The sequence below is a fragment of the Ahaetulla prasina genome, chromosome 13, assembly GCF_028640845.1.
Source record: "Ahaetulla prasina isolate Xishuangbanna chromosome 13, ASM2864084v1, whole genome shotgun sequence".
Lineage (NCBI taxonomy): Eukaryota > Metazoa > Chordata > Lepidosauria > Squamata > Colubridae > Ahaetulla > Ahaetulla prasina.
In genome coordinates, this window is record NC_080551.1 from 1,635,459 (window position 1) to 1,757,354 (window position 121,896).

The 121,896-nt window shown below is 46.1% G+C and overlaps 1 protein-coding gene across 12 annotated transcripts; it reads right to left on the reverse strand.

Moving 5' to 3' along the window:
• Positions 1 to 1,110: 1,110 nt before the first annotated feature.
• Positions 1,111 to 118,278, reverse strand: FRMD5 (FERM domain containing 5). 12 transcript variants are annotated; one of them, XM_058155731.1, is made up of 15 exons: positions 117,993 to 118,278; positions 31,749 to 31,853; positions 28,161 to 28,203; positions 26,579 to 26,657; positions 25,588 to 25,685; positions 25,045 to 25,168; positions 23,398 to 23,485; positions 18,456 to 18,544; positions 13,618 to 13,666; positions 12,249 to 12,340; positions 9,501 to 9,575; positions 8,489 to 8,557; positions 8,232 to 8,338; positions 1,862 to 2,196; positions 1,111 to 1,682 (listed from the first exon to the last, which is right to left on the reverse strand). In XM_058155731.1, the coding sequence occupies exons 1-15, from the start codon at positions 118,092 to 118,094 to the stop codon at positions 1,635 to 1,637; spliced, it is 1,503 nt and encodes a 500-aa protein (XP_058011714.1). In that variant the 5' UTR covers positions 118,095 to 118,278; the 3' UTR covers positions 1,111 to 1,634. The 12 variants fall into 12 exon arrangements, with proteins under 12 accessions (XP_058011714.1, XP_058011713.1, XP_058011709.1 ...); XM_058155730.1 differs by having other exon boundaries at positions 13,603 to 13,666; XM_058155726.1 differs by adding an exon at positions 26,159 to 26,211 and having other exon boundaries at positions 1,111 to 2,196; positions 28,161 to 28,234.
• Positions 118,279 to 121,896: the final 3,618 nt, after the last annotated feature.

Consider the following 121,896-nt stretch of genomic DNA (forward strand, 5'->3'; position numbering starts at 1 on the left):
TCTTTGCTAGCCAATGTGCATGCGTCCCGTCTAAGTGCAGCAGAGTCTTGCCCATCCCCACATATTGCTAATGCTGTTAATTGTGCTCTTTTTTGAATGGCGAATGACCAGCTGTGGAGGGAAAGTCATTGCGCAAAGTCCCACCTCCAGAGCCTCCTTCCCATTGGTTCTGGCAGTGTTTCGGTTCTGCTGAATGCAGAGGGCCTGTGCGCATACATATGGCTGCCCAGGCAGAGTCAAGATCATGAAACCAGCCTCTTGAAATATTTCTGATTAGATCCCCGAATGACTTGAAATCTCTCCCTGAGATGAAATAGAACCCTTGCCAGTCAGGTTTCGTGCTCTTACTCTCTTCCCATGTTTTATTGCTCCCTGTACAAATGAGCTGCTGCTTTTAGAGAATGTTCTCTGAATCACAAAACAAAACACAAAGAAGTCTGGATTCCTTTGCTTTGGAGACAATGTTGGTTTGATCGTTACTTGTCATTTCTCCTAATTTTCATTTTAAAATAGCACAAAATAGCCCACTTTTTAGAAATGATGGATAGTTGATGAAGTGTTAACACATTATTCTAAAACATTTGTAACCTTGTGAGTATCTCCGTCACTTGATACACTACATTTATCCAATTTATAAAGTAAAAAAAGATTTGGTTCATTAACAAAATATATATTTTTCTTAAAATATAGGTTGAAATAAGTTCTTTCATAATACAAAAAAATTTACAGTTTACTGTGGCAGAATCTCATTCAAAGAATCCAGACCTGATGATTCCTACTACAGCAAGATTTCAGAAACAACAATCAGGTGCACAGCTTGATTCTTCCCGTCTATACCAACTCCGGCTTCCTTTGGCACCCAACTATTCTAAGAAAAGGTCTCTCTGGGGTTGAAAAGGCCAAGGATTGAAATTCACCAGACAGGTATTTAATGGCCTTTGCACTCCATGCTAAGGGAAGAAATAAATTCATGCCTGCTGACTTCCTCTGGTAACAATCTATTGCTTGAAAAGAATAATGCTGGATGATCTCACAATATTGGCATTGGTCCTATCATTTCCCCCCTCCCCCACATAAAGCCTGGCGATTGGTAAGAAAATAAAACTGCCCTATTTTCAATGTCCATGTCCAAGTTGGTAGTGCTATGCACAGTGACAGTTTTAATAAAATAATACTATATTATTAAACTTACAACTCAGTAGCACCATTACAAAAGCTCCTGCATAAAGTAACAGCTGTCTTCATGAACTGGTGTCCCAGCTGAAGGCTGGCATTTAGTCCAATGCTAGTAATAATAAAAATAAGCTCTTTCTACTTGAAGTTTCTGCAGTTAACACCTCTACGAAAGCAAAACTAAATTTGAAGAGTGCAGAACTTTGAAGGAGCTTCCCCCAAGAGGACCTGCAAAGAAAGTGATTACGTGGTGGGTTTGATCTGGCATGAGTCTGTCCTTATCTTCGGCTGGGAAACCACCCTCCTGGGCTGCAGCGTGCTTTGAGTCATGAGAGGAGGAGGAGGAGGAGGACTTAGTTTATGTGTTGATGGCGCCACGATGAGCCCCGTTTTCTGGGAATGGGCAGCAGGGATCTTCCACAGTCCGCCCGGCTAGTTACTAGGACAACTGCCTTCAGGTATCATTGAGCAGGCTGAGTACGGAGCGGATTTTGCAGGCAAACCATCGCCTGAGGGGACAAAAGTATTGGTAATGGAATTGTTCAAACTCGGGGGTCTGGCGAATATCACGGAAAAAGGCAACGTCAAGGTCAGACTCTGTAAGGATGATCAGGAGAAGGAGCAAAACCAAGAGGAGTCCGACTGTCACAAGGAGCAGACGGAGGACACTTAAAACAAACTTATTCACCTGTTCTGCTTGGGCTCCTCCACTGCTGCACAAGGCCCGGAGGTCCCTTCCCAGCTCCTCTGCCTCCCCCGCTGGAGCGCCGGCTTCCGACTCCTCTTCCTCTATGCTGCAAGGGGTGCCATTAACCGGCCGGGACAGCAGCATCAGTTCCAGGCTCTCTTCAGCCACCGGAGTGGGCAGCACGCTGTCCGATGGACTGTAGACCTCATCTGAGATGATTGCCACACGCTCGTTGCTCTCCGCCCTGCCGCTCCGTGAGTGGAGCAAGAAGGCGTCGCTATGAGATGTCGACCTGACCGGGGTGGAGTGAGCGCTGTCCCGCAAAGACTCGAGGCCTGAAGGAACAGAAAAAGATGGGTTTCACTGCAGAGCCACAAAAACGGTTTCAACCAACTTTTTTTTTTTAACATTGCAACTTTCTGCTTGCAGGAGGTCCTATAGGAAAACATAAGTCCACATCTCCATATGCATAGGCACTGATGATTTGGTTTGGTCAACAGAAGGTACTAGAGATTTTATGGCAAAGCATTGAGCCTGGACAGTATTGGAATTCAAAGGCCAACAGCTAAAGTTTGTAGGGCAGGGCAGTGTTCCCTGCTTTGCTCTCTTTAAATCAGTCAAAGTGCCATTTCCAGCTAGCTTCTTTTGCCACCGAAGGCCAAGTCTAGAACATCGCCCAAGCCCTATCCAACAAAATGCGATTCAGTGGTGAGAAAGGAAGGCCTTGCATTTAGGCAAGAAAAACTAGATGCATACATATAAAATAGGTAGTCCCTGGCTCAACAGCAATACCTTGGGTTCCTAGTGGACCACCACTTAAGTATGAGCCAGCATTGTCCACAGCTGCTGAAAAAGCCAAAGCAAACCTGGGCTGCATCAATAGGGATCGTATCAAGATCACGTGAAATGATAGTATCGCTTTAGACTGCACCCTTGGAATTCCACGTCCTGTTCTGGTTGCCATGATACAAAAAAGATGCTGAGACCTTAGAAAGTACAGAGAAGAGCAACAAAGAAAATGAAGGTGTCAGGCCTGGAAACCATACTAGACTTTAGAGTTCCAGACGCTGCCACATTTTTCCCCTGAGGGGAAGAAGGGGGGTTGAGGGGTATGATAACATTCTTCAAGCGGTCAAGGTCGGATGGTGTTCACATCTGCAGGAGGAGTGGCGAGAAGATATTCGAATGAACTGGGAGAACGTGGGACCATGTGACCATCAAAGGGGTCAGGGGGGTGGGACTCTTGGGGTTTGTATAACTGGGAAAAGAATCCGGAAGTTCAGTTTTGGAATTTCACTCATCGTGTGCCAGTTTCCTCATGCTAGTAAAGAACTCTGAAAGACAATGCCTTCTGAGTTTTTTTTATGCAGAAGAGGATTTTCTGGAACCTTGACAGAAGGATCTGGAGACCAAACTGTACGATGGATGGTTGTGGGAACTTGGCATCTCTAGTCCAACAAAGGGAAGGCTGACAGGTGAGAGGAGAGCAGTTTTCCAGAAATCCTATACCAGGGGTCCCCAACCCATGGGCACGGCCTATTCACAACCGGGCCATGTGAGTGGCCAGCTGGGGCAGACTCAAGCAACGGGAGACACACCTGCCCCTCCCACAAAACAATCCCCTCTGTTCCCCCTCCCTGGGCCACCAACCGAGAAAGGTTGGGGAACTCTGCCCTATACCATTTCAGATAAATAGCTTTCCAATAATCTCTTGAAAACCTCCAGTGTTGCAGCATCCACAACTTCTGGAGGCAAGCCGTTCCATTGATTAATTGTTCTACCAGGAAGTTTCTCCTTAGTCCTAGCTTGCTTCTCTCCTTGATTAGTTTCCATCCATTGCTTGTCCTTCCCCCTCTTGATGCTTTGGAGAATAGCTTGGAACTCCCCCTCCCCTTTGTGGCACCCCCTCAGGTATTGGAATGCTGCTGTCACGTCACCTCTTAGTGCTTTTCTATTCCAACTGATCTTACCAAGGCATTATAAACCAGTATTAAAAGTTCATGTGATCTTGATACTGTCTATTAATGCAGTTTAGACTACATTGGCTTTTTTGGCAGTTGCAGGACACTGCTGGCTCACAGTTAGGTGGTTGTCCACTAGGACTCCAACATCCCTCTCACAGTTACAGGTGTCAAGTGATCTGATTTCAGAAAAGTGCCTAGCTCGACCATCACGGATTTCGATAAAATTTGGTGTGAACATGCACACACGTCCCCAATGAATATTGGTAGTGTTATGTTTGCCGATGTAACACTTGCAGCGATATAGTCATTTGTATGACCCCATACCGCAGCCTTCGACAGTATGACTGAGGTTTCAGCAACTTGAGACATAATATCTCCAGCAATATTTTGTTGAGAGAAACAAAACTTGGCCATCTTGTACAACCTGTTGTGCTCTATTAAACAAAATAATAAAAACATTCTTGTGAGCAATCTCCATCTAGATAATTTGGAGCAATGTTGGCCGAAAATGACTGTGGCACAAAAAAAGGGTAAAGTTTGGTATCTTATATACCTCTGGAACGAAAGGTATGAGAAATGTGAAACTTTGTGTGTAATAACTTAGCAACACAAGGTTCTCAAATACAAAATTTTATTCTACTGCTTTCCAATAGTTCACAAGTTGAGTGTAAAGGCGACGGTTTTTGTAAAAATGCCGAAAATAGGGTATTTTCAGCCCACTTTTACAAAAAGACCTGGAAACTTTGTTAAATCATTCTATTATGCTGCAAGAAGAAAGGTGGAAAGTTAGCAGCACAATAACCAGATAGATACCCAGATAAGGCTTTGGAACCTTGAGGAAGAAACCAAACTGCAGTCTTGGGATCCTGACCCAAGAAACCCACCTGTGGCTGGTATTGCATGGCTATCAGGTGTGCCCCCTATGGAGATGGGGTTGCTGGGTCAAGTGCCTGAACTGGTAGTGACAATGTCACCATGGACCAATGCAATATAATAATAGTAATGATGTCTATATAAAACAAGACAAAATAATAGAAAGCATGTGACGCTGCCAAAGCAACACCAACTTTGCCCCTATTTTTAGGGCTTTATACGTCATCAGTGAAACACCAACCCTACATTTTTAGGGGCGTTGAAACATGCTCTTTCTAATGAGAATGATTTAACAGATCCATTGCTTATCTTTTCCAGGATTTTCCTAGGTATTGATATCAAACTGATGTATCTAGAGTTTCCTGGATCCATTTCCCCCCTCCTTTTGAAGGTGGAAACTGCTTTTCCAGTCCTCTAGTACTTTCCTGATGCTCCAGGATCTTTGAAAGATACGGTTCAGTGCTTCCGAGATCATGTCTGCCAGCTCCTTCAGAATCCTGAGATGTAATCCATCTGGTCTTGGTGATTTGTACTTATTTAGAGTAGATAGGTATTGCTGTCTTATCATTTTCTTGCCTATTTTGACTTGTCTGTCTTTCACGGTACAATTTTGGTTAGGTTGGACTATTTTTTTCCTTTTGTTTAAAGACAGATGCAGAGAATGAATTAAGCAGCTCCACTTTCTCCCTGATGCCTCTCCCATTAGTGGACCAATTGTTTCCTTGACTTTTTTCTTGTTTCCTACATGTTAAAAGAAAATTGTATTATTTTTTACATTTGCTTCAAGTCTTGGTTCATTCTTAGCCTTATCTCTCTTGGCTTCATATTTGAAGATTTGGGCTATATGCAGGCATTCTGCGTTAGTTATGCATCCCTCTTTCCATTTTTCATATTGGTCCTTTTTGTCTTTCAGTTTATCCAGACAGTTCTTTATGTAACCATGATGGTTTCTTCTTGGATCTTTTCTTTTTCTTTTTTAGTGGCATTGTGGGGAACTGTGCTTTTATAATCTCATGTTTCAGAGTTTCCCAAGTTTCTTGAGTGTTTCCCACTTTAAGATTTTTACCCATAGAATCCCTTCCTAAGCTTTCTTTAAGTTTGTTGAAACCAGCTCTCCTACAGTCTAAGATACTCGTTTGATTTCGTTCTATTGCTTGTGCCTGCATTTTATTGAATTCCAATCCAGTCTCCCCCACAACTTCAATCCCCTTTATCTTTTCACCTCTGTTAGTAAGAATTAAGTCCAGTAAAGCTACTTTTTGGATGACAAAGTTGTCAGGCTTGTCAGGTACCTATTTCTTCTCCTATTGAATACAGAATTTCTCTTCCAGTTGATGTCAGGGTGGTTAAAATCCCCTTTACTCTGTTTCCTGCATATATCAATTAACTGATTAGCAAAAAGTTTGCCTGTTCCTTCTGCTTGGGTGGCTTATAGTATATACACTTATGGCAATGTCACTCTTTTTTCCTTTTATATTAACCCATATGCAGTCAAGGAGGCTTTCATCCTTGGTTTTTAATGTATTTCTGCACAGATGTAGTATTTTCTTACTTATAATGCAACTCTACCTCTTTTTTTCTTAGCTCTGTTTCTTTTGAACATTTTATATCCTTCCATCAGTACATTCCAGTCATGAGTTTCATCCCACCAAGTTTTGTAATAGCAACTATACCATACTTGCCCTCGTGTATTAATTCTTCAAGTTTATTCCCCAAACATTGAGCATTAGTGTATAAGCATCTGAGTCCTTTATAGTTGACCTGGGTTTGTTTCCTACATCTTCTGTTTTATATCTGAGTTTTCCTTCCTTCCCATCACTCCCTACTTCCTTGTGTGATTGATGGTCTTCTGGTTGGTGCTTGGAATCAGGTCCTAAAGATTGGTCACACACATACACACACCAGTTTTAGTTTAAAGCCTTTTGGATAAGCTGAGCCAGAGTTTTCCAAATACATTCTTTTCAGTTCTTGTGCAGCCCATCCCCTGCCAGACCATTTGTCTCCATATGGAAGAGAAGAAAGGGATAACAGACTGTGAGCTTGATTATTTTTAAGGCTCTCGGTCACATCTTTGATTTCTCTCCTGAGAGACAAGATACCTTCCTAGATTTATTGTCGGTCTACAAATAGCTGATTCCATTCCTCTGAGAAGTGAATCTCCAGGATCTCCCCATACGCTTGGAGGGAGCGGGGGGGCATGAAGTCTGAGCTACTTTTCTTGCTATTACTGGAAAACATGATGATGTCCCTTCTCCAGCCGTCTGCATGCTTTCTTCCGGGAAAGGATATGAAATCAGTTGCTTATCTCCAGCAAGACTGGACTGGATTGGGCTGTTCCAGGCAGCAGGGACATTGTCCTTGGTTGTTGTTTCCCTTTCTGAATGACTTGTTGCTATCGATCTGTCTCTAAAGGTTTATGAACAGGTTAATTTCTTCTGGTAACTGCCAAAATATTCAGCAAATGCATGAAAAGATACTCAGCTGCCAGAGTTTTGGAAAATGCTGAGCCTTCTTATAAAACTACTTAAACAATAATCCTGTTGTGTCTGCGCCCCCCGAGCCGGCCCCCCTGCCAGAAAGTGACTTGGAAAGTGAGGGGGAAGGGCCATCAGGACTTACCTCGGGAGCACCAGCTTCTTCACTCAGCTCCAGGAGCCAGAGGCAGGCCAGGTGGAGGAGATAACGAGGCCTCCATCCCCTGACTCTTTGCCCTCCAGGCCACGCCTCCAGACCCAGCTGATGGCAATCGGGCCTGGCTGGACCCTAGGTTTTGTAGGCAGGAGAGGCGGGAACAACAGAAGCAGTGGTGGGGCAGGCCTAGGAAGTGCTGAGTCATGGAGCCACACCCCATAGGATATAAAACCAGCGTGGGCTGCTATGCCTCTTCGTAGCAGGCAAATCAACTGCTTAACTAGAGCTGAAGTACTGTTTGTTGACTCATCGGCATCAAGGGAGATAACAGAGACACTTGGCAGACGCTCGCTAGTTTGCTGCCAGAGTTGATAGTGCCGGCTAATTAAGCCATCGCTCGGACTGAGCCGAGGGGGACAGAACAAATCCATGAATTGCTTTGCATGTACTGTCTCTCTTCGGAATACGCTTCCCTCTTCAACTAGCAAATAAGGATGAAGTTCACGCAGAGCCTTTGTTCACTGAAATTTTGTACAGGGAAACTGAAGCCTCAATTCCTGAGTACTTTTTTTCAATACCTAGTTCCAAAACTCATTAAAATCTATAACAAAGATACCTGAGCAATCTAATCCAATGAACCAAATGCAGTGTGATTGCTATTGTTCTGCAGTCCTTGTAACACAAGTGTATGTAACACAAGTGATGGAAAAGTAACTTTATGGCCAATCCTCACATTTTCAACCCTTGCATGTCTGCAAAGCAAAGGAACGCTGAAGAAGGATTATAAATACAGTCATCGTTTCAATGGTTAGCAATTGTCTCTGAAGCGATTTATGACCAGGTTTGTATGGTTAATGACTGAAATGTGGTTGCTAAATGAGGACTACCACCAGCCAACTCACCTTCCATGATGGAGATGTGGACAGCCCTCCTCCTGGTCCTGGGAACGCTGCTGAGCCGGGGTCCGTGGGGGATGGAGGGGCAGCTACGGCTGGGAACCAGTCCAGCCCTGCGAAAGAAAGGAAGTGCAGAGGCAGCATCTCTTCCCATCACAAGGGTGGGCACTGGCAGGAGGTCCAGCTACTCCCACCACTCCCGTCTTCGTCCTTCCTGCTCATGGTGGCCCTTTGACCCTTCCGCTCCTCCATAGCTGTCTTACCTGTGTATTTCTGGAGGCTCCCTCTTAATTTTGGCACTAGACTCCATCACTTCTTTGGCAACTCGGCCACTGAAAGAGATTGGAGAACAGAGCTGGTGACAAGCATGGCAAATGCCAAGCACGAGATTCTGCTGGCAAACTCCCCCCCTCCTCCCCTGAAAGTCGGGAGCATGGCAGTGCTTCTCCATCCGGCAGCATCGCTCAGAGCTATTGCTTAATCCTTGGTAATAAACAGATTGGATACCTGGAAAGGTTTTGAGTGGGTGCCTAGCTTGGCAGGAGTACCTGGGCAGCCTTCCTGCTGTGGAAGAGCCAAGCAGTGGTGGCTGTGTGGCGTTGGGAAGGGGGACCCCAGAAATGCCAGGACTGAACGGGTCAACTTCATAGGAGACTGCTTTTCTACTATCGCCTTCCTTAATTGATTCTCAGGCTTCACGCAACCATGTGTGTGTCAAAACAGGTCCAGCGACAGCCGCTTACTGTTGTGTCTGTGCCCCTGAGCCAGGCCCCCTGCCAGAAAGTGACTTGGAAAGTGAGGGGGAAGGGCCACCAGGACTTACCTTGGGAGCACCAGCTTTCCTGGCTCAGCTCCAGGAGTCAGAGGCAGGCCAGGTGGAGGAGATAACGAGGCCTCCGTCCCCTGACTCTTCCCCCCCCCAGGCCACGCCTCCAGACCCAGCTGATGGGAATCAGGCCTGGCTGGACCCTAGGTTTCGTAGGCAGGAGAGGCAGGAACAGCAGAAGCAGGGGTGGGGCAGGCCTAGGAAGTGCTGAGTCATGGAGCCACACCCCATAGGATATAAAACCAGCGTGGGCTGCTATGCCTCTTCGTAGCAGGCAAATCAACTGCTTAATTAAGAGCTGAAGTACTGTTTGTTCCTGGGTGACTCATCGGCATCAAGGGAGATAACAGAGTCACTTGGCAGACGCTTGCTAGCTTCCTGCCAGAGCTGATAGTGCCGGCTAATTAAGCCATCGCTCAGATGGAGGCGAGAGGGGACAGAACATTTACCTGTATCGGAAGCGGCTCCCTTTGAAAAATAAGTTGCTGCTGGAGACGGTGCGAACTTGACTGGACTTCTCCAACCTGAAGCAAGAAGCAGAGGTGGGAACAGGGATCGAATAACAGCACTCGGTCAACAGTTGCTTGGCTTTGGAAAGGGCTGCGACGGGAGGGGACATTTTGGAAACTTATCATTTCCATGTGCTGAAAACAAAGCAAAGGCACAAAGAAAGACACCCCTGGGGGAGCAACCAGCTTGGGTGCTGCTAATGGCCACCAAGCAGAGAGGACAATGTCTCCTGTTCTGCAGGAACTGGCGCCTGTACATCGGCGCAGCTCAGAAGTGCAAGGGAAAGTGTGGCTGGCCTTGAGGCTTTCCCAGTGCCCGTTACGGACATGTGGCTGCCTTGCCCTGAAAGGGATCGCCTTCTCCTCAGACTTGCCCTGGGGAGCCTTTCCCAGTCACAGGCCAAATGCCATCTGACCTGGCCAGGTTTTCTGGCCCTTCTACATCTTCACTGCTGGTCCAAATTGCTTTATGCAGAGCAACAACCCATCCGGAAGTTGTGGCAGCCAGCCTGACTCCTGCAAGGCCCCCACTCTAAAGTGGAGTGGGGGGTTCACTGCCCTGCGGGGCAGCTGCCTGGCGGGAAGAGCCCAATGGAGGCCTTTCCAAAGAGGTTCCTAGTGCCAGAAGCCTCTTTGCTCGGCATATGGGGAGGGTGTCACCTGCATTGACCTGGCCAAGAAATGCCCTGCTTGGGGTTTGGCACTTTGCTCAGACACGTTTCTCTTACCAGGGTAATCACTGCTAATTTTAGTATTAATCTGTTTTCTGTTAATTTTATGTTAGCCGTTTTTGTCCCTTGCTTGTTTAGAAAGATGGGAAGGGAGGAAAGGTGGGGGGGGGATTGACCTCTTTCCCTTCTGCAAATCTTTCTTGCTTGAGGATTTTGGTTTGACAGGGCAGGGAATGAAGTGACCTTCAGCTGCTAAAGAGAGAAAGACTGAGAGACGGGGAAAGTGAGGTAAATGGAGCAGCTGTTTCTTATGAGGTTTAAAAAGTCAGCTCAAGGCTTTGGGGCCTCTGTTTGAACTTTCATGTGTAGTTTCTGAGAGCTGCTTAACAAGATTGGAAAAGAACTGAGTTTTCTTAATATTAAAATTGAATTTTGGTGAGGAAACACGGAAGTGCAAGTGGCATTCTAAAAAGAGCCCAGGTAGAGAAGCTTTTCTGTCCTTGAGAGTGTGGAACAGCCCTTCGAGGTGGGCCAGGTCGAAACACAGACGCCACACGGGTGCGCCACTATTGAGACAGAATCTCTAAAGCCCAGCTGTGTTTCCCCTTCCTTCCCTTTTACGCCAACAAAAATTAAAGTGGAACCAGACTTTGTTTCTCTTCCCATCGCATTCCTCCTCTGGCCTTCTCTATCCCACTTGGCTGAGTCATCCTTCAAAAGCCATCACTGCCCGCTCTCAGAACTGCCATCTTGAGCTTCAGCCTGGCTTTGCTAGATGCCAGCCTACCATAGATTGGAGGGGGGGGAGCTACTGAAACTACTCCTCGTGCCTTCCCGAGACATCAGCACATCGCCCCAAAGCCAGAGGGGAATGCAACGGCTCACCATCTAGCCCGCCGAGGGAGGGAGCAAAACCAAGACAATTCCTTTGAATGTGACTGGACAATAGGGAGATAATGGGAATGGGAAAGTTAATTGGGGAACCTTTGCATGCAACCCTTTAGCTCTGATTTCCTGCAATTCGCTTGGCTTCTAATACATTTTTTCCTTTTGCAACAAATGGAGCCATTTCTCTGTTTCTACTTGGGGGTCCATCCATTTCCTCACCAGGCAGAGCAGAGACCGCCAAGGGTCAGCACATTTGGTGTGGATCCGTACAAATTGATTTAGAAAAATTAAAAGCTGTACTTTGGTATGTGGCATTGGCTCTTAAAACTAAAGCAGAACTATCTATTAATCCCAAGCAATTATTGTGGCCACTTTTCAGCCGCTCCTTAAAAAGCCTAGAGCAGGGGTGTCCAAACTTGGCCCCTTGAAGAGTGGTGGACTTCAATTCCCAGAATTCCCCAGCCAGCATGAGCTATAAATATGAGCAAGTTGCTGGCTGGGGAATTCTGGGAGTTGAAGTCCACATCTCTTCAAAGGGCCAAGTTTGGACATCCCTGGCCTAGAGGATCTGTCTAAACCAGGGGTCTCCAACCTTGGTCCTTTAAGACTTGTGGACTTCAACTCCCAGAGTGAGGGACTCTGGGAGTTGAAGTCCACAAGTCTTAAAGGGACCAAGGTTGGAGACCCCTGGTCTAAACCATACAGGCCCTGCTGTCCCTCTTAGCATAAGGAAAAGGAGGCTGCCTGAACGTAAGATTTCCAAACAGGTCCAGGCAGCACACAGAGACAAAGGAAATTTGTGTGATACAAAAGACAAGACATGGATTTGGGACATGGACAGCAGATGCTCTTCATGAGAAATTCTTTCTCACAGATGCTTTAATTTCTCAGGCTTCTGAGCTTCGTCTGGGAGATAGGAAGAATTCCCAGGTAGGAGCCAGCGGGATCGCCAACCAGATTAGGTGCCCATTTACAGGGCAAGATGTGGCTGCAGCAGAGAAACCAACCCTGGACCAGGTTTCTGCAGGAAACATCACCACCACTTTGGGCTGAGCGGGCAGGCTCTGCATTGGCAATGGCTGCTTCCCAAGGATAGAAAGCAATCCTGGAAAATACATCTTCTACTCACTTATAAAAGGCTTGATTTTCAATCCCACATTTCCATAGATGCTTGCAGGCTTCAGGAGTCGGAGCAAAATAGGTCAGAACAATTTTCTTTTCCTGTCAAAATCCCAGAAAAACTCTTATGTTTGAAAGAAAATAAAATTAAACTAACAAAAACGTGGATGGTTTAGATCCAGCTCTGCAGTAGGTCAGAACAGGAAACCAAATCTACACTCTCAGTGTAAATTCAACAAAATCAAATCTTTATTGTCAGTGCACAACATATGTGCAATGAAATTGATTGTGCTTTTATTAAAGTGGGCTCTCAGAATTGAATTTTGCCACTCTGGTTGTAAGGTCCCTTCTCCTCGTTGTTATGGTCCAGCGAATTAGGGAGGAGCCTGAGCCATTTCCAAATGTTATCTGGGCCTTCTAGACTTGCTTTAGTCCCATTTGCCTAGGACTCGGGTTAGGGTATCCTGCATAGCATCCTTCATCTTCATCTTCCCTATTCTCTGCCATATGCGTTGCGATGCACATTAAACAGGGCAGGTGGCCACCATCTTGGCTTTTTGACAAAGCAGACACCTTCGCTCTACTGGACACCAAGAGCTTCCAACCAGAGTCTGGAAAAGCAGGCATCATTTGAGTAACTGAACTGGGCAGCCTGTCCTACACCCCAATGTTTGTTTATCTCCCCACCTAGCACTGCCCTGAACTCCATATTCTTCTGCCTACCCCCACCTTTGGGAAAACGAAGTGGGAGGTGCAGAGTGTCTGCAGGGGGGGGCGGGGAGGGTTGATCTTGGAATGTGGTGGAGAAGAGAAGCTATTCCCTCCGCCTGGCAATAAGTGCAGCCCTTCAAATCCCAAAGATTTTCCAGTCCGAATTCAGAGTTAGGGGGACCGAACCCCCTCCACGTACTTCAAGTCCCATGAGCTCTTGTGCCTGGACTGTGACTCTCCTTGTAAGGATGAGAAGGCTGCTCTGAGGGGCCAACAATTGGGAGGGTCGCGGTATTTGTTCAGGGGGTGGTCTGGAAGTCTGAGAGCTTTTTCTCCACCAGAGAGGATGCTCAGCATTCAACAAACCCAAGTGGGTGGATCCATCCACATTGGCTCCATCCCTTTTGACCAGCATTGGTCATTGATCAAGTCTGGGCTGGATTCCTCTGGGGTTCAATGGCGCCTAGAACCAAGGAAGCTCTGCTACTTGGAAACATCCCAGTTTCTCAGCCTGGAGGTTGCTTTAATAAGGTTTAATACAGAGTTTAACCTGGATCCAGACAACTTCTTGAGCTCTCTTGGGTGATCTGCAGGCAGAGAAACCACTGGATTTGTTTGGTCTCATAAAGCAGATCCCTTTGGAAGGCACTCACCTCTTTCTGACTTACGTATAAATAGAACGTCTTGCCTTCAAATTTCATTTTGGCCACTTCGTTCCTGCAAGCGAGAGAGAAGCACTTCCATGAAAGAGGAAACCGTCTCAAACCCTCCTGCATCGCATGACAAGGGCAGGCCCACACGCAGCGTGGAACAGGCTCTGGCAAAATGCAGAGATTTTAAATCAAGCTGCATAAAACAGAAAGTTGAATGAAACTTCTTTTGGAAAAGGAGAGCAGTTGCAGATCTAAACTGAACGTTTATGGCTCGGGGCCTCCGGCTGAAAACAGCGGTGGGGGTGAAAAGTGTCTCAGTCTCAGGAAGGGCAGCAGCACCTGGCAACCTGGCAGTTTTGAAGGAGCCGGTTGAATGGAGAGAGCCACTCTTGGCTGATGTGGGCGGAGGAGGAATTACCTGATGACGAGTCCAGGGGCTTGTTAGGTGGCTGTGCCAAGCACATGGACAATGCAGACAAATGGACAAAAGGGGGCACAAACGGAATATTGAGGGCACAGATTACATGGAACAGTCATGCAGAGTACTGACCAGGAAAGGGGTTTAGGGGATATTGTCGAAAAATCCATGAAGCTCAGGATGGAGCTGCAGTAAAAAGGGCAAACAGGATACTGGGGCATATCAACAACGGGCTACAAGACAAAGCAAGAGAAATGACGCTAACTACGCATCACATGGACCAGTTCACCACTAGATTGTTTTCAGGGGAAGAGGTGGCCCTTAGCCGGGTCCTGCCAAAGGAAGTGCCCCCCCCCACTGCAAGGACCTTTGTCTGTCCTCAGCAGCACAGACCCAGGACAGCCCTTCCCCCAGCGGCTCAGATCCCTTTCCCTCCCTCTGATGGAGGAAGCCTAGTTCAGATTTTGGTTGAAAACTTTTGATTCCTTCTTTCAGAAAGTCAGTTCTTTCAAGGTCTGTGGCCAACCTTGGATCTCTTTTGGTACAGTGATGCCCGCTGGTGGCAAAATGGGCAGCCCAGTGGCCCCTTCTTAGCCTGCCAGCCATGCCAGGTCTTGCCGGCCTTCTGTTCAAGTGCAGAAGTGCCAGCTATTTCCCAGAGCAGACTCTGCACACACTTAAGGGGGCAGCTTTTCCCATCTATTCTTCCTGCACCTGGGAAAATTATGCCTCCTTTTTTGTGGCCGTGGGAATTTTTCTCTGGGTAAAAAGACATTGCAGCACAAGGCCAGAGATTTCGAACTCTTTCCTGCCTGCTAGGCTCCTCCTAGTCAGTTCTGGCTGACTCTTGCCTACACACCCAGGGAGTGACTTAGTTGGGTGTCACAATCTCTCAGTCTGGGTTTGCACCCGCACAAAGAATTCTCCAGAATTTCTCACGTTCCAGAACCGACACGGCCTGGGCTTCCTTCCTTGGCCCAGAGCAAGGCAGAGGCTTGAAGCATCACGTCAGGAGGGAAGACACAAAATCCTTTTGGTATCACAGGGCACTTTTCCCCCTCCAGGCTTTGGGAGGCCTAGCCGGATAGAAATCACAGACTGAAGGATTCCAGGCTGACCTGGGAGACAGAAACGCTGCGGGAGAGCAGCTTTCTGCCCCTTTTATCAATCGAAGGGCCGGGTTTTGATCCCAGAAGCAGAGGCTGCCCTGGAAAAGGCTGGTGCCAGGCTGCCCCTTCTTGTTCTAGGCTGTCTGAGGAGCAGATGAAGGCCAATGGGGATGCATCTTAGTGTGCTCAGTTGCAAAGAAGATCGTCAAAGAAGCCAAGAAAGATAATCACACGTTGCTTTTAAGGAATCAAAAGTAAAAATGCTAACATGATTTGGTGTGCCACTGAGTTGATGGAATTCTGGAAGGAGTATTTTAAGAGATTTGTATGGGGATGTTAGTGACATACAGAACATGTCACTGTAATGTTAATGCTGTAATGCTAATACAGGTAATCCTCGACTTACAACAGTTCGCTTAGTGATGGTTCAAAGTTACAACAGCATGGAAAAAAGTGACTTATTTATGACCGTTGCAGCATCCCCATAGTCACATTACTTACATTTGGATGCTTGATAATTGACTCATATTTATGACGGTTTGCAGTATCCCGGGATCATGTGATCCCCTTTTGATCACCTGACAAGTAAAGTCAATGGGGAAGCCAGATTCAGTTAACAATTGTGTTGCTAATTTAACAACTGCAATGATTACTTAACATACCATACTTTTCGCAGTATAAGACACACTTTTCTTCCCCCTAAAAGAAGCTGAAAATTTGGGTATGTCTTATACTCCGAATGTAGCTTTTTTGAAGCTTTTTTCAGCCCTAATGAGGCGCTAGAGTGTGAAGCATCTTCCCTGCTTGCTTTTCTCATTGCTTCCCTCTCCAAAGATCAGCTGTGCTTTAGAAGTTGGTTTTTTATCCCCAAGTAGGGGATATAAAGCATATACTCAAAACCAGCAAACTAATGTGCTGAAGCTGACCAGACTAAGGACAGATGAATACCTGGTAGGCAGATTCCCCCACCCCCTTATTTTCCTCCCAAAAAACTAAACTGCATCTTATACGCCGAAAAAAATGATATGTGGCAAGAAAAGCCATAAAATGGGGCAAAACTCACTTAACAAATTTCTCACTTAGCAACATAAAGATTGGGCTCAATTGTGGTCATAATTGGGGACTACCTGTACCACTATTCAAGAAACATTATGAACAAGAAGCAAGAGATAGTAGAACCTGGATAAGTGGAAAGGCTACAGGTGCAGATGACATAACTAGAAGAACCTTAAAATGTTGATGTAGTTTACTTATGTGCAACTTGTTTAATGTGTAACACATTTGTGACTGTCCAGTTGTGCCCTTTACAAAAGGAAAGCCAGTAAGAGTGAATCCCTGAGTCCCTTGGGAGATAGGGCGGTATATAAATACAATTAAATAAATAAATAAATAAATAAAATGCAGAAACTACAGGGGGGTTAATTTGTTAAGTGGGAAGGGGCTGACTGAATGCTGAGAAAAAGGCATCAATGAGCAAAACCTATAAAGTGCAGTGTGGATTCGTCACAGCCTATTGGTTGTTGAAAGTATTTATGGATGCATGTATAAGGAATAGTTGGGAGGAGATTACAGGATGTGGGTTGTTCGTGGACTTTTATTTGCAAATGAGGCTCTTTTGCTGGTTGAGAACCTGAATTATTCCCAGCAGACTTTGGGCTGTGTAATGAGATAAGGATTGTGGCTCTGAAAATTAATATATTAAAGTCCAAGGCAGTTTCTGAGTGGAGATTTGGAAAGTTAAATATACATGGCAGAAATGCTTCAGTATATACCGATGATGAGAAAATACAGAAATTGTAAGATATGAAATGCCAATTGCAAAATGGTGGGCAGTGTGTGGTTGCTGCAAGGGAGGGGCATCAAGAAAAGTGGAAATGGCTGTGTTTATAAGTTAGTGTTTCTATGAAAGGGACAGTTGCCTAAATTGAAAGCAGAAAGAACGGAGAGAGCATAGCAAAAACCAGAAGTGTTAAAGGAATACAGAAGTGAATAATTCTTACTAAGGAAGTAAAGGGAGATGGGGAATTGGTGGTACAGCGGTAATGGATGACCGTTTTGCTTCCTTCTTAGCTTTTTTATTGACTCTTTTCAATGGTGCATAAATATGGTTTATATCTCTGGGCCTATTGATAGCTGATTTCTCGGAATGCCAGGTTGCCAGGAACTCCCAACCTTGGATTGAGCTGTGAGCTAGGAATCTAGGACGATTAGTTTCCCAGTTGCAGCTATGGTCGAATCTGTCCCTGTGATGTGACACAAAGGAGTTTTCATCAACACCAACTAGCAGTCTGAAAACTCCTTCATCTCAAACCAGATAGACAGACTCAACCATACTTTCAGACAAATCAGACATCAATAGACATATGTTAACAAAGAGAGATTATCTGTGATGTATAAAGGCATCGCTAACTACTGTTGAAAATGTGAAGAGTATGAAAGGACATGTTTACCATGCAAACTTGTGAAAAAGCAAAAAATACTGATGCAAATACAAAACGCAGACAATTTTAAAAATTAATATTTAATGGAAACCTGAATTTTCCTCATTGGGACTGACTGACAGCCAATTAGAAAAGACTCAGGGAAAATTAACTGCAATAAGGCTATTATGTGCACCAAGAAAAGGGAAAAGGCAGAATAAAAGGAAGAGAAGATCGTAAAGATGGAGATATGCGGAAATAGCTAAATTGACTTCTTTGGTTAGGGAAGGACCAAAGGCTGGAAACCCTTTATAGACTTTTCACTGAAAATGTATGAAAATGAACCGGTGATTAAGACGGACTTTATATGGGAAGAAGGGAACTGGGTCATATAATTTGGGAGAGCATCCAGACAAGACCATCGCTCTCTATAACTGCTGCAAAGACAATCAAAAGTCAATTCTTTAAATCTTTCTTTCTTTCTCTTTCTTTTCCTTCCTTCCTTCCTTCCTTTTAACTATAGTGATTATAGATTAACTATAGTGTTCACTTTTTTCTATTTCTTTCCTATTTTTTTTTATATCTTTTACACACACACACACACATCTTTTCTGTACTGTTTAATTTTGTAAACTACTACTTCAAAAAAGAAAGAAAGAAAGAAAAAGCCAAGGAAGTAACGAAGTCTGCCCCAGAAGGTGAGGCCAAGCCGAGGGGGGAAGGGGGTTCAGGCAAGATCAGGCCCCAAAGCTCCTTGCTTTCCAATACAGGTGTGGTCTTGGGGTGAGGGGAGAGGCTGCCACTGTGGCAGAGGCCACAGACAGACATGGGGAGGGGCTATTTGGGAAGACCTCTGTTCCTCCTGTGTAACTAACTATAGGAACAGGTTTTAGGCGCAGAACTCACCATTTGATGAAGTGAACTCGCTTGTTTCCCTGCAGGACCACAAATCCAAACGGGGTGAAGGCAAGAAAAGCAGCATTTCCGGACACGTCCTGCAACAGACCAGCAGCTGCTCACCGAGCGATGCCATGGTTGAAGGCAAACTCAGCACGTGGTGGAGCTGGCCAGAGTGCAGCCTCTTTGGCCCCCAGGACTCTGAGCTGGATGCCCAGGTTGAACACCGAAGCTCCGCAGCTCTCGAACCCTGGACATCGCTTCCCTCCCACTTGGGGAGGCACCTGCCCAGAGCTTCTGGGAGCCCATCCAGCATTCTGCCGGTTTCCTTGGTCTTGACCCAAGGTCCTTGACCTGGAGGCGTCACAGCCCTCTTCTTCAAGACACCTGGGCTGCCTTATTTATGTAGGGCCAGCATGCGTGGCTGCAGGTATGCAGCCACACGTGGTCCCAGAAAAAGGGACTGTCAGCCCTTCAAGGCAGAACAGACGTGGAGACCAAAGTCACAAATGCAAATGTTACTTTGCTGTAAGGTTACAGTAACAGACTCCTCCAAGCCTGAATATGCCCCCCACCCCCTTATCTTTTGAGATGCTTTCTCAAATTCCCTTTCTGCCTTGGACCCAAATTTCTTTTCTCTGAGCATCACCTTGGCTGCTGCCCTTCCTTCTGTTTCTCAAGGTTGCTGCTACTGCCCAACCCGGGGTCCCTTTTGTGCCCCACTGGGACCTGAGAAAGTGTCTAAAATAACTTCGCACCTTAAAAGTAAATTTCAACTAGAACTGGAAACAATTCTTAGACTAGGATCCAACCGATGGCTTGATACATCTGATGTTTGGGTTCATTTATGCATAGAATCTATGTTTTATAAGATACCCAAATTAAAATAAATTCTAATAATATACTGAGCTATACCCACTCTGCAGGCAGGCTGGGGCCATTTGATTGGCCTCCCCCTCCCCCAGTGACTAATGGACCCAATGGGGTTCCAAAGAGAGCTGGGGGAAATCCTGCCGATCTGCCACTTGGTCCTGCAGAGCCTATGGCAGCTGCCTGGAACAGGGAATCTGCTGGGCCCTTAATAGGATCCCGCTTGTGCAGTCTCTCCTGGCCCATCAGCCTCCTTTCTCCATAGGGTTCATGAAGGAGTTGAAAAGACGCCCAGAGCGTCACTGGAAGAAAATGAAAAATGAGCTTGACTGAACACGAGTTAAAGCCACTACTCATGTTCATCTTGTGGTAGTGGGTGGCAAAGTGCCCCTACATCTCTGTCCTTATGGCATCCACCCAGCAGCCCTGTTTAGGGTCATTCAGACCCTCCTTGGAAAGGCTGGCCCAGAGATCCACCTACAAGGCCATGCAGAGAAATTTTCCAGGCACCTGGAGGATGGAATTGCTCAGATTCATTCCCAGTGTGGTACAAGTCCTGTGTAGATGCCCTGGGAGCAGACTTACCCACTTCTCTGGGAATGGCTTGGTTCTGTTGGAACGGAGGAAGTGGACAGGACCCTGCAGAATTCAAATGCCACCACCTGCAGGTTAGATCTGAGCCCCTCTTGGCTGGTTAAGGCCGCCCAGGAGGCATCGTATGGTTGGGTCCAAGCGGTGGTGAACTCATCCTTGTTGGAGAGGGTGATCACAACTTCTTTCAGAGAGGCACCAGTGTGCCTACCGCTCAAGAAACCATTGCTGGAGCCAACCACTCTGGACAATTTTTGTCCAGTCTCTACCTCCCCTTTTTAAGGAAGGTGGTTGAGAAATTGGTGGCATTGCAACTACAGAAGATCCTGGAGGAAATGGAAGGTCGGGATCCTTTTCCATCAGGTTTCAGGGCCAGATATGGGACCGAAACTGCATTGGTCCACTCATGGACGGTCTCTAGCAGGGGTGGGAAGGAAGTGGTGCGTCCATCCTTGCTCTTCTTGACCACTTGGAAGCTCTCCGTGCTATCAACCATGGTGTCCTTTTGGGTCAACTTAAGGAGTTGGGTGGCCCAGTTTTGTGATGGTTGACCTTCTTCCTTCAAGGCCGGTCCCAATCAGTGGTAATAGGGGGCAAGAGGTCCAGCTCACAGACCCTGCTTTGTGTGGGGAGCCACAGGGCTCAGTGCTTTCTCCGCTCCTTTTGAACATCTACATGAAACCGCTGGGCGAGACCATCCATCGCTACAAAGGGGCAGGCAGTTGTGGGGTTGGCTGGGGCCATGAGAGCCCTTCCTTTACCTTTGCCAACTAATTTTACAGGGTTTTATTATTCTTGCCTCCTTAAACTTCTTTAAACTTTCAAATTTTATAAAATTGCAACTCTAGTATTTTAATTTTTATATACTGTTTTATGTTTTGATGCTTTTCCATATTAAGCAGGACTGGCATAAATAGTTGATTTTAAATTGGGGTTTTAGTAATATTTTAAATTTTTAAATCTTTTAAATTATCGGCCGTTTAGTAATAGTTTATTTTAAATTCTTTTAATTGTATATATTCTGTATTTTATTCTGGCTGTACACTGCCCTGAGTCCTTCGGGAGAAGGGCGGTATAAAAATCTAATAAAATAAAAATAAAATAAATAAATAACCCTCTTTATTCAATATTCAGAAGGAGAAGCTGCTGCCTGAAGTGAGCCCTGACAGCCAAAGAAAGGACTGGGGAAGGTTCATCGGGCACAAAGCCCACCCAGAGGTGACATTCTGGGATGGCACCGCCTTCTGCAGGAACGCCTGGTTTCAACCCAGAGTCTCCACACTGGGATGGGGTGCGGGGCTGAAAACAAAACGGAGGAGAAAACTTTGTTTGACTGGGCTGGGCGGGAGACCACTCAGAGATCCCAGGCAAGAGGTTGAAAAAAGGCAGCAGCAAACTAATTCCCTTCTGCTGCCAAATAAAGGGACAGGAATGTAGCCATGATGGCTCCAGGAGTCCCTCTCATGCTGAACCACATCAACACTTAAAGAGCATTCGGAAGCTACAGCTGGCAGAGGGTGTGGCGGTGTGGGCAGCCTTTGGGGGCCCTAGAAAGGCCCATGTTCCGTGCTGTTCCGTGAGCTGCACTGGCTGCCAGTTTGCTTCTAGGTGCCCTTCAAGGAGTTGGCCATTACCTTTAAAAGCCCTGGAGGGGATGGGCCCAGTTCCCTGAGGAGCCATCTCATCCCAATGGGACAGGCCGGCCCCACCCACATGGGCAGAGGAGGCACCCAAGGGCCCACCAGAGTCTTTCCTGCCATGGCTCCTGCCCTTTGGAGCATTTGCCCCCCCCACACACACACAGACCCCCTTGGGCTCAGATCTGCTCCTACCCTCCTGACCTTCCATAAAGGCTCAACAACCTGGCTCGGCCAGTTGGTTTGGGATCCCCGTGGGGGGTATCATGCTGGAGGTGGTTGGTGGACTAATGGCAGATCCCATCTCCCTCCCTACACACCCCTCCTCCCTCCCCAACTTTTTACCAGAATTTATAATTTTATTGTTACTGGGTGTGTCTGTGTGCAGTGTGCGTGTGTGTGTACATAGTTTTATTGCTTTTGACCTTGTAACCTCACACTGTGGCGAAATGGATGTCAAACAGATTTAATAAATAAGTAAATAAATAAACTTCATTGTTGATTTGGAACACAAACCACAAGGCAGCAGCCTGAGGACTTGTCCTTGGTAATTGCTGAGGTCTCTGCCATAGTTGGGTTGAGTGGTTGTCCCCTGCCAGCTGCTGGATGGAAGGCAAAGTAGAGGGGGAAAGAGAGAGAGAGAAAGAAAAAGAGAGAGAGAGAGAGAAAGGAAGGAAGGAAGGAAGGAAGGAAGGAAGGAAGGAAGGAAGGAAGGAAGAAAGAAAAGAAAGGAAGAGGAAGGAAGGAAGAAAGAAAGAAAGGAAGAAAGGAAGAAAAAGAAAGCGGGGAAGGAAGGAAGAGCTACCCAGCATTTTCACAGCTGGATCCTGCCCAAGTCTGAGTTTCAAGTAATCAGTGCTCACCAGCCTTAAATTATGGTTGTGTTGCATAAATTATATGTTTAAGTAAGTGGTTTGAAAATTGGAACAAATGAAGACAATGCCAAAGACAACAACAATTAAGGCCCAGAATGAGGCCTCACTGTAGTAGAAGTGTCTGCCCCTCATCCCTGCCCTCCATTTTGGGAAGGAAGGATTTTGCCACTGCCGCCCCCCCTCCACATCCCTTTCTCATCACAGAGTTCTTACACTCCTATTTTATTTTATTTCTAAGTGTGGCCTGGTTTATTCCATGGCAAGGGAACTGCCATTTGCCAGGCAAAGCAATGGTCCAGCAGGCAGGAATCCCATTGAGAGAGCTGCAGTCTATGTAGGACACGCTCCGGGCATGCAACATAGGTAGCTCTCTGAGCCGGAAATGCCGTGTGGCACGCAAGGAAGCCTCACATCACCAAGGTGCAGGTTGTCCTTCCTGACATTGACTTAAATATTAAAGACACCGCAAGAGTCAATCCAGCTGATCTGACAAATATCTTTCTGCTGCTGATCCTTCTTAAACTGCTTTTGCTGCAGAATTTCCTTTCAAATGTTTTGATTCGCTGTTAGCATTTAAATGCAGCTGTGTCCATTTCTCTCTACTCATTTCTGGCAGTGTTGCTTCCAGACTCCAGCAGATTCCTGCCAACCAGCAATTTAAATCTAGCTCAACAGAGGAGCCCTGCAAAAGCAGTGGGGCAGCAGGAAAGGGTGAAGTTGTGCTGGGGGGTGGCGGTGTGGAGAGGAGGACTTGGGTGGCGGGTCAGGGGCTGCCTGTCTTCCACGGCTATTTAATAACCCTTTCAGGGGGGATTCGGCCTCTCCCAGGAGGAGGACTTCGTGGCCGATGCCATGACTGGCAAGGGCAGCCACCGCCCCATAAATTGCTGCCTGTGTGGGGTGTGAATGCCCAGGCCCTCGGTGCAGAAGAAGGAAGGTGGCTGCAGTCAGGGAGAGGATGGGGGCCCCACCGTGTACCTTGCAGGGATGTGGGTCCACTCCATACGTCTCCAAGGTCTGCGCTTTCCTGAGAAAGTTCAGCTCTGCCGTCGCAGGGGTCTGCCCACTGGAAGAGAAGATGGGGAAGGGCATCAGAAGCTCTAATCCCTGCCTGAGGAGGGCAGCAGGGCAGCCTGGCTGCAGGCCCCGAGCAGAACCATCACAGCCTGGTTGCCGCAGCTACACAAGGGTGTGCATGGGGCGAGGTACCAGGAGATGGGGGCTCTGCCACCTGGGGCCCAGGGAAGCAGCCCAGTGGCACTTCAGCAGCTCTGTGGGGGCACGACAAGGCAGCTTTTTTTATGCTGGTGCCAACTTTGTGTGCCTAATTTGGTATTATTGATGGTTTTCATTTTACATTATTAATTGGTCCTGCTTTCCTAGCCGAGCCAGAGAGCTGTCAGGGTGAAAGGAGACCTTAAATATTCTGACAAAATGCTAATACAGTAAATAGCTAGAAGTGCTTAAATACGTGGTTTCTTAAGATGCTTCTTGAATCATGTGAAATGCAACCTTCTTGCACAGTAATATAACACAACAGATAACAACGCAGCAGAGAGGAGGAGGAAGAGGAGGAGGAGGAGGAGGAGGAGGAGGAGGAGGAGGAGGAGGAGGAGGAGGAGGTCCCAATCCTCTCGCATTTGCCTAAGCCAACTGGGGGAGCGATTTTCCCCAGCAGGAAGCCTGCTGGAGCAGCCTGCTTGGAAGCCAGAATGTCACCTACCAAAAGGGGTCAAACTTAAGAGATCTTCAGGCCCAGCTTAGCTGAATTGTTGCAAACTATTTTTTTTAAATTTTCAGTCCCAACTGCAATGTAATATTGGAATTATACGGTATTAAATTGCAATCTGGCTGAATTTGCACCTGCTGGACCAGGCCATTAGTATTTCAAAGGGGCCGTTTCACCTGCACAAAAGCCAGGTGTTCTCCTTAGCTGGCTTCTCCCCACCCCACAGATGCTTCCACCCGTTCACCAGCCTGGCCCTGTTCTGTCTTCTCCTTCCCTGGATGAAGCGATGGCCGGAAGTGATTCACAGCGGCCCTGCCTTTTATTAGTTAGACCCTCTTCCGACCTGACCCCAGAAGTGTTACAGAGCTAAAGAAAGCTCCTCGTTCTCGGGATGCCCTAAAGCCAGGAAAAATAGTTGGGGCTACTAAGTCATGTTTTGTTTTGGAAGGCGTCTCCCAGGCTGCCTTCCAGTCCTCTGAGGGGCCAGAAGGAGGCAAGGTGACCACATCTCTTGGGTGCAGCTTTAAAACCAACCATCCCTCTTGTTGGGAAGGCCAGTCCCATTAGCTGATCACAAAGCAGGGCAGCTTCACCCTTGTGGTCAAGTACCAGGCAATCAAGGTCTCACCTCTTCTGCTCTGGCAAGTGAGCAAGGCCAAAAGCCAAGGTCAAAAAATCTCTCCTCAGCAGCTCCAAGCACACATGTCCCTGGCCTTTCATGACGGCTCTTGTTCTAAGGTCATCCAAATCCTCCCCCCACCCCCCCACCCCCCACAGCAGTGCTGAGCTGGATCGTTGCTCCCGACTCAGCCAAGACTGGCTACAGGGGACTTCAGGAAGCGCTTTTGCACAATGTAAGAGACAAATGAAGATGCAGAGCAGCTACCAAGAGTCACCTGAGCTCAATTTTATGGATCTCAGCAATTTTCCTCTCCAATTTCTCAGAGTGTTTGGGGAAAAACTGGAACTTGGAACTGTATCCCTCGGGGTGTTTTCCAGGATCATAGTCACCAATTTCGGCTGAAAGAAAGAACAGAAATCACCAATAATTATTGACTTTGGCAAATGTAAGCAAAGGGGATCCTTGGTGGGTCCTTTTGGGGCTGTTGTTTTAGAAATATCCCCTTAATAATACAGTCACCAGGAAACTGATTGGATGCAATGCCTGTTGTTCATTTGCAGTATCCTTTCAGCCCAAGAGGGATTGTCAGAAAAAAGCAAACATGCACCCTTCTCCTCCTTAAACTATTTTCTCTGGGAAGAAAACGATTGGAGCGATGGAAAAAACTGGGTCGAGGTACAAGTAAAAGTCCACTGAAGAGCTCCCCCACCCAAAACGGCTTAAAGGCAGCCCAGCTTAGCTGTGCTGCTGGGGGGCAACTTGCAAGGAAGCCTTGGTGCTCCCCCTCCCAAAGGTCTCCTTCTGAAGCCCTCCCTACCTTGGAGGATGTAGGCGGCCAGCAGAGCAGCATCCGAGGTCTTGCACAGGAGGCGCCCGTGATACAGATCTCGTTTGATCTGCAAGAAGACGAGATACCTGTCAGGGGAACCAGAGCGAGAGGGATGAGTGCCTTCCTTCCTGCACCTTCTGCAGAACCACTCGGGGCTTTCCTAAATCCTTTCTGGGCCTCTTCCAGTGGCCGGTCCTCACCAGGTTTCTCCCTCCCAGATGGATCCGAAGAGGGCTCTGTTCCAAAATGTCCAGGCAAGGAAGGCCGTTTCTGACACTACCACCACCCCGATCCCTGCCAGGGAGCCAATGCAGAGGAGAGCTTTTCCACGCCTCTGAACCCGATTCCAGCCCTTTCATATGTACAGCTAAACGCTGCTCTTCTTAACACTATTGCAATCACTGGGCTGGGATAGTTGGATTGAAGACAGCAGAAGACCACACGAGGGGAAGATAAGGAGTGGGGGAAAACCTGGAATGGGCACATCATCTAGGGATGCCACTAAGGGATGGGCTAAGTACAGCCCATCTGACAGCTGTAAAAATGGAAGATCCACTACCTCTGCTTCTGACGCCATCTCAGCAGCCCTTGAGAAGACAGCCCAACCAGTATCTAGTAGAAAGGGGAGATTGACCACCTAATCTGTTCCAAAGTTCTAATGGATCTCCTTTTTCCTCTATAAATAAGTCAACCCCCATCGTTTCCAGCAGGAAGCTCAGAAGCAGATCCTGACCCTCCCTGGAATGTGTTGCTGGCAAAGCACATCCCTAAAGGGAGCCCTGCTGGAAAGTAATATCCAGTTTCTTTTCCTTTTAAGTGTCCTTGCTGTCATCTCTTCCTCCTTTCTCTCATGCCCCATTGAGGTATCAGAGCAACAGGCAAAGCCAAGCGCCTCCAGTGCTCTCAGGCTCTCGCCCCCACCCCAAGCAGCTTTTCCTATGGGCAGCCCAAAGTGGGTCAAGGCCCCTCCCTGCCTTACCTGGTGATCTCCTCTTTCAGAGCAGCTGGGTCGGTGGGGTAGAACTTCACTCGGAAGCACAGGGTGAATGGGGGCTGAGCTGCAGAAGAGAAAAAGATCTCAGATGGGCTGGGGAGTCTACAGGAATCTATCAGCCCCAGGGGAACCTTTACCCTCCTGGTGCATCTCCAATCTGGCTTAGCAAAAGTCAACTTCATCCAGAACAAAAAAAAGGATTTGTATCTTGTAAAGGAAAAATTGAAAACTGCTCATCAAAAACTAGAGAATATAATGTGACAAGAGGAAGGAAGTCATGTCTAGGAACAGACACAGGTCTTATTTGTAGCTCAGCTACAAATCCAGCTAGGATCCATTTGGAGAAGTCAGCACTTCTCTCAGCTCAGTGGATCCCATCAAGTCAAGAACAAGGAGAGGAACCAGATTCCTCTAGTTAAGCACAAGACCACTAATGCACCATATTCACAGAGGTTCAGATATGTGAGTGGGAGATCCCCCATAACCAGCATAGTCCCCCACCCCCACCTGCAGAGTAGAAGCAAGAAGGCGTCACATCTCCTGTTGTGTGATGCCCTACAGTGAAGTTTCCAAACCTTGCCACTGGCTGTGACCCTCTGAATGAGATCACCAAAATGGCCTCTAAATCTCCTGAGGAAGTTCTGATACTTGCCGGTATCAGGTCATTGCCTTCCATCAATGGAATGGCCCATTTTGCTGCTAACCTCTTCAACAAGCTTAATAAAAAGCTCACTTTTTTATTAAAGTCAGTTGGCTCTCCTGTCTGTGAGCATCTCGCACTGAGTAAGGAAGGTTAATTGGTCCATGTCCCCTCCGCACTCCTTCATCCAGCTGCCCTGGGAGCGCCCAAGGACGGGCTGTACTGCTGTTGTCAGCGTGGCTACAGCTACTGGACATTTTGCCTGACCTGCTGCAACAACTGCATCGTTGTGGCTTATGAAGTGCTGACCTGTGCGTCCATCTGCTGCTGGCGCTGGAGTAAGACCTTTGCTAACTGCTACAGAGTTATCCGTGTTCCTTGTGGATTGTGGTCATGCTTGAGTTCTCTCGTTTGGAGGGAGGAAGAGTCTGGCAAGATTGATGTCAGGTGTAGCCCAAGAACAACATAACACAATCCAGCCAAAGTTTATTTGCTTGCACTATATAGACAAAATCTTGCCAGACTAAAGCTAGAGTACTCTAACCCTAATGGATAGTCTCTGGGAGATTTTTAGGGAGTGGCTATCTTAATTATCTTCCTCTGACTCCTAACCAACTCTGGACTGCCTCGTCTCCTCCCCACCTGCTCAGCATGTACTTCCTCCCTCTTTGGAAACTGCTGCTTCACTGTAGTCCAGGGGTCTGCAAACTTGGCTCTTTTAAGACTTGTGGACTTCAACTCCCAGAGTTCCTCAGCCAGCAAAGCTGGCTCTGGGAGTTGAAGTCCAGAAGTCTTAAAAGAGCCAAGTTTGCAGACCCCTGCTGTAGCCCATCCCACCACCTCCCCCTTCAGAGATCCAGACCCTCACACATTGCCAAGGTAGAGGCATGCCAGCCCACTGAAGAGATCATGAAGATAAATACTTACATCGCATTTGCTTCACAATAGACTTTGTGAATTCCAGCCAGTGCTGAAGCGAAGAAAAGAGAGAGATTCAAAAGCTGGCAAAGAGAGGGTGGCTGCATTGTCTTTCTGCTCCCCCCTCCCGGGGTGAAATCTAAAATTTTTCCCTACCCGTTCTGTGGGCATGGCTTAATTGGTGGTCAGATGACTGGGTGGGCGTGGCCAATAACAATAAATAATATAAATAATTAACAAAGTATAAAAAACAATAAGAGGTACCAAAAACCAACTTTCACACTTTACACACACACAACACAACTCACACACACACACAAAATGCCACATACAACTTTCTGAGATTTTGTGTGTTTGTGTAGTTAGAGTGAAACACTACAGAAACACACCAAATCTCAGAAAGCTGCACAAATATTTTATTTTATTATTTTATTTTATTTTATTTTATTTTATTGTGGACTTCAATTCCCAGAGTTCCTCAACCAACAAAGCCAGCCAGCATTAGTTGATCACTGAGGAAATAGATTAGCTAAGCAATTGATTCTGTCTGGCTGAAAGTGAAACTGGGGCTTTCGGGCTGGAAAAAAAGCCATGTGTTCATCAGTAATCATGTAAGTGCCTTAGAATCTCTACTCTTACTTGTAGAAAACATGCGAGATCCTCAAAGGTTTTTTTTTACTTTTAAAGGCATGTTTCGGCTGAAGAAAAGCCGGCTTTTAAAAGTAAAAAAAACCCTCTGCTGATGGTGCGGCTCAGCAGAGGCAGGGGGGCGGGGCCAGGAATTTTTGCTACCAGTCCTCCAAACCAGCCGCCGCCATCGCTACTGGATCGCACGAGCCGGTCCGAACTGTGAGCATTTCACCCCTGCCCCCTTCCCCCAAAACCTGACTTCAGTTATAAAATTGTGCTAGGTACAAAGTGGTTGTGGCTGAGCAGGAGCTGTATAGAGAACTTGCAGAGATATTTGGGGTAACTTGTTTTCAAAAGACTAGAATCCTGATCTTCGCAATGCAAGCAAGATTTGTGGCTGTAAATCACTGGGCACCCAATCAAGCAAGTGACGAGTTTCAACATTTGGGATGGTTTTTTTCACATCTGCCTATTTTGCCCCAGAAGCTCAGAAGCTCAGCATAGGACAGTCCCTTTCTTAGATCCTTGGGATCCCAAGGGGGTGTTTTTTTCTGGCCAGCCTGCAGCATCCCAAGGCTGGGCCCTTTTGTTGATAATGCAGCTCCAGGGTGTCCAACTTCCTAACAACTGCACTCTGGGTCCCCTTGGAGCAGGTGCTGTGCCCGAGGAGGGCAAGGCTGCCTCTGGGCTCGCAGCCTCTGGGTGAAATTCCCCGCTCAGGAATCTCTCAGCAGTCTGGGTGGTGCAATTGGCATCCTTGGGGATTTCTCCCCCCCCCTCGTCTCGTCAGGCAGGCAATTCTACGCCAGCAGCAAATGCTGATGCTGGGCCCAAAGTGGCTGGAGGGCACCACAGCTTCCTTTGGTTGACTTTTTTTGGCCTTTCATAAACTTTTAAAATGGGGATTCGTTGAAGAGAGTTTTGGAGGACGAAGCAGTGCCATGAGTTTTTCTTGTGGGTTGTGTGTGTGTGCTGTTCTTTGATTTTGACAGCTTGACCATGCCGATTCTTCTCTACGGAGGCTACCTGGCACTGTTTCCTATCACGATATTGTGGGCCACCAAGAGCCTTGAATCGCACTGCTATAAATCCCATCTACACTGAAAGTGCTGTATAGTGGAGGGTCTTCATGGGCAGCAGAGCTTCTATCCCGAGCAGTTTCAGAGAGCGAGAAAGGCTGCTCTTTGTTCCAGGTTAAGCGCACACACACACACAGCCCCTTCTCTGCCCTTGGACATTGCTTAGCAGGCCACTTCTACTGATCGTCTGCATTGGACAGAGATGTTGCAAAGCCTTTTATTTCCCCATTAGTCCCAAACTGGCCCTCTGCTCCTTACTCTAAGATTATACACTCTTCTTAATTTAGGAAGGTGCAGAATATCATAAGCCCATGGATCAGGTAAGGACCATTCCTGTTGACTGATTACCTGTCATCTTGTGAAGGTAACCCTAAGCTGGTCCTTCAGGTCTTCCCACAATGCACCCACAGCTGCTGTAACTGAGCCAGCCCCCCACCCAGCTGCTGGGCCCCCCTTCTCTTTTCTTCTTTTTTCCCAGCATTAGAGACTTCCCCAGAGAACTAGATCTTTGCATAATGCATCCAAAGTAGAATTTATAAACTATCATTATTTTGTTATATGATTTTATCTATATCCTACACTATATTTACCTAATCATTTTTATAATTTTACTATTAATAGTCACCAGAATTTCTATATATATATATGTATATGCCTCTTAGGGTAATCATGGTATATAGCTTTGGGGCAATTATGATAGCTCTCAGATGTCTGTTCCATCTTCACTCTTCTTACAGGTTTGACTGCTGTTATTGGAGGAGCTGTGACTGTCCGCTTAGGCAGCACAATCTCTTCGCATCCACCCCCCAGGATGAAGGCAGGACCCCTGGCCTTGTGGAAACCAAAGGAGGGATGGACTGGGCAGGGCAGGAGTTTGCTTTTGGCCACCTGCTCTCCGGGGCACCCAGGGGCAGCTTCCCAAGGTCTTTGCTTACTCCGATCCAGGAGCTGAGAGACAAATCCAGGAAGGGGCAATGAGAGATCCCCAGGGGCACCTGATCAAAGCAGCTCCTGCCAGGACAAGGCAGGCTCAGGCTCTGCCTGGCTCCCTTCTTTTGACTCCCAGCACTTTAGCAGAGAGCAAGGAAAAAGGGGGGGGGGCATGCCCTAAGTCTATTGCTCCGCTTCCCAGAACAATGGGAGTGGGAGATTCAATTTTTCCAGTCTGAACAGTGCTCCAGAAAGCACTGAGAAGAGATAGAATGTCATTTAATTTGCAATTAAATCAGATTAATTTAAAATATACTCTATGCACGCATAACCATACAATAACTACTAACTTGGGCCTCGGTGGCACAGTGGTTAGAGTGCAGTACTGCAGGCTATTTCTGCTGCCTGCCAGCTGCCTGCAATTTCGCAGTTCGAATCTCACCAGGCTCAAGGTTGACTCGGCCTTCCAATCTTCCGAGGTGGGTAAAATGAGGGTCCAGATGGTTGGGGGTAATAGACTGATTCAGTAAACCGCTTAGAGAGGGCTGTAAAAGCATTATGAAGCGGTATATAAGTCTAAGTGCTCTTGCTATTGGAGTCTCTGGGTATCTCATTCAAGGCATACAGGGCCAATGGGGGCCTCTCTGACCTCAAAGAGTGGTCAGGTATAAACCCAAGATGGGAGATAACAAGCAAGCAAAGATGCTGCAAACAAATTTGCTGTGTAGTGAAATCAATGGGAGGCTTTTTGACCATCGGGGTTGGGGGGGGAGTAATGCCAGTATTTTAAGTGGGTGGGACAACTCTTCTTCTGTCTTCTCCCCCTCTGGAAGAATGCAGGAACCGCAGCTGAAGCCCCACCAAGCAGGAGACCCTCCATCTGCAACATCTTTGCTGGCTTGGAGGCCGGGCACAGGGAAGGGGCTCACCTGACCAAAAGCATCAAGCCGGGACTCACCCTCTGCTTGTCGGGGTCAACAAAGCGGATCCCAAAGTAATCCTTCTCCAGGAGGTTTAAGTGATGGCACAGCAGGTCAAAGAGGAACTGGCCTTTGGCATCTCTCTGCAAAACAAGGGCTGGAGTCAGTAAGGGCAGCAGTCAGAAGCAGGCAGGCTGGCTGGGAGCCTGGAGCAGGAGGGATGTCTGAAGGAAGGAGCTCCTTCTAGGGATGGACCCAGACAACGCAGCAGCTGCAGCAGCAGACACAACTTTCCCAAAGGTAACACACGTCCCCCCCACCCAACATAGCAAGGCATCAGAAAAAGGGACTGACTCTATCTTTAGTCTGTTTAATTTATTTAGAGTTCTATTTCTTTTGGTCACGGAATTTAGTCCATTTACATTTATTGATATTGCTTTTATTTCTTCTTCCATGTTTACTTGTTGGTAGTCTTTGTCAATCTTGTCTCTCTGTGTTCTTTTACCTCCTTTGCCCTCACTCCTTCTCTTATTGCTCTCTCTTCCTGCTCTTGTGTTCTTCCTTTTGTTATGTCTTCTTTCTCCTTTACAGTTTCTTATTGGTCTTTAGTCTCTCTTGCTTTTTCCAGTTTTCCACCTTATATTATTATATGATATGATATGCTTGCAAGAAGTTCACACCAGGAAACAACATAAAAAACTACTAGAACACTCAAAATTGGGAATACTATTTACTTCGTTGATAGACCAAAGTAAGAGAGGTGTAGTGTTATATATAAGGAAAAAACTAGAACCTAAGCAAATTTTTGCGGATGAAGAAGGGAGGATAACTTATGGGTGAGGTAACAATGAACAATAAACAAATGCTGTTTATAGTGATATATGCACCAAATGAGAACCAAGAAGAATTTTATGGAAGACTACACAGAAAAATATTAGAATTAGAGTATGAAAATATTTGCATAATGAAGAATAAAATAGAATAGAATTTTTTATTGGCCAGTATGATTGGAAACACAAGGAATTTGTCTTGGTGCATATGCTCTGAGTGTACATAAAAGAAAAGATACTTTCATCAAGAATCATAAGGTACAACACTTAATGATAGTCATAGGGATCTTTGCATTTAAGCAATAGGAATCAGGAAACAATTAATATCAATATAAATTGTAAGGATACAAGCAACAAAGTTACAATCATAAAGTCATAAGTGTAAGGAGATGGGTGATGGGAACGATGAGAAGATTAATAGTAGTGCAGATTTAGTAAATAGTTTGACAGTGTTGAGAGAATTAGTTGTTTAGCAGGGCGTTCGGGAAAAAACTGTTCTTGTGTCTAGTTGTTCTAATGGATGATTTTAATGCGGTGGTAGACACAGTTTTGGACTATAAAACAACAAATATATATAAGAAACCTAGGAAAATACTTCCAAAGACTTTTTTTACAATGGTTGAGGAATTAGGGATATAAGATGCATGGAGAAAAAAATATTTGAAAGAAAAACATTATACTTTTTATTCAAACAGGCATATGTCATGGTCTAGAATAGACATCAATAGATTTACTAGTTAATATACAAGAAGTGAATATTGAAACAAGTACATGGGCAGATTATAATCTGATTATAATTATATGGAAAGGCCAGAAGAAAAGGCCGAGATGGACTTTGAATTCAATAATTTTACAGGAAAATGAATTTCAACAATTTTCTGGAAAAGGAGTTGGTTTTTTTCTTTAAAATAAACCAAAAAAAGGATACATCACTTCAAAATGTATGGGATACAGTGAAAGCATACATTAGAGAGCTGGCAATGACATATGTGGGGAAAAACAATAAAAAGAAAAGACAAAAACAGAAAAAGTTAGAAGAGGAATATAAAAAGCTGAAGAAGGAATTGCAAAAAGATACACAAAGTAAGAAAATTAAAAACAAATGGATTTGAAAAAACATGAAATGAATTTAGTTGAACAAGAGGGTTTGGCAAATAAATTAAGAGCTTCTACAACAATTTTTTTTTTGAAAATGCAAATTAGCCAGGCAGATGATTGGCATATAAAATGAAAAAAGAGAAGGAGAAAAAACTAACCAACCAATTAACAGATGAAAAAGGAATGGTATGTTATAGAAATGAAGAAAAGAAAAAATAGTTCAAAAGTATTACGAGAGACTAAAAAAAAAAAGAGATAATAGTTGGAGAAAAGATAGAACAATATTTAAGAAAATCCGACATATCTAAAATACCTGAAAATCATAAAAAAGCACTAGAAGAAAGAATAACTATGATGGAATTAACAGAAGAATGGGAAAACCCAGATGGATTACCAGCAGAACTATATAAGATACTGCAAGATGCACTAAGCAATATAATGTTGGAAGTATTTAATGAACTCTTAGTAAATGCGAAGATACCAAACTCACGGATGGAGGCATATATTACTCATATACCTAAAGAAGATACAGATTTACAACAAATTAAAAATTACAGACCAATTTCATTGTTGAACACTGACTATAAAATATTTGCATTAATGGTGAATAGATTTAAAAAGTTGTTAAGTGAATTTATACACATGGATCAAAATGGTTTTTTACCTAATAGACAGATTAGAGATAATATGAGAACAATTTTGAATACTCTGGAATATTACTCAAATAAGCAAATGGTAATGATATTCTTGGATGCGCAAAAAGCGTTTCACAATGTGAATTGGCAATTTATGATAAAACAATTACAAATTATGGACTTTGTGGGGGAGATTTATAAATATGATAAAAACAATTTATAACAAACAGCCAGCAAAGGTAATGATGAATGGAGATACGACAGAAAAGTTTAATATGATGAAAGGAACAAGACAAGGATGCCCTTTATCCCCATTATTATTTGTATTGACATTAGAAGTATTAAACAGAAATGTAAGACAAAATGAAGAAATAAAGGGATTTAAAATCAAAAAAGAAGAATATAAACTACAAGCCTTCGCAGATGACTTAGTATTTATCTTGGAGGAACCTCAAATAACAGGACCCAAATTAACAGATCAAATACAAGAATATGGAGATGTGGCAGGACTCAAAATAAATAAATAAAAGACAAAACTATTGGTGAAAAATATTACAGAAAAACAGAAGAGAGACTTAATGGAGAAACTAGACATTCAAATTGCGAAGAAAGTAAAATATTTAGGAATCCAATTAACTTCAAGATGCGTAATGATTAAAGAGGATAATTATTATAAACTGAAAAATCAAATTGAGAAAGACTTGGAGAAATGGAAAAATCTACAGTTATCACTATTGTGATAATTAAGATGAATATATTACTGAGACTCTTATTTTTATTTCAAACAATACCAATAAAAATGGAAAAGAAATATTTTGAACAATTAAATAAAACAGTAATGAAATTCATACGGCAAGGGAAAAAAGCAAGAATTAACATAAGGATGTTACAAGATGCGAGACTTCGAGAAGGATTTGGACTACCTAATTGGGAACTATACTATCAGGCAATTGATGTGGATGAGAGAATGGATTGAATTAAGAAATACAAGACTTTGGAAGGACAATTGGGATGGCATGCTTTTTTATGGTATGGCAAAAATAAGATGCACATTTATTTTCAAAGACACCATGTGAGAAATGCATTATTATTAGTATGGGAGAATGTTAGAGATAAATATTACTTGAAAATACCAATATGGTTATCTACAATGGAAGCATTAATACATCCAAATATTATTAATATGGGGACTATTCTTAAAGATATACTAACAGAATTGAAAAAGAAACAAGAAATAGAAGAACAAGGGATTGAAATGGATTGGTATACGCAATTACAAATACAAACGTGATATGAAAAAGATGCTAAACTATATGGTTTTTACTTGGAAACGACAGAGCTGGATGAGATACTTACAGGAACAGATGAAAAAATGATTAAAAAACTATACAATTACTTATTGAGTATTAAGCTAGAAGAAGAACAGGTAAAATAAACAATGAATGCATGGGCTAAGAATTTTGGATATACAATTGAGTTAGACAAATGGCAACAAATATGGGAAAGAAATTATAAAATAACCATATCCACAGCCTATAAAGAAAACCAATACAAAATGCTCTATAGATGGCACATGGCACCTGAAAAATTGGCAAAATTTTTTAAAGATAAATCAGCTAAATGCTGGAAACGCTATCAGATACCAGGATCGTATTATCATATGTGGTGGACGTGGAACTACTGGATTAAAATTAGAACATGGCTAGAGGAAATGTTACAACAACATATTGATTTATAACCTGAACTATTCCTATTGGGTATCTTACCAGAGAAATATAGTAAAGAGAATACTTATTTGATTATTCATATTGTAACTACAGCGAGAATTGTATTTGCACAAAATTGGAAAGCAGAGAAAGTATGGGGCAATTATAGCAATGGTTAGAGAAGATATATATATAAAAATTTAGATAATTGATGGATTAATATAAACATAAGAAATTTGGGAAGAATGATGTAACAATCTAAATGAAAATATAAAGGTATGATAGAAATATAATATGAAAGTGATGGAGGAGGGAGTAGAAGACACAAAATATGTACTCAGATAAAACACTGAATGATTTAGGATGTATTGTTTGTATGTTTGTTTTAAAAAAATAAAAAACCCTTAAAAAAAAAAGAGATGGGACTCTCTCCTCCCATTCCGGATGGTTGAGGTTTTCTTCTTTGTAAAGTAGATTTTTCCACCAATCATGGCAGAAAGGACATTGGCCAGAAGCACCTCATGAGAACCTCTGCAGAACATGGCCACCAAAGGCAACCAAAGGCAACCACTGGATAGGACCTAAGGGGGAGATGATGTGGCCTCCCCTATTCCTCCCCCCTCTTGAACCCCTCAAACAACCTTTGGGACAACCATGACCTGGATGACTGAGAATCTCCACAGACAGGTCTGAAGTGAAAATTCCCTAACCAGCCTTGTGGATTCTTACCCACCATTTTCTTTGGGAAGAATCTGAGCTCTCCTGAGAGACTGGATGAGGATCAAAGCTGCCCTACTTTGTCCCCAGGGCAGAGATGTCCCCCAGGGAAGATAGCTGCCCTCCTGCTTCCCCTCCTGGCAAGTAAGCAGCTCGCCCAGCCCAGCTCAGCCCCAGAGCCTCCCTCCTCCACGGTCCTTACCTCCCCAGCAGCAACTCTGAGGAGCTGAGATGGAGGGGCATTTGAGGGCCACTCAAATCACCCAAAACTGCTGCTAGGAGCAGCCAGCAACAACAAGCTTTTCAGTTACATTCACATTCAAGATAATGTTTGCGGCTGAGAATCTGCTAACATCTCCCCACATCGACGAACTGTGATAAAAAGCAACTGAATCCTTCAGACTCTTGCTTAACGACTGCTCTAAAAACAGTTGAAAAATCAGATCTGGTCACATGGGTGCCTCATCTTGTGACTGTCCTGATGTACGACTGAAATTCCAATCCCGTGAGGTCGTACATCCAGGACTACCTGTACCTATTCAGCATTCCTTGAAAGTCCCTGCCAGGCTCCAAAAGCCAAAGATACACTGAGTTCCTTTCATGTTCCTCACCTACAGACAGAAATTTTGCCAAACGGAAGCAGACTCCTTGCCCCATTAAACACTGGGAATTATTAGGGAGGAGCTCTCTTCATCCTTTTTCTCCCAATCTAAGCTGCTCTCCCTCCTGGGAATCCAGACTACTTTCCACCACACACTCTCTTCCTGCCTTGGGACTGAAAGCTCTAAACTTCCTCCCTGGGAATCAGCCCACCCTGATTGTCAGTTGAAGAAAGATTAATGAGCCAACACATGATGCTAGGCCCCCTATGGCACTGAGGCTCTCTTGGCTTGACTGTTGTGAAACAGTAGGGATGGGGTGGGTCCCTCCTGCTTGCATTGGGGCAGTCATGCCATGAACCTTGCTGGGCAGCCAGTCAAGGGCTCTTGGTGAGCCAACAGGAGCTAGAAAAGAAAGGAGGCCCACCTAGGCAGTCCGCAGACAATGGCCCTGCTTTCCACTCTGCAGCTCTGGAGAGTGAGGCCGCCCTCCCTCAAGAGCCCAGCTGCCCTCGCCTCCCCACCGCCCAGAACAGCCTTGTTTGCAAACAGAAGCAGCTTCAATGTTTTGCAAGGACCCCAACAGCCGTGCCAAGAATATGGAGAACATGGCAGTTTCTTCTTTCTGAAATCTTCCAATTGAGAGCAGTTGAGCAGCTCTCAACTGACACCCCAGCTTCAGCTGAGAAGGGCAGCCAGAAGACTCCACACAGTAGGTGCAGCTCAGCCTTTGCAGAGTCCTACCCCACATCAGCCTGATTCTCGCTCACTGGGCCTCATCCTCCCTAAGAGCCTCGCTGCGTCGTCAGCAGAAAATTCAGAGGCAATTCTCAAGGGCAGCAACATTCTTGTTTCCACTTTTCCGGGACTCCTTTGTGAGCAAAAAATCTCTGGACTGCCCAACAGCTTAAACTGCATCCCCTTCCTCCTTGCGGAGCCAGGATCCATGGAAACCCCTGGACTTCAGGCAGCAGAGAAGAAACAGGGGCCCCCAGAGCTTTTCCCTTTGGTTTAAATAAATATTTTGGGTGGGGGGAACCTGAGGATGCCAAACTGCTTCTCAAATCTGACTGGGAAACAACTGGGAAGATCAAAACATTCATGAACTTCAGTGGAGACAAATGCAAATAAAAGTTGCTCTAGGATCGTAATAAAGCTTTGATTTGATTTCATTTGATCTGAAATGCCATGGCTTTGGGGCATCTAGAATTAGAGATTGTCAGTGAAAGATCTGACTCAATACAGGTCCAGAAATCTAGCAGAAGCAACCGAATCTGAAGGCAGCCGCAGCAGAAGGTGAATGCCAAGCAAGTCCCATCATGGCTGCCCCCCTCCCCCCCCCCCCGTTTTCTGATGCTCCAGAAAGATGATTCAAAGGAAAGGATCCAGATTTTAAAATGCAAACTAAAGACTAGGACAGAATTGCTTTGTTTAGTGTTAACTAAAAACCGGGAGACCCCGAGTTCCAGTCCTGCCTCGGCACAAGGTCATCTGGGAGCACCTCAGCTACAGAGGGTCTCCCAGGCCTGGGATGCAGGTAAAACTTGCTAAGAAAACTGCAGGGACCAGGCCAGGCAGTTGCCAAGAGTAGAGACTGACTGGAGGACAAAAAGTAACAACAAAAACAGATCATACTTTCTGAACAAAGGAACAGACTACTTTGAAAAGGGAGAGGTATTTTTAATTTAAATAGCTATTTTAAAGCAAGCCTTATCAAGGACATTACATCAGTAATGTTACTGACTGCCTGGATGACCTTTTCTGCTGGCGTCTTTCTCCCTCCCACCCCCAGCAGAGTCTCTATGCCCTGAGGACCCCGATACTAATAGGCCACCGTGGTTGTCCTAGAGCTGGGTCCCCAGGGTCACCTAGCCTCAAGTTGCCCACAGCGTGACGGGGGGCGGGTGAGTGGACAGATCCTCTTTTACAAGTTGTTGAAAAAAGCCCTTGTATCTGCTGAAGACCTCCATCTTTATGCATGGGGGGGGGGTCGGCTTCTGCTTTCGTTTTCCTTTCATATGCAATTTTGTATTTTATAGTTTCATAATAGTTTTGTGTAGGAAGTCATGTAAAAATATATGAAAGAATCATAAGCTAATTTTTGTACTTTGGTATCTCCCACCGCCCAAACTCCTACCTCAAAACGATGCTACAGAGCACTGCACACCAGAACAATTAGACACAAGGACAGTTTTTTCCCCAAACGCCCTCACTCTGCTAAACAAATAATTCCCTCCACACTGTCAAACTATTTACTAAATCTGCACTACTATTAATCTTCTCATCGTTCCCATCACCCATCTCCTTCCACTTATGACTCTAGTTTTGTTGCTGGTATCCTTATGATTTATATTGATATTGATTGGTTCCTGATTGCTTATTTGTAGCCTATGACTATCATTAAGTTTTGTACCTTATGATTCTTGATGAAGGTATCTTTTCTTTTATGTACACCGAGAGCATATACACCAAGACAAATTCCCTGTGTGTCCAATCACACTTAGCCAATAAAAAATTCTATTCTATTCTATTCAAATCCCAGTTCAAATCCCAGTTCTACAGTGGGGTACCAGTGGCAGAAGCAGCAGCAACAGAAATCAAATACGTATTAGCAAAATTTGATCCAAGGGAAAACACAATGAAAGTGGTTTTGTGCTGCATTTTCTGCTGAGCTCACAGCTGCAGCGTAGAAGATTTTGTTTCTGCATCCAGAGAATCAGAATCACGGGGATAGAAGGAGTCTTGGAGGTCTTCTAGTCCGACTCTGCCAAAGACAAAAGACTACATACTATCTTAGACAAGAGTTTGTTCAATCTTTCTTGAAAATGACTTCAAATGGCATTTCCTATAAAGTGTTAACCATTAGGGGAGTGATCAAACATCCTGGCTAATCCCCTTTAGATCACCAAAATTAGTGCCTTTAACTTGCAGTCACTCCATTCCCCCCACAAAACTTTGGAGGAAACTTACTTACATTGATTGATCATCATCTGCCTAATTTAATAAGAATTCCTTGTTTTTTATTTCTTGTACCTGATTTGCATACTCCCAACTCTAGATAAAGAACCTGTGTGGTCTAGTGATTAAGGCACCAGGCTAGACACAAGGAGACAAGGAGTTCTAGGCATGAAAAATCGGGTGGGTGGCCTGGGGTTAGCCCCCTCCTTGTCAGGGCAAATCCCTTCTGAACGTTTTGCCAAGAAAACTGCAGGGACTTCTCCAGATGGTCAACATTGATTAGAAGGCAGACAAAAGAAAAAAAAACACTGTCAAGATAATTCTGAGTGGTTAACATCCAGAAAAACAAACAAAAAATCCTAAAAAATGATAGCAAATAAACTGATGCTTGTGTGTGAGAGAGCAAACAATTAAACGCAAAGAGGCTTAATGAGGGGTTCCACCAATGGCAGACCTTCTGTAGTTTTTAAAAGGCCAGAGGCAGCTCCCTAGAAGGAAGCCTCACCCCACCCCCCAGGAGAGGGTCCCAAGCACAGGCCAAGCAGAGGCCACTAGGAACCTGAAGGTCCTGGGAGGCCTATAGAAGTTGGAACTGGACTTGGAAACCTTTGGGCGGCCAAAGTCCCCCCCCCCCAGGGAAGCAAAGTCTTATGTGTGCCTAATGGCTCCCACTCACCCCTTGGTGGGCAGCTCCACTTTACACCAGTTCCGGTTTCCAAGTCTGCTACAAATGAAGTTTAATTAAATTTATATGGCTGTCCTTCTCATGAAAAGCGATTCTGGGCAGTGTAGAACAATCCAGTAAAACAATAACAATATAAAACCATCATTATCTAACCCCATGATGTAATAATTATTAAAAAGCATTACAAACTAAAAAGCAAAACTAAAAAAAGAAAATAATAGTTCAGTTCACTAGTTCAGTCCAGAGTCAGAGTGGTGAAGGCCTGAACCAGCCTTGACGCGGCCTCCAGCTGCAAACAGAATCCATATCCTGTCATGTCCTAAATTGGGCAAAGCATCTGCCAGCTTATTTATTTATTTATTTATTTTATTAGATTTTTATACCGCCCTTCTCCCGAAGGACTCAGGGCGGTGTACAGACAGAATAAAATACAGAATATATACAATTAAAAGAATTTAAAATAAACTATTACTAAAGGGCCTTTATCTGCTGACCAAGAAGAAAGCCCCCATCTAGGAGAGAGAGACCCCTCAAGCCATGGACTTGCAATGGGTAAAACCCATTGAAAACTAACATACGAACCAACCAAGCGCCACATATTTGTTATACAAGCATAATTCTGCTTTCCTAGAATATTAGTTGGAAGGGACCTTGGAGTCTTCTATTCCAACCTCCTGCTCAAGCAAGAGACCCTAGTCCATTTTAGACAAATGGCTGTCCAGTTTCTTCTTGAAAACATCCAATGAGGAAGCACCTCCAAATTCTGGAAGCTGTTGCACTGATAAATTGTTTTTACTGTCATACATTTCTCTTTAGTTCTAGGTTGGATCTCACTAGGGTTCAGTTTTAACTCAACTCATTTAGCCCTCCGCAGCCTTCAGATACTTGGTTAGAAGTTTTACTAGATTTCTGCCCAGAGTGCAATACACAATTGGGTACCATCCATGTACTGATGTTGTATCACCCTGAACCTACAAATACTATAATTTCTCTCAATAGAATAGAATAGAATAGAATAGAATAGAATAGAACAGAACAGAACAGAACAGAACAGAACAGAACAGAACAGAACAGAACAGAACAGAACAGAATAGAATAGAATTCTTTATTGGCCAAGCTTTTTGGACACACAGGGAATTTGTCTTTGGTCTTTGCAAGGCTAAAAGACCCTCTGCAGAATTTTCTGCAGACAACAGGCGCTGGTATTGTCTACATTTCCTTTTCCATATAGACTGAATAAAATTTCACTTGATGGCTTTATTGGCAAAGGGAATTGCATTAATATTTTTGAGTACAACTGAACTCTATAAAAATTAAAGCATAAAATAATGAGATGCTGGTTGGTGTCATAACATAACATAACATAACATAACATAACATAACATAACATAACATAACATAACATAACATAACATAACATAACATAACATAACATAACATAACAACAGAGTTGGAAGGGACCTTGGAGGTCTTCTAGTCCAACCCACTGCCGAGGCAGGAAACCCTACACCATTTCAGACAAATGGCTATCCAACATTTTCTTAAAAATTTCCAGTGTTGGTGCATTTACAACTTCTCCAGGCAAGTTGTTCCACTTATTGATTGTTCTGTCAGGAAATTTCTCCTTAGTTCTAAGTTGCTTCTCTCCTTGATTAATTTCCACCCATTGCTTCTTGTTCTACCCTCAGGTGCTTTGGAGAATAGTTTGACTCCCTCTTCTTTGTGGCAGCCCCTCAAATCTTGGAACACTGCTATCATGTCTCCCCTAGTCTTTCTTTTCATTAATCTAGGCATACACAGCGTCACTGTGGTATTTCATAACACTTCTGCCAACCAAGACAGCAGGGGTTGAAATCTCCTTGTGTGGAAGCCGCTCTCCCTGCCTCCCACCCAGGTCTCCTGACCCAACTGCGGCAGGCACTCAGCTCCCCACTGAGCCCCAAAGAGAGCAGGTGGCCCAGAGCAAACCCAGCTTTGCAGAGATTTCAACAGCTGATGGGAGTCATGCCAAATCTAGGCCATGCCTGGCCTCGGCATCCTTAACCTCTGGCTCTTGTCTGCCTTTTAAATACTCTCAGGACATTCCAGGATATCTACAGCTCTGAAGTTAACAAGCCAAGCCAAGCCTCCTTTTGATTTCTATTTAATTCAAACCGAGAATGCTGGTTTCCCCCTTCTGTTGTGTGTATGAGCAACTCCTGCTTAATCCAAGTGAATCTCTAAGAGCAAAGATAGTAACTAAAAAGAAAAAAGGTTATGAGAAAGAAAAACCAATCTGAAAAGCTGAGATTAAAAGTTCTCTGCTGCCTAGGAGAGCTTCTGTCTTGTGCCGTCACTTGTAGGTAATGGCTCCTAAATGGGACACCCACCTTATGAACACATGGATATGAATAAAAAGGGACATTAGGGTTTGTGTGGTTTTTATTTCATTCCACACCCAATCAGAAATTCAAAGGAGAATGGGATGAGGCTGGCTTCTTGACTGTAATCACAGGCTGCAGTCTAACCCGACATCTGCAAGACGGATCTGCTGTACCTTTTGCTGAAAGTGACATTTTAATCTCCTCCATTACGGAATCTTCAGCCTCATATTTATATAATCCTTCTGGAAGAGGATTTATGGAGGAGAAATACTTCTTCCTTAAGTCCTGAGTTAGGCTCTTATCTCTTTAAAACGGTTAGGAGTTGGCTCTGCAACCATTACCTGCAGCTAAACCAGCAGTGCAGAAGCCAAATTTCCTCTTTTCTCCTACACTTTTGGGCAAACCTCAGTTGGGCAAAAACCCAGCCTGTCACTCCCTGCTTGCATCCTCCCTAAAACTGAGCAAGTGAAGCCCAGTGAGGTAGGACTAGTACCAACAGGCAGGACAGGATCTCTTAATAACAAGTGAGTGATGGAAGAATGCAATTTAAGAAGGTTGGGGGGGGGAAGGGAAGGGAAGGGAAGGGAAGAAAAATTTCCAGCCAGATGAAGCAACTCAAGATGATCTGTCTTCTGTGCTTCCACCCAGGCCTCTGCAAGGGGAGCCATCTGTTTTCTCCTCTTCACATCAAAACATTCTTCACATCAAACATGCCTTAATGAGCCACAATTAAGAACAAGTATGAGACATGCTTGTGTCAGAACAAACCACTTAACACCATTCAAATATTCATAATGAACTGAACACAGAGGAATTCTCGACAATGCATTTTTGGAAGAAAAGAGCCCTCAACACACACACCTGCAGCCTCCAGATGGCCTGTGCTGAGGGCCTCCTGGGGACGCAGTGGCACCCATCAAGCTCAGCTCTATGAAAAGTGGGACCGGGAAGCATCCGCCCGGCTCTCCACCTGTGGGCTGAACATCGGGACTAATCCAGGCTGGATGCCTTTCCTCCTCCCAAGGTGCAAAGCTAAGGCAAAGGGAGAACTTCACCTTTGATGCCTCTGGCTCAGTGCCGACTTGGGTTCTTTGGGATCTGGATAAAACTCTTACTGCCTAAAAGAATTAGTTCAATGGTGAAGCCAAGAACCCTCCCCTCACTTATGAAAATGGCTGGGGGAGGGATTCATAACAAATTCTATACACCAGAACTGGAATTACCAGAAGCGGTGAACACTTTGCAAGGACAGACAGGAAACTGGGAACAATGAAGAAAAAAAACAAAACCCAGTCACTATACTGGAGCCTCCCTGCCGGTCCGAATGCCAGACAGGGTCCAAATCAGATACACATCCACCTGGTAAGATCCGCCACTTGACAGGTGGGCACCAAGAGACCCTCCCTGCCCCTCTTCTCTTTCCTGCAGAGGCAAAAAGTTTTGTCCATAATTCCTGTGCCTTCAGGACTGACTGGGGTTTCCGGAGAAAATGGAGATCCAAGCGAAGAAAAACAAGAGGAATGCCTGTTTCAAGAGAAATATTTCTGGGCAAATAAGTCAATGTTTTCACTGGGAGCCCCTTTTCCAGCTAATGAATCTTATTAAATGAGAGGAGCTTTTGTGAGCCCAGAGTGGCTGAGCTGCTGGACAAGGATTTCAATTAGCTTGAGTGGGAGGGGGGAGATGGCGGTTATTCAAATGCAGGTTAGGGTTAGGGTTAGGGTTAGGGTTAGGGTTAGGCTAGGGTTAGCATCTCATCAACCAATTAACCATTGTAATGTGTTAAAATCACTGTGTTTGTTGAGACCTGAGATTGCCTGAGGTCAGCGACTTCTGACTCAGTGATGGAGTTAAAAAGTGGAGACAGAATCCCAGAGGCATGGCATGGCATGGCATATCTTAAGGATACCAGCAACAAGGTCACAGTCACACAGTCATAAGTGGGAGGAGATGGGTGACAGGAACGTTTTTGGTTTTGTTTTAATTTATATCCCGCCCTTCTCCGAAGACTCAGGGTGGCTTACACAGTGTTAAGCAATAGACTTCATCCATTTGTATATTATATACAAAGTCAACTTTTATTGCCCCCAACAATCTGGGTCCTTGAGAAAATTAATCTCATCTCCACCATGTCCTGCTTAAAGAGGCCCAATGCCGCCTTTTGCTCAAAGGACATTGGCCAGGGGGTTCCATGGCAGATCAGCCACTTGACCAGAGGAGGAGGTGATCTTTATTTAGGAAGGGCTAGATGAAATCTCTGGGCTCTGTGGCCTGAGATGTCAGATTTTCAAGGTAAATTAGTAGCATGTTTCAGATTGAAGCCCGTCTCCAAAGAGCTTTTTTTTTCTTTCTTTCTTTTTCTTTTTCTTTTCTTTTATGTACACTGAGAGCATATGCACCAAAACAAATTCCTTGTGTGTCCAATCACACTTGGCCAATAAATTCTATTCTATTCTATTCTATTCTATTCTATTCTATTCTATTCTATTCTATTCTATTCTATTCTTTACTCTTCTCCTTTTGCTGTAGCCCTCATTCTCTCAAGCACAGCCTACTTGTAAGCTGGGCAGGTGAGCAGAGGCCATTCTATCTCCTGTACTTTGGGGGTGGCTGCTCCCTGTCCTCCTTCCTCCAAGCCAGGCAGAACCCGCAGCCTGTTTGAGATCCAGCAGTGCCTCTTTTACTCCACCATGACCCTTCCTGGATGCTGCTACCTCACAGAACCAACCAAGCCCCTGCCGGGGTGACTGGGATGAATCTCCAACTGCCAGTCCCTCCTTTCCCAGAACCCCTCGCCCAGTGCAAGGAACAGCAGGCCAAAAGAGCATCAGGGCCTGGCGGCCTTTTCTTCCCAATCATTGTCATTTGCTTCTCCTTGCCAGGCTTGGTAGCAAACTCTCTAGACAATTTCTTCAATATTAGAAGACATTGGGTATATAAGGGCAACTTAGCCTGCAGACTTGCAATCTCTAGACACACACAATACAAACACACACACCAGCTCTGGCCTCCTGCTGGAGATATTTTCAGTCTGAGCTTCTTACATAAACCCCAAGCGTTGGGAGTTGCTCCTTTTGACAAAGGCAGCTTTCCTTCTGAAGCCTCTTCCCCCAGAGGCCTTTCTAAGGCTTTCTGCCCACAGCTGGAGACCCCCACTCTCCCCCTTCGGCTTATTGAAAGCTCCTTGTCAACCAGCCAACAAGGGGGACTGTTCAGTAGGCTGGTATGGGTGGGGGGTTTGGGTGTCCCACGGCCCAGCTGGCAGGTATAATCAGGTCCTCCCCTCATCCCTCAGCTTCAATTCTCCATCAGGAAAAGACAAGATAATAGCACTAAAGATGAAGTCCCAAGAGAATAAAATGTCCAGCAACAAAGGGAAGCCAAGGGATGCAACAAAGATGCAGCAGTGACACAAACACAAGCTTTGGGGGGAGGGGAGGGGAGCAACACACACACACACACACACAGAGAGAGGACACTGTTGCTGAAACCCCAGAAATGATCTGGATCAGGGGTGGGTTTCAAAACCTATCGCTACCGGTTCGATTGTGGCCACACATATGCTGATGCACACACATGATGCTTCTGCGCATGCACAGAAACATCCGGGCGGGTGGGTGGAGCCTCCTGCTGCTGCCGCCGCCGCTACCAATTCACCCAATCCGAGGTGAACTGGTAGCAATCCACCACTGGTCTGGATGCACCTGGGTGCCTCCCCTGGTGCCCTGGATCCCAATGGGTGAGGACCGAAGCAGTCCGCCCTGCAGCTCCTCTGTCCAGGAGGAACCTTTATATTGATTTGGTTAAACCTAAATGCAATGGTGTAAGCTGCCTACACAAAAACCTTTCTAAGGTTGACTCCATAAAAGACTTGTCGTCGTCCTCCTCCTCCTTGCCAGATCCTTCCCATACCATCTAAAGAAGCCATCATGGCTGGCAGCCTCTGCAACCAAGCAGGCTGATGAGATTGTGAGCTGCAAGGCCTTTTGCGCAGAGTTTTGTGATCTCTTTTTCACACCCTCTCCCGGCCCATCCCAACCAGCAGGGCAGTCTGAAATACCCACCCAGGCGGAGTCCTTCTGAGTCTCTGCACTGATTTAAAACTGTCACTGAAACCATCTTTAAGCTGTCTCGCAAAGGAAAGCATAGACTGTGCTGTTATGGGCACTTTTATGGATGAGTGCCATTTGCACGCACAGGAATTTACCCTCTCAAGCGTGACTCTGAACAGACGTTGCTTTTCCACTCTGATGTCTACTAGGACCAGCCCTCCTCGCTGTTCAGATCCATTGAGGAAAGAGCAGGTTTAATATTTCTTCCTCCCTGAGATGAGCAGTTGAAATACTCATCTATTTTGAATGGTTTTTCCCATGTTGCTCCTCACCCTAATTATGCTGGAGGTTTCACAGTCCAGTGGAGTTAGCACCACTCAGAGTAAATGGTTTCGTTGTCAGATCCTTCACCAGCTCCAGATGATGTACAAAGGAATGAAGGAGCTGCATTCTGTGGTGCTAAACCAATTCTTTAAAAAGAGAGCCCAAACTGTGAAAGGGGGAAGACAATGGGGGGGGGGGGAGTCAACCATCCATGAATCTGTTACACAAGGACACAGGGAAGTCCTCCTCACCTCAAAATCACTTTCTTCAGTCATTTGTGAATGTTTTAGAACGTGCCTTTTTAACAAGAATTCTTAGGATATGATAGACAGGAAAGGACAGTCAAAGTGGTTGTGGGAGAAAGGAATAAATTGATAATGGTGATACTGAGAGGGCAAAACTTCTCAACTCCAATTTTATGACTATCTTGTAGAGGGAAATGGAGCCCCCAAGGCTCTTTACTCTGCCACTGGGGGAAGGAGGGATCTCAACTCAGGACAAATGAGCTAAGGAAAAAAGAACTTAGTTAATTGAAAGCAATTTAAGTCTCCATTGCCAGGTGGAGTCTACCCCAGGGTACTGAAGGAAGGGAGGGAACAAGGAAGTAAGGAAGTAAGGAGAGAAAGGAAAGGAAGGAAGGAATAGAATAGAATAGAATAGAATAGAATAGAATAGAATAGAATAGAATAGAATAGAATAGAATAGAATAGAATAGAATAGAATAGAATAGAATAGAATTCTTTATTGGCCAAGTGTGATTGGGCATACATGGAATTTGTCTTGGTACATATGCTCTCAGAGTACATAAAAGAAAAGATACGTTCGTTAAGAATCACTTAATGATAGTCATAGGGAAATAGTCAATATAAATCTTAACGATACCAGCAACAAGGTTATAGTCATACAGTCAAAAGTGGGAGGAGATGGGTGATGGGAACGATGAGAAGATTAATAGTAATGCAGACTTAGTAACTAGTTTGACAGTGTTGAGGGAATTATTTGTTTAGCAGAGTGATGGCCTTCGGGAAAAAACTGTCCTTGTATCTAGTTGTTCTGGTGTGCAGTGCTCGATAGCGTCGTTTTGAGGGTAGGAGTTGAAACAGTTTATGTCCAGGATAGGAGGGATCTGCAAATATTTTCATGGCCCTCTTCTTGATTCGTGCAGTATACAGGTCCTCAATGGAAGGCAGGTTAGTAGTAACTGTTTTTTCTGCCATTCTAATTATCCTCTGAAGTCTGTGTCTGTCTTGTTGGGTTGCAGAACCAAACCAGACAGTTATAGAGGTGCAGATGACAGACTCAATAATCCCTCTGTAGAACTGGATCAGCAGCTTCTTGGGCAGTTTGAGCTTTCTGAGTTGGCACAGAAAAAACACTCTTTGTTGTGCTTTTTTAATTACGTTTTTGATGTTGGGTGTCTATTTTAGGTCGTGAGAGATGGTAGAACTTAGAAATTTGAAGGTCTCTACTGTTGATACTGTGTTGTCTAGTATTGTAACAGGTGAAAGTATGGAAGGGTTTCTCCTAAAGTCCACCACCATTTCTATGGTTTTGAGTGTGTTCAGTTCCAGATTGTTCTAGTTGCACCACAAGGCTCGTTGTTCAACCTCCCGTCTATATGCGGATTCATCATTGTCTCGAATGAGACCGATCACTGTTGTATCATCTGTGACTTCAGTAGTTTAACAGATGGATCATTTGAGATGCAGTCATTGGTATAGAGAGAGAAGTGGAGAGAGCACACAGCCTTGGGGGGCCCCTGTGCTAATTGTACAGGTATTTGATGTGATCTTGCTTAGCTTCACCTGCTGCTTCCTGTTTGTTAGGAAGCTTGTGATCCACTTACAAGTCTGTTCCGGTACCTGTAGCTGGTTTAGCTTAGTTAGAAGAATGTCTGGAATGATGGTGTTGAATGCTGAACTAAAGTCTACAAAGAGGACCCTTGCATAGGTCTTTGGAGATTCAATATGTTGTAGGATGTAGTGCAGAGCCATATTAACAGCATCATCTGTTGATCTATTTGCCGGGTATGCAAATTGCAGGGGGTCTAACAGCGGATTTGTGATGGTTTTCAAATGGGACAGCACTAGCCTTTCAAAGGTTTTTATAACTACAGATGTTAGAGCAAATGGTCTATAATCATTCAGTTCCTTGATGGTGGGCTTCTTTGGCACTGGAATGATAGTACAGCATTTGAAGCAAGAAGGAACATAGCACATCTTTAGTGATTTATTGAAGATTTGGGTGAAGATGGGGGCACAGACTTTTAAGCAAGAAGGAGTTATCTTGTCTGGGCCTGGCGCTTTTCCTGGCTTTTGTCTGTGAAATAGGTCCTGCACTTCCTTTTCTGTGATCACTAGGGGTTGTGAACCCAATGGGATGGGGTCAGTTGTTGAAGGAGAGAAAATGGAGGGAGGGAGAGAGGAAGGAAGGAAGGAAGGAAGGAAGGAAGGAAGGAAGGAAGGAAGGAAGGAAGGAAGGAAGGAAGGAAGCCCAGGGAGAGTGTCTCATCCAATAATTCAAGTCTTAGCAAACCCTCCAATTGCCTCAACTTTTCTCTTCCTGGAGAAATGCTGCATTGAGCAATTAGAAGAGATTAGAAGTTCTATTTGTGATGGGAGAATTCCATTTTCTTCTTTGCTCCAGAGGCAGGAGTCTGACTCAATTACATCTGCCTAGGATAAAGTGGCATCATTTTCTCTAATAAAGTCAGAAGTGGGAGGCATGTCTTTGCTGTAGGGCAGCGGCTCTGCCATTATTGGTGGCTTTAGCAACTTCCTCTGAGCCCTTGTGCCCCTCTCTCCAAGGCTGGGACTCTGGCTGGGAGGCACCGTCCTCCTTCATGGAAGGCTTGGCACGAGGTCTCAAGCGATTTGATTTCCCAACCAGGAGCCTGTTCTTGGCTGATTCTTTTTCTTGGAAAGAGCAGAGGCAGCAGAGCACCAGCCCAACCCAGCGGGTGAGCCATTGAAGCAGTCTGGCTGAGCTCAAATTGGAAAATGAAAACGGCGCAAGTGGAGAGAAAACCCAGAAAGCCACCAGATCCAGATTTCCCTGTTCAAATCTCCGGAAGGAAAGAAGAAGCAACAAACTCATCTCAACGGTCACTTATAGAAAGAGGGAACTGATAGGTAGGTGCCCTAGAGAAGGGCCCGATTCTGCTCCAGGCTTCATCTGGAGTCAGCCTGGGTGTGTGAAGTGATGTTGGACATAACCGAGATGCCTCTGGTCTTATCTGGCTCCCTTGACGTGGGGGCTTCAGAGGTTGCTAAGGTCACACTGGGACCCAGAGGAGACACACACGGGGGCAATGTTTTTGGTTCCAGGAACCGAACTTTTCTGGGGAAATGCCTGGACACCATGACTCCTTGTAAGCTGGGACAACCACCCCTTCCACCCTAACCCTTTTCTCTTCTTGTAAGTAATGGCTGCCCCTATTCTTCATTGCCTTTGCTCTTCAGACTTGGCTTGAAAGTGTTTAGGACTAAAAACTGCTTAAAAGACAGTTTCCCAACTCAAGCATAATGCAAAAGGGCACCATGCCAGGAAGTACATCACATTCTTAGGGTGGTAGATATCAGCAGTGGCCCAGCAACACGTCGGAGGCCACTCTGTGAAGACCTGTCCTGGCAATGAGACGTCTTTACTTTGCAGCAATCAGGATGAGCCCTTTGCCAGCCTCCTGCCACCTACCTTTCGAAGAAGAGAGAGGACGGTGGGCATCACCTCCACACCCGGCCAGTCCATGAAATTGCACATTGCCATGTTTTGAAGCACACACAGTCACAGGCCTCTGAGAACAAGGAAGCTCAAGAAGGTTGAACTACACTGATAGATGGGATTGGTGGTATGGGATTTATTGTATGCAAGCCATTTGCCAGGGCCAAGCTCGGCTCTGAATTAAGCTTGGTGTGCTGTCCTGCTCACACACACAAATTCCCCTTCACCAAAAACCCAGAACTCTCCTAATGATGTCTGGCCACAAGCAGACCAATGCTAGTCCAGAGAGCACTGGCCAAGGAGTCCACAAGGCACTTGAAAGGTTCCCAAACAATAAATAAGCCCACCAGGCAAAATAAAATCCACAATACAAGAGGGTTCATAAGGCAAGAAAAGAGTTCACAAGGCACAGTCTAAGTCAAGGCACAGTGTCAATCCAAAGCAAGGCAAGAATCATAACAAACAGAAACAAACAATTTGTTCCCAGCATCCCTTCCCTCTTTCTGCTGTGCTAAAAAGCCATTTCTGGTGCAGCCCATCAAGAAGAATGAGGGTTTCTCCTCGCAAGTAATCTGTCTGATCTTCTCTGTGCCTGCCTTTCTCTGCCTCACGTGTTCTTGGATCAGATGGAGGAGGCAGTTCCTCTCCCTCAACACTGACTGGCTCCAGCTGCATGTTTTCACCACCTGGAGCCTCAGGGCTGTCCTGCTGCAGCTGTGTTTGAGCCAAATCCCTCTCAGACACCCGCTTAGCGCCATTGACCATTGACCCCTCCTGACATGTCTGGAACTGGTTCATCTTCCTCTGAGCTGACATCTGGAGAGATAATGTGAAGCATCTGTGGGAGTCACCACACTTGGAAGCAACAGGCTATATCAGAGGGGAGCCTCAGTGATCCAGGGAGAGACTGCGTTGCACCTATTAACGTTCTAGAGAAGATCAGAATGAGATTGACCTGTGAACACCTTGAGGGAGGCACTCATCAGAGAACAGAGGACCAGATCACCAAAGGAGAATTCATGCAAAATGAACACAGCAGGCTAAGAACAACAGCCAAAGAACCTCTTCAGATATGGTTAAAAAGAAGAGGGAAAAAAAGCCAGAAGAACTGGGACACCAGAACATGCAGACCAGGGGCAGGTTCCAAATCCCGTTGCTACTTCTGCACAGAAGCATCTGGGTGGGTGGGCAGAGCCTCCCACCATCGCCGCTACTGGTTTGCCCGATCCGGTGCAAACCAGTAGCAACCCACCACTGATGCAGACTCCTAGAGTAAGTGGCAATCAAGGCAAGGAGGGTCTTTACATAGCTTTGAATGGTGCGTCACTTGCACCCATTCCTGGATCAGGCACACACACCCTGATCAGTCTCACATGCTCTAGTCACACTCCCCCCCCCCCCATGGAATGCTGCAATATGCTCCACATGGGGCTGCCCTTGAAGAGCATTGGAAGCTTCCGTTGGTGCAAACTGCAGCAGCACAGGCAGTGATGTGCATAACTAAACCTGTGCCTATTACACCTCGGCTTCCCAAGCTGTACTGGTTACCAGTTTGCTTTCAGGTTCAATTCATGATGCTGGTGATGTCCTGCGTGGCATGTTGCCACATCATTTGAAGAACCTCTTCTTCCCAGTTAGATCTACGCATCCCATCAGGGCATGTTGTGAGTCCCACCAACCAAGGAATGTCATCCAATGGCACCCACTGCACCTGCCCTTTGGAATATCTGCCCCACCCCCACCCCAGTTAAGACCGGCCCTAACCCAACTTTGCCCTCTGGCCTGGGGATTGGAGAGTGATAGTCCGGAGCCTATAAAACGGTGGAATCATTCCTAAATTGACTGAATTGACCCACTGCTTGTATTGCTTTAAAATATTTTTGTGTCTTAGAGGCCGTAGCCTTGCTTTGCTCTGCTCAGAGCTCTTGTGCAGGTCTTTGGTGAGAGCCCAAAGATTGCTGTTCTTTCTAGGTGCCAATGAAAGATACTTTGTGTGGCTGCCTCCAATTACTTTGATTCCTAATTTAAGAGGCATTTTTCCCACATCAGCCCCACTTACTACTCATCCTAGGATGCTACTTAGTAATTAATAATATTTATTTCTACTGAAGGAGCAGCGTTGCTTTCATAAGAAGGATACAGTAAGGACAGTACACGGGCACGGTGTAGTCAGTGACCAAATAATATCAATTAAGCTTCATGGACAATCCTTTAATAGGATGATTATACAAGCTTACGGTCAAACCACCAATGCAGGAAGAGGAGGCAGAGGATTATTTTTATGATCAAGCTTAATCTGAAGTCAACAGAACATGCAAGCGAAGGGTGCAGTTTCCGGTGGAGAAGCGAGTGCCACAAGAGGAAAAACACCGTGGCACTGCATGACTGGCCGTGGCTCCTGGGCAGGGCTGGGGCTGTTGTCCTTGTGAATCTCTGATGGCCACTAAGGCCCCTGCCCCAGACATCTGAGTGGGCTGAGAGACCTTTTTTGTGAGTTATGGCTGTGGGGTCAGAGGGATGGTTCCTCAGGCTTATGATTCCGGGGGGGGGGGGGCTTCAAACTTGCCCTCACAAGGCCTGGGCTCTGCATGGGGCCACAGGTGACTCAAGAGCTCTCTGGAGAACCCACAACTCGACAGCCTGTTTTAGACGTCAACGTCTAAACATCCAAAACATTTAGACTCCAACAGTTTGGAGTCAAGACATTCTTCCTGATGATTAAGCTATGGCTAAACCTGGGCCTCTCTTCTACGGAATTAAAGGGAAAAAGTCACTCCTTCTTCTGTGTGACCACTTCTTAGTTCAGAGTTCCCCAATCTTTCCAGCTTTGCAGACTGACGGGGAAAAGAGGGGTGGTTCATGCGTGGTGGACAAGCACATGCACTTTTATGCGAGGGGCAGGAGAGCACACCCGCTGCTTGTGCAAAAGGAGCGTGTGCCCACCCACTGTTCATGCAAATGGGGATGTGCATGTGGGCTCGCCCACCACTTCCGCAGCTCAGTTTCAAATGGCTCAAGGCCTGGAGGTGGTGGGACCCCTATCTTATTTGATTTATCTCCCCTTAGTTTTTGAAGGGTAACCTATGCCGATTCTTTCCTTCTTTTCTTTTTTTCAGAGTGCTCGGTTCCATGTCCTTCATTATTTTTATTTTTTTTAAATTTACATTTATATCCCGCCCTTCTCCGAAGACTCAGGGCGGCTTACAGTGTGTAAGGCAATAGTCTCATTCTATTTGTATATTTACAAAGTCAACTTATTGCCCCCCCAACAATCTGGGTCCTCATTTTACCTACCTTATAAAGGATGGAAGGCTGAGTCAACCTTGGACCTGGTGGGACTAGAACCTGCAGTAATTGCAGGCAGCTGTGTTTTAATAACAGGCTTCTTACAGCCTGAGCCACAAATCTCCTTTACATCAACTTACATCTACTTGTCATTGTCCTTCTTGAAAACCGGTGCCTGGAAATGGACACAGGACCCCAAGAGGGGGGTCTAGCCAAGCCAAAGTAAAGAGGAAGAATTTGTTTCCATGATTTGGACCAGCGGTGAAATCCACTTACCTTTGCTACCAGTTCAGGAACGGTAGCACGCACATACCTCTTCTGCACATGCACAGAGGGCCAAAAACGGGATGTAATGACATCCCAGTAGGTGGGCGGAGCCTCCCACTGCCAGTGCTACTGGTTCGCGCAAGCCGACTGGATTTCACTGCTGATTTGGACTCTTATTAATGCATCGCAAGGGTGTGTTTTGCTTTTGAGAGTGGAATCCCAAGACTGACATGAAGCCCTTTGAAGTAGGAAAACTCAGGAAACAAGAACTATTTGGGTTTATGGAAAGTTCTTTATTGGGAGTAAGGTACTGTAGCAGACTCTTGAAAGCTTGTCAAAGTAATTTTCCAGCTCAGTTTATTATACCTAGCATAATTATAGGGGAGTTAGTCTTTTTTTCCCCTTTATTTTTCTCCTCCCCTAAACTCCGGAGTATTTTCCATAATGCTCAGACTCCCTCTATGATGTCTTCAGCATCTGCTGGACACTCCAATATTTTCCAAATAGTTCCAATATTTGAGGGACTGCCACAAAGAAGACCTATTTTCCAGAGCACCTGCAGGCAGGACAAGAAGCAGTGGATGGAAACAAATCAAGGAGAGAAACAACTTTAGAACTAAGTAGAAATTTCCCAACAGTGAGAACAATTAGCTAGTGGAATGGAAGTTGCCTCCAGAGGTCGTGGGTGCTCCAATACCGGAGGTTTTGAAGAAGAGGCTGGACAGCCATTTGCCTGGAATGTTATAGGGTCTCCTGCTTGAGCCTTGAGACCTTCAAGGTTCCTTCCAATTCTGTTATTCTATGTTCCATGTTCCATTACGGTGGCTCATGTTTAAATCGTGGTCAGGAAGGAAGCCCTGGTCCTTTTCATAAGGATCACTGCCAAACGAGTTCGTCTCATACTTTTTTGCCTACCATTTCTCCCACCCAACTTTATATTTCTTTTTATTAGATTCCATTCTATTTGTTTCAGCTCACTGCTCAAGATTGCCTAGCCGTTTTTGAATTCTCTCTCCCCTCTAGTCAGTTGAGTAGGCAGCATATAAATGACAGTCAATAAAATCAATAAATGAAAAGGCATTAAGCAATCTTCCCAGCTTCGTGATTGTAAATTTGAGAAATGTCACTACAATTCCTTGAGTTATTAAAACGTTGAACTGCACAACTCAGGGCGCTACGGTACCCCCTGTGACTTTGCCCTCTAAGGCAGAGCCATGACTGAGCAAGCTTTCAATATGGTCACTCAGCCAATGGTGAGTTCATCTCACAGGAGTATCATCTAGCCCATATCTCACTGTTTTATAAAGAATACCACAAAGCACCCTGTTGAAGTCTTCATTGAGATAGCCCAGCCTTGGTCTGCTACATTAATACTGCTATTACCTAAGAAGATAAGGTTAGTCTAGTAAAAGTGCTTAAGGCCGAAGACAGGCATTCAAAAACTAAAACTATATGAGCAAAATACAATTGAAAGCCAATTTGAAAGCCTGGGAAATAGAAAGTTATGAATTATTTATTAAATATGCATTCAATTTAAATTGAAACTCCACAGCCCTACATGTTAAAGGTGTTGATTGCTGAATTGTTCCTGGCAATCTTTGAGAATTGGCCCCAGCAGGATATATCGCCCCCTCTTCAGAAAAGTGGCCGGTTAATTGTAACTGTCAATCGAAGCACTTCAAAGCCTTCAAAGCACTTCAAAGCTGCTTAATCCTCAGTTAAACAGCCTCCCCGATACAGAGGCCAGGCTCAGTTCCTGGGACCTCTTTTTCTACTTTTCTGAAGATGGGGTGATCCTGCCCTCCCCAATTCTCAAAGATTGCCAGAAACAACTCTGCAATCAACACCTTTAACATGTAGGGCTGTGGAGTTTCAATTCAGATTGAATACGGCATTTAATAATAAATACCTTTCTAGTTCCCAGGCTTTCAAATTGGCTTTCAATTGTGTTGTATTCATATAGTTTTTTGTACATATTTTTGCTCAGTTAATATTTTTTTGCCCAAGAACTTCAGATATTGGATAGTGTAATATTTTAATAAAAAAAATTAAAAAAATGAATTAAATACATTCTCTTATATCCATTCCTTGGTTGTTTATAACTCCTTCCTTCCTTCCTTCCTTCCTTCCTTCCATCCTCCCTCCCTCCCTCCCTCCCTCCCTCCCTCCCTTCCTTTTCCTGCTCTGATGACTGACTATAATACAGTATTCATTCATTCCTGCATACGCACATTCATTTCCTCCTCCTCTGGACATCATGAATTCAGCCATAATTTTCCTACCAAGGGGCCAGCCCCCTTCAGCCTGTGGGTGGGAATTCAGTCCAGGATAGCAACTCCTGGTGCTTTCGTCCAACTGGTCATCAAGAAAGGACAGGCTCTTGTTGGACCCCCGTCTTTGGGCAGAGATGATTCCCAGCTGGCATTGCGTACCTGCAATTCCCCATTACTACCCGCCTGTTTGAAAGCCAGATCTTCGCACCCAAAAAGGCCTCAGGAGGGTCTACAAGAAACTTCCTCAAGGCTTTCACTTTGTTTCTCTCCTGTTCTGTTCCTCCGCAAGCTGTTTCAGCCAGATTTCTATGCTCCAGTTCCTGGATTTCTATTTATGTAAACTGCAGTGCTCCCTCCCTCTCTGTTGCTCCCATTCCTTTTAAATAAATTATAGCCTTCTGGGCTGCGTGTCCATCACGAGTATCTTTCCTCCAAATTTCAGTGATGGCTCTGACATCATACTTGTCTTCCTGAGTTAGGATCTCCAGTTTTCCTGCTTGGTCCTGAAATAGCTGGAATTTGGAGAGCTCTAGTTACTGGCTACTCTGCTGTAGCTCTTTCTAGGAGGAAAGGGTCAGGCCCTTCCAGCTAAAATATTGGCACAAAACCCTACAGGAACATGTCTTTACTAGCCATCAACTGTCTTAATCCACCTGCCCAATGCAGGCGACCTTCTAGCACTGCAACCAATTGTAAGTCAGAGCAATTTTGGGGACACCCAAGTGAGACTTTTGCCTGAGAGAAAGAGTTATTTTCAGAGGTGTGATTCAGCCGGTTCGGACCGGTTCACGTGAACTGGTTGTTAAAATTCTCTGCAGTTCAGCAAACTGACTAATCCCACCACTGGCTGCCCCCACCGCCCCACCTGCCCTGACTCTTTTAGGCACTCCTTTTTTTTTCTTGCCTTGCTTGCTTTGGCTGCTGGTTTGCCTTGCTCATTTTTTGGCCTGTTTTTTTGGCCTGTTTTTTTGGTCTTCCTTCCTTCATTACCTGCCTTCATCCCAGCTGCTCTCTGGCTCCTTCCCCACTTGCCTGGTAAGTTGCTGTCATGTACAGGGACAAAGGGGCCAGGTGGGGGCCTTCCTCCCTTCCTTCTGGGCAGTTTTGCAAAGAAACTGGGAACTTAAAGCCAGGTGTGCCCCACAGGCCCAGCCTTCCCTCGCCCACCCCCACCAGCACCTCTGGGCTGGACTGTGGTTCGGCTTTGCCAGCTGGCCCTGCCCCCCAATTCCGGCCTGCCCTTCCCTTCCTGCCACAGCTGGTGGCAGAGAGGAAGATGAGCCAGGTTGAGCCGCTGCTGCTCAGTCCCCTCCCCCAGCCCGCATCTCACCCCCGCCCAGACCCACCTGCCATGGCTGTCAACAGAGGGGGGTGTCTAGGGGTTGCTTGGTTGCACCGCCCAGATCGCCCCTCTCCTACCCACCCGCCCGCCCAGATTGTGGGAGTGCCTGGCCTCCCAGCCACCCCCTACCCTCTAGAACGGCAGTGGCAGCAGCAGGGAATACAGGATCACCTAGCAGCGGGGAGGGAGAGATAGAAGGGGGCGGCTGCTAGCGGAGAGGGGAAAGTACGGGGTTGATGCTTCTGGGACGAGGGGAGCCGGGAAGCGTCTGGGTCTGGTTCACCCGACCTCTCTTCCTCTCACAGCCTTGTGTCCTCCAACCAGCCTGGACGGCAACTGTGGCCTTAACATGTGTTGCCGATGCTTCTGCTAGTACACCGAGGACATCGGCTTCATTAAGGTGAGGCGGAGGGAGGCTGTGTAGGCTCCAGCCATGCGCTTTTGATTGCCCACTGCTGCCACCAGCTGGCACCCCCTCCGTTTTCCAGAGTTCCCTGGCAATGCCCATGACATCTCCTGGCTCTAATGGTCATCTGCAGGCTAGGGAAGTAAATCTGAAAATGTGTGGAATGTTCTAATGTGTAGAAGTTATGGTTAAATGTATGACAGAAGGTGGGTGGGTGAGGTTGAATGTGTATAGTTTTAGAAGAGCTCTGTGTGTGTATGTGTACATACACATATAGTATATATAGTACCTAATGTATCTTTTTGTGTGCCTGTACACACTCTATACCAGGGGTCTCCAACCTTGGCAACTTTAAGACTTGTGGACTTCAACTCCCAGAATTCCTCAGCCAGCTTTGCTGGCTGAGAACTCTGGGAGTTGAAATCCTAATCTTAAAGTTGTCAAGGTTGGAGACCCCTGCTCTATACTATGTAATGTGTATGTACACTTATGCCATATATACATAGGATTAAATTGTGTATTTTAGATGTTCAGTGGTAGTAAACAAATAGGGAAATTGTATCTTGTTGAGGCCTTTGAGGTGAATGGCCAGGAGGCGGGGCTGGGTGTGATGAGTGACGTCGAGTTGAGCACGCCCACCAAGTCACGTGATCACCCAGCCACGCCCACCCAGCCAGTCATTAGGGCAGAGAACCGGTTGTTAAATTATTTGAATCCCACCACTGGCTATTTTACATTACTCTTTGCGGCAGCAATAAAAGCAACTGGGGTTTTTTTTTTGTACCAAAGAAAAAAAGAAACCCTACCCTCCAATCCCACGGCCACTTTCTCTCCCTTCCCAAGTAAAGTGGCTCCACAAAGTCAAGGTCTGCTTGATAGGCAGAAACTCAACGGCTCAGCATGCCTTAATCGCCTCCTCTCCTGCCCCCTCCCCTCTGGAGTTGCTCTCCTGCCACCCACCCAGTCCAAGCTCTTTTCAGCCTCCGTGCACAGCCCTTTGTCCAGCCCCATTTTGGCAGACTGACTCCTGAGGCCCTTCTGCTGCTCGGCCACTGTACCTGCCCCAGTCCTTTTCGCCGCACTAAAGGGCCACAAGAGCTGGTTGCTTTTGGAAGCTACTGGAGGTCTCAAAAGGAGCACAAAAGGAGGGTCTCAAAACCCAGCCCAGCCTTTGCACCATCCCCAGATTCTGGCATGTTCTTCTCTTCCGCAGCAGAGAAAGCGATTCAATCCATCTTGCTGGTCTGAATCTCCTCCCAAAAAATGCTGATGGTGCCAACAGACTGGCTGGGTGGCTGGTTTATGGTGGGAGCTTTCAGTAATGGCAACTGGTTACCTGGAGCAGCTCAGCTTTGACCTTGTGCTGAGAAATTTCTTTGGGCAGCTGAATAACTCATCTCCCTGAATCAAGAATGATGCTATTTTTTTTCAGGAATGAAGAAACGAGTGGGACTTACTGCTTTTTAACAAACTGCCCACAATTCCCATAGATGATGGTGGTGCTGCTGCTGCCTTTCTCTGCAATGTTCCCAGGCCTCCTTTCCCAAGGTCTCCATGGCACACAGGACAACTCAGGTGTGTTGCCCAGGAAGACATTAGACCAGAAAATTTCTTCCTGAAGGTCAGAAATGGCCAAGAGCTCCAGACCACACCTGCCCCAGTGATGAAACTTCCAATGAGCTAATGTAAAAGGAATAGATGGATTAACTATGGTTTGTTGAATAACTCTCAGATGATGCTATGGCATAAACCACAGTTTACCAATCAACTGTATTCATACAGCACACTAAGCTAAAGCCGCACGAACTATATGACCTTCAAGCGTGAAGGTTAAGGCCCATCATCTGGAGAGGCTGGAGCCCAAATTAAGCCATTAAGCCACCCACCGCTGATCCCACAGCACCTTGCAGCAAAGCCAGAACTAAAGCTTGTTTGGGGGAGGAGATGGGGGACTGCCTACAAAAGAAGTTTCCACCAGCTGCCTCAGAGCCGCATCCTGGCTGTCCTTCATAAGGCTGAGCTGTCACGGGATGACCGTCTGTGGATCCCTTCCGCTGGCTCGCACGGATGCGCAGGCAGCCTCTGGGAGAAGGAGGAAAGGTTCTCGCTAACGCTTCCTGACAGGGTGGAAACTCACTGCCATCAGGGGGAGCCACAGGCCACGCCAGGAGGGCTCTTTGGCGGCGGCTGTGGCACGATGTTCAAACATGTCACTTTGGATCACATCGCGAAGTCCATAAATAAACTCCGGTCTCCACTTAAGGGTACGGAGCCTTCAAAAAACTCTAATCAGAAGATGTTTTCCCCTAAAACCGGAAAACATCAGAGCTCTTAAGGGTAACAGCCAAGACCAGATCTCCAAAAACCAAAATGGGAAAGAGGCATCCTGTCTGCTTCCTGGTTTAATTCGGTCAGGGAGACATTGAATTTAATTACAGCAAAGGAGTTAGAGGCGTTTTGCCTTACTTTCGCCCAGCTTTATGTAACTGAAAAAGGTTCACTAAAAAGGAAATCAATGAAAAGAAGGACAACTATTAGGAGTTAATAAAGACACTGCCTTACACACTGCCTTACACACTGTAAGCCGCCCTGAGTCTTTGGAGAAGGGCGGGATATAAATAATATAAATGTAAATTTAAAAAAAAAACACTTTCTCCAAAAGAAGCAGGAGGCAACTTGAACAGTCAGGTTTTTTGGGAAGGGCTCCTGGGTGCTGTAGCTGAGACCTTTCTAGTTTACACTTTCTTATCTTCTTAAGCTCCAGGGGAGCCGAGAGAAGACACTCAAGCCAGATGTCGCTGTCCTTTGGAAGGCATAAAAAAAGGCTTGAAGCTGATCTAGGAACAGTGATTCCTTGAGGGGTTCCTCAAGTCCGAAGTAACTCCGGCGGGGGGGGGGGGATGAACCAGAACCTAACTCAAAGCCAAGCAGAGGACAAGAGGCTGCAAGCTGCCCTCAGGGAAACCCTCAAGCAGGTCCTCCTGGAGGCACGAAGGAGGCACGAAGGAGGCCTCTCCGGACAGATCAGAGACATTCCCCAAGGGGCAGAAGGCCAAGGAAGGCTCAGGAGCATCAACCTGGCGCTCTTGGCACCTGATGGGCATGCCTGCGGTGGCAGCTGGGCCTTAGGAGCCTGCAAAGACAAGGGCTCACTTTCATGGCCAGGGCTTGTCCAGAGCAGCCAGAACCTGGAGCTGGGGACACACGGGGTGCAATCAACCCCCACTCCAGGAATTGATGCTGCAGACAAACCAAAGGGTTTGGTTTGGGCCTCTGGTGGCTCAACAGACTAATGCAGTCTGTTATTAACAGCAGCTGCTTGCAATTACTGCAGGTTCAAGTCCCACCAGGCCCAAGGTTGACTCAGCCTTCCATCCTTTATAAGGTAGGTAAAATGAGGACCCAGATTGTTGGAGGCAATAAATTAACTTTGTATATAATATACAAATGGATGAAGACTATTGCTTGACATAGTGTAAGCCGCCCTGAGTCTTCGGAGAAGGGCGGGATATAAATGCAAATTAAAAAAAAAAAGAATCTTCCAAGGACTTTCGTCTCACCAGATATCAAGCTACATTTCAAAGCAGCAGCAAGAGGACACAGCTTTTAAAAAATGCTTAAATCACTCAGAAATAAATACAAGATCCTGATAGTCCTGCTGGGAAATAATTAATCAGATTCCCTATTCCCTAAGCAACTGTTACAAAAATCAGAGAAATGAAAAGACTCTGTTCAACTTCCGGCTCAATGCAAAAATTGCAGTGCAAGACAGCAATGAAGCATTTCTGTCAGGTAGACAGGCAGGAATGGAGAGCTCAGCCCTTTTCTAAAGCGCTTACAATTCAGAAATTTCTTGTATTTAGCCCAAAGCTGCTTCCCCGCCCTCAACTTGGGAGTCACAGGGAACAAGTCTCCAGCTTCTGCAAAACAAAGTTTTCGCGTGGCCTTCATGTCACTCCCTACTAGCTCCCCTTCCCAAGTGCCCCTCCATTCTGTTGGGTGCCTGATTTGCAAAGACTGGCCTCACTTCTATCTGCTGGGTCCTTCTCCAGTTGGGCCATTACAACAGGAGTTGGGAGCAGCCCAACCGTAGGCTGCTTGATGCAGAGCTGAGCTGGGATGCCCACAGGATTTGCCCAGGCCCCAGCCAGCAGCTACATGCCTCTGACTCATTCCGGCACATCGCCAGGAGGACCACAAGGCTGGGGGCTGGTCGGGATGGCCACCCAGGGCATGGAAGGTACTAACTGGGGAGAAAGAGCAACACTATTTCTAGGGGAAAAAATTAAATTTCAGAAGCTCCCAAAGGTTGCCTCAGCTGGGCTGCTGCAGGAAGCACACCAACTAGAGCCTCCAGGCAGTGTAAGGGCAACATCCATTTTGTTGTCGCTTTCCAAAGGACCAGGATGGTATGAACAATGACGCTGGGCACAGGAAAGCGCCTTTTGCTTTTGCCTCAGGAGTGCAGCTTGGAAGAGGATGCCAGCTGGGCATATCCTGCTGCCTGGCTCCTTAAACAAACAGCTAGGTGGGGGGAGGGAGGGGGAATGCATTCAGAAAGGGAGCCCCGGGTGCCTCTTGGGCATGGTGCCATTCTTTGGAAGGAGAGGCCAGGCTCCATTGGGCAACCTCTGCTGAACTTACCATCTTCCTTTTCCAGGGAAGGATTTGAAGGTGCTACAACTTCAGTCAAGAAAGATCCCGAATGGGTTGGTTCAAATGAGACCTTCATTCTTTTCCAGAGTTTTCAACTACCTTAAGTATAAAACAGTACCCTCACTTCATGTGATCTTGATATGATCCCTCTGTTGATGCAAGTATACCACGTCCACAGCATTTCACTGGTCCACTAATTTAGTAATTTAATCAAAAAATGCGGTAAGATTTTTTCTCGCACAATCTGTTTTTGCCAAACCCAAGCTGGCTTTGTTGCATCATTTGTCCCCTCATGAATGAGGAGAAAGAGATAATCTATGAATTATTTTAGTAAGCCTCTCAGTCACATCTTTGCTCTTTGCTCTTGGGAGACAGCAAACTCCCTACATTGATTGTTCTGAGTAGTGAGTTTCCTATCACCAATACACACCTTTTTCTTCTTAAAGAAGTCTGCCCTACTTTTTTTCTGCACTTGCAACACTTGCTGACGTCTTTTCTGCAGGTGTCTTCTAAATGGAAGTGATAATATTGATTGTTTAGCTGCTGGATTGGACAGGGCTGGTTTTGTTTTCTTTTTCCTTCTATGAGTGACACATCGCCAGCAGTCTCTCTCTAAAGGTTTGCTTTCCGTATTAGTTAATTGTTCCTTACTGTGTTCAGTTTGGATACAGTCTTTGTTCTTTAATTGGAATTTCTCGTTTCGTTTTCTGAATCTCAGAGAGGCTGGATGGACTTCAGAGAAAAACCCTTTGCTTTTTCCTCTAGGTTGTTATCTTTTTTCTCAAGTGTTTAAATTAGTTTACATTTGGTACAGATATAATTTGGTCTTCTGAGGCTATGAGTACATACAAGGGACATATTTTTGCAAATCAATACATTGTTAATTTCCCCCCCGTTTTTTTCTGTGACTATATTATTCTTGTTGTAACTGCTGTTATAAATGCTCCCAGTAGTTTCAATGCACAATCCCTCTTTAAAAAAAGTTTAATGAAGGTTTTTTTTTTTTTACAATCTTGCAGTTATTATAAAAGGACGAGAATATTTATCTAACAATTTAGGATCAGGGGTGACATGATAACTGTCTTCCAGTCCTTGAGGGGCTGTCACAGAGAAGAGGGGGGTCAACCTATTTTCCAAAGTACCAGAAGGAAGTAACAGCCTGGAAACTCATGAAGGAAAGAACCAACCTAGAACTAAGGAGAAATTTCCTGACATGTGAATGGGTCGCCTTGTGTTTTATTCTCAAGTCCGTGTTCATCATGTGACAATGAGGAAATCTTTCCTCCTTTGTGACAATGCCTGGTTTGCTCCACAACCCACTGCAGCAGCAGCAGTGACCCTCTGCTGGAGCAGCTCAGCAAAAGAAATGCAGCAGAAACCTCAAGTCTTCCAATGGGAAGGAGCCTTGCGAAGTCAGGAGAGGGCTGACAACAACCACGGGTCCGTCCTGAGCACCAGGTGAGGCTGGAGAGGGCTGATATCGAGGGAGTAAGCAGCCAGAGGAAGGTGCCTGACCTGCAGACCCGGAGATCTTTTCATTCTCTTTGCTGACGATGTCAAACTATTTAACACCACTAACAATACTACTACCCTTCAAAAACACTTTGACTTTGTATCCGATTGGTCTAAAACTTGGCAACTCCAAATCTCAACCAGCAAATGCTCAGTCTTACATATTGGAAAAAAGAACCCAAACACTAAGTACAAGCTTGATGGACATTATCTTAGAGATGACCCCCACCCTGTTAAAGACCTTGGAGTTTTTAGGGCTTTTAAGAATCATGTGTTGAGAAGTGCTCTTTTGCGGGTCTGGAAAAAATACTCTTATAAACTAGACTATAAGATTCCTATATGGGCGCCATGAATATCTGCGCCCGCTGGGTCTGGCGCTGATGCGCCATTTCTGGGGCGTCTGGTGCGCATGCGCAGTTGCAGGTTGGATTTCCGGGGGAGCCGCGGGCGAAAAAGATTGGGAACCTCTGAACTAGACTATAAGATTCCTATATGGGCGAGCCCCAGACATGCAATAGAGAATATAAATATAGAACAGAAACAGGAAATGATTACTTATAAAGAACTTTTGTATGCTGAAGGAGGTAGATTGCAATTAAAATCATTACAGGTATTAAATGAAGAAGGGAGGAATTATACTTGGTTTCAATATGGGCAACTAAGTGCTAGATGGAAAGAAGATCAAAAAATTGGTATAATGCAAAGGGAGGAAAATTTAATAAAGCAAATTAGAAATCAGACCCAGGAGCATATAAAGAGATTGTATAATGTGTTGCTTGAAATAGATTCGGAAAAGGATTTGGTAAAGGACTGTATGATAAAATGGGCACAGAATATTCAGGAACCAATAATGTTGGAAACATGGGAGAAAATCTGGGTTAGAAATGTTAAGTTTACACAAGCACAGAATTTAAGGGAAAATTTTTATAAGATGTTTTATAGATGGCACTTAGATCCCAAAAAATTATCATGTATGTATCCTGATATCCAAGCGAAATGTTGGAGGTGTGACTGTGATGACGCTACATATTTTCATATTTGGTGGACTTGCAAGAAAATTAAGGCCTTTTGGATAAGAATTTGGTGGATTATTCAAAATGTCCTGAAGAAGAAGATAAAGTTCCTGCCGCAATTTTTCCTTTTGGGAATTATAACGGATTGTACAGGGATTGAGACTAAATTGATTCTGAATTTAATAACAGCAGCAAGGCTGTTGATTGGACAATATTGGAAGAAAAAAGAGTTACCTACAATAGAAGAATGGATATTGAAAGTTACTAATTTGGCTGAGATGGCTAAAATCTCAGCTTTTTTGAAAGACAATACGCAGGAAAGATATTTAATTGAATGGAAAAAATGGATTGATTATTTACAAAACAGATATCAGATTAAGAAATATCAGATTGCCTTTGAATAATTAGGAAGTATTATTTTATGTAATGGGGGGGTTGGGAAATGAAAAGATTTGGATGAGGTTAATTAGATTAAAAGGGAAAATTTTACTCTATGTTTGGTTTATGTATAACAATACCTTGTGATTGACCCGGGAAGCCGGGGGGGCGGGGAGGGAGGGGGGAAGGGGGTTTTGTTGTTTTTGTTTGTTAAAACTTTTTCAATTAAAAAAAAAAAAGACCTTGGAGTTTTCATATCAAATGATCTAAGTGCCAAAGCCCACTGCAACTACATAGCAAAAAAGGCTCTAAGAGTTGTAAACCTAATTTTGCGTAGCTTCTTTTCCAAAAACTCTACACTACTAACCAGAGCATATAAAACATTTGCTAGACCTATTCTTGAATACAGCTCACTTGTCTGGAACCCATACCACATCTCTGACATGACACAATTGAGTGTGTCCAGAAATAGTTTACAAGAAGAGTTCTCCGCTCCTCTGTAAACAACAAAATACCTTATACCACCAGACTTGAAATCCTGGGCTTAGAAAACATAGAACTCCGCCGACTCCGACAAGACCTGTGTTTAACACATAGAATCATCTATTGCAATGTCCTTCCTGTTGAAGACTACTTCAGCTTCAATCGCAATAATACAAGAGCAAACAATAGATTTAAACTTAATGTTAACCGCTTCAATCTTGATTGCAGAAAATATGACTTCAGTAACAGAGTTGTTAATGCTTGGAATACACTACCTGACTCTGTGGTCTCTTCCCAAAATCCCCAAAGCTTCAACCAAAAACTGTCTACTATTGACCTCACCCCATTCCTAAGAGGTCTGTAAGGGGCGTGCATAAGAGCACAAACGTGCCTACCGTTCCTGTCCTATTGTTTCCTTTCATTATATCAAATTAATATAGTTATTGCATACTTTTGCTCATACGTATGCTTATATGATATGTAGTTATTTTATGTTGATGCTTGTGTATACTGTTGTGACAAAATAAAATAAAATTAAAAAAGATGCTTCCTTACCTCCCTCTGCCTTCCCTGGGCACCAGGCCCCTGGGGAGAGTCAGGCACCCAGCTCCGTTGCTGACTGACCTTTCTGGGGACACAATCAGCTGTTGGGCTGAGAGGACAGCATCTTTCCCTTCCCTCCCCCCCTCCCCCTTTCAAGGCACTTGATTTCTCTGCCTGGCTGGATTAGTGCCGGCAAGTTCAAGATGCAGGTTGAGGAACAAGCTTCTTTTTTTCACCTGCGAAATTAAATTATTTTATTCTAATATCCTTTAAAATGGTTTGTTTGACCGTTACAGAATGATGCCTTTCCCTGTTCCAAAATTCTTTTTAATAATTGTTGTTTATTTAATCCAGTTATTTAAAATATTATTGTTGAAATGCACATACACAAAAAAGGGAGAAACTGCTATGTTTGGTAACTATTATTTATTTTCCAAAGAAAAGGGGAAAAAAACAAAAGACCGAAACAGGTAAGTATCCTATAAGACGGGGGTCTCCAACCTTGGCAACTTTAAGCCTGGTGGACTTTGCTGGCTGGGGGATTCTGGGAGTTGAAATCCACCAGGCTTAAAATTGCCAAGGTTGGAGACCCCTGCTATAAGAGAAATATAACAGTCACTTGGTTCTTACCTTTGCTGGTTCTGATCAAGATCCCCACATCAGCTGCCCTCTGGTTTCCTCTTCCCCCCAAAGGGAGCGAAAGATCCAGAGGGTCTCTGCCCCCCTAATGCTTGCTGAGACATCTGGGCCTACTGGCTGGAATCCTCAGACTATTTCTTTTTCATCTTAACAAATCTGACTAAAGAGAATTCAGTGAATCTGGGGAACGAAAATTACTTTCCATTTAGGTAGCCACCAAAGGCCTGAGCCTTGCACACACAGAGGGCTGTGCTGGTCTTTCCATTACATCTGGAGTATTTCACACCTGGAATACTGCATCCAGTTTTGGTCAGCACATTACAAAAAAGATGTTGAGACTTCGGAAAAAGTGCAGAGAAGAGTAAGAAGGATGATTAGTTATAATGATTTAGCCTGGAGACTAAAACCTATGAGGAACGGTTGCAACAACTGGGCATGGCTAGTCTAGAGAAAAGAAGGACTAGGGGCGACATGTTAGCAGTATCTGAGGAGCAAAGAAAAGGGGGTGAGAACTTATTTTCCAAAATAAGATACTGCTCCTCAGTATCTGAGGAGCAAAGAAAAGGGGGTGAGAACTTATTTTCCAAAGCACCAGAAACCAAGACAGGAAACATCGGAGAGAAGCAACCTGGAATTCAGGAGAAATTTCCTATCACTGAGGATAATTAACCAGTGGAACTGCTTGACTCCAGAAGTTGTGGGTGCTCCATCACTGGAGGCTTTTGAGAAGAGACTGGAAAGAAGAGGAAAGGAGATGGATCATTGTAAAATTGGGTGAAATATGGTGTATAGGAGAAAAGAAAACAGACGAGCAATTTCGTATTTTTTCTACTTGAGGGTTATACTCTTGAAATTATAACGAAAGATAATACGGTGGACATTAAAGCATATCGGTTTAGATGTTATTGCATACTTGTTAATATTTATATGAAAATAAAAACATTGTGTAAAAAATAGAGGTAAATAATATGGAATAAGGAAAATGGAATGTAATGATTGTGAATATGTTTATCTGTATTGAAATGTATGATGCTCAAACACCACACCATCCACATAATGATATGTATAAATTTTTTAAAAAGTAAAAACTTGATGGTGGGGGGAAAGAAGAGACTGGGCAGCCACTTGTCTAAAATGGTATAGGGTCTCCTGCTTGAGCAGGGGGGGGTTGGACTAGAAGACCTCCAAGGTCCCTTCCAGCTCTTTTCTGATTGATGTCCAAATGAGTCTACTCAAAATCTGAGACAGAACATGGATCTTCGAGCCATATCAAAGTGTGGCGTGATCATTAATTTCCATAGTTTTTTCTCTAAGTGAGACCAAAGGTTGTCCTAAATTGATAAACATCAAATTTTATGTACATATTTCCATATCACATTAACATCTCTGCAGCTTATTTCGCTTCCTATAATCCTCTCAGCAATAATGTGAATATTAGACCCAAATCTGAGAACCATGCAAGAAAAAGCCATATATGTCAATGTTCCCTTATATGTGCAACATCTTCAGCATAAAATGTCAATACCAAACCCTCTGGAGCATACATTGAGTTACAATGTACACATCTGAAAAAGAATTTTTTGATGGAGTAGTTTCTAAGAGCATAAAAATGTATTTCTTTAAATCATGATTCAATTGATTTGCTATAATATTTCAATTGTGTACTATTTTGTAGGTTTTTTTCCATAGATTACCACTATTTTAGTAACACTTCTCAGTGTATATAAAAATAGAATAGAATAGAATAGAATAGAATAGAATAGAATAGAATAGAATAGAATAGAATAGAATAGAATAGAACAGAATTCTTTATTAGCCAAGTGTGATTGGACACACAAGGAATTTGTCTTAGTGCATACGCTCTTCGTGTACATAAAAGAAAAAATACGTTCATCAGGAATCATAAGGTACAACTCTTAATGGCAGTCACAAGGAACAAATAAGCAATCAAATCATATTAGGAAACAGTAAATATAAATCTTAAGGATACCAGCAACCAGGTTACAGGTTACAGTCGTAAGTGGGAGGAGTTAGGTGATAGGAACGATGAGAAGATTAATAGTAATGCAGACTTAGTAACTAGTTTGACAGTGATGAGGGAATTATTTTTTTAGCAGAGTGATGGTGTTCGGGTACAATAAATTGTAGGTTAGACTTTCTCTTTCCAGATTCTCTCCAATATCTAAGATGAAGGAGAAAAAAATCTTTGGAAATTTCTTTCTTTGCAATGGTTCAGTTTGCTTAATAGGTTTCAGCCTCCTCAGATGCAGTCTATTATCCAAGAAATGCAGAAACAGAGGATGATGATACCAAGAGATTTGACTGGTTTGAAAATCTTACAGTATGTAACTCAGAACATTTCTTGGGCCATATTTATAAACTGCTGGTGAAGAATGATTCAGAAAATGAAAAGGCCAAAGATTAAATGGATGCAGAACTTGAATACAGTAATTGAGATGCAAAGATGGGCATTTGAGTGGAAGAACATTCAATTTACTCTGAACGTTAGGGAAAAAATGTAATCACTAGTAAATTACCAGTGGTTTTTTTTAAAACAAATCACTTGGATTCCCTAAAAAACAAACAAACCAACATTTGCTATAGTTAAAAATACAAAGCATTAAAAACCATCTAAATACTGAAGTTGAGACAGAGAAAACAGGAAGTGGGGGTTGCCCGTCTCCTCTGGGTGTCTATCCGGCCAGTTAGAGCCAACATGGTGGGCATACTATGGGTCCCCTTTTCTGGCTGTCCTCCCCAGAGTTGGTGGGCAGAGGAGGAAACCCTCGTTAGACGTGCTTGTCATATGTTGCCTGTATTTTGAGGTTCTTCTTTGCATTTGCCATTCTGTTTTATTTATTTATTTATTTGATTTTTATACCGCCCTTCTCCCGAAGGACTCAGGGCGGTGTACAGGCAGAATAAAACCAACAAAGAACAATATACAATATACAAAATTAAAATCAGTTAAAAACTTATTAAATGAGCCTGAAAAATTTAAGAAATTTACCATAAAACCAATAACCCCATTAAAATTGCTAAAAATTTAAGTTTAAAATTTCATTCAAGCCAGCCCCGCGCGAATAAAGAGATATGTTTTCAGTTCGCGACGGAATGTCCGAAGGTCAGATATCTGGCGTAAGCCCGGGGGGAGTTCGTTCCAGAGTGTGGGGGCCCCCACAGAGAAGGCCCGTCCCCTGGGGGCCACCAGCCGACATTGTTTGGCGGATGGCACCCTGAGGAGTCCCTCTCTGTGAGAGCGTACGGGTCGGTGGGAGGCATGTGGTAGCAGTAGGCGGTCCCGTAAGTACCCAGGTCCTAAGCCATGGAGCGCCTTAAAGGTCGTGACTAACACCTTAAAGTGCACCCGAGAGGCCACAGGTAGCCAGTGCAGCCTGCGCAGGAGAGGTGTTACATGGGAGCTGCGTGCAGCTCCCTCTATCACCCGCGCGGCTGCGTTCTGGACTAACTGAAGCCTCCGGACGCACTTCAAGGGGAGCCCCATGTAGAGAGCATTACAATAATCCAAGCGAGAGGTAACGAGCGCATGAGTGACCGTGCATAAGGCATCCCGATCAAGGAAGGGGCGCAACTGCCGAACCAGGCGAACCTGGTGGAAGGCCCTCCTGGAGACGGCCGTCAAATGATCTTCAAACGACAGCCGGTCATCCAGGAGGACACCCAAGTTGCGCACCCTATCCTTTGGGGCCAATAACTCGCCCCCAACAGCCAGCCGCGGTTGCAGCTGGCTGAATCGGGATGCCGGCATCCACAGCCACTCCGTCTTGGAGGGATTAAGCTTGAGCCTGTTTCTCCCCATCCAGACCCGTACGGCCTCCAAACACCGGGACAGCACTTCAACAGCTTCATTGGGGTGGCCCGGGGTGGAAAAGTACAGCTGGGTGTCGTCAGCGTACTGCTGGTATCTCACCCCAAAGCCACTGATGATCTCACCCAGCGGCTTCATATAGATGTTGAACAGCAGGGGCGAGAGGATCGACCCCTGCGGGACCCCACAAGTGAGGCCCTCGCGGTCGACCTCTGCCCCCGTCAACACCGTCTGCGACGGTCGGAGAGATAGGAGGAGAACCACCGATATACGGTGCCTCCCACTCCCAATCCCTCCAACCGGCGCAGCAGGATACCATGGTCGATGGTATCAAAAGCCGCTGAGAGGTCTAACAGGACCAGAGCAGAGGAATAACCCTGTCCCTGGCCCTCCAGAGATCATCCACCAATGCGACCAAAGCCGCTCTGTGCTGTATCCGGTCGGAAACCGGACTGGAACGGGTCCAGATAGACATCTTCATCCAGGTACTGGGGTAGCTGTCGAGCCACAGCACTCTCTACAACCTTCGCAACAAAGCGAAGATTGGAGATCGGACGATAATTACTTAAAATAGCTGGGTCCAGAGAGGCTTCTTGAGGAGGGTCTCACCACCGCCTCTTTCAAGGCGGCGGGAAAACTCCTCCAACAAAGAAGCATTGATAATCCTCTGAGCCAGCCTCGTGTCACCTCCTGAGTAGCCAGTACCAGCCAGGAAGGGCACGGGTCCAGTAAACATGTCGTGGCATGGAGCCTCCCCAATAACCTGTCCACGCCCTCGGAGCCACAGGATCAAACTGATCCCAAACAGACTCAACAAGACGTGCCTCCTCTCCCCGCTTGATCATCCCAAATTCGGTCCAGATCGTCCCGGAGCTGAGCGATTTTATCGTATAGATAACCACTAAACTCCTCGGCACGTCCCTGCAAAGGGTCATCCCGCACCTCCTGATGAAGGAGGGAGCGGGTCACCCGAAACAGGGCGGCCGGGCGGTTATCTGCCGACGCAATGAGGGTGGAGGCGTAGATACGCCTCGCCTCCCCCATTGCCACTAGGTAGGTCCTAGTATAGGACCTAACTAGTGTCCGATCAGCTTCGGAGCGACTGGACCTCCAAGTGCTCTCTAGGCGTCTTCGCCGGCGTTTCATCTCCCTCAGCCCCTCGGAGAACCAAGGGGCCAGACGAGACCTACGCCGGGTTTATTTCCTATATGGTATTTTTTTTATTGAATAGTACTGAAGTTTGTGGATGATACAACAGTGATTGGTCTCATTTGAGACAACGACGAATCTGCATAAAGAGGGGAGGTTGAACAACTAGCCCTGTGAATGTGGCCAGAACAGTCTTGAACTGAACACACTTTAAACTGTAGAGTTGATAGGTACATTTTAGGAGAAGCCCTCCTATTCTACCATCTCTTACAATATTAGACAACATGGTATCAACAGTAGAGTCCTTCAAGTTTTTAGCTTCTACAATATCTCAAGACTTAAAATGGACACCTAACATCAAAAACGTCATCAAAAAAGCACAACAAAGAATGTTCTTCCTGTGCCAACTCAGGAAGCTCAAACTGCCCAAGGAGCTGCTGATATTCTACAGAGGAATGATTGAGCCTGTCATTTGCACCTCTATAACTGTCTGGTTTGGCACAGCAACTGAACAAGGCAGACACTGATTTCAATGGATAGTTAAGACTGCAGAAAAAACAATTGCAACCAGCCTGCCTTCCAATGAGGGCCTGTACACTGCATCAGACAGAAAAAGGGATGTGAAAACATCTACAGACATCCTGGACATAAACTATTTCAACTTCTTCCCTCAAGAAAACGCTCTAGGGCATTGCATGCCAAAACAACCAGACACAAAGGTAGTTTTCCCCCCATGCTATAACTCTATTAAAAAAACGATTTCCCACAACACTGTGTATGCCTTGGGATGTCAAACCACTTAGTAGGGCTGTATTATTTATTATCTTAATCTGTCCAATTACCTATTTCCTTAGAATCTTATGATTATAACTTGTCATGATTTATGTTGATTGCTTTTATTTAGTATCCTATTATGATTTTATGATGATTGCTTTAGTATCCTATGACTATCAGTGAATGTTGTGTCTATGATTTATGATGATTGTATTTTAGGATTTTGATTATCACTTGTTGCTTGTATGTACACTGACAGGTTATGCACCAGAGACAAATTCCTTGTGTATGTTCAATCGCACACAATAAGGAATTGTTTATTGGCCAATAAAGAATTTTATTCTATTCTGTTCTGTTTTGTTCTGTTCTGTTATTTGCATTTTTATTTTATTATTGTGAGCTGCCCAGAGCTGGTCTGAATTTGGGCAGTGATGAGATAGATAGATAGATAGATAGATAGATAGATAGATAGATAGATAGATAGATAGATAGATAGATAGATAGATAGATAGATAGATAGATAGATAGATAGATAGATAATAGCCATATATATTACTAAAATTTCTCGTGACCTTTAATTGGGCGAAATGGTGCATGACCTTAGACTAGTCATTCTCTCAGTCCAACTTCACTCACAGGGTTTTTTGTTGTGGGGAAAATAAGAGGAAGGAGGTATGCTGGATATGTTTGCCATCTTGAGTTATTTGTAAAAGTAATAAAGGTGGAATATAAATAAATGAATAAATCCTAGGGCAACAATTTTTGAACTAGGATACCACAAACAGGCTTACAGATTGTATCCAAAATCCCAATGATATGAAATGTAGGAAAGATGGGCTGCTTCAGTGCTACTGGCTGCTGTGGTCATGTAATCTTCATTTTCATCATTCTCAGTTTCCCAGCCACTCTTGCATTCCTTTGCTTTCTCCCCCACCCAGAGCAGCCACTTACTTGCAGGATAGGAAGGGAAAGGAAGGGAGAAGGGAAAGGGAGGTTTCTGACACCCCCTGCCAGATTCCCACAAGGAAACTCAGTGGGGAAGCTGGCAGGAATTTGCTCCTGCTCTCATTCCTTCTTTGCCCAACCACAGCCACTCTGTTTGTCTGTCTAGGTAAGGAAACACCTCTGAAACTATGACCCAATGGAGCACAGGTTGTCGAACTGCAATTTGGCAATTCGACTCTCACCAGGCTCAAGGTTCACTCAGCCTTCTATCCTTCCGAGGTGGGTAAAATGAGGACCCAGATTGTTGGGGGCCATATGCTGACTCTATAAACTGCTTAGAGAGGGCGGTAAAAGCACTGTAAAGCAATATATGTTTATGTGCTATTGCTATTTGTGAAAAAGATCTTGGAATAGTGGTTGTGTGCAAATTGAAAAGGAGCCAGAAGAGACATGCAGTTTTAGGCTGCATCTATAAAATGCAATTAACAAATTAGTGGAAGTAAGTATTCTATTATACTAAGTTCAGATCCATGAGCCACACTAACAGGAGGATTCAGAGAAATTGGCACAGGTTGAAACAAGGGCAGTGAGGAATTTCAGAGGATTGACACCTTAAGTACTGTGGAGAAAGACTGTTCATGTCAGAAGCATCACAATTACAATAAGGCATACATAACATTCAAAATATAAAATACAAGATTAAAATATGTACAAATTAAACAGACCTTGTCCAGAAACTAGCAATGTCCATTGTGTTCCGTCGTGCGGCCTAAGGGACAGAAGGCAAGCAAGGCAAAGAAACCCAGGTTGGGAGCTGCCTGGGCTTGGCTGCTTCTGCTCTGCCATGAGCAATCACCTTGGCAAGACGGAGACTTCTCTGAAGAAATCAAATATGGCCACAGGGAAACATTCCCATCTGCTGTTGCTACTCAGCAGCTGAGTTTACATAGCTGAAGCATTCAATAAAGACGAGAACGGCAGCCCTTTCTAAGCGGTAGCCTGAAAACGGAGACAGAGCCTGATGGAATAGCTGGCTCGCCTTGAAGGAACACCTGCCCGCATTTGGCCCAGCTGCTCTTGTTCAGAGAAGGAAGGAGCACCGGAAGGTAACCAGCAGCAGATCGATCAAACTCACGGGGCTTCTCTCCTAGGGGGCCTCCTCTCTCTGCCCAGGGTCTTCTCCCTGGAGGAGCCCTCTCACCCTTGCATTCAGCAAAGGCGCTGGGCAGGTGGGCACAAGAACTCTCCCTCGTTCAGCTATGATGAAGCTGAAGAATCTGTTCCCATCTTAGTATTGGAACACACTCTCGGGAAATCAGGAGTTGCTTGGGATCAGCTCAGCTTTGTGGCTTTTGCAACAAAGAATAAAATGGGGGGGGGGGTTAGAAATGAGTAGACTTCCATCGTAGTTGGTTCAGAGTTAATGCTCTGGCAGTGTTGGAAGAAGGCCTCTTCTTGCTGCCATTCAAAAATGACCCCCCTGGGTGGTCTTTGTGAGTTCAGGATCACCCCCTTAGAAGAAATGGAAACAGAGGAAGATGATGGAAAGATGGTCTCTTGTGAGTTCAGGACCACACTTATATAAGAAAGAAATTGTCTGAGTGATCTCTGGGCAGTTTTAAGAAGGAGTTAGAATCTGATTTTTGATCTAGTAATGAAGATATAAAGCCTAAATAGAAGATTTATTAATGATGTTTTAACTGATTAGATAGAAAATTTTCAAATATAAGTTATTGATTAAGAGGCAGAGGGAGATGATAGGGGGAGTGGTCTCTTGTGAGTTCAGGACCACTCCTATAGAAGAAAGAAATTGCCTATGTGATCTCTAGGCAGTTGTAAGAAAGAGATTTTTGAGGGTCTGACCTCTGATTAGTAACGAAGATATAAAGTTCTGATTGGTGGAATTTAAAAATTTAACAGATTTATTAATGATGTTCTAGGGAATTAAATCTGGGGACTGGACTTCCTTTAAATATCTTTCAGAATTGATTTGAATTTGATTGTTTTTTGATATATATTAGATTTGTGCAATAAATAATTAAATTTAAGAAGAAGAAGAAAATACATTGTATTAGATAATAATTTGGGTGAAATTTAATATGTTCAGGATGTACCTGACCAATAATTTGTTCACAATGATTTTTTTTATTATGTTTATAAAAAATAAAAATAAAAAATTTGGGGGAAAAAATGACCCCCCTGGTGAAGATGAGATAACCAGCAGATCTCTTCGACCAGCTGGCCAGGGAAGACTGAGCAGCCCTCCCAAAGGGTCGCAAGGAGGATGCCAAAGGGGCAAAAGTCTCTCCAGCCACCCTGAGACAGCTGCCCGGCCCCCCTTGTCCTCCCAAGGCCTCCCTCATAGCCATGGAAACACACACAATTGGAAGGTCAGCTACAAAGTGGAAAGGTGCAAATTTCATCAGACAGTTCTGGCTTCTATGAATGAACTCTCCAGGGTCCCGGTGTTAATGGCCGAGGCCTTCTATTTATCCAGAGTCTTTATTGTCTTTTTAATGAGTTCTCTAAGTCGGGGATTCCCAACCCCTGGTCCGGGGACTAGGCCACGGCATGCCAAAAACCAGTCTGTGCAAACAAGCCCCATCCATGGGATGCTGGCAGTACATAAAACCACGGCCCCTCCGATCCACGGAGAAATCTCTCTCCACGGAACCGGTCCCTGGTGCCCAGAAGGTTGGGGCCGCTGCTCTAAGCAATCCTCAAGGAGACTCCTGCTGCTTTGCCAGCAATTGATTCCTTCCCAGCCACACACACTCTTGCAGAAACACATTGGCTCGATTAACTATTGATAACCCTGGCTTGTTCAAGCACTCATTTGCGGTCTATTTTTGTGCTGTTTCCTTTTGTTGCAAATGTCCAACGCTTGTATCAATACAAGATCCCTGCCGGGACCAGGGGACTAATGGTGCATTTTAAGACGAGCAAAGCAAACCATCCAGCCCAGGGCGCCTCTCATGCCTTCTCTTATTCCCTGGCCTCGGGCTGCATTAACTTTGAGGGAGGGGGGTCACCCTGCTTTGCACCTCACGAGTTTTGGTGGCTGTACTGCCCTGCGTAAATTGTACACTCAGTTAAACTGCTGAATTTCTCTGCAGTGAATGCTGACTAGCCATTGAAAAACTCTATTAGAATTGACATTTGCCAATTTAATTTTAGATGGCTTGTGCCATTGATGTGGATCATTTTTACCCTGAAATTTACCAAATGGAGTACAAAGTCATGTGGAATGACTCAAACAGGTGTTTTTAGTGCATAGATACAAGGAAGGATTTATTGTGCACTCACTTTCAGCCTCAGATCAAAAAATAATTTCTTGCTCCTCCTAGCATGTATCCTACACAAGTATAGGTTGTGTTAGGTTTTGGGTGGCCCTTGTCTAGTTCGCGCAGCCAAGCCATTTATGAAATGACCTGTTTTTTGGCCACCTGATGCTGATCTGGAGAGGGTGGTCAGAAGCCTGCAGGCAGTTTGGGTGCCTGAGGGGGAATTAGAACCTGGGCCTCCTTGCTCCTACTTTTTCTTCTACGCCAGAGTTCCCCAATCTTTCCGGCTTTGGGGACTGGTGGGAAGGGGAAAAGGGATGGTTCCATACCTGTGGCCAGCAAGCATACACACACACACAGCTCTATTTGCACGAGTGCTATGTACCCAACGCCCGCTGCAAATGGAGTGCTTGTGCCTGCACTCGCCCGATGCTTGTGCAAGTGGGGATGTACACATGTGCACTTGCCTGCCATTTTCATGGCCCAGTTGCAAATAGCTCACAGCCCACTAGTAGGCCGTGGCCCAGAGGTTGGGGGCCCCTGTTCTATAACACTCCAGCTCCAGCTCTCTCAATAGAAAAACAAATCACTGTCTCACATACCTTTAGGAACAAATAATGAACTCTTCCCATCTACCTGTAGGCTCCATATATATATATATATGTGGGGCCATCAGGTCAAGTGCCCTCAGCTGCACCTCTTTGCTTCTAGTCCATCCTCCACCTGAGCCCCATCGCCAGCCTTCCAGGAGCCCATTATCTCCGCTCCGGTCCCAGAGGGGCCCGGAGCCCATTTGCTGCAACCTCTTTCATGCAAACCAACTGACACACCACAGAGAAAAGGCAGGCTATGCAGGCTAGTTTAGCAGAGAAGCAGCAGTGAAAAAGATACGGTTGTGATTTACCACTTGCCTTCTAGATGATCCCAAGGGCAAGGCGAGGCAAGGACAAGACCTCAGAGCTTTGTCAAGGGGGCAGAGAAGTCCTGGCACGGAGGCTTCCTCAGTAGAGCCGCGTCCCTTCCGGATGCCACCCAGAGCCACGGAAGAAAAGTCCTTTGCTTTTGCCATGGCAACAAATGGATTTTCCAAAAGAGGCTGTCAGAAATGCTTGACATTTTGAACAGAAATAATCACCAGTTGCCGAGATCTTACGGGCGCTTAGCAAACCAACCAGCCAGCCAAGCGAGCGAGCGGTATTTGCAAGGGTGTGCTAGGAGGAGGAGAGGAGATAGATATAAGCCCCCTCTCCCGTGGGGATTATCCAAGCCTCTGTTTTAAAAAAAGTTCACTTCAATCCTGCCATTTCTTCCTCCTGGTCACCCAATGTCCCCTTTTTGGACAGCTGACCAGTTGGCCCATATGCACAATTTTTTGGGAGCCAGAATGGCCCAGTGTGGCCACCAAAGCACCAACCTCTGCTGACCATTACATAGCTACTGCTTCCAGGGCAGCAGGCACCTGCCATGGCTGGTCCACTCTCTGCCCCCCCCACCAGAAAATTACCTTGTTCCTCCCCATTTTCCTTCTCTGGGATGAAATCAGTGACCCCATCATTCCCCCACCCCCGAATATAGTAGCACACTCCTGGAGATTTGCTTGATGAAATAGCCCAAATCCAAGAGGTTTCCAGAGGCTATGTCGGTGCTTGCTTATTTAAAAATCCAATATTTAAGCCACAGGCACCTGGGGGATCAGAGTCCCGTTCACCAGGAGGATTTGGCCAGATACATCTCAGCAACTGAGGCAGAGATGCCTCTGGCTCTCAGCTCCCAGTCAGAACAAAATCATCATGTCCCTCTGGAAAACTTGTCCTCCTTTGTTAATTCCTTTTCCCTCCATAGCAGGGGTCTCCAACCTGGGCAACTTTCAGCCTGGCGGACTTCAACTCCCAGAATCCCCCAGCCAGCAAAGCTGAAAGTTGCCCAGGTTGGAGACCTCTCCTCCATAGGGCCGCAATGCCGCTTTTCGGCTGTTGTGCGATGGAGCTATAAAGTGCATTTTTTCCAGTCCCCAGAACCCCACCGGAGACTCTCATCAGGTGGGATCAAGACCCTCCTGTCTGAGACTAGAGGAATTCCAAGGAAAAGCTCCCGCAGCCTCTCCTCCAAGCCTTCTGGTCCCTTCTCAAGCCACCCAAGGCAAGGCAGACAACCTCCTGCAGTGGGAAATCCCATCTCGAACAAGGTCATTTGCTCACCGTCTCTACACTCTTCCCAATGCCAGACGTTTTCTGAAGGGCAGAGACCAAAGCTGCATACAGAAATTCCTGGGGGGGGGATGTAGGGGGAGAGGGGGCTGCATCAGTCTAAAAAACAGCTCCAGATTGGAGAACTGTTTCTGACTTGGTTCTGGCCCGTCTAAGGAAACAGATGCCACCCTGCAAAGCAGGAGCCGTTTGGCTTTGGGTTGTGAAATGTGGGGACTTCCTTTCCATGTTGAGCTTCAGATCCTGCAGGAGAGGACCTCAATGGTCTGATGCTCCCCCTCGGTAGCCCAGGTCAGTGAAGTTCAGTGAGCAGAGCCGTCAGTTCCCGGCTCTTCTGCAAGCAGCCTTTCAACTCAGCAAAGGTGAAGACTTCAAACAGCTTCGGAGGGTTTGGGGAGTGAAAGCTCTGCGAATACGGAAGCTCTCCAAGGACAGGCCCACCGTGTACCTACACTGAAGCATTCAGGTGCTGGCAATTCTACTTGGTAATAATCCTTCCTAAAGGAAGACAAATACACAAGTTTCACACCATTTAATTAACATTTTCCTAAAATGTCAACATCCTATTTTTCCTTGGTTATTTATCAAAGCTCAGAGTGCTCCGAGATTCGCTGGCTCAAAAGATGGGACTCTGCATTTGGATGGGGCCGGCATGATTCCTAGTCCTTTCCTATAAACATTGCCATCTTCTGGGCGTGCCTTTTCCGGAGGGGGGGGGGGAATAGTTCCCTTGTGAGTGTGCTGACATTCAAGTAAGCTAAAATGCAACAATCTCAAAAACATAACACAGGTACTCCTTGACTGCAATCCCGCTTCCCCAGAAGTTCAGCCGGCTTCCCCTCTCCTATCCTGCTGAAGACCTGGCTTTTCCCCCCACTGAGACTGAGATCAGTAAGGGTTTGTGCTTCTGAAAGGTGATTACGCAGTTTCAATGGATGCAGCGAGGTATTAATTCTACAAGGATGCTGTTTGAATTGTTGATTGGGACCCACCCAAAGTTCGGTATACGATGTGTGGCCATATAAATCTAATCAAAAATAGTTCCCTTGTGAGTGTGCTGACATTCAAGTAAGCTAAAATGCAACAATCTCAAAAACATAACACAGGTACTCCTTGACTTACAATCACAATTGAGTCCAAAATTTCCATTGTTAAGTGAGTTTTGCCCCATTTTAGACTTTTCTTGCCACAGTTGTTACGTGGATCTGGCTTCCCCATTGATTTTGCTTAGAAGGTCACAAAAAGTGAAAAACGTGACTCTGGGAGACTGCAGCTGTCATAAATATGAGTCCTTATTTTGATCACATGACCACAGGGAAGCTGCAATGGTCGTGTGAAAAATGGTCAAGTCATTTTTTTCAGTTGTAACTTTCAGTACAGTTGTAACTCTAAATGGTCACTAAACAAATTATTGTCAGTCAAAGAATATTTGTACAAACATTGGCAAACAAAAACCTGATGGAAATGGAATTGCTTCCCTCTGTGCCTGAGTGAATGTGGAGAACCAGCTGCTGGTTGGTGGGTGGTCCACTGTCCGACTATTGTGCAAAGAGAGAGAGAGGGGGGCCTCCCCGTGGCCCCCGTGGCCGTTGTGCCTGTTGCTCCTCCATTCATTCTTTCCGGGCTGCTCAGGATGAAGCCTAGACTTTCCCGCAGAGACTCCTTACAAGACCCGGAGAAATGGACCACATAGATGCCCCCTTTCTGCCTTCTCCAAAGCAGCCAAAGCAGAAAATTGGCCGAAGGTTCCCAGAAACTTGAAACAACACAGCCAGCCAAATCTTGAACACTACAAACCCCCGTCAATCTCTGGCCATGAAGGATCGTTTCTCAACTTAATCTTTCTTGGGCTCAAATCCAAAATCCTGCCACCTCCCCTTTCCCTCTGTGCAAATGGGTTGTTGCTTTGTGTGTCCCAGGCTTGCTGAAGGTGCCTGTGGAATCTCCCCATTGCCCATGTTCCTCCCCTGGGAATCTCTGCTGCTGGCCTTCAGGGCTGAGCAGGCTTTAGATACCAGTTTGGAAGCCCTTCGCTGTGCTGGCTTTCATACCAGCAGCCCCCACCCGCACAGAGAGCTTTCTTCTCCCTGGGTGGGAAAGATTCTGGCCCAGCTCTCTTTTCTTCTCTCTCATCATGGCCACGAAGGTTGCCCTGAGGGAGGTGGCTGCAGCAGGGTCTTTGACTCTCTAGCGTTTCCCAGTCTGACTCTGACTCCCAATGGGCAGGACTAAGCTGCACCTCCTCTCCCACCGGCTCACCGAGCTGCTGAACCCCAGCAGCCCTTGGCTCAGCCAGCAGCTTCTATTCCTCAAGGAAAGGCTGCAGAGAGCAAGAACTACTTGGCCCACAATTTGACATCCGCTTCCAAATAACAGAGGCAAGAATGCTTGGGATTTATGCTGTTCAAACCACATCTGAATGGAGAGCAAGTCATTTGGCAGGCTGTGGAAGGAGTCCTTCCTCGTGTGTCTTCTGGCATTTTGGAAAAGAGCTTCTGCGGCAGGACCGGCCTTCCAGGAGTTCCCCCACTTGAGCCAATCTCCAGTCCCCGAGGCCAAGAGCGACCAGGAGGGCAGGAACCGCTGCTTTATGGCCACTCCTGGCCTGCTGTCCACAGTCAGAGCAGGCCAAGCAGGCTCTTCCTGGGGCCTTACGAGTAAATGGCCCAGGTCTTCTATCCTTGGCAGTGAAGAAGTAAAGAGTTCTGGATCTTGAGGGAGAGGAAAAAGCAAATGAGAAGCTCCTGGGAATCTGTTTAATCTGCTTATTTCTTTAAATAGAAGTGTGTGAATAGATATCAAGAGCGAGAGTAAAAACCATCACATATAAGTGCTTCTGGTGCGGTTTCCTCACAAATCTCTGACTTGAGCTCCTGCAGGCCCAACAGGCTGCTCCCTCAGCAGACACTCCTGCGGTCTCTCTGCATTGCAGCAGGAATACGAACTGACCTACTGGAATCTGGTGGAAGAAACTGAGACTCTGCAGGAGCCCACCTCATTGGCAAACATCTCCCGCAGATTCCTGGCACAGTCCATCCAGAAGATCATCCTGCACAATAGGAAGAAATCCTCCTCTTCAAGGCTACTGCTGGACTCAGGAATCCCACAGAGCCTTCTAAGACCACACCCAGCACGGTTCCTTGCAAATTCTTTCAACTGACAGGCTCAAGAGACCCTCAAGAAAGAACTGCTCCTACAGCCTGTCAGAAGAAGGCAGGGCAACCAGGAACTCTACACGATATAGAAGAGGCTTCTAAGAAAGAGGTGGACCAAGCAGCTCTCCTACTCTGAACACACCTGAATGTTGTCTCGTTTCACTGGCACTGAAATGCGGGATGGGTTGGCAAAGGCTGAGGAAACAGGCCTAAGTCAAGCCATGGAACAGGACCACCAAAAGCCCTACGATCACCTGCAGCCTCGCATTTAGAAGGCAAATGCTGCCTGCATCTGTCTGCCCAGGTAAGATAACTTGCTCTTCTTCACACAGTGTGTGATTCCCCTGTGGGGTTCATTACTAGGAGATGTGGTGGGGCCATTAGATCGGATAACTTTAAAAGGGGCTTGCATAAGTTCAGCGAGAACCATAAGTCTTAAGACTCCTAATGGGAGAGAGGAGAGGCCAAGCCTTCATTTCCTGCTTGAGAGCAATCAGGGGCATCTGGGCCACCTCTGTGAGAAACAGAATCACCAGAGAGAGGAGGCCAAGCCTTCATTTCCTGCTTGAGAGCAATCAGGGGCATCTGGGCCACCTCTGTGAGAAACAGAATCACCAGAGAGAGGGAGGCTGGACTGATGCATTTGGGCTCTCATGCGCATTTTCTAATCTTCTTGCAGTGGTGCGAAAATGGACATGTCCATATTCAGACCCTCCGATTTCTCTTCATAGCACATAGGAAGGCTATACTAGAATTGCCGTGTGGTTGAAGGAAGCCAAGGTGAGGTCCCCTTCTGCTGCTTCTACAGGTGGATTCTGAAACCGGGCCAGGTGGCCAGGGGACGAGGAAGACGAAGGAGACGGGTGTATCAGAAGCAGAAGTGGGCCCCTCGGTTACTCAAGACCAGCCCCCTGCCCAGGCTTCATCACATATGTACCTTTCAAAATGGAGAATGATAATGAAAGTATGCTAGGGTAACAAATTTAGCACTTTGTTGAAAGGGAAAGCAATCGATCTCTAAATCTGGAGAAAGAAGGAACATCCATCTTGAGTTTATGATGTCACGTCAATAAAAAGAACAGGCTGACTTGATAGGATACAATGGAGATGCTTTCAGCAGTTGGAAGGACTAAGAACTATAATGGAAGAAACAGGCCATTTTATCCTCTGTTAATTAAATGAATCCAAAAATGGTCCTTCTTCTTCCTGACCTGATTTTTAATTTCCTTCAGCCCTTACTGACATGTCTGCACCTTGAGGAGCTGAGAGCTCCACTCCTTCTGCTTCAGAACTGTTGGGCCATAAATCATTCTCCAGAAAATGCTGCTGCAGAACAAGCCTAGCCATGATCTGAGCAGGCACCATCATCCAATCCATGTTCTGTCCTCAGGCCCTGCCTCCACCACAAAAGAAGCGTCTTTTTGGTGGGAATGTGTAGAATAAGGACCTGGTCATTTCTATAAGGGAAACTGTGGCCAACTGAGGAAGGACACTGAATAAAACCCTGCATAGTAGGAGCTTGAAGTGAGAGTCCATCCTATGAGAGGTTACAAGACTGTCAGGAAAGAAGAAGCAAACCCAAAACTGAAGCCTTAATGCGGATTGATGTCGCCAGGTCTTCTTGCTCAACCACAGACGTTTCCGAAGGAAAGAAAAGCAGGGTGGCATTTGTGGGGTGAGGAAATAGCTAACAAGTTCAACCACCCACAGAGAGAAGCAGAGAACGGGGCAGGGGAAGGCATCCTGCGCCTTCCCTGTCAGAAAGACTTGTTGCCTAAGGGACAGGTGGGAGCTTGGTCCAGTCTTCCTTGCTGAGGGTTCTGAAAAGTGCCATAGGATGAAGTTGGGCCCAGGAATTTATGGTACCTGTACAGTACCTTGATAGCTTCCTTCAGCCATCAAGGGGGTCCACCCACCCTCACAGCACTTCCCCACTGCTCTGGGGGCCCCAACACAGCACCAGGCCTGAGTTTTGTAACAAACCCAAAGCAAAAGTCTAAGCTACATTTCTTGGCCTGGCTCAAGATCATGTTAGAAGGTTCCTGCCAAACAATTTCCCAGAAGGAAAGCTAGAAAAGCAGAACAGCTACAGTCTTTGAAAACTTGGCTGGTTCTTCAGCCACCTACCACCATGACTCTCCACTGCTGCCCCTGCAAGACCCTCTCAAGTGTTGGCTACCATCCTTGGTTAGGGGGTGGGAGAGAACGGCAGACCTGGAGATGGAGTGAAAAGAGGACTCATCCTAGAAACCCTAAGTAGCCGAAAGCGGACTAAGTCCAACCTTCCTGGAATTCTGTTCTGAATTTAAATTCTGAATTTAACCCTAAGCACAGGCTGACCTTAGTTAAGAAGATTCCTGTACACAGGCTTCTAGCAATAAATCAGTTTAATGGGACCTTCACCTGGGCTTTGGCACCTGACAAGTGCAGGCCTTCCACTTCCCAGAGCATTGCACTCTCTCCAGGAACAGAAGAAACCAACGTGAGCCAACCAGAATGAAAGCCCTACGTGAGCCAATTTATACATCAAAATAACAGACCTGATTTGAACTTTTGCTTCTCAAAATGTCCTGTTGAGAGGACAGCAGAATGGATAATCACAGAATCCTGTTTCTGGGAGGGGCCACGGAGTCGAACCTCTGCTCAGGATAGGCATCCAAATCCAAACCACTGAGCAGACCCACTGAAGAGGGGCTGGAGGTTTTCTTCTAGCATTCAGTCAAGAGGCTGCCACCCTCTAACTTCAGTCTCCTGAACTCCAAGTATCTGCCAACCACTGTCATATTTCCATCTGGTATGGTGTTGTTGTTTTTTTACTCTCCAGGCTAAAACTCCCTTCAAAGACCATAATTCCAACTCCTCAGTAGTCCTCATCATCCTTCTCAGTTTCTCTGAACCCTTCTTAAACTATGGCCACAGGTGGCCGTTTAAACGAGGGGAAACCAACACTGCCTCCCACCCCCCCACCACCCCCGAGCCTTCACAAAGCCTGGAACAGGACGGACAGTTCAAGGTGGAGCCTGACCAGAGCGGAGCAGAGCAGAAAGGGGGCTGCCCACCGGAGAGCAATTCCTTGTTGCACAGATGGATGTGAGGAGCAGTGCAGCTGTTCTGTCCCCCCACCTCACCTAGGAAAACACACAAGCAAATGACGTCTGCCAGTAATTTATTTTTACAAGCCGACCTGATTTCCTTTAGCAGATAAAAGTTCTGGCAGCTACTTTCCAAATGCCTGCCAAGTTTCTTATCACCTCTAGAAACAGGAGTCAGCCTATCTGTAGTCCGTTGCTGGGGCAACCAAGAGTTCAAAGAATAGTCAGAAGTCACTCACAAAGTCCCAGCTTTAAATCCAAAAACTATCTCATCCGAAGCTCACGATATGTAGTTTTTGTCCGTCACAGAGCCTGCAGAGCAACCCCACCCACTTTTATCCCCTGTGAGGCATGACTCAGTGACTCAGCAATCTCTGGCCCTGCCACACCTCTTCCTTTGCTGTGCACGCCTCTCCCTCCGATGCTGCCTGGGATCAATCCAAAATTGATCTTCATCACTCCCTATTAGTAGGTGCTCCAACACCCCTTCCTCCTGGCCTCCAGCTGGAACCTGGGGCACTGCCAGAAAGGAGGGTCCTGGAGAGGGAGACCTTGTCAGCTTCTCCCCATCACTTTCAGAGTCATCTTCCTCCGTGGGGACAGGCTCGGGAGCCGGAGTCACAACAGCAGCACAACATTCTCACCACATGGCACACTCCCTCCAAGGAACAAGAGTTCTTTGCTTGGTTCAGTTATAGTTCCTGGTTCTATTTCGTATCATTCCTGATTTTAAAAGGTGTTTTCAAGGTGCCTTTTCCAAGTGTTAGCAGTTTTCTATTTACTGTAATCAAAGAAATACAGAAAGGGCTGAAAAATGCTTGCAATTGTCACCGTGGACTCCTAGAACAAGTCGTCTTCTCTTGAGCTATGGCTCAAAGCCCCCAGCCAGAGTGAGCAACCAGAAACTCTGGCAACTTGCATCTTTTGAAACAGCCCAGAGCAGCCCATGGCAAAAGTTGCCACCAGACTATCATAGAAACAGGAAGTGAGAGGACACCAAGCACCAATGTTTGCCCCATGTGCATTCCTGGGCCGTGTCTCTGATTCATAACCTGCCTCTATTGGAAGCTCTCCAGTGAGGGAGAACTTCCGCATCATGGAGCAGCCACCTGTTCTATGTCTAGCAGTTTCTATACTCAGGGAGCTTCTCTGGACATTAAGCTCAAACCTACTTACTGATGCTTTAAACCAGGGGACTCAACTTTGCTGGCTGAGGGACTCTGGGAGTTGAAGTCCACAAGTTTTAAAGGGACCAAGGTTGGAGACCCCTTGTTTAAACCCATTGGTTCTGGACCTGCCCTCTGGAAAAACAAAGATTAATTGTCTCAAGTAGCATTCAGACATTTGAACACTGTAGTACACCTCCCCACAGTCCTCTCTTCGGTAAGCTAAACAGGTCCAATTCCTTCGATCACTTCTCATGAGGCTTAGTTTCTATCCTCTTCGTCATCTTGGTAGCCCATCTCTGAATTCCAGCTTGCTATTATCCCTTTTGAACTATGCTACCCCGAACTGCAGACTTTAGCCAAAGTGGGGCCTGACCAGACCAAAGTAGAGGGGAACTATTATTTCCCATGAACTGTTTGTTCTTTTTCTGCATACCAAGACCTTTTTCAGCCATTGCATTATTGTTGGCTATATTTAATTTATGTTTAGGGGGAAAAATGAATCCAGGAGCCTACAGACCAATCATCAATACTTGGGAAAATTCTGGAAAAGATAATCAAGCAATGAATGGCTGGATGGATGGACAGTCATTCTTCCCAGTTCTGTCTCATCTGAAAATTGTTTGATAGAGTTGTTGAACAGCATAGAGCCCAAGACTGAGGCCTGTTGTCCTCCACAGCAGACAGAATTACAGAGTCGGAAGGGACTTTGGAGGTCTTCTGGTCCAAACCCCTGCATAAGTATGAGACCCTGTACCCATGATGGTGAACCTATGGCACGTGTGCCAGAAGTGGCACACAGAACCATTTTGCCTGGCACGCGCGGTAGCAGACATTCCTCTTCCAGGTTTCCAGCACACGCATGTGCATTGGCCAGCTAATCTTCTGGTTACTGCTGCGCATGCATGTGCGACGATCAGCTGATCTTCATGTGTTTGGCAGTGCCAAAAACCGGAAGATCAGCCGACCAGCTGATTGTCACGCACGCATGCGTGCCAGTAAACAGAAGACTAGCTGGCCGGGGTGCATGTATGCCCTGGGACATCCATTCCCTTACCAGCCAGAAGCACTCCCCCAGTCATTCCCTTGCGCCTGCCTGCCTTATCACTGACACTGCCTGCGGGCGTTGGACCGGCAGGGGAGTTGCGACTCCACAGAGATTCGGCCAAGGTTGTCTGGTCTGTGGCCGCTTGGCTCCCTTTATAGTCCACACATGTATTGAAAATGACAGATGAATAAAATTTCCAAAGTGAAACAATCTCAGTGTGAAGTTGTATCTCAGCTGAGAGTAAAAAAAAAAATGCTGCCTCATGTGCCTGAGCTGGCCAGTCGGGTGGGGAGGGAGGGAGGGAGGAAAGGCCCAGCTTGCCTGTCCTTGCCACTGCTGCCCCCTTGCCCCTGGTGGCAGTGGCTGTTGTGCTGCCACTTCTGGGCATGGAGCAGGCCGTTCCCGCCGGCATAGGTTGGTGTAGGAGACTTTCCAGACCCAAGACAGAGTGTGGGAGGGGGAGGGGCTCATGCACAGGAGGCTAGGGGCGCATGCGCCCTTCGGGACACATGCGCAAGGCTCATGGGGTGAGGTCATGCGTGCATGCATAGTGGGGTGCGCATTGTATTCTGGATGCTGGCACGTGTGTGTGTTGTCATGTGTGTGCGCACTTTTGGCACTTAAAGAAAAAAAAGTTCACCATCACTGCCCTATACCATTCCACACAAGTGGCTGTCCAGTTTATTCTTAAAAGCCTCTGATGTTGGAGCACCCACAACTTCTGAAGGCAAGCTTTTCCACTGGTTAAAGGTTCTGCCAGGAAATTTCTCCTTAATTCTAGGTTGGCTTCTCTTTAATGATCTTCCATCCATTACATCTTCTGGTGCTTTGGAAAACAGGTTGACCCCCCCTCTTCTTTGTGGCAGCCCCTCAAATATCAGAACACTGCTATCATGTCTCCCCTAGTCCTTCTTTTCCCTAGACTAGCCAAACCTAATTCCTGCATCTATTCTTCATAGATTTTAGCCTCCAGCTCCCTAATCATCTTTGTTGCTCTTCTCTGTACTCTTTCCAGAGTCTCAACATCCTTCTTATACTATAGTGGCCAAAACTAGATACAGTATTTCAAGTGTGGTCTTACTAAGGCTTTATAAAGCCTTTAGTTCAGTGGTTCTCAACCTGTGGGTTGCGACCCCGTTGGGGGTCGAATGACGATTTGCCAGGGGTCGCCTAAGACCATCAGAAATATGGGAAGTATATTTGTGAGTCGAAGAATCGCGCTCCAATGGTTGACTCCACAAGCCAGCTGCAGGCTCTTCAAATCGCTAGCCGAATTTGGCTTCAGGCGTGATGAATTAAAAAAGAGAGAAATCTTTGCTCTGATGTCTCCCTCTCAAGCCAGCTGCAATCAGTCCCAATCGCTAGCCTAATCTGGCTTCAGGCGCCATAAACTTAATAGGGGAGGAGTCTCCGCTTTAACGCCTCCGTCCTCAAGGCAATCGCAAGCAGTTCAGATCGCTACCAATACGGCTTCAGGCGCAATAAATTCAAAATGAAAATAAATTTACGATTGGGGTCGCCACAACGTGGGGAATTGTATTAAAGGGCTCGCAGCACTATAAAGGTTGAGAACCACTGCTTTAGTTGCTCTCCTCCCGCCTTTTGGGACCCCACCGGTCCTCCAAGGCAGGGGTCTCTATCCTTGGTCCCTTTAAGACTTGTGGACTTCAACTCCCAGAGTTCAACTTCTGGGAATTGAAGTCCACAAGTCTTAAAGGGACCAAGGTTGGAGACCCCTGCTCCAAGGAATGTTGAAAAGTTAAAGACAGAGGTCACCTTTGCTAGTTCCTTCAGGATTCTAGAAGGGGATTCATCTGTCCCCAGAGATCTGGATCTCTTTACATTAATTCATGTCTCTTAACCTTCTCCTTGTCTGTCCTAAGCAACAATCCCCCTACTCACCCCCACAACGACAAAACCATAGTCACGGGAGCTCCATAGCCATTTGAAATAAAATTCAACCAGTCCTAACTGGCTAAATCTGCAGTTTCCTTTCATTTCTGTTTAGAAGAAAATCTTCATGGTGCAGACATCCCTTCCTCTTCTTTCAATACGAATCATAAAAAAAATTTTTTTTACCACACAGTACAAACCTTTGCAGAGGAAACAGCTAAGCCTCTTTCTAAAACCTTTTTCCAGCCGGGCCTTTTGCAAAGATGAAAAAGAGCCCCCGATAAAACCCTAAATGTTCTAAATGTACAAAAGGCTAGGAAGCCACTTTCAGAGCACATGACGCACAATGTACTGATTAGGCACCCTCCATTCCTGACCTTTGTGAAAACCTCAAGGATTTTTTTCTCAGCTGAGTCAAATTCATTTGCCTGATTAGATTATTAAATTCATTTTTCGCTGCATGATTTTCTGCTGGTTTTCGAATGTCTCTATTTTGCTAAAAAGGGATGACAGGTGCTGCGTTCTGGGAAATGCATTATTATCAACGTTAAAGATCTTGACAACAGGCAGCAAGCAGAGAGAGATGGACGTCAGTAGAAACAACTGAAAGAGCAAAATCAAAGGTGCAAAGATGGGATAGAGAATCAACACTGGGCAGCAGCAGCAGATACAAAAAGAACCTGGATATTTTGGTGGCTCACAATCTTGAGCCAAAAGGGCAATTCAAGGGAGTTTAAGATCAAATCGAGAGAGGAACTAATAATAGAGGGACAGAGCTGTCACGGTTTTCCCATTTACAGTTATCAGAAAGATTCAAAATGGATAAAAAGACTTATGGGGATGGGGAGAAGCAAGATAAAATCTGAAGTACAATTGTGCACCAATGATAACATGCAATTGTTAAAAAGTACACTTTTGGTTTTGATGGTTAGATCAGGGGTGTCAAAGTCAAGGCCGGGGGCCGGATCCAGCCCCCGGGGTACTTAAATCTGGCCCGTGATGTCACCCTGGAAAAAGTGAAGGACTGGCCTGCAGTGCTGCTGCCAGTAAAAACGGAGCTCAGGAGGGGCGCGTGTGGCCCACCCGAGCTCCGTTTTCACTGGCAGAGGGTTGCAGAAGGCCTTGGCAGCTGAAAACGGAGCTCAGGAGCCCATTTTCACTAACAGATTGCTCAGGCCACCACAGGCAATCCCGACACGAGTATCGTTGAGCTGACCATGCCCACCCCGGCCCACTGAGGTCAAACACAATCCTGATGCGTCCCTCAATGAAATCAAGTTTGACACCCGAGCTAGATTATTTAAAGTATTATGTTGTAACTTTAGAGAGAGGGGTTAAAATATATTGTTCTTTACTGCTGCAAAGAATATCAGAAGCTTCTGCTTTGTATCTTTTTTCTTCCTTTTCTATTTTTAACTTTTTTTATTCTTGCGCTTTTTGCTTTGCTTTGCTTTTATTTAATATTAGTTTGCATTATTTAATATTAGTTTGCATTAATTTTTATCTTCTTAAAAAATAATTAAAATTATATGTATTTGTGTGTGTGTAAGATTCTGCTCAGGGTAGGCAAGCAGAGACACAGTCCGAAAAAACACAGATCCAAATATTGAATCTTCAGGCATTCCTGCAGGTCGGTACCAAAATTTCTTGATTAACTATCAGCATGGAAATGGAAGAGCTTGAGATGTAATACTGAGGGAGAAAGGTGTAAATAAATGGTTTCCCCATCAGAGGTCTCAAGAGCTCGTTTCCTTGAAACACACACACACACGTTGCAGTTTTTTGTTTCTTGCCAGAGGTGCATTCCCACTGCTACCCGAGCCAAAATATCCCATCTTCCAATGACCAGCAATATTGGCAGTTTCAATCGATAGGAGGTGATGTGCACAACTGGCTGTGAGTCAGTGATGGGATTAAAAATTTTTTACTACTGGTTCTGTGGGCGTGGCTTGGTGGGCGTAATATGGCTTGGTGGACGTGGCAGGGGAAGGATACTGTAAAATACCCATTTCCTCCCTATCAGGGTCGATCCTCTCGCCCCTGCTGTTCAACATCTACATGAAGCCGCTGGGTGAGATCATCAGTGGTTTCGGGGTGAGATACCAGCAGTACGCTGATGACACTCAGCTGTACTTTTCCACCCCGGGCCACCCCAACGAAGCTGTCGAAGTGCTGTCCCGTTGCCTGGAGGCCGTACGGGTCTGGATGGGGAGAAACAGACTCAAGCTTAATCCTCCAAGACGGAGTGGCTGTGGATGCCGGCACCCGATTCAGTCAGCTGCAGCCGCGCTGGCTGTTGGTGGCGAGTTACTGGCCCCAAAGGATAGGGTGCGCAACTTGGGTGTCCTTCTGATGATCGGCTGTCGCTTGACGATCATTTGACGGCCGTCTCCAGGAGGGCCTTCCACCAGGTTCGCCTGGTTCGCAGTTGCGCCTTCCTTGATCGGGATGCCTTATGCACGGTCACTCATCGCTCGTTACCTCGCTTGGATTACTGTAATGCTCTCTACATGGGCTCCCCTGAAGTGCGCCGGAGGCTTCAGTTAGTCCAGAATGCAGCTGCGCTGGTGATAGAGGAGCTACACGTAGCTCCCATGTAACACCGCCTCCTGCGCAGACTGCACTGGCTGCCTGTGGCCTTCCGGGTGCACTTTAAGGTGTTGGTTACGACCTTTAAAGCGCTCCATGGCTTAGGACCTGGGTACTTACGGGACCGCCTGCTGTTACCATACGCCTCCCACCGACCCGTACGCTCCCACAGAGAGGGACTTCTCAGGGTGCCGTCCGCCAAACAATGTCGGCTGGCGGCCCCCAGGGGAAGGGCCTTCTCTGTGGGGGCTCCCACACTCTGGAACGAGCTTCCCCCGGGCTTACGCCAAATTCCTGACCTTCGGACATTTCGTCGCGAACTCAAGACTCACCTTTTTATCCGCGCGGGGCTGGCTTAAATTGGGATTTTAAATTTTAAATTTATTAATTTTAAATGGGGTTTTAGTAGAGTAAATTTTAATTATTGGGCTAATTTAAATAAGTTTTTTAAATTGGATTTTAAATTTGTATATTGTATTGTTGGTTTTTATTATGCCTGTACACCGCCCTGAGTCCTTCGGGAGAAGGGCGGTATAAAAATTAAATAAAATAAATAAAATAATAAAGGTTGAGAACCACTGCTTTAGTTGCTCTCCTCCCGCCTTTTGGGACCCCACCGGTCCTCCAAGGCAGGGGTCTCTATCCTTGGTCCCTTTAAGACTTGTGGACTTCAACTCCCAGAGTTCAACTTCTGGGAATTGAAGCCCACAAGTCTTAAAGGGACCAAGGTTGGAGACCCCTGCTCCAAGGAATGTTGAAAAGTTAAAGACAGAGGTCACCTTTGCTAGTTCCTTCAGGATTCTAGAAGGGGATTCATCTGTCCCCAGAGATCTGGATCTCTTTACATTAATTCATGTCTCTTAACCTTCTCCTTGTCTGTCCTAAGCAACAATCCCCCTATTCACCCCCACAACGACAAAACCATAGTCACGGGAGCTCCATAGCCATTTGAAATAAAATTCAACCAGTCCTAACTGGCTAAATCTGCAGTTTCCTTTCATTTCTGTTTAGAAGAAAATCTTCATGGTGCAGACATCCCTTCCTCTTCTTTCAATACGAATCATAAAAAAATTTTTTTTTACCACACAGTACAAACCTTTGCAGAGGAAACAGCTAAGCCTCTTTCTAAAACCTTTTTCCAGCCGGGCCTTTTGCAAAGATGAAAAAGAGCCCCCGATAAAACCCTAAATGTTCTAAATGTACAAAAGGCTAGGAAGCCACTTTCAGAGCACATGACGCACAATGTACTGATTAGGCACCCTCCATTCCTGACCTTTGTGAAAACCTCAAGGATTTTTTTCTCAGCTGAGTCAAATTCATTTGCCTGATTAGATTATTAAATTCATTTTTCGCTGCATGATTTTCTGCTGGTTTTCGAATGTCTCTATTTTGCTAAAAAGGGATGACAGGTGCTGCATTCTGGGAAATGCATTATTATCAACGTTAAAGATCTTGACAACAGGCAGCAAGCAGAGAGATGGACGTCAGTAGAAACAACTGAAAGAGCAAAATCAAAGGCGCAAAGATGGGATAGAGAATCAACACTGGGCAGCAGCAGCAGCAGCAGATACAAAAAGAACCTGGATATTTTGGTGGCTCACAATCTTGAGCCAAAAGGGCAATTCAAGGGAGTTTAAGATCAAATCGAGAGAGGAACTAATAATAGAGGGACAGAGCTGTCACGGTTTTCCCATTTACAGTTATCAGAAAGATTCAAAATGGATAAAAAGACTTATGGGGATGGGGAGAAGCAAGATAAAATCTGAAGTACAATTGTGCACCAATGATAACATGCAATTGTTAAAAAGTACACTTTTGATTTTGATGGTTAGATCAGGGGTGTCAAAGTCAAGGCCGGGGGCCGGATCCAGCCCCCGGGGTACTTAAATCTGGCCCGTGAGGTCACCCTGGAAAAAGTGAAGGACTGGCCTGCAGTGCTGCTGCCAGTAAAAACGGAGCTCAGGAGGGGCGCGTGTGGCCCACCCGAGCTCCGTTTTCACTGGCAGAGGGTTGCAGGCGGCCTTGGCAGCTGAAAACGGAGCTCAGGAGCCCATTTTCACTAACAGATTGCTCAGGCCACCACAGGCAATCCCGACACGAGTATCGTTGAGCTGGCCATGCCCACCCCGGCCCACTGAGGTCAAACACAATCCTGATGCATCCCTCAATGAAATCAAGTTTGACACCCCTGAGCTAGATTATTTAAAGTATTATGTTGTAACTTTAGAGAGAGGGGTTAAAATATATTGTTCTTTACTGCTGCAAAGAATATCAGAAGCTTCTGCTTTGTATCTTTTTTCTTCCTTTTCTATTTTTAACTTTTTTTATTCTTGCGCTTTTTGCTTTGCTTTGCTTTTATTTAATATTAGTTTGCATTATTTAATATTAGTTTGCATTAATTTTTATCTTCTTTAAAAATAATTAAAATTATATGTATTTGTGTGTGTGTAAGATTCTGCTCAGGGTAGGCAAGCAGAGACACAGTCCGAAAAAACACAGATCCAAATATTGAATCTTCAGGCATTCCTGCAGGTCGGTACCAAAATTTCTTGATTAAGTATCAGCATGGAAATGGAAGAGCTTGAGATGTAATACTGAGGGAGAAAGGTGTAAATAAATGGTTTCCCCATCAGAGGTCTCAAGAGCTCGTTTCCTTGAAACACACACACACACACACGTTGCAGTTTTTTGTTTCTTGCCAGAGGTGCATTCCCACTGCTACCCGAGCCAAAATATCCCATCTTCCAATGACCAGCAATATTGGCAGTTTCAATCGATAGGAGGTGATGTGCACAACTGGCTGTGAGTCAGTGATGGGATTAAAATTTTTTTACTACTGGTTCCGTGGGCATGGCTTGGTGGGCGTAATATGGCTTGGTGGACGTGGCAGGGGAAGGATACTGTAAAATACCCATTTCCTCCCTATCAACTGGAACTCAGGAGGCAGAGAATAGATGGAGCGGGGCCAATCAGAGGTGGTATTTACCGGTTCTCCGAACTACTCAAAATTTCCGCTACCGGTTCTCCAGAATTGGTCAGAACCTGCTGAAACCCACCTCTGCTGTGAATGTTCCTGCCCCTTTCCGCTCTGCTCCTCAGGGCCCGTTTGGGAAGAGTCTTCTGGAGGCAGCTCCTCCTGAAGCAGCCTAGAAGGGGACTGCATCCAGGGCAAGGCTGGCACCTCACAGCTGAGCTCTGGGGTGGCTTCTGCCCTGCCTCCTCCCAAGAGTGTCCTTGCCATGACCCAGAGATGTCTCCAGGCTGAGGGAAGCAACCCAAGGCTCAGAACAGAGCCCCTTCACAAGTGGCTCAGTGCTGCCCCACAACAGCCCCTTGTTCTAGGCAAGCTGCCGGACCCGGCCAAGGGGCAGCCTTGACACCACACAGCTCCCACAGCTTAGGCCACAAAGGAAGCTGCCCTCTCAGCAACTGCCCGACTTCAGCCCCAGGCCGGTCCTCTCCTGCTCTGCCGGTTCCAATTTTTTCCAGGCTTGGATGTCAAGGGGATTGGTGTCAACCATCCCATTTGGTACATCCAAAAAAAAAGAAACTCCTGGCACATAGGAACTACCAAGAGTAAAACTTTATTAAAAGATCCATTTAGGCACAGCAGAATCGAAGTGAGCTCTGAGGTTTTCCCATGAAACCCCACGTAGGTAAAATCCCATTTTCACCCCTAGGTCTCCCACAGTTCATTGCCCACCAATTACACTCAGTACTTTTGTTTTGGGAAAGCGTTCTGTGCCAGCTGGTAGCTCCCAGAATCTGGCCTTGGTGGGTATCTCCTTTCTGGTGGCAGAAGGCTCTCATGCATTCCTTAGCCTCCCCCCCACCCTAGGAATTTAACCAACCAACCAGCCTTTTCTGTTTGGCCAACTGCGAGCTGGAAGTTGATGCAGGCAACAAAGAAAGTGAGTCAGTTTGGACACGCTGACCCTCCGGAGAAATAGTAGCCCTAGAAAATAAACATAAAGGTGCTTACCTCATTAGACATTATTTGCTTCCCTCCTCACTGGGGCCGACCCAGATGTTGAGCATGAAATCTACGCACTAAGCTATCCACCTTCACATCTGTTGCAGCCCTCCCCCCTTCTGCATTGGCTAAAAGATAGCCCCTCCATAACACCAAATATTGCAATTTCTCTCTATGGTACCAGGAGTTGAGAATCTCCTTGATTTCATGGTGCTCCTCTCCTTTGACCATGATGGGAGGAGGAGCGCCTCCGTAGCCGGCCTTAATTCCGAACTACAGAAAGTCTTCAACAGACTGCAGTGAAACACTGGCTGCACTCGTCTGAGGCTTTTTGACAGCTGCAGCTCTACAGTAACCGGATTTATGATCCGGATAAGCTGGACGGGAGGGTCCTATGTACTTTGGGCCCAGCTTCTTACAAGGCTGCCTCAGGTTAAGAAACTTGGTAGACAGGCATATTTTACAGTATCCCACATCTTGGACTCCCTTTGTGGGGCTCTTTTTTGCCTACTTGCCTCTTCTGCAATTCCCTAGCTTTCTGCAATGCCCTGAGCACCACCACCCACATTTCCTTTAATGCTTCCATTCATTCAGCCAAGGATGCTGAGGATTATGGGATTTCCAGCATGGGCGCAAACTCTACTCCACTAACTACCCAGAAAGTGATAAACCCTGCACGGAGTTATTGTATGACACTTCTGCAAAGGGGAGCAGTTCAGTCCAATTGGTCTGTTGGTAGTTGACATAACACTTCAGGTTCTGCTCCAGAACTGAGTTCACTCGTTCACAAGCTCCATTGATACTAGGATGATACGTGGAGCTAAGGCCCTGTGAGGACCCAATCAGGCTGAAGAATTCCTGCCAAAATTTTGATGTGAACTGCATCCCTCGGTCTGAAATGATGCGTTTAGGGACTCCATGCAGCTGATAGATATGCTGCACGAAACATCTTTGCCAAGGACCAGGAGGAGGGAATCTTTGGGCATGCTAAAAAATGTGCCTGCTTGGAAAATAAATCCATGATGGTCCAGATTACAGTATTCCCTGCACTTTCTTGCAACTCCACAATAAAGTCTATAGAGATCTCTTCCCAGGGTTTCATTGGATTGGCTACTGGCTGCAATTGACCGGGGGGACTTCCCAGTAACTGTTTCATTGAAGCACACCCAGGGCAGCTGGCTATGTAAGTCTCTATGTCCTTTTTCATCTTTGGCCACCAGAACTGCCTCTTCATTAAGTGAAGAGTTTTTATGAACCCAAAATGTCCTGCTGCAGTAGTGAAATCTAAATTTTTTTACTACTGGTTCTGTGGGTATGGCATGGTGTGGCTTGGTGGGCATGGTAGGGAAAGGATACTGCAAAATCTCCATTCCCACCCCACTCCAGGGGAAGGATACTGCAAAATCCCCATTCTCACCCCACTCTGGGGCCAGCCAGAGGTGGTATTTGCCTGTTCTCCAAGCTACTCAAAATTTCCACTACCGGTTCTCCAGAACCTGTCAGAACCTGCTGGATTTCACCCCTGTCCTGCTGCCTTTGTGTCATGACTCCTCTGCAAAATCGAGGTCCATTGGTTGGCCAGGACATATAATTTTGTCCCTTTCCATGCCAACATTCCTTCAAGGATAGGTCGTCTTTGTGCTATTGGAAACACTCAACTCTTGCCAGGGTGTCTTTCAGGGGTTGCACTAAGTCCTGGGCTGGCTCCAGCCAGGACACTGCTTGTTTTTGAGTGATGGTTGGTGCTGCACACTGTCTAGATCAGATGATGGAAGTCACTACTGCCTCTTAGATGCTATTGTACTGCAGCATGAGAGAAAGGGCATCTGCGAGGAAGCTCTTCCCTCCAGGCAGATATTGGAAGGTGAAATTGAACTGATTAAAATATTGAGCCCACTTGACTTACTTAGGGGACAGTCTTCAGCACTTCTAGGTTCTTCCATCCAGACCTCGAATGGGATCTTCCTACCCTCCAAGATCTGTCTCCACATCATGAGAGCCCACCTGACGCCTTTCAGTGTCGGACAACTTGCAGGACATGTAGGTGCAAGGTTGCAATTTCCCTTGGGCATTCTTTTGGAGCAGGACTGCCCCTATTGCTACATCACTGTCATCAGCCTATATTACAAACAGCTTCTCCAGGTCAGGGTGCATCAGGACCGGCTCCGCAGTGAATAGGCATTTCAGCTTTTCAAAAGCAGCTTGGCAGTCAAGGGACCAATCTAGGGGTTGGTTGGATTTTGATTTTGCGGCCCCCTCTCCCTGGTTTTCAGCATATTGGTGATCAGCAGGGCTATCTGTGCGAATGCGGTAATGAATTGGCAGTAAAGTTTGCAAAGCCTAGGAAGCTCTGTAACTGCCTCTTGGTTTGCGGGGGCTTCCATCCAGTATGGCTTTCACTTTGCTGGGGTACATTTCCACTCCCTCATATGGTACCCCAGATAGTCCAAAAGACTTTGTGAAACTCACACGTGGACAGCTTCATGTAGAGTTGGACTCTACAGTTTCTTGAATACTCATTCACATGCTCTTCAGGGATTTTGGTGTATATTAATATTTTGTCCAACTACACCAAGTCCCTTTTGTATATCGCTGTCGCTCTCATAAAAGGTTAGACCCACTCAGGTGGCAGTTGGAGTTCTCTCTTCCTCACTGGACTGGGGAGACAACTTGAGGACTTGCTGCCCGACACGTGTCTTCTTCGGCTTTGTGGGGGATCTCTTCCTTTTGGGCTGACTGGCAAGTGAAGGAGAAGGGACCCCAGTTGCTGCCGTGGCCATGGGGGCTACTGGCCACCCCACACCAAGGGAGAGATGGTGGAGCCCACTGCCAGTGCTCCTTGCACCAGGCACCCAATTGTCCTGGCAGGTGCTGGCACCACCAGCTGCAGGATGGGAGGAGATGGGGTGGTTAATGATTTCATTCCCCTGTCCCAGCCACCGCTGCTGTAGCACCCAGTGACGCCACTCCTTTGATCTCTAGCCCGTTTAATTTTTCCCCAGTTGCTCCACTGATCGGCTGCAGGTGCCACTAGAAGTTTCCACTTGATCAGCTCGTACCACTAGACCAGCCACTTCCCTTTCCACTTGTTCCCTAGGATCACGTTGACTTCCAAGGGGGGCCTCAGGTTTTGCTGCCTTTCCTACATTCGCGGCCAAGTAGTCTTCAGTCTCTGGTAGGGGGCAGCTCTCCGCCACTCCTTTAAGCTCATTAGTTGCAGTTGCGCCTTTCGGCTCTCTGTTTGAGCCTGCCGGCTGTGCCCCTCCCCCGGTCAGTAATACAACAGGCTTTTTGAGCCAAGGTTTCTCCCAACTTCTGCTTCTCCTCTGGCTCCCTGTCTATTTCCAACATGTCAGAGATTCTGATCTCCTTGTGGGGTTGAGGTAGACACTATTGTGAAAGCTGACTTAATATCAACCTTCCCATTTGGCACATCCATTTGGCCTTGGTGGGTATCTCCTCTCCAGTGGCATGCATTCCTTAGCCCACCCTAGGAATTTAACAAACCCCTTCCCATTTCTTTCTGGAAAACTGTGAGTTGGAAGTTGATGCAGGCAACAAAAAACGCCAGTCAGCTTTCATAATTAGTCTGTAAGCCCTCCTCCTCCTCTGCTTTCCCCCTTTTGAGCCTTCTGGGTGCCCTCTATCATCAACTGGAGTGCAGGGCATCCACCCTTCCCCAGGCCCTAACTGTGTCCCTGCCCCCACCTCATGGAAACCCTTCTAGCCACCCAATTGCTCAGTTTGAGCAGTTTGGCAGAGTCTGCATTTCCAGCCTCCTCTTTCCAGAAAAGGAAGCCCTTTGAAGACCTCGGCCCCACAAACCGAAGGAGGCAGGCGGAGGTGGGAGACAAGCATCTTGCTTGGGCTGAAAATGGCCATATGCTTCAGCTCATCCATTCATCCAGAGAGCAATGCCTTTGGCGTTGAGAGAGCATTGGAGCATTGTCGAGAAGATGCAGCGGCCATTTATCCCGTGTTTCCATAGTAATGCTCAGCCCTTTGAGCCACACAAAGGCCCCAGAATAAAGACAAAGGAGCAGCCATTCCAGACGGCACACCGAGGGAAGCCAAGCCACCGACAGGCCTCCCAGAGAGGCAGAAGCCCGTGTGACTTCTTCTTCTGGAGATTTACAGCTCACTCTTTACCAAATCCATCAGGGCTCTGCACCTTTTCCCTTGCAATGGGATCCAAGGGCTACCCTGAATCTTTGGCTGATGCCTCCTCAACCCTTTCCAGCTCCCAAGACGGCTGCTGGATCAGCTCAAATCAAACTGGAAAGAATGTAGAGATCTGGAATATTGCATCCAATATAGAAGGGTGCTGAGGAAGTGAAAAGAGTGCAGAAAAGAGCAATATAGCTGGTGATGAAGTTGGAGGCTAAATCCTATTGAAGAGACAGGAGGGGAGGGGCGAGAAGGGGGAAGGGAAGGGGTGTTGAGTATAACCATTTGTCTCAGATGGTCTGAGGATTCCTGCCCTGATGGAGGTTTCTACTAAGGCCCACAAGTCCCACCCATCCCTATTATTTGCTGTTCTCCACACTCAGAACTTCAACTGGTATTACTGGACATGGATTCCAATCCAGTCACAAGGGGGACCTTGATGTCCCTGGGATTAGTCATCATTGTGATTAGATCCTTAACATCTATCAACTAAGATAATTTTGTATAATTTGAGTAGAGAATAAAAATATCTTTGAAAGATCAAATTTCATTCCAATCCCTTTCGAATGTGAGGATGTGGTTGGAATGCTGGCCTAGAAATCAAGAGATTGTGAATTCTAGTCCTGCCATAGGCATGAAAAACCATCTGGGTGCCTTTGGGCCAGTCCCTCTCTCAGTCCAAGCCACCTCACAGGAAAAATAAGAGGAGGAGGAAGGAGTATTAAGTATGTTCATCACCTTATTTACAAAAAATAAGAAAGGTGGGATTTAAAAAATCTAAAATTAAAAACTAATAGTAATAAATAAAATGTCTTCCCTCACCTCGTTAACTGGACAAGCAGCTGTGCTCTTACGATTTTACTGTAGGACAATTTAAGGGCAAAGACTGATGAATTCCTCATTTTCACTTACAGCCAGACTCACCAGCCAGAAGGAACCCCCCCACAACTGTTCCAATTGCTTTCTTGGTTAAGGTGGGAAAGGGTTGGTGGCCTGAGGGACAAAAAGCTTAGCATCTTTTCAACTGGCCAGGTTGCTGGTGATGAGATGCTCCTCCTCACTGCTAGATGGATCATCTGTTGTAATTGGATGGAGATCGGCTGGTCATTCAAAGGAACTTTTTTCATCCTCTGAAAGACCAGCCGATCTCCGTTCCAATCTTGATTGTAGAAAATATGATTTCAGTAACAGAGTTGTTAATGCCTGGAATGCACTACCTGACTCTGTGGTCTCTTCCCAAAATCCCCAAAGCTTTAACCAAAGACTATCTACTATTGACTCACCCCATTCCTAAGAGGTCTGTAAGGGGCGTGCATAAGAGCACCAGCGTGCCTACCGTTCCTGTCCTAATATTCCCTTTGATTGTATCCAGTTCGTATGATTATTTCATGCTTATACGTATATATACTGTTGTGTTTGACAAATAAATAAATAAATAAATAAAATACAACCAAGTTCATCGGTTGGAGGGGGACAGGAGGGATGTGGGGTAAAGCAGGAGCAAGGTCACAAGGCACATTGGGAGAATTTCCTTAACAAGCCCTGAAAGTTTAGAAAACTTAAGAAACAAGAACCTCAGTTTGTGGAAAGATCTAGGCTACTGGTAAAACAATGAAACAGAAACTTGAAGATTTCTCAAATAAATTCTCCAGATCAGTGTTTCTCAACTGTGGCTACTTTAAGATGGGTGGACTTCAAATCCCAGAATCCCCCAGCCAACATGATTCTGGGAGTTGAAGTCCACCCATCTTAAAATGGCCACGGATGAGAAACGGTGCTCCAGATCAGAGGTCTCCAACCTTGGTCCCTTTAAGACTTGTGGACTACAACTCCCAGAGTCCCTCAGCCAGCAAAGCTGGCTGAGGAACTCTGGGAGTTGAAGTCCACAAGTCTTAAAGGGACCAAGGTTGGAGACCCCTGCTCCAGATAATTCATATCTTATGTAATGAAAAGAGGTTACTCTGAGCCTCTGTTTCACATTGCCCCCTTTCCTGACCCAAAGGAAAGCTTTCTGCGATAGCTCATCTAGTAATGGTTTTGCTCTTTGCTCTGTCAGGGCCTGTTAGCCAACCAATCACATCTCACCAGCCTCATTCCAGGCCCATCCTCCATGCCATCAACGTCTTGGCTGGTCTATTTTGGGACACAGATTTACTGCTCTTTCCATCAGTTGGACAGATGCTAACCCAGAGCCTAGAGACTATAAGGAATTAGATGACAGCAATCAGATTTGTATTAAATCCCTGCCAGATAGAGAAGCTGCTCGTCTGGATCCAGTCCAATTCCAGGCCTTAGTGATCCACAGGCCACTTTCCTCTATAAGCATCAACCTAGGAGGATATGTGCTTGTGACCACCTCCCTCGAAGGGATGGAGCACGGAACAGGCTTTTCCACCAGCGGCTCCAACATCTTGGAATGCTCTTCTCTCTGACGGCAGGAGGTCCTGCCCCGCCATCTCCTTGGAAAAAGGAGGAAGCTGTCTCTTCTCCAGGGTCTGGAGCAGGGGTGAAATCTAAACATGCTCCATGGCATAGGGCCGGGTTATCTACGGGACCGCCTACTGCTCCCAAATACCTCTCACCGACCCGTGCGCTCTCATAGAGAGGGACTCCTCAGGGTGCCGTCAGCGAGGCGATGTCGTCTGGCGAAGGGGAAGGGCCTTCTCTGTGGGAGCTCCCACCCTCTGGAACGAACTGCCCCCAGGACTTCGTCAGCTTCCGGACCTTCGGACCTTCCGCCGCGAGCTTAAAACATACTTATTTAATTGCGCAGGACTGAGCTAGATTTTAATTTACGGGTTTTAAATTGGGTTTTATTCTTATATTTTTAATTATTAGGCTTTTAGAATAAGTTTTTTAATTGTTTTTAGATTGTATTTATCTGTTTTTAAATGCCTGTAAACCGCCCTGAGTCCTTTGGGAGATAGGGCGGTATATAAATATGAATAATAAATAAATAAATAAATAAATAAATAAATTTTCCCTACCAGTTCTGTGGGCATGGCTTAATTGGTGGGCGTGGCTTGGTGGTCAGATGACTGGGTGGGCGTGGCCAAGAACAATAAATAATAAAAATAATTAACAAAGTATAAAAAACAATAAGAGGTACCAAAAACCAACTTTCACACTTTACACACACACACAACAAAACACAACACAACTGACTCACACACAATGTAAAAGCAGCTGCACTTCACACTTCACACAGCCGCAAAAAGCTCAAAAACCAACTTTCACACTTTACACACACACACAACAAAACACAACACAACTGACTCACACACAATGTAAAAGCAGCTGCACTTCACACTTCACACAGCCGCAAAAAGCTCAAAAACCAACTTTCACACTTTACACACACACAACTCACACACACACACACACACAAAATGCCATATAGAGCTTTCTGAGATTTTGTGTATTTGTGTAGTTAGAGTGAAACACTACAGAAACACACCAAATCTCAGAAAGCTGCACAAATATTTTATTTTATTTTATTATTTTATTTTATTTTATTATTTTATTTTATTTTATTGTGGACTTCAAATCCCAGAGTTCCTCAGCTAGCAAAGCAGGAAGTCAAAGCAAGCTTTTTTTTTTAATTCAGTAGCTGAAGAAAGCATGCAGTTGCAGCCGGAAAGGAGCAGTATTATAGGTAAGTGAGGAGGGGGAATTGGCTGGGCATGGGTGGGGGCTCTTGTAAGTGGGAGCTGTTAAAAAGTGAGTTTAAAAGCCTGTGAGGATCAGGAAAGTCCTCTGGGATTGCCAGAGGAGGCTTTTAAATCCTGGGGTTCCCCCCCTCCTTCAGCTGAAGAGGGTTTTTTTAAAACAACTTTTAAAGGGTTTTGATCTCTGTTCAGCCCCGCGATCATCAGAGGGGTTTTTTTTTTACTTTTAAAGGCATGTTTCGGCTGAAGAAAAACTTTTAAAAGTAAAAAAAAACAACCCTCTGCTGATGGTGCGGCCCAGCAGAGGCGGGGGGAGGCAGGGATTTTTGCTACCGGTCCTCCGACCCAGCAGCTGCCATCGCTACCTAATCGGGGGAGCCGGTGCGAACCGGGAGCATTTCACCCCTGGTATGGAGGTATGTCAATGCAGAGGAGGTTGCTGTTTTAGGTCTACATAAAACATTTTTATATTGATGTTATGCTTTTTATCTTCGAAGGCATGTTTTATATTGATTATCATTATAAGCTCCATTTTTTGATAGGGGTAGCTTACAAATCACTACAAAACAGAATAACAGTTGTGAGGGATCTTCTAGTCCAACCCCCCGCTCAGGCAGGAAACCTAAACCATTTCAGAAAAATGGTTTTCAAATCTCCTCTTAAAAACCTCCAGTGTTCGACCACCCACAACTTCTGGAGGCAAGTCGTTCCACTGATTAACTGTTCCGCCTGCCAGGAAATTTCTCTTCAGTTCTAGGCTGGTTCTCTCCTTTCCATCCGTTGCTTCTTGTCCTACCCTCAGGTGCTTTGGTAGATAGTGTGACTCCCTCATTTGTGGCAGCCCCTTAGATATTGGAAGACTGCTGTCCTGTCATCCTTAGTCCTTCTTTTCATTGAACTAGATGTACCCAATTCCTGCAACTATCCTTTATATATTTTAGCCATACAGCGGCTGTCAGGGCAGGATGGATGAAGCAGTCTCACAAACAGCTTACCTTCAGAAGTTGTGGGAGCTTCATCCCTGGAAACTTTCAAGAAGAGACTGGACTGCCATCTGTCAGAAATGTAGGGTCTCCTGTTTGGGCGGAGGGTTGGACTAGATGACCTACAAGGTCCCTTCCAACTCTGTTATTCTGTTCTGTTCTGTTCTGTTCTGTTCAGTTCTGTTCTGTTCTGTTCTGTTCTACTATATGGAAACTATGGCCCTTTTACGATCTGTGAACTTTGACTCCAGAATTTCTGAGCCTAAGAAGGGTGGTACAGGCAGCTCCTTTTGCTATAAACCCACGAAAATGAAGGTCCTTGCAGTGGCCACCAAACTCAGAATGAAACGGTTCCAAGTGGGAGATGGTGGAGAGCAGGAGGAGATGAGGAAGGAGGGAATGTGAGCCCAGTCATACCCAATAAAGCTCCTGCAGTGCTTCACTTGGAGCCTGGATCACCACCTCCTTCAAGGTAGCTCTTCTCCTCATTTGAACAAATACCTGTATCAGGAAATGAAATGGATTCATGTCCTGAGGGGGCCTGAGTGAATGAGCTGGATGGACACACAGGTGCCGCTGGCAAAGGAAAGAGCCCAATTCCGCATCTCCTTCGGTTCAGAAAAGAGAAAAGGCAAACTGCCTCTCAGCTGCAGACAACAGGCGAGCTTTCCAAGCACAGTCCAGGAAAAGACAAGTACCCAAGTATATCTCCTTAGCTCAACAGTTCATCTTCTTGCCCCAGCAATTCCTTTGCAAGGATTTTGTCTGGGAGCAGAGGCAGCCATTTCAAGCCCTCCCTGCAATTGTTCAGCTTTTCTAAAATGGATGCTCCATGCCTTCCTGTTATCATTTCATTTCTTATTCTAAGCAGAATTGCTTGTGATGGAAGCAGATGGGACACAGCTGTCTCTTAATTAGGCCAGTTCATGTCGCCACGTGGATCCAGATTTCCTTGGGGATAAGGCCAAAACAGATTTGTGGGTAGTGATGTATCTAATGGCCTCCAGCAGAAACCCCTGGGATTCAAGACACTTCCAATTAAAATACTACAAGAGACATGCTCCACCACCCCCCCCGCCCCATTCTCTCCTGCGGGCTTCTACACAACCCTTCCTTCGGCTTGACATGTTGACACACTCAGAAAGAGTCTGCAAGAGGTTTCAAGTACATCCATGACCTGGTGGGCCATGACCTAGTTTGAGGAGAACCCTTGGGAACTGTCTTGAGAGAACGGACCAAAGAGATTGCTGCCAGCTAGGCTTCCCTCCCATAAACCTTGGTTTGGTATGGAACAGGAGGAAGAAAGGGCACCTCAATGCTTAGGCAAGGTGTGGGTCAGAAAGGTCCCCCAAGTCTTCTTCTGAGAAAAGTGAACTACCCCAATCTGTAGTGGGGAAGCAGTGATTTTTGTCATGGGGATGCCGGACTGGAAAGTGAAAGGCAGGTCAGGAAATCCCAAGAAATGATTGACTCCAAGGGCTCTCCAGCCAAGGGCCTTCTCCTCTCCTGTCCTCCCCTTCCTTTCGGGAAAATATCATTGACCTTCGTTCACTTTAAAGTAGCCCAGATGATCCGGTGCTTCCTTTTTAATACTTCTATGCCGCCTTTGTAAAAAAAAGCACAGAATCGGAGGAGGCATAGCATCCTAATACAGAGCCCTAACTGTAGTAAAAAGCCACATGTAAACACATTTAATTTTGAAATGCCTGCAGAAAAAAAAACACTTTCCTTGTCCTTCAAGAGAGAGGAAGGCTCTTCAAAAGAAACCTCTGCAGGAAGGGCTGTCTTAACAGCATTATGGGCCCCCAGGCAAAGCAGTGTACTGGGGCCGCCACGACAACTACTCACAGGAATAAAAATGTAAATGGTCAATAAAATTAAACATATATTAATTTTATTAGCACTTCCAACAAAGTCGGTGTTGAAACATTAAAAACATGCTGTGCAGCAACAACTAATCATAACGATAAACATTTGAACAATACATGAGGCTTGAAAAACACAATAATACTCAATAAGCCACCCAGTTGCTGTATTTATATGATACAAGGTGCATTGAAGGATTAACGGACACAGATTAGTATGGGGTCCCTATGCTCGTGGGGCCCATGGGCAAGTGCCCATCAGGCCCATGCGTTAAGACAGCCCTTTCTGCAGATACAGGTACACCCTGACATCACCTGTTCCTAAGCAGACTTAAGCTTCTAAAGGGATAGCTGGCAACCAGTGCGGGTCTTTTGATGGGGGGAAATGCCAAGCACAGAACACAAACTGACCTACCACACTTTGGTGGCAATGGAAGCTTCCAAAAGCTCTCCCAAGAATAGCCCTACTCAGAGCAGACCAAGCCCGATGCAACCAGAGCACGGATAACAGGAGCTACATTAGAGAAGGGTCAGAGCTGGCGCACCAGCTGTAATTCTGCCCGTGTCCATCTTGCTTCCTCCCGAGAAGCCCTGAAGCAGCAGAAGACCAAGAGGGCTTCCAGATGCCCAGTGTGATACATCAGAAGCCCTTCTGGAACAGATTCAGTCCCAGCCCTTGGACCCCCACCTTGCTGCTGCCGAAAAGCACCTCTCCTTCTCCGGGTTGAACCAGAGCACCTGACCACCCAAAGGCAGGAGAAGAAAACGGTGGAGAAGTCAAGACCACATGCCACAAAGCCGCGGTTCCAAGGGGGGGACAACCTACTAAAGGAAAGCCAACCGGCCTGGCCAGTAAAAAGACCCTCCCTCACCAGAAGAAGCAAGGCTGCTCCCTACATCCTGACCCTCGCACTCACCCCCAACTCAGACCCCTTCTTTTGGCTGGACAGGGGCACCCCTCTCACAAACAGCCTGGACACTCGTTGCCCCCATTTTCATAGCATGCCCAGGGGGGCAATGGGGGCCCAGAGGGTTTGCTGGAAAAGTGGATCGATTTCAAATTTGAGATTTAGAACCTATTAAATGTAATGGCGAGGGACGGGGCAGGGAGCCAGGAGAGCCTTCCTGCCTGTGTCAGTAGGCGCAGCACAGATATTCCGCTGCTCCTTGGGGGCCGAGGAGAAAGAGTGAGAGGATCACCAGCAGCATAATAATGGCTGCTCCCTTCAAAGCAGGGACGAAGCAGGCAGGCGACTGGCCTCAGCCGCCCCAGCTCAGCCCAGACAAAAGCCCTCTGGGTGGGGGATGGAGCTGGTGTGTCTGGAGGCCCCTCACGCAGCTGGCTGAGATTCAGTCTCATTGCTAGGACGCCTAGACCTAAAGACCTGGTATTTTGTCTGCAAAGAGATTACGCTGTGTGGGAGTTGAATGCGGCCATTTAGACCACAAAGCCCCCTTCTCTTATGCCAGTATCCAAAGTGAAGCATCAACTTAACCAATGGCTGCCCATCCTCCACTTGGACACATCCACTCACTGGAGGATTGCCGGAGATTTTAAAGAAAAGTTTGTCTGGGATAGACTAAGGTCTCCTGCTTTAGGCAGAGAGTTGGACTAGAAGACCTCCAAGGTCCTGTCCTGTCCCGTCCTATCTTATTGTATTCCCATCCACATCCACATCCACATCCCCCCACTCCACTCCTCTATATTCTAATTCTATCTCCTGTCCTGTCCTATTCTTATTCCTGTTCTTCAGTTTCCTTAAAAGGATTTGTCCACTGTGGCTCACAACCCCATTCCTTACTGTGCAGTGACAGACGGGGCAGGACTCCAGTTGTGCCTGCCACCCTGGACCCCTTTGGACCTTTGCAGAAGTTCCTGGATGGTTTTTCTCTGAAGCTGTTTACCATTTAAGTGACATAAAGGGTGTTTCTGGATCCGCTCACCAAGACCAGCTCAAAGCAGCCACTGTCAGGGGCTGCATTCACTCCACATCGAGGCAAAAGGATTGGGTGCAGGGCCTGGAAGGTCAAGAGGCTTCTTCGATCCTGGCCACTCAGGAATGTACAAGGAAGCCCCCACAAAGGGCAAACTCTTCCCATGCATGAAGACTCATCTCTCAGAAAACCAAACCTTTTCCGGACCTTTCCGGACCTCAACGTATGGGACCATAATATCACCCTGAGCATGACAATCATCTGCACAGCTTCCACATGTCTGAGTCCTGATCCAGAACTCTCCCCTCCCACCATGGTATAAAAGGGGGGAGGCTGGCTGATCCTTCCCTGGGGGTGGGGGAGCAACGCAAGGCTGGCCTACTGGCTGAATCAAAGAACCAGACCCAGCGGGAGCCAACCAGATACACACACTGGCAGCTGGGGTGCCTGCAGGGATTTGTTTCAGAGGTCTGCATTCATCCCCCCAATCCATATACGATCCGATCGCACAAGGTACCAGGGCAGCCATATTCGTCTACCAGGGTTCACCGTATCCAATGGGGTATCCTGGCTACTATAGGTGGATCTCTGCACAGGAGAAATGAGAATTTAAACATTAAGATGATTGGAAGAAAATTGCAGACAACGATAATGTACCATAAAAACAGCCACTCCTAGAATAGCTGCTGGATGGAGAGGTAGTACGTTTATTTGCAAGTGTTGTAAAGAAGATCAGAAGGTGCTTCTTAAAGTAGTTTTTTCTTTTCCCATTTTCTATCTATCCTGTTTTTTGCACTACGGGTGACATGACAGCAATATTCCAGGGTATTTGAGGGGCTGCCACAAAGAAGAGGGGGTCAACCTATTTACTAAAGCACCAGAAGGAAAGACAAGAAACAATGGATGGAAACTAATCAAGGAGAGAAGCAACTTGGAATTAAGGAGAAACTTCCTGACAGTGAGAACAAGTATCTAGTGGAACAGAAGTTGCCTCCAGAAGTTGTAGATGCTTCAACATTGGAGGTTTTTAAGAAAAGACTGGACAGCCACCTATCTGAAATGTTATAGAGTCTCCTGCTTAAGCAGGGGGTTGGACTAGAAGACCCCCAAGTCCCTTCCAGCTCTATTTTAATTGATTGATTTTTTATTTTTTATTTGTCATATATTTTTTCATGGCTATCTTTTCTTCTTGTAAAAAACTTTTATAAAAATTAAAATTAAAAGACAGCTTTTGTACACTAACATGGACATCGCTTAATATAATTTTGTCTACTTGTTGATGGACACCCAGAATAATTTGATATAATATGGGTGATCATATAAATCTCTTAAATCAGTAAATAAAATATACTGGTCACCGAACACAGCTGACTTTCAATCCCCTTGAGTTGTGTTCAAAGTCTGAGGACCCCTTGCAGAAAAAAGCTTTGTCTTTTTCATAGGACAGACATTGAGGGGCAGAAAAGAGAAAGGGGGCCTTTGCCCAGCAGCCTCAGAGCTCTGAGAATGAGCGGAGACGGTGGAAAATCAGGGAGGTCGTCACCTTTCAAAGGAAAAATAGAGAAACTTTGGTGAGGAATACTGCATACAATTACTTTTAATTCAGTTGAGGGGGGGAGGGGGAATTAAGTTTACTTTTATTGTCCGTAGTGTTTTAGGTTTTCTGAAACTGTACAGTAAATTGGGTGATTTTGCACAGTTACACCAGAAGCAGGATCTCAGCATAAGTCAGGCTCTGTCAAAGCTTTGTTTTCCTGCATGCTTTTTCTACCAAAGGTTCCCCATTGCTTTTTATATCCATAACTGAATTTATTTATTTATTAAGCTTATATGCTGCCCATCTCTCCAAAGGAGACTCCTTGACTGAATGCTTTGCAGATCACTATTTAAAGTTAAAACCCATCTACATGTGTATCTTTTCCTTTAAATAAAGTCTGACAATATTTATACCTTGGGCTTTTATTATAATTGTCTATATGACTATGAGCTGTTTGGGAAGAATGGTTAAAGGTGGGATCTAAATTACTATAATCAATAAGTTGACCTTAAGTTGTGACCTTTTGCTCAGTTCTCAGTGGCTGAAAATCCACTCCACTTGCCAGCATCAATGAGGCAGGAGCACTACCAGGAGCACTACCACTTGCCCTTATTTACGGGACCGCCTGCTGCTACCGAATACTTTTCACCGACCCGTGCGCTCTCACAGAGAGGGACTCCTCAGGGTACCGTCAGCCAGGCAGTGCCGTCTGGCGACACCCAGGGGAAGGGCCTTCTCTGTGGGGGCTCCCACCCTGTGGAACGAACTCCCCCCAGGACTTCGCCAACTTCCGGATCTCCGAACCTTCCGCCGCGAGCTTAAAACATATTTGTTCATCTGCGCAGGACTGGACTAGATTTTAAATTTATATTGGTTTTAATGGGTTTTATTATTTATATTGCTTTTTTAATTATTTGGCTGTGTAGAATAAGTTTTTTAATTGTTATTTTATTCTGTATTTATTTGTACTTTTTTATCTGCCTGTGAACCGCCCTGAGTCCCTAGGGAGATAGGGCGGTATATAAATACGATAAATAAATAAATAAATAAATAAATAAAATTCTGGAATTTGGCTTTTCCAGATATTGCCTTCATTTTATCTTTCCTGCCTGCGTTTTAAGATATCAAGCAGCCGCCTGGGCTGGTTCACTTGAGGACTCAGAAGGAGGGGTGGGGAGGTTCTGTGCTTGCTACTGCCTGCCTCCCCACTCAGGCAGAGGAAGACGCCAATGAAGCCGGACGATGCTGGTTTTGAATGACTCAAGACTCACAAGACGATTCTGCAGAAGGGGGAATGGAGGGGTCACTGAGCACTGAATGGCCTGCATTGGGAGTGGGGTACTCTGCTTCTGGGCATGCAAATCACTCTCTGGTGCCCCCCTGAAGACTCCCGGAAAAAAGACCCTGAGGAAGGGGGTGGTTGAGGCTCTATGTGGGGGGGTGGAGCAGGTAGCAGCCAGAGGTTGTTCGGGTTGACCTAGGCTGCCAGTGGGCAGCTCCCCCTTCTCTCCCCTCTGCCAGAGCAGCAGTGGGTGACTCCATGGGGCCGGTGGGAGGGTGAGGGGTGGGGGGTGCCAGCTGCTGCCATTGCTCTGCAGTCTCTTGGCTCTCCCCGAGCTGGCAAAGCTACAGCGAAGAAGCTACACCATAAAAGAGAGAGAGAGAGAGAGCAGAAAGTGGCTGAGGTTTCTTTTCTCTTGCAGGAAGAACAGGCAGAACTGGAAAGAAATGCAGAGGAGATGAAAACTGTTCCAGAAAGGAGGTCTGCCTGGAATAAATTGGGGGATTCGTTGATATAGCATTTATTGGCAGAGGTGAAGGAAAGAGTATTTTTGTCAACTTAGTTTTTGGAAGGATATGAAGCTATACGAGCTTCCCCCAAGCTTACGTCAAATACCTGACCTTCGGACTTTCCGCCGCGAACTGAAGACATACCTTTTTATTCGCGCGGGGCTGGCCTAAATTTTAAATTTTATATTTTAAATTTTAAATTACATAAATTTTATCGATTTTAAATTTTCTATTAATTTTAAATGGGGTTTGGTTTTATAAATTTTAAGGTTCTAGGCTAATTATAATAAGTTTTTAATTATTTGGCTGTAGAATAAGTTTTTAATTGTTATTTTATTCTGTATTTATTTGTACTTTTTATCTGCCTGTGAACCGCCCTGAGTCCTTCGGGAGAAGGGCGGTATAAAAATCAAATAAATAAATTAAATAAATAAATACAGAGAGGAATCCTTCATCAATATCTATGGAACGGGGGTGGGGGATTCTCAACTGCTCCGACTGGGACTAGGAGAGGCCAGAAAATCCCAATTCCCCAAAGACCCCGGTGGCTTCTCTCCGCTGAGTTGATCTCCACTGAGTCATTATGGCCACAAGTTACAGACAGGCTCATTCTCCAGAGATCTCTCTGATGACCATCCAGTCTCAGAATCTGAGAATCATAGGGCTGTTAACCATTCGGTTTAGCCTCCAGACACTTCATCATCTTTGTTGCTCTTCTCTGTTCATTATCCAGAGGTCTCAACATCTATTTGGTATCATGGTGAACCGAACACAGTACCGTGCTTCCCCGAAAATAAGACCCTGACTTATATTTTTTTGAACCCTGAAACAAGTGCTTGGCCTTATTGCCATGCGCTCAGAAGCCCGATGGGGCTTATTATCAGGGGATGTCTTATTTTGGGGGAAACAGGATATTCCCAGTCTGGTCTCATCACTGCAGTATGAAGAGGTACTAACACTTCTCGTGATCTTAATGCTATCCCTCTGTTGAGGCAGCCTAGGACTGCATTGGCTTCTTTGGCAGCTGCAACACACCGCTGGCTCATACTTCAATGATTGTCCACTAGGGCTCCTCAAACTCTTTCAGTTATTATTGCTGAACCACAATTGCTGAGCTATTGTAAACTTGTGCTTGTGGTTTTTCCTGCCTATGCATCAGACCTTCCCTTCCTCACCAATGAATTACATTTTGTTGCACGTTCAAGTCTGTAGAGATCCTCCTGGATCTTCAGCCTATCTTCTAAATGTTGGCTATTCCACCCCCCCAGCTCAGTGCCATCTGTAAATTGGATGAATTCCCCTTCTATCCCCTCATCTACATCATGCATGAAGATGTTGGAAGAGTACAGATAGTCCTCAAATTATGACAATTGAGCCCAATATTTCTGTTGTTAAGGGAGACATTTGTTACGCTAGTTTTGCCCGATTTTACAACCTTTATTGCCACAGTTATTAAGTTAGTAGCAACCCCACTTAGACTGCAGTTTACAGAGTCAGCATATTTTGTCCCCAACAAGTTGGGTAACTCGGTTGTTAAAGTGAATCCAGGTTCCCCATTGGCTTTGCTTGTCAGGAGGTCACAAAAGGGGATCACATGACCCCGGGATGCTGTGACCGTCATAAATATGAGTCAATTGCCAAACATCCGAATGTGAATCACATGACCCTGGGGATGCTGCAAGAGTTGTGCGAAAAACAATCATGTCATTTTTTTCAGTGCCATTCGAGCAGTTACTAAATGAACTGTTTTAAGTCAAGGACTACCATACTGGGCCCAAAACAGAACCTTAAGCATGCTTCATACCTCATAGCATGCTTCCCACCATGTAGTAGATGCAATTCCATTGAGGACCCATTGAGTACAGTTGGTCAGCCAATTATGACTCCATCTGGTGGTGAAGCTGCCTGCCTCACTTTGTTCTATCTGCCCCGAAAAAAGTCATGGCAGCCCAGGAGGTCTGCAAACATGAAGAGTCTGGGGAACAGGGCAGGAAGAAGTCCAGGAGCCCTGATGCTGCCTTGCACTTTCCCTCCACCCGCCCACTCATGTTTACCTTCCCTAAAAAGGAAGCTTCTCCCTTGCCCTGGAAATGCTGCACCAGACTCAGAGCAAAGCATCTTGCGCATGGCCACAAAAAAGGAATGGAGCAACCCAGGAAGCCCTTTGTGGTCAATGTCAGGGGCCCAAACTCTTTTTTGGGACTGGGCAAAGGTGAAGGAGGGCAGCAACTGGAGAAGGACCCAGCAGGTTCACGGCTATGTGAAACTCTTAGGCCCCTGCCTTCTGCTGAGCTACACTGACCCTCCCCTGCTCAAGAGACCCCCACTTGGTAACTGTGCTCGTTCAATCATTCTGGCTAGAGATACGTGGCCTCCTGCACAGAGCTGAAGGAAAGGTGCCACTGGAGCCACATCCCTTTCCCCTTGGAGAAGGCTAAGTGGAGCCCTTCCCCACTCGGGACCTTCTCCATGCTCTGCCCACTATGAGGAATGGGGGCTTAACAGAGGAGGCAGCACCATTTAATTGAAATGTCGCCTGGGTCTTCGGAGGTCTCTCTGCTGGAGAGCTGGTCTCTGGCAGCAAAAGAATCAGGAGGCTTTTCCCATCTGGATTAAAAGGCATCAGCTTCGATGGGCTGTCAGTTGGAAAGGGGGCTCCAGAGTCCCCGTGTTTCTTCGGGCTCAGCAGTGCTTCTTTTAGCTATTTTAGAGTTATTTCAGCTAAACGTGGAACAGATGCATGGATTTTATAGTCACATGTTCTGATTAGAATCCAGTTCCTCACATAATGAAAAATACATTCTACAAAATGCACACGTGCAGCTGTTTGTTTTTAAATGGAAATGTGCAGCCTACTTTAAAACCAGCAAAATTGGAGCCTCAAGGCAAGAAAGAGTTGCAAGTTTCGTCTTTTCCCCCAGAATGACTTCCGGAATCCTCTCTCTTTTTTCCTCTCTGCAAACAACGGCTCTGAGGGAAAATTCCCATTTTGTAGATGTCGTTTACTCCCAGGTTTGAAATGTTTGGAAAGGAAGAGTTTGGAAACAAGAGAACTCTCCTCCCACCGCCCACCACCCGCCCTGGAGGAGGGTGAGAGCCCAGAAAAGGCCAGAGCCTTTGCAGAGCCAGCTTCCCAATCTCTTTCCCAGGAGATAATGAAAGCCATCAACCCAAGCCTGGCCAACCTAGCTCTGCTACTTCCAAACTTCTGCGTGCAGTTCCAGCCCCAAGAGAGTCGCACTGTCACCACAGATCAGGTGTCCCTCCAGGCCAGCACAACAGCAGGACCAGGAGCTGAAGAATCCTGCTGCAGCAGAGCCCTCCAGCAGGCACATAGATCTCCCGGTGCAGCTTGCAATCTAACACTAACCCTGCCAAGGGTTACGCTGTGCTGAGTCCGCAGGCCTTTGGCTGAGGGGATCAGGGGCAAACTAAGTGAGGGGCCAAGTCTGCTGTGAAGCCTGACCCTGGTTCAAGAGGGGACAGAGCCAGGGGCCCCTTCTGCTAAACTGGAACCATTATTTCCATGCACCTCACTACCTCCTGTGTCCCCATTAAGTCACAACGGCTGGACCATCCATCACACTATGCAGTAAACCAGACTTTGTGGTGGCAGGAAGCTGAAAGCAGAAAACCAGTTCAATACTGGGACAATCCTCCAACAGCAATGGGAAAGGGGGCAGAGGTCCCCGGGGCTCTTCCGGCAGCACCCCAAGAACCACGAAGGGGAGCCGATTCCTCGTCGGAGCCAATTAAGCAGAGGCCACCACTAGCTCGGACTCAGGAGCCTCCGCACTGGGGCCTCAGGTGACCAGTCTCAGCACAGCAAAGGGCGGCATTTTAGCAGAAGCGCTGCCTTCTTTGGGGGAAACCTACTTAAAAGCACTTCCCCCCCCCTCAGACGTAAAGCCCGCCATTCTCTCCAACGGGACCCCAATCACCCCGCATTGCCCTGCTTGGGCGGGGGCAGGGAGGCGACCAAGCCAAACGCCCCACCGGTCGCCATTCCAAACGCGCACCGGCCGGCCGGACTGCAGCCGAGGACCCGCGGCTAAAAGGCGAAACGACGCCCTGCTCAGGACCCGCCGCTTCTCCGGGCCGGACAGGAGGCCCCGCTCGGGCTCCGGGCACAGCGGGCAGTGGGGCCGGAGAAGCAGAACCCAGGAGGCGCCCGGCCGGCTCCCCAACGCCGCTTCTGCCGCCGCCCCTTAGGAACCGGCCCCGGGAGCCCGCCCGCACCTGCCGGGTCATCTCAGGCCGGGCACAGAAAAGGCGCCTCGGAGCTCCGGAGCCGAGCCGAGCCGAGCCGGCCTCAGCTTTGCCGGCAGCCCCGAACCCAGCCCGGCAGCATCTCTGCGGGGCGCCCGGAGACCTCGGCATCTGCCTTCCGACGTGACCGCTGCTTCGCACCGGGCGGGGCTTGCGGGGAGGGCTCGGCCGGCGGAGATGCCCCGTCCCGCAGAGGCTCCCTTGGCTCGGCCCGCCCCCCGCCGCGCCTCCCCGGACAGAAGTTTCTTCCCCGCCGCCTTTCGGCACGCGACGCCGCCGGGCTCCCCGCCCGCAGCCCCGGACCCCCGCCTGGCCGCAGAAGAGCCGCCGACGGCCCCCGCCCGCCCCCGCCCCCGCCGAGCTCCCTACGTGAGGCCGCCGTTCGCCAGGCCGCCACCGGAGCTACAGGCCCGGAGAGCAGCCCGATCTCCCGGCCGCCGCCGGCTCTCCCTGCAGCCCGGCCACGCCGCAGTCCCCACCTGGATGGTGCACGAGTACTCGTTGTCGTCGAGGAGGCGGACGGTGCAGCTGTAGTCGCGGTCGAGGCTCCTGCTGCTGCCGCTCATCAGCCGGCTGAGCATCTTGGCCGGGGCAGCAGCGGAGGCGGACGGGGGCTCCGCGCCGGCTCCCTTCACATGGCCGGAGCAGGGGGCTCCCTGGCGGGCAAGGACGGGTGCCGCCGCCGCCGCCACCGCTGCTGCCGCTGCCGCCGCCTCGCACAAAGCCCGGCTGGAGGGAGAGCGCCGGCCGAGGGGCGAGCGGCGCGGCTTTCGGGGGCGGGAGGGGCGGGGGCTGCGCCGCGCAGAGCCGGGCTGGCGGGTCCGCGGCCGCCGAGGCCAATCCGGGCCCGGCGCCGCCTCTGACGAGCCCGCGCGCAAACCAATGTGCCGCTCCGCTTGGGGTGGGGGGGTCTCCCCGCCTCTCCGGCGGCGCCTGGGAAGCTGCAGCGGCTGCAACCGCGGTAATTCCCCCCCTTCCCCCGCGACCCCTGCAGGGCCAGAACGCCCCCAGCCTCCCACCCCCCCGAGGAAGTGGCGGACGGGGAGCAGCTGCCTCTCTCGGCCACGGCCGCCGCGACCGTCTCGGAGGCGACGCTCCGCGGAACCGATCCCGGGGAGGCGGGGCTGGGCGCCTCGGGGAGCGGTGCCCGCAGCCGGACCAAGGGTGCGGAGGGGCGCGGAGCCGCCGCCGAGGGGCTCACAGTAAACCCACAGCGCTTACAGGGGCGGGCGGAGGGCCGGGCGGGCGGCGGGGATGCCAGCCCTGCTAGTCGCGTGTTCAGACGTGCAGGTGAAACGCTGCAGGAGCTTCTCAGGAGCTTCTCAGGAGCCTCAGAAACGCCGCCGCTGCCCTCTTAGAAGGGCCGCTGCCCGATGGTCCCCTCCCGGCATGGCATCTTCCGACCCGGCCGTCGCAGGAGCTCAGCCTGGAAATCCGGACCCGTGAATCGTCTTCCCGACCTCAACGGCGGGCAGCGCTTTTACACCTGGCCTTACAACCTGAACCGCTTATGAGCGGGTTCCTCTGTTATGACCCGGTCCGAGTTGATCACCGCCTGGCACTTTCAACAGATCCAGGCAGCTAAACAGGTGGCAGAATTGTCACAGACCCATACAATTGAGGATCCAAGTGATCATCCAGCCCAGCCTCCTGCTTAGTACGGGATGTGATAAAAACATTGGACAAAAGCCTGTCCAGCTTGTGAGGCTGTTCATGGGGCAATTTGGGGGAAGGGGGGACTCGAAGCAGTATGGGTTGCTTTGTGAGAACCTAAATTCCAGACTGCATTCTGGAACTGCACCTGATTGGCAGAGAACTCAAAGGGCTTGAGAAGTTTGGACATTGCAACAGCTTAGGGAAAGTGATGAGATAAAGCTGCTGGCGATGGGGAATAGCAAGGGAGGGTCCAAAGAAAGCCAGTGGGAGCTCAGGACAAACAGAAGGTATAAGATCCTTTAACTAGTTGAAATGAAAGAGCTCCAGCAGAGGTTATTGCAGCACCGTTCTTGCTTAGCTCTGTGAACTCCTGGAAGAGTGGCAAGGTCCAAGATGACTCCAGGACAGCAAATGTCATCCCCAGCTTCAAAAAAAGGGAGGAAGGAGGGAAATTATGGAACTGTGTACCTCAAGCTGATACTGGAAGAGATGGTCAAAATTATGCTTGTGAATCCTTGGATAGGAATGCAATGATTAGCAAACAATGGCCAAAGCTTGTTACAAACAAGTCATAGCCTCTTCCTCTTTTTTTGGGGGGGGGGAGGTAGAATTATTAGCTTAATAGAGAGGGGGAATGCCCTGGATATAATACACCTTGACCTCAGCAAAGCTTTCAAGAGTAATGTTTAATAATAATATTCTCCTTAATACACTGATGCAATATGGGTTGGATGATATGAATGTTACTACCATAGAGAGTACTCACAAATGGCTCAGGGTTCAACTGGAGAGTAGACTTGGAGGATCTGATCATCCTGGAGAAGGTGTAGTCACTAAGAGTTGACACTGACTTGATAATCATCATAAGAGAAGCTAAAAAAAGTATTACTCCAGCTTTAACTACAAATTTTTTTAAAAGTAAACATATGAATTTAATAAGTTTAATTCTTACATTTTTATACAAATTTTAAATTTTTATTTAGAGTTTTATATTTTTATTTTAGACCTTTACATTTTTATATTAGATTAGATTTTATATCATCTTTATATTTTTTTCAATTTAAACAAACAAAAAAAGAAAATCTATTTTAAAATCTTTAATTATATTTTTAAAAATCCCATGGAAAAGCATATTGTCATGAAAAAAATCTAACAAATGTTTTGATTTGCAAAAATATGTCCCATGTATGTACTCATACCCTCAGAAGATCCAAATTAAATGTGTACCAAATATAAATTAATTGAAACACTTGAGAAAAATGTTAAAAACCTAGAGGAAAAAGCAAAGGGTCAAAGGCAGCAAATAGCTTTTCACACGCAACCAAATTCTGTGTATGTGCAAATGAAGCTTTACATACTCACTCATAACTTGCACGGCGTGGTTCCCAACGGTCCGTGTGAGTGTGTGAGTGTGTGTGTGTGTGTGTGTGTATCCACCTCTTTGTTAGGCCTGTTTCCTTTGAACAATTTAAATCCAAATTAATTAAGATCCCATTTGCACCAACCCATTTGGGAACTTCCCTGACTGAAGTTGTAGCACCTTCAAATTCTTCCCTGGAAAATTAAAAACCCAGGACTGGGAATGTACAGTTAAAACTTTTCAGTTGTTCAAACGAAACAGTCTTAATAGAAGCTAAAACTCAGAATGAACTAAACATTGCAACAAATGTCAACAATAATTAATAAAACTTCTTTCAACATATAAAAAACAGAAAAGTGGTCAAGGCAATGATTGGAAGAAGATGTCAAGGAGGAAATGGCATCAGGGAGAAAGTGGAACTGCTTAACTCAGTCTTTACATCTGTCTTTACACAAAAGGAAAAAAATCATCCAACCTATTAAAAAATCATACCGTGAAAGACAAAGATTCCCATCTCAGAACCACTAAACCATATCTTTTATGGGTAAAGATCCTGGAGCACAGGGAAAATACTACAGGACTGGGAAAGAGCTTATATTGTTCCCATCATAAAAAATGGGGGGAAATGACTCCAGAAAACTACAGATCAATCAGCCTGACATCAATACATGAGAAGCTCCTAGAAAAGATAATCAAGCAATGAATTGCAAATACCTAGAAGCAAGCAAGTTTATTAGTAGAAGCCCACTAGGATTTACCAAAAATAGATCATGCCAGACAAATTTTAGTACATTCTTTGACAAAATGAGTAGCAATAGCACTTAGACTTATATACCCCTCCATAGTGCTTTACATCACTCTCTGAGCAGTTTACAAATGTCAGGATATTGCCCCCAACAATCTGGATCCTCATTTTACTGACCTGAGAAGGATGGAGGGCTGAGTCAACCCTGGGTCGATAAGGATCAAACTCGTGGCAGTGGGCAGAGTCAGCTTGCAATACTGCATTCTAACCACTGCACCACCAAGGCTCCTAAGTAAGTGAATGGACCAGCAAAATGTTGTGAATTCTTACTTGGAATTCAATAAGGCATTTGATAAAGTAGACCACAGCCTACTTCTTGGAAAGATAGAACAAGATAGGTTAAACAGCATCATCAACAGATGAATTCATAACTGGCTGACCAACCGTATTCGAGGTATATTGAAGAGCTTCTTAAAGGAGATACCCGTATATTTTTTTTAAAAAATGTATAAAATAAGGCTATAACTTTGCAGAAACATGAGCTGAAATAATTCCAGCTATTTTATCCATCACCTATCTCTTTTTTATTGCTAAGGAGTGAAACACCACCAAATAATGGAAA

Excerpts from the sequence above, each read along its gene's own strand:
- FRMD5 (XM_058155725.1), bottom strand. The coding sequence starts at position 118,094 with ATGCTCAGCCGGCTGATGAGCGGCAGCAGCAGGAGCCTCGACCGCGAC. Across the intron at positions 31,854-117,992 it reads AGTACTCGTGCACCATCCAG|AGAGATGCCAAAGGCCAGTT; the intron begins GTGGGGACTGCG and ends CTTGTTTTGCAG. Across the intron at positions 28,235-31,748 it reads TTGACCCCGACAAGCAGAGG|CTTTTGAATCTCTCTCTTTT; the intron begins GTGAGTCCCGGC and ends TCTCTTTGCCAG.